Genomic DNA, 144,179 nt, shown 5'->3' with positions numbered 1-144,179 from the left:
GCCAACTAATGCATATTAAGTCACATGTGTTAGTCGGTAAACAAGTTTTAAAATGTCATTAATGATTCTTCATTCTTAAGTTAAACAAGGCCTAAATAAAATCAAATTTCTTAGCATTATAAATAGGAGTGTCATTCTAGAGAAATTAATCATCTCTAGTGAAAGATTGAAGAGCTAAACAATTGCTACCGTCATTGTTCCTGAAAATGTTTCCATCCATGAAGAGGCAGAAAATCTCCAAAAGGCTTGTAAAGGTTAAATTGTTTGTTTTTTGAATATTGATTTGATTATTTGTAAGTTTTTTCTATGCAAATAAAATGATCTAAAGGTAGCACTTTTCATTAATTTATATGATTTTTGTTGTCCTAATATGAGCACTTTTCATTGATTTGATTATTAGTAAGTTATTTAATTTCCTATTTGGTGATTGGGAGCACTAGTTGTTCAACTTTTTTTTTGGAAGACATAATTTTGTAAGTAATTTAATGGAATATACAAATGGAACAAGCACCAAACACAATATTACTGAGCCACAAGCCTCTTGAAAAATATATGCATATGTCGATGCCTTTAATTTTTCCTTTTTTTTGTTAGTGATAATATATAGATGTTAGTCTAAATTTTCTTTGCAAATAAAAACATCTAAAGGTAGCACTTTTCATTAATTTATATGATTTTTGTTGTTCTAATATGACTTTTTTTTTTTTTTGGTATGTTAACTTGTTAGGATGGGGGAGTGATGAGAAAGCAATAATCAATATACTTGGACATAGAAATGCAATTCAAAGGAAGCAAATTAGGCAAGCTTATGAGGAGCTTTTTCAAGAAGATCTCATCAAGCGCCTTGAGTCCGAGCTCTCCGGGGACTTTGAGGTATAATTATCATCATAATCATGATCATCTTTATATATTTTTTGGTCAATAAAGAAATTTTCTGGATAAACAAACAATGCTTAAGCATATAAATTCACATAATTGTAGCAATTAGAAACCATTGGTTTTGTCACAACTATTTTCTAGTGGTCCGAGTGTTTTCAAGCTATAAAATTGTCCTGTATTGAGAACAAGAGAATAGATATAGGGGACAAAACAAAATTGTTTGGGGTCACTTGTATTTCCCAACCCCAACCAAAGGTTAAATGACGAGCCATTGGAAATGGGCCCCTAAAAAATTATTAATTTCATTTGTCTTTTTTTTTTTTTTTGCTGAGAATTTCATTTGTCATTGTGATCTAAGCAACCTTGAACCATCAATAGTGAAAATTTGACCGATTAGTCATCTTTTACTTTAATTTCTTTTCTTTTATTTTTTTCAATGTTTAAAAGGCCAAGTTACAATTTTGGTCCTTTTATATTTGTTATAATTTATATTTAATCCATATACATTTAATTATATCAATTTTTGCATTCAACTTTCAAATGGTCAACTTTCGTTTCTCCACTTTCAATTTCAATTTAAATTTGCCCTTTAGGAATTGATTTGAAAGATATAATTGAGCTGATATTGAAAAACAAAGTACACAAATTAACCTAATTAATAATTCGATGAAATTGATACAATTCAATGTATAAGAATGAAATTGAAACTATCCCGTTATTGAAGGACCGAAATGTAGTTTGGCCAAATTTATGAAATATCATTGAATTTGACTATTTAAAATTGGAAAATTGTTATATTATATCGTAGATTAAAATAAATGTATACAATATTATACATTTTTATGTAAATGTGTATAATTTTACATACTTTTTACAAATATGTATAATGTTGTACCCATTTATTTAGTCTACAATATAAATTTTACATTGAAAATACAATGTGAACAATATGATAAATGATCAATGAGGTTTATGATTTATTTACACTTCACTCTTTAATGAGAATTCTATTAAATCCACTTTAAAATGAGGTTTGTTTTGATTCAAGTACTGCTCCTTGACCATCAATCAATGGGACATAATTCCTTCTTCTTTTTTTATTACTAAATTGTTTTTGTGACACTAAGGGTCTGTTTGGAATTCGTTTATTTTGCTAAAACTGAAAACTTTTTGCTAAAAGAACAGTGGGACTCATAAATAGTACCAAAAAGTGCAGTGAAGCCCATAAATAATAGAAAAAATAAGCTGAATAGTAAAATAAGCTGGCTTTTTAATATGATGCCAAACTCAAGTTTCCAACTTTTGTGATCACACATGCAGAAAGCAGTATACAGGTGGATATTGGACCCATTGGATAGAGATGCAGTTTTGGCTAATGTAGCCACTAAAAAAGTTGAGACAGAGTTTCCTGTTATCATTGAACTTTCATGCATCTACTCTCCTGAAGAGCTCTTGGCAGTGAGAAGAGCCTACCAAAGTCGCCACAAACGTTCCTTGGAAGAAGATGTGGCTGCACATACCACGGGGGATTTGCGCAAGGCATGTAGTTTGGCCCCTTTTATTTGTCCTTTCTCACTCTTTCTTTTCAAGTAACATGCGTACATTATATACATCATAGATTTCGACATCCAAAAAGAATATAGAGTTATAGACTGTAAAGCTTTGATATAGTTTAAGATACCAACTTTATGCCAACTTAGGTCAATTGTTACTTCTTAATGTTCATGACGGAGACAATTAGGTTTGAATCTCCCTCCTCCACTTATAATAATATGATTTTTTTAATTAAAAAAAAAAAAAGTAACTTGATTGAAAAATGTGGAAACAAAATACTCAAGAAAATGGAAAAATCTTTTATGCGCCAGACGTGAGACTAATATCTCACTGACATGTGGGTCTAGTAAGACATCGGTCTCATATGTCCGGCACAGGAAATACTTTCTCTAAGAAAAGATTGATCACTGATGCTAAACAAGTAGAATCCTTATAAAGTTGCTTGTCTTCATCACTTTTGCTAGCACGATACCTATATGCAACTTAGAAGCCAAACTTCCTATAGTATTTTTATTATATGTTAAACTAGGAAGAATTAAATTAAATTTTATTTCCTAAAATTTGGGGTAAACTCAATGTGATCCTTCAAATGATAAAATTTTGAATTTGGTCGACAAAATTTGGGGTTAATTTCGTGTTGTCCCTCAAATATGGGGTTGTTTCAGTTGGTTCTTTAAATGTTTTATTGGCTCAATTTAGTCTCTTGAAAATGGATGTGCTAACATCTTGGTAATCGTGGAAACAGAAAAAATAGATGTGCTAACATCTTGGTAATCGTGGAAACAGAAAAAATAGATGGAGAGACTAAATTGTCAATTTTGAAAAATTTCAAGACCAAATTCAAACTTCTTAACATGAAGGACAAAAGTTGAACTTATATCAAATTTCATAGATGAAAAATATAATTTGCCCATTAAAAAATCTACTATCAAAAGATTCAAAGCACCACACAAAAATGGATTGGGTTTTGTTTTTGGCAAAAAGAAAAAAAAATATTAGGGCTTCATAGAATGAAAGAGTTAGATTTTAATGAATCCTATATCAAGTTAAGATAATTGAACTTTAAATATAAGTATAATTGGTGCTTTCTAACTTTTTGGACTGTTACAGTTCTTGGTTGGCCTTGTGACTACTTACCGGTATGATGGCCCTGAGATAAATGAAAGATTAGCAAAATCTGAAGCTGATATTCTTCATGAAGCTATCAAAGACAAAATATTTAATCATGAAGAAGTTATCAGGATCCTGACAACAAGGAGCAAGGCACAACTCAAGGCTTCTTTTAACCGCTATAGAGATGAGCATGGTACTTCCATCACTAAGGTACAGTACCCTTCATTATATATTGAAATGTAAGAAAATGCATCAAACACCATGATTAGATTCGCAACAAGTGCTTAAAGAAGCAAGTTACCTCAGAGTTTTATGAACTGTAAAAAGAGTCTAAACTTAATGTTCACTCAGCTATATTTTAAGCTAATCATAATATTAATCAAGCATGAATTTTTTTCCCCCAGAAATTGTTGAAAGATGAATCTAATGTGCTTCAAAAGGCGCTGCATGCTGCCATTCGTTGCATTGATGACCCAAAGAAGTACTATGAAAAGGTGAAATTTCATATAAAGTTAGAAAATTTCTTACTTTTTCAGTAATATTGTAGTACTAGTTAGACTTAGCTTGAGTTGTTTTGCTATAGGTATTGCGCAATGCAATCAAAAGGTCTGGGACTGATGAGGATGCACTCACTCGTGTGATCGTTACGAGGGCAGAGAAGGACTTGAAAGACCTCAAGGAGCTTTACTTTGAGAGGAACAGTGAAGCCCTTGATCAGGCAGTGTCCAAGGAAACTGCAGGGGATTACAAGAAGTTCTTGCTCACTCTGTTAGGGAAGGAAGATTAAGATTCTTTCTTATGGGGAATTTCATAATTTATATCATGAATGGTGGTTTTTATGAGTTGGACTTTGTGCTGCGAGTCTTTATTTTCGATGTTGTCTTGAACTTCTATGTATTGTGACTATATCTGTTATCTTGGATTTTTAAGATCCCTATGGTTTAGTATGTTGCTTGGGTTTGAATAATTCCTCAGTTGATGCCTCAAATCATAGATTCAATTACCATTTGATGCATGCTTTTATAATTAAAGGTCCTTGACAACAAATTCCTTGCAAAAATATAGATCCTCCTTTTCCTTCTCCTTTCTCCCCAAAAGAAACACACTAGGACACTAATTTCCTCAACAGAAACCTCAATTTCCTTCCCTTCTTAGTTCTTACCATTTGATGCATCTTTTTTCCCCTAATCCAATATTTTTATCTTACACAACTAAACATCTCAAGGGATGAAAAACTTTCCTTTGATGGAACTTATCATTGAACTAGGGTCTCACGCAATTGAGCATATTTTACATGCATTTGTGCAATACCTTCAAAGGAGTATTCACAACCGAACTCCCTATAATAGTTTCAATTGCCTAAATTGCTTAAACAATAAGGTTTCATCTTTAATACTCTAGTAATTTTTGACCTTCACCATCTCCACATCCAAACCAAACTATCATAATAAAATTTCATAAGGAAAATAGTTGTCTAATGGCATTTCAAAAAAGAAATAGAGGAAGGCGGGAGAGGTTGTAAACCGTTGAAGTAGATAATGTTTACAAATCATCCTTGAATACTAAATGATTTTAGAGTTTTATTTATTTATTTTTCATTCACATTCCAAAGCAATAATAAAATTCATAAATGTTCATATCATCCAATTACAAGAGCAAAGAAGGTTGATGCAAATAGTACCATTTGTTTTTATGAAATTAGACATATAATCAAAGAAAAAAAATTCATAAATGTTCATATCATCCAATTATAAGGCTAAAGAAGGTTGATGCAAATAATACCATTTGGTTTTATGAAAATCAAACATATTAGAAACATCCAATTATAAGGCTGACTCATGTAGACCTCCTCTTGTAACACTCCATGAAGGAAGGCATTAGAAACATCCAATTGCCTTAGGGACCAACCAAACTGAACAGCTAAAGCAAGAATGATTCTCACAGTAGTAGGCTTGACCACTGGACTAAAGGTCTCAGCATAGTCTAGACCATATTGTTGCAAGTAACCTTTGGCAACAAGTCTTGCTTTAAACCTAGCAATACTGCCATCACTATTCCTCTTGACCTTGTACACCCATTTACAGCCTACAACATTTTTATTGGGTGGCAAAGGAACTAGAGACCAAGTATGTTGCTACTGCAAACTAGTAAATTCAGAATCCATTGCTTCAACCCATTGAGGATACTTAAAGGCAATAGAATAGGAAGGAGGCTTAGTACAACTATAATAAGTCTAAGCAGCAAACACTTTAGACTTGAAAATACCATTTTTGGACCTGGTAAGCATAGGATGTGTATTTGTGGTCAAAGGAATAGGATCTGGAGCTGAACTAGGAAGACATGACACAGCATTAGAATTAGACTCAATAGAATCAGCAGAAGAAGAAACAAGTAAGTCAGGTTGAATAAGAGAATGACTCATAAAACAAGGAGTAGGAGCAGATAAGACAGAATTAGAAGTAGTATTAGAACTAGGTGGAGAAATACCTAGGGAAGAAATTGGAAGTAAAGAAGAAAACTAGACATCACAGGAAGATGAAGAAGCAGGAATATTGGAAGATGACTCAGCACTAGAAACAGGAAAACAAGGAAAAACATATTCATAAAAAACACAATTGTAGGAAATACAAATTCTTCCAGTAAGAACATCTAAGAAAATATAACCTTTGGACTGAGGAGGATAACCAAGAAATATGCATTTTCTAAACTTGGGATCAAATTTATGAGAAGCATAAGGTCTCAACAAAGGATAACAAGCACAACCACCAAAGGTTCTCAAAGCATGAAGTGGTGGTTTGTGACCATATTACTTTTCCCAAGGTAAAACAAAGTTCAAAACAGAAGATGGAACTCTATTGAGAAGGTAAACAACAGCACAAAAGGCATAAGACCAATAAGAAGAGGAGAGATTGGAATGATAAAACATGGATAATCCACTTTTCACAATTTTCCTGTGCTTCCTCTTAGCAACACCATTCTGTTAAGGGGAAAAAGGGCAGGAAAGTTGATGCAAAATACCATGCTCCAAGCAAAAGGATTTAAAATTGGAATTAACAAACTCACCATTACCATCAGACCGTAATGTTTTGATTTTAGCATTAAATTGAGTCTCAACTAAAGAATTGAAATGCAAAAAGACCTGGAACACATCGGACTTCCTTTTTAACAAGAATAACAAAGTAAAATGAGTAAAGTCATCAACAAATATCACATAAAACCTGTGGTCAAGAACAGAAGTCACAGGAGCAGGGCTCCATACATCTGAATGGACTAATTGAAATGGATATTAAGTACTGGGTACATGTTTATGAAAAGGAAGCTTTTGCATTTTAGCACTTATACAAGATGTACACTCAGAACAAATATCACTAACAAATGACAACTTGACAGAAGGATAGGGAGACATTGCTGAATGTAAAACCTTTGCATAAGAGTGTCCAAGCCTATTTTGCCAAGGTAAAGTATGTGGAGACATAGCAGCAAAGCCACTAGAATTGGTATGAGAAGAAGATGAGGAAGGCAGAGAAGCAGAAGAAAGTATAGGGCAGACTCCATCCTTACTCAGCCCTCTGTAAAGAACCTTCTCTAAAAGTAAATCCTGAATTAAGAACTGATATGCATCAAAATAACAAAATGCATCATTTTGAAGGCATAATTTGTGAACAAATAGCAAATTTGAAGCAATTTGACGAACTCTAAGGATATTGTTCAAACAGAAATTGTGAGAAGAAGTAATTAGCTTACCATTACCAATATGTGTCACTGGTAAATCTTGCCCATTTCCAACTGTTACAGACTCACCAGTTGTAGGTTTCCGAGCAAGGGAAAGCTGAGACAAATATGGTGTGATGTGATCAGAAGCATCAGTGTCAGTCAACCAATTTTGGTTCCGATGAGCACCTGAAGTTGCAGCCATTGATCTTACCGCCATGGATGCAAGCTTAGCTGGAGCATGTCTACCTTGGTAAGCAAAGTTCATGTGATGGTAACAATCCAAAGCAGAATGACCATTCTTGCCACAGATTTGACATGCAACCTTTTGTCCTTGAGAAGAAAAGGACTTGGTTTGTGGAAAAGGAAGGAATTGATGATCTAGCACTTGAGTATTGCTATTATTAAATTGACCACCACCAGAAAACTGATTGCCACCTCTGCCATTGCCATGACCTCTGTTATTCCCATTCTTGCCTCTTTCTTTTGTGAAACCTTGATTGAATTGATTAGCTGCCATAACAAAAGATGTAGAATCCCTGAGATCTGAAGTTTTTGACCTCTTCTTGATTGACCTTTCTTCAGCATTCAAGAGTGTATTCAACTCTTCAAGTGTAAGGATGTCATTCCTAGTTCTGATTGCAGAACAGAATGCATCATACTCTAGAGGCAGGGCTTCAAGAGCTAGATGGATTAACTCTTCTTCATCAACACAGACTGCTACAGCCCCAAGTTTATCTCTAACTTCTTTAATTCTTTGGAAGAAAGAATCCATTGATTCTGAGCCCTTCTTGATGCTCATTAGCTCATCCCTCAAACTGAGTACATGAGATCATGGCACTGAAGCAAACCTTTTCTCAAGCACTTTCCAAACTTCTCGTCTAGATTTCTGGCCTACAGTACGAGCCAAGATTGATGGAGAGAGAGTTGAATTAAGGAAATTAAACAAGGCCTGTTCATGACTCTTCCATTGAAAATACTCTAGATTGGCCTTAGTTATAAAATTCCCTGAGCTATCCTTAAGAAATGGATTTGGAGAATGATCATCAACACTGATGAAATCGATCATTGAATATGCTACCAAGGTCACTTCTATCTGATGTCTCCACACCAGATAATTGTTGTAGCCAAGCTTCACAGTAGCCATACTTGCCATATTTGACAAGAGTAGCAGAGAAGGATTAACACCATGAGTGATTGAAGAACTCGTGGTTGATCCTGTTGTTGCAGAGGATGAAGAACTTGCAGAAGACGCCATTAATGAGGCTCTGATACCATGAAAGAAAACTATGCTTCTTGGAGAGAATGTTCTAGAGGAAGAAGAAATGAGAAATTGAATCTTTTGTATATTCAATAGATTACATGAAATACATCTTATATACTAACCAATCATAACTTATTAGGCGCCAAAACTTCTATCCTAACAGAATTATCTAGTGTCCAATAGAATAGAGACACGTGTACATCAATGTAACTAACTACACTCCAGTTCTTATCCTAAACTACACATAGTTATATAATATGATGACTAAACTACAAGTCGTTAAGCTGTAATACAACATTGAGCTCTATGAACTGATGCTTTGTTGACTGCACTTGAAACCGCCGGCATATGCAATAGAAAATGCCTTATATATATAGTAAACTTCTATTTCTTGTTACACTCATTTTGTGTAAAAGAGGACATGCACTACCAAAAAGAAGAAGAAAAAAAAAAATTGTTCTAGGCGATTCAAAAACACCGCTATAGCTCTTGAAAGCGCTGGCATATGCAATAGAAAATGCCTTCTTGTTTGATGCTACTCAGTTCTTTAATCAATGGAGGCCCGGTGATATTTGCTTAACATATGAGATCAGGACTAGTTTCTTGTTCTAGCTAGAAAGCAGGGCGGTAGCACTTGAAGGCCAGGGTGGTCACAGGACCACCCTAACTTGAATATTATATATATATAAAATAATAATAATAATATAATAATATTTTAAAATTTTATATTTGTATTCCTTTCAAAAAAAAAAAAAATTTGGGAACACCCTCAGTTTTTCCTTATGCTAATAAAATTAAACTTTGCTCCATAATTTTTTCTACTTAATAATATATTGGGGCTTTCAAGCAAAAAGAAAAAGCCCAAAAAAAAATTTGAACTAAAATATGAAAAAAAATATTATAACATAGCAAGCCCAAAAAACTATAACATTGCTTGGTTGTGTACATTGAAAGAGATGTAGTTTGTAGTATTGATAATGAGACTATCATGCTACGATTTCAAAATATAAAAACTCGTGGAAGGAAATTGTAAACTTTATGTTTTTTTTTTTTTATTGTTGTCGTTGTCAATATATGAATTTATCTTTTTATTAGATTGTGTAATTTATGTTTCTTAAGGAACATTCTGAGAAAAATTCTTGGAGCCGCCACTGGTAAAAAGAAGACATCTGTGATCGGTGCTTGGCACTTCTCTTGTGTCTTTTCTAAACCCTCGTATAGTTTATTATCACCCTCTAGCTTAAAAAGATGATGATTCCTAAGAGAAAAATATAAAATACTATAAAAATTTTGTGTATCTGCTACCTTATAAATGTTATTACATTATTTGTTTTTGCTATTTATTATATATTTTTTATAGGCTACACCGGAAATACCTAGGACCATGGCCGTCTTATATAATATCATAGATTACCATATTTATTTGGTAATATTCACCATCAAAGTATTAATGTTTTTGAGTTACTATTAGGCCCATTATATTACTAAATAATAATATATCCTTCAATTAATGTATATAATTAAGATTGTTAAATATTAAAGATGTAGTTGCTCAAGATTTTCTTCTTAATATTTTCTTATATTTTTACATGATAATAGATCGAGCTAGAGTTCTAAAATTTAGAACTATTTTTCTTTTCTTTTATCCATACTCGTTGTCCTTTCTCATGGTATCTAACTTTGTGTTTTATTCGGACAAAATTTTTCTTCCAAAATCAAGTTGTTTTCAAACTTCCACCTTAAGCTTTCAAGGGCATAAAAATAGACTACAAACTAAATACAATTTTGTACATTGTCATGAACTACCATAGTTTTGTAATACTAGCTATTATAACACAAGTATAATATAAATAAATCATTTAGATCATGAAATGGAATTATTTAAAAATTTCCACACCTCTTTTTTTTTTTTTTTCTTTTTCTTTTCCAATATTGTTTTCTCACATCCAAAAGGTGGGAGTACTACTGATGAGCCAACTTTTTGCATCACTAAATTTAAATCACGCTCGACATGACATATTTAGAGAATCACACTTACTCATACCTCTCTTTATATGATTAAAGAAAAATTATATATAAAGATTAGTGGAGATCACCTGTCTTTGTTCTGGATAACACCTACATTTGTTTTATCTTCCTGGTATGTATGTGTTTTTCACTGTATCTCGCGCTGATATGAAGTATTGAACTCTCTCTCCTGCCATTTTCTTATTAGAAAAATGAATTTTTCTATGGTTTGATAATGATTTTGTAGTTAGATATATTTTCTGACCATCCAATCAACGCCTGTCTATTAGTCATAATTAGGAGTGTTTGCGGTGCGGTGCGGTGCAGTGTGGTTTTGAGCCATTTTTAGCACTGCACTTTGCGGTGCGGTTTAGCTAAAATCATAAGTGCACTGCACTTTATTTTTATGATCACATGTGCAGTGCAGTGTAGTGTGATGTGGTTTAGAGTTAAACCATAACTGCACCGCACCCCATTTTTGCGGTCACATGTACGGTGCTATGTATAAGATGCAGTTTGAAGTCGGTATATTTTTCAAATTTTGGGTATTTTCTACCCAACCCAAAACTAATTTTTTCCCTTTTTTTTGGGTCAAGTTTTAATTTATTTAGCTAATTTTTATTTATTTTGGGTTGGTTTTTCTAGTCAACACTTATTAGGGTTATCAAAACTTAAAAAAAAAAAACTAGAGTTATTAAACTATTAATAATATATTTAATATTAAAAATAAATAAATAAATAAATAAATATATAGAGAGGATACGGTGCAGTGTGGTTTGTACAGTTTTCTTATTATAAAACCGTAAACTGCATTGCACCATGCGGTGCGATATGGTACGGTGCATTGTTACTTGCAGTGCGGTGTGGTGCGGTTATGCTATTTTGCGGGTGGCTTTGGTGTTTTTTTGTGGTTTGTATGGTTTATGTGATTTGGTGAATACCCCTAGTCATAATTATGACAACAAATAATCAATGGTCCGCTGTGTTATTATATATAGGGTCATGTTAACACGTTCTTCTAGGAAAGTTATTAATAAACCATATTAGGGAATTTTGACATTACATTCATGGGAAATGTATAAAGTTGTTAACAAAATTTATTATTTTATTATTTTCCCATAAAATGTTTCTAAAAATAGTTTCTAAACCAATGTCTTTAGGGCATTTATTAACATATTCCTTATAAGTACATATAGCATGGATTCAACTTTATAAATTGTAACACTTTTGAATTGAGCCATGTTAGTCTCAATTTTTTTTTTCACAAAATATTCTACGACTTATTAAGATGATAATTGTAGTTAGAGTGATATCGTTGTCATATGAGCTTACTATTAACACGATTTTTATACACCATATATATGTGTGTGTGTGTGCGGGTGTGTTTGAAAGAATTTAGATCCTCCATATAAAGACAAAAAATTATATATGAAGAAAGATGAAGAAGAATCTCGAACTTTAATTAGCTGAACAACCTAGAGCCATCTGTATATTTTAAAACCATGCTTAAAAGTAGACTGTCGTTGAACAACCTAGAAACAAAAATATATTTTGAATAGCATGTTAAGTAGGCTAAGTAGTAAAGTTGCAAAAGAAGTTGGGTGTTTGGGTGAGTTTGGAAGTTCACATATATATAGATCTCATCTTCTTTTTTTTCTCCGTCTCTTCTCAAATTATTTGTTTTAAAAACAGTATATATTGGGTGAGTTTGAGAGTTTGCCAATGAATCTCACCCTCTTTTTTACCATCTCAAATTATTGAGTAAAAAACATGCAAAAGAAGCCGGGTGTCATTGTGCCAAGTTCATGTTCAAGTTAATTTATTGTATGTCCTTGCATGGAAGAAGTTGGCTAATTTTGGAATGGCAATAAAAGAATTAGGAAGTTTGAGAAATAAATAAGTTGATTATTTGAATGTTTTAGAACTTCATACCAATTTACTTAATGCTTCAAAATTGTTGTTATCCAGCTAATTAATTATACACAAATTAAGAGGGGGGAAATTGCATAGAATGCTTGGAAATATTAGGGAACAAATAAAAAAATTTCTAGCAAAATTCATTTAGTTTTTGTGCATGGGAAGACGCCAATTACGTTACACTTTGAACCATATTTTTCATTTAGTAATATTAAGTTACAAGATTATTACCAGTGGTATTCAATGATTGAACTAAGGTAGCACGAACTATTAAAAGCACCTAATCCATAAATTGCTAAGACCTAACACATTAATTATACTTGAATCAAATCTAAGACCTTACACATTAATTTTAGATTAATCAAATTAAACTAAGACCGAACACATGCATAGATTTTACAATGAATCAAAGCAGACCTAGCTATGTACTACTATCTTTTTTGGTTGATTGAACTTTTTTTTTTTTTTGAGAAAGGTTGATTGAACTTGATTCAAGACATGTTAAGTTTTTATTTTTATTTTTATTTTGAGAAGATGTTAAGTTATGGCCAAAAAACAAAGTGTAAGGTTAAGTAGTATATCATGCTTTTAATATTACTTTGATTTGAGCTTATCTTTCGTTTCTGAATGGAAATTTTTTTGCCGTCTCTAAATATATGTTACTCCAAAATAGAAAAATCAGCCTTCATGTGCCATTTATTTAGTTTAAATGATTAACTTACGTTTTATAGAATATTATGAAATTTTAGGAAATGGACTTGGAATAATGGAAAAAACAAAAATATGGGACCACCAAAAATTATTTAAAAAGTCCTTCTTAGTTGTTATTATTATTATTATTATTTTTTCTTGAAGAGCTTCTTAATTCTTACAAAGGGCATTGTCAAACAAATTAATTATCTCACTGCATCTTAATTTAATTGATAGTAGTAAAGGCAAAATTGTGGACCAACTAAGTCTTAATCATCATTAATTACGTATGCAGTGACTTGGAATGGTCTGTGCATTCTTTCTCAAAAAAAGAAAAAAAGAAAGGCGTAAATGCACTTTTAGTCCCTACATTTTGACTCTTTTTTATTTTAGTCTCTACATTTTTATTTTACTACTTTTAGTCCCTAAACCAATTAACGCATGTTATTTTAGTCCTTTCCGTCAGTCCACAGTCGAAAATAACAAAGGTGACTAACAGAGGGATTAAAATATTATTAAAATTTTACTATAGCGCTCATCAGATAAAAAAAAAAAAATTTATGTTCATCTTTTCAACAAGAACACCAAAGTACAAAGAACACAGACCCAGATTTTAAACATAAAAACACATGCTCATATTTACTTGCCCTTTCTTGTCAACCAAACACAAACACAAACACAAATCGATCTCCAGCAAGAACACAAACACAAATCGATCTCCAGCAAGAACACAAACACAAACCTAGCAGCAGATCTTCTCAGATTTTTTGAAATCATAAAGCCCAGATATACAAAATCACAACAAAACCCAGATTTTCTCATCTTTCAATCAACAATGAAACCTACAACAAATAAAATTCATAAACCCAGAAACCAAATTCATAAACCCAGAAAAATCAGCATAAAAACACCATAAATAAAAAAATAAATAAAAATTCATAAATTCCAAACCCCCATCCTCAAACCCAAGCAACACGATCTCTGATCGTGCCTAACCTTCGCCGGTCTGACCGTGCTGCAAGTTCAGGCCTCAGCCTCACCAGACCGTCATCGTCTTTGCCATAGATCTACACCGCCGAGAAGCTAACACGATCTCTGATCTACAAACCCAACCAAAGCCAAGAAGCTAACACCGATCCTTACCGCTGAGAAGCTAACATCGATCCTCACCGCCGAGAAGCTAACACTAATCCTCACCGCCGAGAATCAAACACCGATCTTTGATCTACAAACCCAACCAAAGCCAAGAAGCTAAAACCGATCCTCACCACCGAGAAGTAACACCGATCTCTGATCTACAAACCCAACCAAAGCCGAGAAGCAACATCGATCTCGCCACTGTCAGACCCACCTGCCCATCTCGCCTTCTTCAGACCCACCCACCAATCTTTGGTCCTTTACCTCTCTCTTTCTCTCAATCTATCTCTCCCTTTCCATCCCTCACGATCAATGCTTTTTTTTTGTTATGTTTTTTTGTTGGTTTTGGTTTATATATTTAGATTTTCTATTATAATATTAAAGTAGAGAGTTTGTGTTCTTAGGTGTTCTGGTTGAAAAGATGAACATAGATTTTTTTTTTTTTTTATCTGATGAGTGCTACAGTAAAATTTTAATAATATTTTAATCCTTCTGTTAGTCACCTCCGTTATTTCTGACTGTGGACTGACAGAAATGACTAAAATAGCATGCGTTAATTGGTTTATGGACTAAAATTGGTAAAATAAAAATGTAAATACTAAAATGAAAAAATATCAAAATATAAAAATTAAAAGTGCATTTACGCCAAAAAGAAATTGTTTATTCATTTGATTTGCCATTGTGAGTTGTCCATTTTTGCTTCATTGGGTAGGGAAGTAAATGGCTCAAACTTCGAAGTGTCTCATTTATGACTAAACCCATTTCCTTTTATGGAAGGAATATTTGTGTATTTGTCATCCATGCAAAAACAGAAGTGGAATAAATGTGTACTAGAAGTACCTATCGGAGAATGCCAACACATTACACAGTAATTGTATGAGAATCTAAGCCAACTAATGCTATTAAGTCACATGTATTAGTGGGTAAACAAGTTTTAAAATGTCATTAATGATTCTTAATTCTTAAGTTAAACAAGGCCTTAATTTCTTAGCATTATAAATAGGAGTGTCATTCTAGAGAATTTAAAATTATCTCTAGTCCTATCAAAACAAAAAAAAAAAAAAAAAAAAAAAAAAAAAAAAAAAAAAAAAAAAATTATCTCTAGTGAAAGATTAAAGAGCTAAACAATGGCTACCATCATTGTTCCTGAAAATGTTTCCGTCCATGAAGACGCAGAAAATCTCCAAAAGGCTTGTAAAGGTTATATTGTTTGTTCTTTGAATATTGATTTGCTTATTAGTAAGTTTTTTCTATGCAAATAAAATGATATAAAGGTAGCACTTTTCATTAATTTATATGATTTTTGTTGTTCTCATATGAGTACTTTTCATTGATTTGATTATTAGTAAGTTATTTAATTTCCTATTTGGTGATTAGGAGTACTAATTGTTCTACTTTTTAATTTTACATAATTTTGTAAGTAATTTAATGGAATATACAAATGGAACGAGAAGCGAACACAATATTATTGAGCCACAAGCTTCTTGAAGAATATATGCATATGTTGATGCCTTTAATTTTTCCTCTTTTTTTTTTTTTTTTTTTTCGTAAGTGTTAATATATGAATGTTAGTCTCAATTTTCTTTGCAAATAAAAACATCTAAAGGTTTCACTTTTCATTAGTTTATATGATTTTTGTTGTTCTAATATGATTGTTTTTTGGTATGTTTACTTGTTAGGATGGGGGACTGATGAGAAAGCAATAATCAATATACTTGGACATAGAAATGCAATTCAAAGGAAGCAAATTAGGCAAGCTTATGAGGAGCTTTATCAAGAAGATCTCATTAAGCGCCTTGAGTCCGAGCTCTCCGGGGACTTTGAGGTTAGATTATCATCATAATCATGATCATCTTTATATATTTTTTGGTCAATAAAGAAATTTTCTGGGTAAACAAACAATTCTTAAGCATATAAATTCACATAATTGTAGCAATTAGAAACCATTGGTTTTGTCACAATTATTTTCTAGTGGTCCGGGTGTTTTCAAGCTATAAAATTGTCCTGTATTGAGAACAAGAGATTAGGTACAGGGGACAAAACAAAATTGTTGGGGGTCACTTGTATTTCCCAACCCCAACCAAAGTTTAAATGACGAGCCATTGGAAATGGGCCCCTAGAAAATTATTAATTTCATTTGTCATTTTTTTTTTTTCCTGAGAATTTCATTTGTCATTGTGATCTAAGCAACCTTGAACCATTAACAATGAAAATTTGACCGAGCAGTCATCTATTACTTTAATTTATTTTCTTCTTTTTTTCAATGTTTAAAAGGCCAAGTTACAATTTTGGTCCTTTTATATTTGTTATAATTTATATTTAATCCATATACATTTAATTATATCAATTTTTTCATTCAACTTTCAAATGGTCAAATTTCGTTTCTCCACTTTCAATTTCAATTTAAATTTGCCCTTTAGGAATTGATTTGATTAAAGATATAATTGAGTTGATATTGAAAAACAAAGGACACAAATTAACATAATTAATAATTCGACAATATTGATACAATTAAATGTATAAGAATGAAATTGAAACTATCCCATTATTGAAGGACCAAAAATGTAGTTTGGCCAAATTTATAAAATATCATTGAATTCGACTATTTAAAATTAGAAAATTGGTGTATTATATCGTAGATTAAAATAAATGTATACAATATTATGCATTTTTATGTAAATGTGTATAATTTTATATACTTTTTTGCAAATATGTATAATATTGCACCCATTTGTTTAGTCTAAAATATAAATTTTACATTTGAAAATGCAATGTGAACAATATGATCAATGATCAATGAGGTTAATAATTTATTGAGTACACTTCACTCTTATAATGAGATATTCTATTAAATCCACTTTAAAATGAGGTTTGTTTTGATTCAAGTACTGCTCCTTGACCATCAATCAATGGAACATACTTCCTTCTTATTTTTATTACTAATTGTTTTTGTGATACTAAATGAAGTTTCCAACTTTTGTGAACATATGCAGAAAGCAGTATACAGGTGGATATTGGACCCATTTGATAGAGATGCAGTTTTGGCTAATGTAGCCACTAAAAAAGCTGAGACAGAGTTTCCTGTTATCATTGAGTTTTCATGCATCTACTCTCCTGAAGAGCTCTTAGCAGTGAGAAGAGCCTACCAAAGTCGCTACAAACGTTCCTTGGAAGAAGATGTGGCTGCACATACCACCGGGGATTTGCGCAAGGCATGTTGTTTGGCCCTTTTATTTGTCCTTTCTCACTCTTTCTTTTCAAATAACATGAGATTTTTATATAAATCATAGTTTTCTTCATCCAAAAAGAATATAGACTGTAAAGCTTTTATATAGTTTAAGATACCAACTTGATGCCGATGTTCTTAGGTCAATTGGTACTTAATTTTCATAACGGAGATAATTAGGTTTGAATCTCCCTCCTCCACTTATAACAATATGATTTTTTTAATTAAAAAAAATAACTTAATTGAAAAATGTGGAAACAAAATACTCAAGAAAAGGGGAAAAATCTTTTATGCGCTGGACGTGTGAGACCAATATCTCACTAACATGTGGATCCAATGAGACATCAGTCTCATATGTCTGGCACAAGAGATACTCTCTCCAAAAAAAGACTGACATTAATGCTAAACAAGTATACTCCTTATAAAGTTCTTGTCTTCATCACTTTTGGTGGCATGATACCTATATGCAACTTAGGAGCTAAACTTTATATAGTATATTATTATATGTTAAACTAGAAAAAGGTAAATTAAATTTTAGTTCCTAAAATTTGGGGTAAACTCGACACGAAGGACCAAAATTAACGAAAATCATAATTTACCCATTAAAATTTTATTATCAAAACAGCACAAAAAATGTATTGTGTTTTGTTTTTGGCAAAAAGAAAAAAAAAAAAAAAAAAAAAAAAATATATATATATATATATATATATATATATATATATATATATATATATATATATATATATTAGGATTCATAGAATGAAAGAGTTAGATTTTAATGTGCCCTATATTAAGTTAAGATAATTTGGATCTTTCTGACTTTAACTGTTACAGTTCTTGGTTGGCCTAGTGACTACTTACCGGTATGATGGCCCTGAGATAAATGAAAGATTAGCAAAATTTGAAGCTGATATTCTTCATGAAGCTATCAAAGACAAAATATTTAATCATGATGAAGTTATCAGGATCCTGACAACAAGGAGCAAGGCACAACTCAAGTCTTCTTTTAACCGCTATAGAGATGAGCATGGTACGTCCATCACTAAGGTACAGACATTGAAACCCTTCATTATATATTGAAAGGTAGGAAAATGCGTCAAACACCATGACTAGATATGCAACAAGTTGTTTCTCAACACTATTAGTGTTTAAAGAAGCAAGTTACCTCAAAATTCTATGAACTGTAAAAAGAGTCCAAACTTTAATGTTCGCTTATATATTTTAAGCTAATCATAATATTAATCAAGCATGAATTTTTGCTCCCAGAAATTGTTGAAAGATGAATCTAACGTGCTCCAAAAGGTGCTGCATGCTGTCATTCGATGCATTGATGACCCAAAGAAGTACTATGAAAAGGTGAAATTTCATTTAAAGTTAGAAAATTTCTCACTTCTATTCAGTAATGTAGTACTAGTTGAACTCAACTTGAGTTGTTTTGCTATAGGTATTGCGCAATGCAATCAAAAGGTCTGGGACTGATGAGGATGCACTCACTCGTGTGATTGTTACGAGGGCAGAGAAGGACTTGAAAGACCTCAAGAAGCTTTACTATGAGAAAAACAGTGTAACCCTTGATCATGCAGTGTCCAAGGAAATTGCAGGGGATTACAAGAAGTTCTTGCTCACTCTGTTGGGGAAGGAAGATTAAGGTTCTTTCCTATGGGGAATTTTAGAATTTATGTCATGAATGGTGGTGTTTATGAGTTGGACTTTGTTGCTGCGAGTCTTTATTTTCCTTGGTGTTCTCTTGAACTTCTATGTATTGTGACTATATATTTTATCTTGGCTTTTTAAGATCCCTATGGTTTAGTATGTTGCTTGGGTTTGAATAATTCCTCAATTGATGCCTTAAATCATAGATTCAGTTACCATTTGATGCATCCTTTATAATTAAATGTCCTTGCCAACAAATTCCTTGCAAAAATATAGATCCTCCTTTTCCTTCTCTTTTCTCCCCAAAAGAAACAAACTAGGACACTAATTTCCTCAACAGGAACCTCAATTTCCTTCCCTTCTTAGTTCTTACCATTTGATGCATCTTTTTCCCCCTTATCCAATATTTTTCTCTTACACAACTAAACACCTCAAGGCTTAAGGTATGAAAAACTTTCCTTTGGTGGAATTTGTCATTGAGCTAGGGTCTCACCCAATTGAGCATATTTTACACACATTTGTGCTACACCTTCGAACTCCCTATAATAGTTTCTACTGCCTAAATTTGCCATGATATATTTAAATTAACATGGATCAACACAATGTCCTTTCATTCCAATTTTTTAGTGTGGGAGAGAATCCATCCATGATGGAGACCTTTCAATCCAAGGTTGAGTGTGCAGAGATTGACTCCATTCCAACATGGACAAACCAACCAATAACCTTACGTACCTTTAATCACCTTAATTCCCCTCGGTTATAATGTCACCTTCTTGACCACAGCACTAAACAAGAGTAAATGCTTTTGATGAAACAGATGTTTGAAATTGCTTAAACAATAAGGTTTCAACTTTAATACTTTAGTAATTTTTTACCTTTCCTTCACCATCTCCACATCCAAACCAAGCCATCATAATAAAATTTCTTAAGGAAAATAATTGTCTTATGGCATTTCGAAAAAGAAGAGGAAGGGGAGAAAGTCCTAAACCGTTGAAGAAGATAATGTTTACATATCGTCCTTGAATACTAAATGATTTTATAGTTTTATTTATTTATTTTTCATTCACACTCCAAAGCAAATAATAAAATTCATAAATGTTCATATCATCCAATTACAACAGCAAAGAAGGTTGATGCAGATAATACCATTTGTTTTTATGAAAATCAATCATATAAGCAAAGAAAAAATTCATAAATGTTCATATCATCCAATTATAAAGCTGAAGAAAGGTTGACGCAAATAATACCATTTGGTTTTATGAAAATCAGACATATTGATAACCCAATAATTTTTTTAACCATACCACTAAAGACCGACTAATTCCCATCTTTTTGATCAGCCACCTCTTGCAATTTTCTTGGATAGAGGAACCCCAAATTGGCTATTGTATTCCTGTTTTAATCTCCTTCATATCTATGTCTGCTCAGATTCTGATCAATCGAGTCGGTCATTTTTGCTATTCTTATCTGCATCCTTTCTCAAGGCTGTGTCCGACACCTTTTAAGGAAAAAAAATTTGATATAAAAATTAAAACTAAAAATAAGAAAATTTTCAAATTTGATATCCTTGTTATCTGGTTGTGGCTTCATACCCTGCAGAAATAATTTTTGAGGACTGCATAGACATTGCACTGTCTCTCTTTACCACAATTCAACATCAAAATGCTAAACAAAAATATTGGTAGTAAATTTAAAACGAGTGATAAAACACTGACATTACTTTCAATAATTGATTATAAAAAAAATGGCATGTGTGAGCATATGTGCACCTCAGCACCTGCCTCTATGGACAAGGGACTACTATAAAGGATATTTGATAAGCTCAAGATTTTCAACTAAAATTGTTGAGCTACAGAATCTAGAAAATATTGTCAAGTCTCAATCAGTATCCATTTTAGTTGAATACTTTAGGCTCTCTTGAAACTTTTCATGTGTGCACATGGTCATGAAACAAGCCCTTAGTTAGATCATAATTATTGCATGTTATCTTCAATGGTACATTTGTATCTCATGCGCCAAGGAAAATTTCTGATCGACATTCCCCTCGCAAGTTGGCATTGAACAGTTGACATGGAACCAGACCCTGACATATATATAAAACAAAAAACTTACTTCTTGCGTAGATAAATATAGCAATAACAATTACGAAACTGAAACTGTGAGCCCACGCAAAATCACTTGCATCAGATAATTAAACATTGGAAGGGACAAAGACTGTAATCTAATATTTGGCAACAATGACAAAAATTCATACTTCTACAAATGCATGATTGTCAACTCTTCGTTTCTGAGAGCAAGTCAATGTGATTGATATCTCTAGTCCACCTTACTTTTATTCAAAGTCCCCCTGTAGGACAAACTAAATGTGTAAAATATTCAATATTTCAATTTTCAAATATTCATCTCTAAAACAATCATAAGGCTTATCCAAGAGACATGAGTAACCTCACCTTCATCATAAGCAATTACATGATGCTTATGTCCAAGGATTCCAATTAAGCTTTCTTAACCCCTGCAAACACTCCTTGATCAATATTCAATACATAAACTAAAGAGAAATATAGCCAAAAGGCTACACAATAATGCAAGAATGAAGAATGTAAACAGAACACATCCCACCTTCAGTATCTATCTGGCATGCAGCCAAATGAACTCAGTATGATATGATACAGTTAGAATTTATCATCAGGCACAAATCCTCTTTGTAGCATTTCATCGTGGAACCGAAATGCCTCCTTCAGGTTGTCCTGGCTCACATGTCCATTTATCAATGAGGTGTATGTGAATCTATCAGGGTTTACGCCTTTCTCAATCATCTTCTGCAATATCAGTTCTGCCTCTTTCATTCTACCTTGTCGACAAAACCCATTCAAAATTACATTATATGTAATAACATCAGGAAACAGCCCTTGTTTCTCCATCTTGTTAAGCAAAACAAAAGCTTTGTCCATATTCTCTTCTCTTACATAGCCATTAATTAGAGTGTTATATGTAATGCTATCAGGAACAACTCCTTTTGACAACATTTTTCTCAAGAACTCATCTGCCTTTAAAGCATTACCTGACCGGCAATAGCCCTTTATTACAGTGTTGCAAGTCACCAGAGAGGGTTTGATACCTTTTTCAACCATCTCATCCCAGAAGCCGAATGCCTCAGATACATGGCCCATGCTACAAAATCCATTAATGACAATCCCATACGAAATGTGATTGGGAGTAATCCCTCTAGAGCTCATATCAACCCATAACTCCTTAGCTTTCTCCATTTCACCCACTTTGCAAAATCCATCAATTAATGTATTGTATGTCACTATGTCAGGTTTGAGATTCCTTTGAGTCATAGTCTCAAATAAGTTAAGTGCTCTATTCATATTCCCATCCTTACAATACCCATGAATGAGAGTGGTGAAAGTGTAGAAATCAGGAAATACACCTCTTTCCACCATCTCATTGAAGAACTGATCTGCATCAGCAAGCATCTTCTCCCTGCACAACCCATTCAAAATGGTGTTGTATGTAACCACATCCATAACACAACCCCGCTCTAGCATTTCATCCCGCATCTTCAAAGCCTCTGACATAATGCCATTTCTACAATACCCATCTATAAGAATAGTATAAATCACATTATCCGGAACCAAGCCAGCTTTCTTCATATTTCTAAAATGCACTAATGCTTGATCAAGATGCCCATTCCTCATGAAAACCCCAATAAGTGAACTAAAGCTAACTAAATCAGGAATAACACCACGATGCAACATTTCATTAAAAATCGCTTCGGCTTCCAAAATATTATCCTTCCTACAACTCTCAACGAGTAGTGTGTTGTAAGTGGTAGTATCAGGACTCAAACCATTGCACAACAACTCATCCAATACTTCCTTTGCTCTGGCATACTTTCCCTTCTTACATAAACCATTTATGATAGCATTGTAAGTGACAAGGCCTGGTTTCAAGCCCTTTCCTGGCATTGAGTTCATTACTTCAAAAGCTTCATCTAATAGCCCTTCACGACAATATGCATTGATTAGTGTATTGTAAGTTACAATATCTGGAAAAACCCCCTTTTCTTCCATTTTCAATAAGAATATCTTCACATTATCAATTTTTTGGTCTTTACACAATGCATTAACCATAATATTAAGTGTATAAACATTCAAATCAATTCCACTTGTAACAACTTCCCCATACACGTCCCATGCCAAATCAACCCACCCCACCTTCACAAGCCCACCAAGAAGACTATTACAAGCATTGATAGAAACACAAAATCCTTTACTTCTCAACACACGAAATGCCTCAGACCCTTCTCTTAACTTCCTAGCTTGCACGTATGTCCTAATTAACAAATCAAAAACTAATGAACTCCACTCCAAATTATCACACATTGAAACCAAAGACTCCACAATCTCACCCCTTGATACTCCGCTCTTCCTAACCATTCTAAGAATCAACGATTGTGCATCTGATAGCCTCCGACTACGCACCAAAACATGAACCATTGCACTCAAAGATTGTGATGAATGTTTAAAGTTTGGACAATTTAACACAATTAAGTCAACAAATTTCTGACCTAGTTGCAAATTTTCACGGCAGCGACAAAGAACTTCAACTACAACTAAAGGGTTTAACCAAAAGAGATAGTTATGCAAAGAACTGGGATTACCTTGCTTTAAGCTGAAAAGAATCTTTTCCACCAAGAAAGAATCTGATACAGAAGGAGTTGATGAAGTTGGTTCTTCCTGGGTTTGGAGGGTTCTAAGGTCATGGTTGGAGTCAAGCTTTGGAGGAGAAGAGGGGGAGTGAGGACTGTGAGAATAAGCTTGGGCATGGAATGAAGGTCTTGTGTAGGCTGTGAAGGTTCTGACTCTGAGAAAGGGTTTTTGGAAAAGCAGCCGTTGAGTCGCCATTTGGAAGAGAAAGATTTGCTAGGTTGGTTTTTTCATTTGAAAGCTGCAAAGTGCAAACAATGATGGAAGAACCAAGACTGGACTCTGGAGCCATTTCATGTTCCTTACTTTCTTTTGGTAGTTGCCACTTTTCCCCACCTTTCCTTCTCTTTTGGTTATGGAAACCCCTTAATTTTTTTGATTTTCACAATTGACTCAAAAGTTAATTGAGACCTGTCAAGGAAGATCACTGTTATAAAGCTTGTGTAAGTCATTATCTAATCACCAATCAATATGTTCAATATCAAGCATAATTGGTTAATGACACACAAAATTTTGATCCATAATCACATCACTTCACTCACAGCAATCATTCATAAAGAAAAAGTGACTAACATTTACACTGGCCGTCAACCCTTCTCCTTTTCTTCAAACTTGTAACCGTTTTTAAACAAAAGATATGCAAAAATCTTTTAAAATTTAGTATAACAACTTTACTAGAGTAGAGACGGAAAATCTACATCAACATAATAAATCACTGATAGTACCAAAAGCTTAATCTATTAGAATTTGAATTTAAAATCATCTGACCATTGTTCTAACACAACCACACCACAATGATATCTTTTAAAACGATGTCGAATCGTATATCAAAACTGTTCATTGTCCAAAGAAAAACAAAAAACTTCTCTTTCGTTGTTGATCACAAGTTACACAACTTCAAAACACTGTAGAAAAAAATTCAAAATAAAATTCTTTGTAGAGTAAAAACTAGCAGTGCAGTCCTACACTAAGTCGAGTGAGCTAAAAAAAATGACTATGTCTAATTAGAATATAAAAAAGGAAAAATCAAACCCAATTGGAAATTCTCAAAAGATTTACATCCAATGGCATATGGGCATATGAGCACAGAACATATCATCAACAAGGCAACTGGGGAAAGTAAAATACACCATAAATGTTCAGACCCACATAATTTTTTTGCTTTAGTTTTCATTGAACAGGTTTGAAGTTTCATTATTTAACAAGCAAGTGAAATCAACATATCATAGATTCATGTTAAGGAAGAGAGAGAGAGAGAGAGTGAATATATGAGATTCATATCCAATGCTTACCTGAGATTCAGAGGCTGAGACAACCGGCGGCGACGGCGGAGAGGAGACAGAGTCAGAGACAGACAACAGAGGAGAGAAAACAGAAGGAAAGGAAAGAAAGAAGAGATAAAATTGAATTATGGGATGGATCGGTCGGACTCGGGGGTGGGTTCGGCTTTTAAATTTTTTGGGGTGGTTTATTATTTTGAAGTTTAGTGAATTAGTTTTTTTTTTTTTTAATAAATTGATATGCCAATTTTTATATATAAAATAAAAAAGTATTTTTTATTTGGTTTATTATATTATTAATGTGATCCTAATTATTCTAGTTTTTGTATGAGTTCATAATTTTTTTTTTTTTTTTTTGGTAATAAATGATAGTACAACGTTGAAATTTTCGAGTAGTTGATGAAAATATGTATGTGTTTCAAGCTTTTTTAGGAAAATTAATAAGTTTTTCTATCACGATGTCAAACACTTTCCACATTTTTAGTACTAAATTTTGAGTACCAATTCTTAATTAGTGATGGTAGGGTTACAAAATTTTTTATAACTTGTTAAAGAGAAAAGTTACGATTGAAGTAATATTATTTTTATATTGACCCATCAATTATATTATATCATTTTTATTATACATCAATTAAAGTTGTGAAAAAAAAAATAAACGTAATTTTTTCTTTCGGTGAAGTATGAGATTTCATTAAGGAACACTAAGGATACATCCTTTTGCCAAGAACCTAAAATTTTTAACTTACATAACTTGATCTACCCAACCAACTTGGTCTAACTCAAAGGGTCACAGTCGATTTTGATTGAGTGATTCAATCGATTAGGGACAAATACCTAAGACATTTTTAATTATCGAGAAGGTGTGAGTGAGAGAAAAACTCATTCACAAAAGCTAACCCAAGTACCCCACCATTCATAAATTTACATCTTGGACTCTCTTTTTTTTTGTACATAGTGTAATTATTTAGAAATCCGAGAACATGATAAATGTGTATTTTTCTTCCCATATGAATAGCAGATCCTACAATGAATTTAATTAATAATGCACACTATTATGTGAGAAAAGGAACACGAATTTAGTGTGCCCTCGTACATATGGCAACCTATAATTGGATTATAAATAATCGTACAAGGATTCTCAAAAGTTCTAATTTTGGTTGCTAGTGAAAATGTTTTCTAAGAATTTCCGACAGGCTTATGCATTTGTCAAAATGGACAATTAACTAGACTAAATACAATTAGAAATTATTATATGGCAGGTAACCAAATGGAACACAAGAGTACTTGCCGCAAAACGAAAAGATCAACAATCAACTAGGAAAACGGATATAAAAACCAAATGTTTTTTTTTTTTAATTTTTTAATTTTATTTTTTATCATTCCACTAAAGACCAAATTTAATTCCCATTTTTTTTTGTTACACTTCTTTCTCTTCGGTCAATTCTGTCCAATTTGGCCTATTCAGTCCACTTTTGTTCCATTCGGTCCAAATTGGTCTTATTCAGTCCACTTCAATTCTATTCAGTCCACTTCAGTTTTATTCGGTCCACTTTGGTCTTATTCAGCTCACATTGGTTCTATTTGACCCATTCCGTCTTATTCAGTCCAATTTCGTCCTATTAGGTTCACTTTGGATCTATTCGATTTATTCGGTCTTATTCAGTCCAATTTTCTCTTATTCGGTCGAATTTAGTCCAATAAGGTCCAGTTCGGTCCATTCAGTCCACTTTAGTCTATTCACATTGGTCCTATTTGATCCACTTTGGTTCCATTTCTTCCATTTGGTCTTATATAGTCCTATTAGGTTTATTCGGTCCTAGTCAGTTTACTTCGGTCCATTCTGCCCACTTTGGTCTATTCAGTTCACTTTGGTCATATTTGATCTATTCGGTCCATATCGATTCTATTCAATCCATTTCAATCCATCCTATCCACTTTGGTCCTATTCAGTCTTATTCTGTCCTATCTTTGTCCAATTTGGTCGTTCATTTCTATTCGGTCTATTTTGATCCACTTTGGTCCATTCAGTCCATTTTTGGGAACTTACGTAATGGGTTAGACATTTTTGAGTTAAAAGTAATTATTCTAAATTCAAATATATTAAAAAATATGTAGATATCAAACTCATAATATCTAAAATCTTAAGTATTATATTTATTATTACTACACTCTTGTTGGGAAAATTATTGTGTACTCCCGGAGTACTATAAATGCATACTCCCCCCTCTCACATGAATGATAGGTCCCACTAATTAAATTCATGGTAAGACCCGCCATTTATGTGAGAGAGGGAGTATGTATTTATGGTACTCCGAGAGTACCTAATAATTTTCCCTCTTGTTGAGCCATATTAACGTAGCATTTTGGTTAACTTTAGTCTGACTAAATTTAAGTAAAAATCTTTCTAAATATAAAAGTTATGAATATTGAAATGTAATCTTTAGAGTAATTACTTATTTTTTTCAACGTCATTACTTTTAATGAACTTTACGGGGTTGATTATACATTCAAGTTATATATATATATATATATATATATATATATATATATATGTATGTATGTATGTATGTATGTATGTATGTATGTATGTATGTATGAGCGAAGCTTGGATTTTTTGTTTGGGAGGACCAAATTTTGGTATTAATATATTAGTTTTAAGTCAAGATAAATCATCGTACACATGCATAAACGTACATACACAAATATAAACATTAATATTTTGATACTAGAGTAGGTCATAATTTATAAATATATTGTATATAAAATTAACAACTTTCAAATATGTATATTGGCAAGATAATTTTTTAGGGGAACTTATCATCTTTTAAACTCCAATGACTATACAAAAGTTATCTAGTTTGATATTAAACATGTACAAAAAACGAATTAAAGAAAACAAAAACTACCTTGTCTCTATAATTACTAGATCAGTTAACAAATTCTTTTGGTTTTTAAGAGCATTATTGGACTAACCCAAACATTTGGGGGGGGCCAACTTCTATTTTTGTAACTAAATATTTAAAGTTTTAATACTTTTACATAACATAAAATAATTTTTTAAAATTTTGGGGGGGGCCAGCTCCGCCCTAGATGTATGTATGTATGTATGATTTTTATTTAAAGTGCAATGCATGGGATAGTGACTTGTAAATTTAATTAATAAGATTCACTATTATGTGAGAGGAGAAGTAGAGCATTGAATAATTACTCTTTGTACATATGACAACCTAAACTTGGATTATGATAGTCTTTCAAGGATTCTTCAAAGAGTTAATTTTGGTTGGCTAGTGAAAAATTTCCCAATGTAGAAGTAGAGATGACAATTCGTGTTCGCGGGTTGAGTTCGTGTCATGTTAAGCCATGAGTATTCGACTATATGGATTGACCTGAACCCGACCTGTTTAGTAAACATGTTAGAAATTTTCAACCTGAACACGACTTATTTATCAAACAGGTCAACCTGACCTGACAAATTTAACTTATTTAATTAACAAGATATGTAAAAGTCAATACAAATGAGCTATTTAATAATTTATTTGATTAAGAAGCCATACCTAACCTATATAATTTTTATCAATTCACATATATCTAAAATTAATATACAATTACAACCATAAATATAATAATAAACATATAAAAACAACCATAAAATAAGCCATAACATCAAAATAATTAATAATTTTAAAAGCTAAATAGGTCAAACGAGTCAGACGGGTTCGCATGTTGAACACGAACACGACCCGTTTATTAAACGGGTTGGCCGTGTCAATTCGAGTATGACCTGAACCCGTTTAATTTCAACCCATGACCTGTTTATAAACGTGTTAGTCGTGTCGGATTTGCAAGTCATGTCAGATTTTGCCACCCCAGGTAGAAGTACTATAAACTTCCATATTTTATTTTGGCACAATATTTAAGAATTTTTAGCAGACTTATGTATTGTCAAAATGGATAATAAACTAAATACAACTGAAAGTTATTATATGGCAGGTAAAAAAAGAAGAAGGTAACAATGTTTGATTTATTAGGATGTTTCTTTATGATAACACAATTCTCACTCGGGCACAAGAGTACTTGCCGCAAAAAGAAAAGATCAACAATCAACTAGAAAAAAAGGACATATAAATAACCCAATGTTCTTAACCAAATTTAATTCCCATTTTTTGTTTTAGCCACCTCTTGCAATTAAAGTGAGCAAGAAATCCTTATAGTTCCCATTGGTTGTATCTTCAATTTTCTTGGACAGAGGAACCCCAAATTGGTTATTGTACTCTTGTTTGATCTCCTTCATATCTGTGTCAGCTCGGGTTACAATTACTCGAGTAAGTGCTTTTTTGATATTCTTGTCAGTATCCTTTGTCAATGCTGTGTCCAAGACCTTTTAAGAAAACAATATGATGCATAAAGATTAGTAGTAGTAAGAATGAGAAAATTTTCATATTGAATACCCATGTAATCTGGTTGTGGTTTCATGTTAATTACCTTGCTGAAATATTTTTGAGGACTGCATAGACATTGCACTGTCTCATTTAGCCTCAAATCAATATCAAGTTCCTACACAAAAATTATGGTTGAAAATGAGAAGTTGAGGACATAATTTATCAAAATTTGTTAAGATGATAATTTGTAAATGGAACATGACTTTCATATTGACTCACCATTGGCACACTTTTCTCTATTAAATAATGTATCAATAACAACAAATCACATTAGCAGTTACGAAAAATTTTGGTTAACTAGATTTATTGTTAGAATAGAGAATGTATAGTACTTAAAATGTTGTGCAACATGATAAAGACAAAATTAACAAGTCTCAACTAGCATCCTTTTTAGTTGAATACTTTAGCTTCATATGTGCATATGGTTATGAATCAAGCCCTTAATTAGATCATTACTGTTGAATGTTACCTTCAATGGTGCTTTTTTATCTCATACCTCATCAATGTTCTTGCCAGAAATCTCATTGTAGTGTTTATATATTGCTTGGAGATGGGGCTTGCTTCTTGTTGATAGTATCCTTATCACCTCATCGTCCTCGATGGGCTTCCTCTTATCAGCTTCTTTTATGGCAATAGAAAGTGTCATAGCCTCAGACTTTGCTACATCTTCCTTAACCTTTGATCCTTCATACCTATAGGCGCTCACAAGTGCAACAAAGAGCTGCTCAAAGTATAAAAGAAAAGATATATTTAGATGCCTTAATTATATGCACATAATATATAATTGGAAAATATTAATAACCACCAAGCAATACTTATAAAGCAAATGAGATAAAGTTGTAAAAAAGATAAAAAAATTTCAAAAAGGTTGTTGTTAACGGGCATCTTGCGGTTTCCGTTGACACAACCCTATATAATTATATATCATCATGCTTTGCTTCCAGTTCAAACTTTTTTTTAATTAAGCTTTTAGTTCAAACTTCAAACTAATTCAGTTGATGATGTTGTGATGAACCTTGATTTGTTGGCAACTGTTTAGCAAAAAAAAAAAAATTTGATTTGTTGGCAACTTTGAGGCTTATTGGGCTTCTCATCTATAGTATGTTCAGGCTTGGGTTTTTTATTTTATTTTTCAGCCTAGCCTCCAGTCTTGGGTTTAATGTTGGCATCAAACTTTAAAAGCCTAAAAGTTTGATCTTAACATTCCCATATTTGAAATTCAAATAAGTCCAATGCACCACAAAAATGGATGAACCGGGTTTGTGTATGTGTGAAAATGGGATTATAAGTAATTCATGATTATAAGCCAACTATAGAATTTGGTGTCGTAATTAGTAGAATTGTAATTGAATTAAGCAATTCATAAATAAATTGATTACAAGTTTGATTTAAAGGTGAAATGTCGAGTCTTAAGTTTTGGGCTTGTCATTAAACATGCCAAGATGGGATTCAATTATCATTTACTAAATCTTCTTTCTCTCTCCCTCTCAACTAAGACTATTTACTCCACTAGAGTATTTAGGTGGTCAGTTCATTGCTTTGAGACGTGTCTTAGGTTCAAACCTTTATATGCATTATCAATAATGAGATTTTCAAGATATTTCATGGATAAAGAGCGGAATAATATGTTTAGATTGATAAATAAGATTTCTATGCCGGCATTATATTGAGCCCAATAAAACTTTGGGCTCTTGAGTGGGCTGTGGGCATACAAAATGGTTTATAGAGCTAATATGGTTCTAGACTTCTAGTACTCACCTTGCGTTCACTGCCATTGACGTGGTAAGCAACATCTTCTTCAATGGAGTGGTCAAAGAGGGAATGATAGGCTCTCCTTGTTCCCAATAGTTCATCAGCTGATCTGGTGCATGAAATTTCTATGAGGATACCATAAGATTGTGGCCCTTTCTTCAAGGCCTCCTTTACTAATCGAGCATCCCTTTCCCATGGATGCATGGTCCAAAGTACAACAGCATTCTGATCATCATACAAGGGCATCATCCCACATGTCACTTTTTTCTTATTATAAAAAAAAAAGGATAATTTATGCATTTTAGTCCAATTTTTTTCTCTTAATTAATCATTACGTTATGCAATATATCTAGAGTTGGTATATATAGTAAAGCAAACTAAATATGAAAAGTAATAATTAATTAATGATAATTCGTAAAGTCGGATGAAATCAAGGATTCAAATCCTCCTCTAGCCAACTATTGAACTAGAAGAAAAAAAAAATGATGAAACCATTATGTATATATAATGCTTTTTTTTTTTTGGATAAATTTGATAGTAATAATGGGAGAAGGGGCTTTGAACCCTGGAAGTTCTGGATATTTTTCGTTAAAAACACTAAAATGTGTTAGTTGATTTTTAAGAGAAATGTTACATTCACAATATTTTTACAACACTTTCATAATAAATCTTAAGTGATAAGTTGTTATTAGGGAGTAAAAAAATAATTTCAGTGGTGGATTCAAATTAACACTTGTAATAACTTACCATTTACCACTTAATATTTATAGTAAAAATGTTGTGGACCGAACACTTCTCTTATTTTAATAAACATTAACTTTGTTTTATATTCAATTTATGAACTATGAATTGATTCAATGATTTCCTTGTTTGTTATATATAATCCCCGTTTAGATATTCCCTAAAGGTTTTTTTATTATTAAATATTGGTTAATAATATTGTCATTTTTTTCTTGAAATGAATGAATTCATGAATTCATATTTATGTTACAAAAGAACAACAAATTCACCTTAAAACGCATGAATTCATGCTTGAGAAGTCTAACATGATGATCATCCCAGCGCTCAAAGTTACGTTCATCCTCTATGAACAAGTTGGGATTTCCTTTCCGGAAGGATTTTTTTTCCTCCGGCTGCCATTTTCCCAATATTGAGATTAATGCCTGCTCGTGGATTCCATGTCCTGGTTAATTAATTATAGCAACATTATCAAATAATTCAAATTGTTAGGAAAATGTTTTTCACTGATCACTTTTCTAAGGAGAAAATGGATTTCATTTCTGGAAAGAAAGAAAGTAATAAATGGAATTAAGCTAGTATATAGAACTTTATGAGCATGTAAAACAAGATATAAAGTATAAACACATAACGTGTGGGAGGGAAAAAAGAAAAAGAAAAATGATGTAGGATATAATTTTAATAAGGAAAACATAAGTAAAAAAGAATGAATAGTTTAATAATAATAAAAAAAACTTTGAAATACTTGATACAAACCATATAAAGTATAAAAATAATTGTACAATGTTGAGTAAATTCAGGGAAAATAAGCAGAGGATCTATTTATAGATAAACACACGTAGGTACGTCTGTATATGTGCAGAAGCATCCTAGTTAAGAAAAAAGAAAAGAAAAATTGAGAGAAAAGGTTTTTGAGAGTAAACATTGTGAACTGGAAATGTTAATCAAAATATTGTTAATAATTCAAAAGAATAACTTCATTAGATTAATCCCAGTTTGTATGCCATAAAATTACACCTCAAATGAAAAGAAAATACACTTGATGACATACATTAATATTATAGAAGAAAGTTGATGAAGTACTAATATTTTGAGAAAAAGAGAGGATGTTTATGAACCTGAGAAGGCCTTGGTTAGAGTTTCTAACTCATCAGGGTGAGCCATTTTTGGTTTTGGTGTTGATGTTGGTCCTGAAGTTAGGTAATGAGTTGGATGGAGACCATCTTTGCCAAGCTACATTTATATAAACCCAAAAGGTCATTTTGGTCACTTAAACTTTAAGAGTTGTCTTGGGGCATCTCAGCCATTACCAATATAGTAATGAGATTAGTTAAAACTGAAATAAAACAGATTTAAGAGTTAATTGACTTCCTCAAAAGAGAAAAGAAAAAAAGGAAGAAAAAGAAAGAGAGACTAATTGACATGTAGCTATAACTTACAGTTTAAGGTGCTTAGCAAACCCAAAAAAAAAAAAAAATTACAATTTAAGGCTTCATTAGTGGCTATCATGTGCATCTTTTGAGAGATGTAAATTAAAAATAAATAAACACCTGAATAAAGTTTATTTATTTATTTATGAAAACCCCTAAATAAAGTTGATTATTTTTTAACATTGCACTTAAGTAAATAATAATGTGTTATGTTATAAAATAATTAAAGAGACATTAAAAATGGTGATGTTATTTGTAGATATTAATAAATGAAACATTAGATAAAGATTAAAGGGTAACGCTAGCTGGAACTTAAAAAGCATTGATCTAAAAAAGCAAGTATTCGTTTATTAGTTTATTAATCATATTATATGTTGCTGTGATGCCCCTATATTCTGTTGTATAAGTTAGATGTCCCATGATTTTGTCACAATTTAAAGTTTTCACAAACCAATATTTGATATTAAATATGTGCCCAAATAAGAGTTAGCTACATAGAATTTGAGTATGAATACAATTAAAGAAACATAGATTGTGTAGCATATAATAATATATATGGGTCATGCAAGCATGGATCGATCTAATAGACATTTTTAATTGAAATGACTTTATCTTCTTAGATGGGTTTTCTTAGGAAGTTTCCCATTTCTTCATAGAAGTTTTGTCATATTGCAAATGGCCCTGGTTTAGGGTTTTGGTTTTTTGCTTGTGTTTGGTTCTGTTTTTGCTTGTTTGCCCAAGTAGCATGGGTACCGCTGTACTAAGTTAAACCTATTAGCTTGTTTTCTTGCTTATTATCCAACTACTCAAAATTGTCCCCATCGTGTGGATATAGGAGGGCCCTCTGTTCTTGAGGCCCCTTGTCCAATATGTGATATATACAATGTATGAATTGGGTAAACTTTCACTCTCACATATTGAAACAGTTAAAAGCAATAATGATAAGAACCTAGCTTGGTAAAATGCCTCAGATTATGTCAAGGTTTCTAATGTCAATAAATAGATCTAAGATAAGAAAAAATGGCCTCATAGATTAAAAAATAAAATAAAATACAAATGCTAAATTGAAAATGATAGCTCTAGTACCATATACATAATTAACTAAATTTGATTGGAATTTGTGAAGCTCTAGGACTGAATAAAATTTTCCATGAATATAAGATTTTGGGTGACATGCCAAAACGCATTGGAATTAGTTGATTTTTCATGAGTAACATAACAATTGGAACATAACAAATTTGTGTAACAAAACTAACATAAAATGTTTTTTATTTAATAAATATATGATCTGCATAAATTTTAGCACACATAATTCCTTCTCCTTTTTTTTTTTTTTTTTGTGGCTCACTTTCAACAACTATACACAATACTTATTAGACACTTTTTTTCTTTCTCTCTCTTTGTTTAAGCATCACGTCATGCTTATTCGTACATGCATTATTGTTTCCAACTAAGTAATACATTACCCTTATCCACAAGTTCCTGATTTTACACTTAGGTGGGGTTTGGACTTATTATTTTGCACATATCTCATTGTCTCATAATTAAGCTTGATTCTGAGAACAAAATGATATTATAGATCTTATATATGAGTAGTGTTGTGATCTATTCATTGGCCTCTACGTGATACACGACCATTATTGATCCCTCTCTCTCTCTCTCTCTCCCCCCCCCCCCCCCCCCCCCCGGTAATTAAGGCAAAGTCACATTGAAATGAACCTCATAGAATCAAGTAGAACAGCTAAGTGTGGCCAAAGTGATCATTTGCTCTTATTTATTACAATAATGTATATTAAAAAAAAAATTATGTTCCAGCTTGAGCTGGCCATGGACCAATGTGATGAGCTATCATCTTTACTTCTTGGTGGATATCTGTATTTTTCTAATTAATGGGTATGCATGGATGATCCACCATGTTGAACATGTGGTTTAATATTCTAGACCCATTACTTTGATCTGTCTTTTTCTTTTTAGGTCAGATGTCTCACTGTTTCAAAATAATTATTGTTCGTGGATAGTACTTTGATTTAAAAATAAAATAAAATAAAAAGCTTATACTTTCCCATCTTTTTGTTTTTTTATTTAGCCAAAAATCTTTCTAGTACCTGCAAGGAACCCACTACAACTTCCATGACTCAAGAACAAAGTGCATAAATTATTGAAGCATGTGATGGAACCATGGAAGAAGAAAGTTCCAAGTGTGTACATCAAGATAAGCAAGTCACTGATATATAATTAAATTGACTTAATTATTTGTTTAGGCTACTCATGTGATAGAGATTGAATAGAAAACACAAAATAGTAATCAGAATATTAAATTATTAATACGACTTTGAGGTGTGACAGAATACTATCTCTTTTAAGTTGATAATTAATGTGTACACACTCAAAATGGTTTGTGGTGAGGTTAATACTTATTACAAGTAACTTACCTTAAGCATTCAACAAAGTTATCAAACTGCAAACAACAATTCTGAAATTTCCTTATTTTAAGTTCTCTTACGAAATTATGTACAATGTCTCAATGTTCTTCTTTCACATGTAATAATGGTTATTGTTAATGAGCTATAACTCAATTAACAAACAAAATAGAATAGAGGAATAGGTCATGATGAATTCACTCATCAATTGCATGTGTTACATATCAATATAAAAGAAGAGTTTCTATTTTGCCTTAGTAATTATGGAGTCAAAATTATCAAAAAAAAACTATTATATAGAGTTAATATCTAATAAGGTTTTAAACCCAATGATGCTAAACAACTACACATGTAAATACTAAACAAACCAAAAAAAAAAAAACTGTTTCTTTGCTGCTAGACAACTACACATGCATGTAATAAGGATAACCCAGCAATGTTTATTTGACACTTAATATCAAGTGACCACAATGTTGAACCACTGCATACCAGAGAAATAATTCCTGTCGAATTCTACATCATATATAGATGTAGGCTACATGCATGGATGCATCTTATCTTATGAGAGAGAGAGATTCGTCCAAGAAAATATTTAGCTATCATATAGCCATCATATATAGCTGGTTTCACATCCCAAATTATGCATATAAAAAAAATCAGCAAGAGCAGTGCCATCCATATTGCCATACATACAGAAAATTTATACAAAAATTAGAATGAGCTGGGTTATGTTACACCTATATATATATATATATATATATATATATATATATATATATATATATATATATATATATAGAGTTCCATTTTTTTTTTGAGGGAAAAATTAGAGAGTTCCCAACATTATTTGATTTATGGAAATCTTATATGATTCCAGAAACATTTTCAAATTGGATTTAATTTTTTTTTATTTTAATTTTAAATCTAATAAATTATTTGATTTCAAACATCTTGATGAATGCAATGTTGCATTAAATATGTGAAACCAAAAGACCTTTCACATAGTAATAGAGTTGTTCCATCAATAGAATTAATGTGCACACGACATGTGATGTGGCAGGTAGATTGTTCATTGAAACTGATATATTTCTGTAAGGAGTTACATTTAAGTTATGACTAGTTAAGATTTATTAATATTAAAGGCCCATATATATCCTTAGTAAGTGAAAAAATTTGGCCTAACAAAAAATAAATAAATTAAAGATACTATTCATGAATAATTATGATAATGAAGTAAATTATTAACTAAAATGCAAATTGCACCCTCTAAGTTTGACTAAAATTAATTCCAATCCTTTAACTTTACTTTCCTACAATTTAATCCTTTAATTTTCAAATTTATTCAATTTAAGATTTTCTTCTAATTTTGTTAGAAAATTTCTGTTAAGTATGTAATTAACTAATGAAAAAAAAATCTTACATAAAAAATATATAAAATATTTTTATTAATTTTAAATATATTTTTTCATGTGAATTTTTTTTAATAGCAATTTTTTTAATGAAATTGGACGGAATGTCTTAATTGAAAAAATCTGAAATTTTAAAAAACTTAATTGAATGAAAGTAAAATTAGAAAACTTAAATAAATTTAAGTCAAACTTAGAGGGGTTAATTTACATTTTAGCCTAAATTATTTATAGAAATATACCTAAATAGTAGTCCAAAGAAAAATATCATGAACATAAAGACCCAAATCACAAATTGGATAGATATAAAGGACTTTTTTTATAAACTGACTCCCATAATTTCATATAAAAATATCAGTAACCCCCTAAACCTGTATAAATTCACAGGGAATTTCAATAAAAAGTTGAGGGTATTTTCGTCTAATCAGAAAAAATGATTTTATTACAATTTACAAGTTTCCTTCATTCGAGCCTACGAGGAGGGAAACTTAACTAACTGAAACAGAAAGAAAGTGCTAAGAAAACATAATAAACAGCTAAACAAAACAAAACAAAATCTCAGTCACATTGATAGAACTTGAATCTTTGTAGTGCATTTTTTAGTTCACTAAATTTGATTTCTTAGAGAGAAAAAAAAAAAAAAAAATTCATGGGTACACTGAGAGTTCCAGATGTTGTTCCTTCTCCAGACCAAGACTGTGAGAGACTCAAGAAAGCCTTTGATGGTATGTCTCTATGTCACTTTGTGTGTGTGTATATCTCTGTGCATGTGTGTGTTTGTTTGTGGTATTGGGTGCCATGGTTTTCTTCTTGTGTTATTTTTATGTTATGGGGTTCTTTTGGTTTTTCTGTTTAGCATGTTTTTAGATACATGCAAACACAATTTTTTATCAAAAAATTGCAGTGATCAGGGATGCCTGAGAATGAAATATGATGATCTTCATCCATATTTTTCTGTTTTTATAATTGTTGGTTTGTGGGGTCATTGGTCAAATTTTCTATCTTTTGATTTTTTTTTTTTTTTTTTATTATAAATAGTTTCCTTGTAATGATGATATGGGATTTCTGAAATTAAATTTATGATAATTTTCATGTCAAAGTCTATAGATTTTTTAGATTTTTGAAGTTTACGTAATCAGTGAATTGGATACTGTATTTAGCTCTATTTTTATGTATATTAAATCCCTTTCCTAGCAATGTACATGGAAATTATTGAATTTTAATTTTTTAGCATTTTCCAATAATTTTGAGTATTTTTTTCATGAATAATTATATTATTTCCAAATAAAGTGTGACTGAAATTTAATTATTAAAATGTTGATCCATTGTTTTAATTTTTTTTCCCCTTTTTCTTTTATATTATTAATCTGTGCATCAGTTTCTTTTCTGATTTCTTTTTGGGTTCCTATTAATCCTTTCAAGGATATGAGATGTTCGTAAAACTGTAAATAAAGAATTGATTGTATCCATCTTTTTTTTTTGTTTCTTCTTTGGAATGTTTTTGTTTATGGATCATGAGTAGTTTAATTGTTTTCGTCCTATTAAGCATGGTTCTTGTGTTTCTGTGTAAACGTATCTAGGATGGGGAACGGATGAGGCGGCGATAATATGGATTTTAGGCCACAGAAATGCAAGCCAAAGGCGGATAATTAAGGACAGATATCAACAGCTTTACAATGAATCACTCATTGACAGTCTCTATTCTGAACTCTCTGGTGATTATAGAGTATGGCTCTTGGCCTTTGGATCCCTCATTATACTAGAAACAGGTTCCCAAAATTTCATACAGGATCCCTCATTAGTCTTTATGGATTATAAGTAATTAAATTATAGACCAGATATCCTTATTTTAGTGATAATCTTCTTCTTGTTGTGGTGGTGGTGGTGGTGGTACTATGTATGTGAGATGGGGTATGTGTGTTTTGTTTGATATAAATCAGAGATTAGTATGTTCAAACATGCTTATACTGTATGTTAGTTTTCTCATAAGAGAAGTAGTTTGAAAAATAAAATTAACATTTATATAATCTTTACTAATTCATTTATGGCCCGTTTGGATTGAAGGAAAATGAAAGGGGAGTGGAGGGAGTAGAGTAGAGTAAAGTTGGCTAAAAATAAGCTAATTTTGAGCCAACTCTACTCTACCCCCTCCCTCCCCCTTGATCCAAACAGACTATTAAGGTTGCTGTCTTACATGGAATGATCTTGTGTCCTAAATTTAATTTCCATCTCCGGTTCCAAATGTAAAAAATTCAAATAAATAAATGAAATAATTCTGTTTTTAAGAACATATGGTTTGTATTATGTTTCAATAGAATGCACTGATAGAGTCCATCTGGTTGTGCTAATCAGTTTTCATTACACGTCTGTCTGCATAATGAACTTGTTTAAATGCAAAACTAGAGGATGGATTTTTTGAATCAGCAAATTTTTTTTTTTACATATAGATGTAATCTAAAATGGCAGGACTTGTACAATCTATTATGGATCAACAGTGTTCACATATTATTACAAAGCTGTTCTTCTTATTGTTCTATATGGTTTAGCAACTGGAAAATGATTTAGAAATGGTTCTTAAGGTTATTGAATGACATTTTTTGTTAAACAGAAAAATGCCAGTCTTATTAGCTAATGCTTTCATATATGTAATTCATGTGTTAACATTTTTAATAATTCATACATTTTATGTGTAACAGAAAGCAGTGATTTTGTGGACACAAGATCCTCCGGAAAGGGACGCCAAACTGGCAAAGGATGAATTAAAGACAAAGAAGGAAGGAATCAAACACCTACAGGTGATAGTTGAGATAGCATGTGCATCATCTCCTCACCATCTGATGGCAGTCAGGCAGGCTTACTGTTCTCTCTTTGATTGCTCACTTGAAGAGGATATTGTGTCTACTGTTTCTCCACCACTCAGAAAGGTAAAGCAAACTCATTCATAAACTTGAGATGCAAACACTTGATGAAATAATGATCTGATACTTAGGATCAACTAAGTTTAATGGTAAAGCATTAACTTAATGAAGTACTAGTTTCATGAGATCCACCCATAGTATCATTGCTTAGGTCAAAGGTGCAATGGTGTCAGCATTATTTAGTACTCAAGTCACACTTAATTAGTTTAGTTTCATGTAATCTGCCCATAGTAAATTTAGCTTATTCTATAAGTGAATGAACAATGGGGGCTCTGCAACCTCTAGTAAGTCCCCTTCAACTCGAACTTTTTGTAAATAATGAATGACAATGGGGAAGATTCAATCATTGGAAATGAGAGAGAGAGAGAGAGAGAGAGAGAATTACCATAAATAGTTGCAAAAGGTCATTAGCTGCAGTACATCATTGATTTGCTAAAAGGTCATAAAAGCTGATTGCTTATGACTGCTTAGTATCTCTTGACATTCTTCACTTCAAGAACCTAAAAAAATTTGGGAAACTTTGATGATAGGCTAGAATCTATATTTGATTAAATAAATGAATTGAGAGGTTAATCAGTTCTAGTTCTCAATTTTGTGAGGCAAACGCCATGTTATTCTCAACAATGGGCTTCCATTGCCTGAGTGTTGTGACTTTTGTACTAAGGTATAGGTTCTGAAGTCATGCCTTGAAAAATGTCTTTTAGCCTTCAACTAGGAGTAAGTTTCACTTTATATCTTGATGCCTATTAATAAATGCAAGGTAAAAATAAATTAACTTCCAATTCTTATGTCTTTGAGGCAAGCATCATTTGTACTGTCACCCATTGCTTGAGGTGCGTGCCTTTTGCACTATAGTGATCAGTCTTCATGTTAAACCTTGAAGATCTCCCTTAGCCTCAAATCTTGGTGTAACTCTTGCACCTTTTAGTACACTTGGTGACTCTGAAATGTTCTATCCTTGCATTAAAAACACATGTAGTTGTTGCTATGCCTTAGTCTATACTATGACTCCTTTCTCAGTCCATGTAGATCTTAGGTTCACATATTACTGAGAAATGAAATTAAGAAACAGAAAGGCATGCAGTTTTGGGTTTCAAATGAATCACACCACTAAATTTATGGTCTAAGGGGTTGCATAACATCCAATTGACTCATAAAATGGGCTTTGAACAGCTTCTACTGGGTCTCGTGAGCTCGTACAGGTATGACAAAGAATTGGTGGATAATATGATCGCCAAATCAGAGGCAGCTACACTACATGAAGCCATCAAAACAAAGCAATTAGATCATGATCAGGTTGTGTTAATACTCAGCACAAGGAATGTCTTTCAGCTCAGAGCTACTTTTGACTACTACAAGCTACACTATGGAAAACCCATTGACGAGGTTTATTATCTATACTTAGCTACTCAACAAGAACTTTTAATTCTTTTTCATCTTTTATTAATATGTTTGTGCAATTTTCTTGACAGGATATTATGAGTTGTGGGAAGGGAGACTTGGAGTCTCTTTTGAAAATGGTAATTTGGTGCATTCACTTTCCTGAGAAACATTTTGCAGAGGTGACTTCCTTACTCCATACCAAGGAAGAATTATATTGTTTCACATCCTTGACTTACCATATATTAAAGACACTTCCTAGACAAATTACCTTTTATCAAATTCTATACTATATTTATGTTGTTTAAATTAAGTTTCTTTCAGCCTTGGCCTCCCATGAGGAGGAGGGGGCTTAAGATATTGTGTGATACTTTTCATAATCAAATGTAGAGCTACTTGAATGACTTTCAAGTGTTTCTACTGTTGCCCTTTTTATCGCTTTAAACCTGATTTGAAAAAAATTCTGCAGAACCAATTCTTTACCATTTTTGTGGGTCAAACAAACATTAGTCACTGATTTGAAGCTTGATTCTTGGAAGGCAAATGGGTAAGAACCATTCCAATTGGTTTCATGACTTCATGTTCACCTTGCCAAACTCCACAGCTTCCATAATGTGAAGAAGTGAATGCAAATTTCCTTTGCATCAACTTCAACATAAATTTTCCTCCAAAGTAGCCCTTTTGCGACTCTGAAAACCCAGTTGTACTTGCTCTGCTTCAGAATCATTTGGCTCGTAATATTAATAATTCTTGAAGTGGAACATGATCTTAGCACCTTTATAGAAGTATGGTTAAAAATCCTGTCTAGAAAGTTATTCTTCTTTGATGCTCTATCCGATGTTTGCCTTAACTTCTTGATATGAAGAAAGTTTAGCTGTTTGGAATTAGCAGTTATCTTTAATACATTTCTCTATTGCTTGAACTATGGCCAGGTAATTAGAGATTCCATTATGGGGTTAGGGACAGATGAAGATTCTCTAACAAGAGCAATTGTAACTCGAGCTGAAATCGATACAATGAAAATCAGAGGGGAGTATAACATGATGTACAATGACAGCCTTGACAATGCAGTTACTGGTGATACATCAGGAGACTACAGAAACTTCTTAATGACTTTGCTTGGAGCAAAAATATGAATCACTCTCTATCTACACCCATTTCTGTTTTCATTCATCCATGACCTTCTATTGTTTTTTTTTGGCCTCATTGGAATAAAATTTGTTGTAGGAGTGCTGCTTGCAGAATCAAAGCTTGAGACCTTACAGTTTGCCTGTCAATCTGAATTGATTGATGTACATAGAGATTATTTTCTTCTTTTCATGGAAAATTTGCTTTCCTCTCCTCATACTTGGTTTAGGTTTATATGACTATCATGGTTGTGGATGAGATTCCTATTCTGAAAACTGCTGCACTCACTTGGGAATTTGGTTATTGATAAGTTGCCACTTTCAATCAAAATGTAACTTGGGCAATAAGGCTACCTACTTTCTGACTTGCTAGTGTGAATTTTGGGCTATTGATAAGTTGCCATTTTCGATTACTTTGTTGGGACAATGTCTTTGATAAGCATGTTAGTGTGAAAGTTTGGGTTTCAGTTTGGTTTGGAAAGTTTGTAAGCATGACATAGAGATTAGCCCCTATTTACCTGAAAAATGAAAACTACAAAAAAGGGGACAATATTTACTCCAAATGAGTTATGAAAAAAAATCTTCAATCCACTACCTAGGAACAATTTTCCAAGATCATGTGTGCATGCTTTTGTAATCACATGACCTTTTTAATAATCATGTAACACTTGGATAACTTAATCGCTTAGATGATCAGGCTACACATAATGGTTTAGGAAAAAAAAAACTTTTTTTTTAGAAATAGTTACAACCTATGGCATCCGCTTCTAATGATAACTATTTATCATCAGACCAAGACACCAACTAGTTCTTGGTGTAAGTAGAGATTGAACCCCAAATCTCTTATTCAACTATCAAAAACTTTACCAGTTGAGCTACCTGGAAACTTGATCTAAAAATGAAGAAAACTCATACGAGAACATTTTAAAAAAGATATCCTCCATAGTACTAGGAACCAAGTCAAGTGTAAATGTAAATAAAAATGTACCTATAAAAACTGTAATAATAATTATAAATTAGATTCATTTAATAAAATTTCTTTCCTCCATATAATTGGTTTGGCCAATGGGGTATCCAGGAAGAGAAATCAAAGCATGTAGCTTCTCTTTTTTCTTCTTTTTTCCCTAGATCGTTCATGGTTTTCAGACTAAGGGTCCGTTTGGATAGAACTTATTGCTGAAAACTGAAAACACTGTAGCAAAATAATTTTTAAATGTGTAAATAGTACTGTGGGATCTATTTTTAATAAAAAAAAATGCTGAAAAGTGAAGTTTATAGGTCTCGTGAATAGTGCACGGAATCCACTTACACAGAAAAGAGTTAAAAAGTCTACTTTTGCGGTTACTGTTCATGCATAGTACATAAACAGTAGCCACTGTCTCCCTTAAAAGCTGCACACAAAAAAAAAAAAACCCTGAAACGTAGACGCAGACGCTGGATCCAAACCCACTCTATTTAACTAAATTCCATCTTGACAAACCAAACAAAGAAACAGCTGCATGTCACCAGTCAATGATACGTCATTTACCGATAAATAACCATTTACATCAGGATATATACAACAACAATGAAGCCTTAGTCTATATATTTGGGTATATGCTTGTGCAAAATATCTAGACAATGATTCACGTAAAGAGAAGAATTCCCTTCTTTAAATGCCTTCCAAAACTCTATCTATAGCTTCAAAAATTTTAGAGGCTAAATTCTCATCACCAGCACTAATGATAGTACTCGTTCCTATTTCAATCAAAGCTTTTTTAGGTTCATGGACATGTACTATACAAGCTTTTTCTGATTCACCATTGCCCATGCATTGTTCTACAGATCCATAAATGCCAATATTTGATAATATATTTAGAAGTTTTTCCAAATCAGGTGAACCCCAGTGTAGCAGTGGCCTTATCTTGGAGGATTTTGCCTGCTCACTTCCAGAGAGTAGCCGTTGCTTGCCACGATATACTGAGAGCTCTCCTTTTAATCTTGTGACATTCATGTTTTCATGCTTTAAATTTCTCCATTGGAACTGGAGAGCCAAGTCAGTTGCAATTTCTAGTTCTGAACTGTCCTTCAAGCTTGGTATACGTGTTGATGCATTTTCAGAATAGTGAATGACAGAGAATGAATTAGCATTTGTAAATCTGGTTTGTTGCTTAAAATCCTCAGGTAACTACATAAAGCAGGAAAAAAAAGAGGAGAGTGGACTGATTAGACTGATAAATAAAATCTTATGCAGCTTTAAGAAAATATATGAATACCAAGAGAAGTAGGATAAAATTACCAGAACAATTTTTGGCTGCAATATCTTCAGCAAAGGCTGAACTTTTGGCAACCTAAAAAAAGGATAAAAGTCAAAACAAAGTAGAAAAGTTGAAACCAACAGTTAAGTTCAGTGGAGTTGCAAAAAAATTAGGCCCAAAATTCGAGATTGCTTGCTGCAAAAGAGTGGTATGGCAGTTCAACTTCTTGTACAGAATCACACTTTTTTGAATTATTTCAAAACAACATTGATCGCCTTCTGAACAGCAGAGTATTCAATCATGACAGGGCACTTATATAACATGCAAATAGCTGTTTAATGCCTCAGCTTCAAATGTAACTCATGCTTGGTGGGGCAGGGCCAAATAATAGATTTCTTATACTCAATATTGTTCATTAGAAAGACCGCAATATCCAAATAATTATAGACTCCATTTTGGAGACCTGCTCATGTCCCTGAATTCTAGAATAAGTGGCAAAACATAGTAAAGCCAAGTGGTGCAAGAGTTATTGAAAATTCTAGATATTTTCACATAGTTGCACTTAGGTGGCACTGACAGTTTCAATCCTCTTAAGTGCAATGCACCAAATGTAAGTGCATAGTGCTACTGTCTTCAGGTTTTAATATGTTAACCACCCCCCAACCCCCCTTCATTTCCAAAAAAAAAAACAGAAAGAAAGAAAAGAAAAGAATGTATGTGTATACAAGAGGATGATGAAGAGAAGGCATGAGAAAGGAGACAATAAGAAATAGGCAATGGAGTGTATTCCCACAAAGTAAAGTAATACAGCACGTCAGCACCCCATACAGAGGAAAGAAACCCTTACTTTATTCCAGAGAGAAATGAGCACTGAAGAACCTTCATTGCCATTGGCTTGAAAGGCAAGAGTGCCAACTCAGCATCCAGTCTACTCTGCAGAGTTGTGCATTCGTGTTATGCTTTTTAATAAAACTATCCCAATTATATCAAATAGTGATAGGTTTCAGTCCAACATGCAATTTCAATAAAATATAATTAAATAAGAAACACAAAAGTCAGTGAAGTTATTCACAACATTGCACCTCTAGGACAAGCAAAGAGTTTGGATCCCCACACCAACGTCGAAGAAAATGAACAACTGGACCAAGCCGTAGACTCCAGTGAGGAGCAAATACAATGCAAGGTTCCTGCCAATTAGTTCTATGAACAAAATGTCAGTTTGGTGCTGTGAACACAGATTACATACTGATACAGTACACGTTGGTGATAATGGTAAAGTAACCATTCAGTGGTGTTTAACTACAAATTACATTTTTTAGATTCATTATCACAAATACATGTTGTCTTCTGATGTGTTGCTACCTGAATAGTGTGTAATAAATGATCCACACAGAGAATAATATTTAGACCAAAAGATTAATGAAAAAATTTCAACAATGCCAGCCAGTAAGTTCACAATAAGTATTCAAACAAAGAAAAAAGGGAGGGAAACTCTTACAACAATTTAGGCGAATGAACAGCAGGAAATACATGAAGCTTCTTGTCTTTTATGAGCTCAATGTGTGAAAACAATGGCTCACCAGAAAACAACTGCGACACCAATCAAGATAGTATGATGTCTAACTTTAGAATGTTGTGCATTAAGAAAAGCTCCATGCAGCTGCAAGCAATAAGTCTATAGATCTGTTTTACCTTTTCTTGCCGCTCTTTGCATAGCCATTCTGGAATGACATTGGTGTATGCCAATAGTTCTTCAGCTATAGAAGAAATAACATATATAGGAACCTACAACATGGTTAATGATTTGATTAGAAGTTAGGAATCATCAATTTCATATGAATAAGAAGCATGTCCTACTCATAAGCCAAGGCATTGACATCAGTAATGCACATTTTAACATTTCTTAAATGGAAAAGTGTTTAAAATGAAGTTTCAACCCTCTGTTCATTGCAGCAATAATTTCACTGGCCAATTATACCTCTTTAGTTACAGCAATATAACTAATTTATTCCTATGACATTGCTGAACCACCAAAGGAATTTCACGTCAGACTTAAAAACAAAAGAGGGGGAATTTCACTCAGAAGTTGCAAAGGGTTCAGATTACAGCCTTTATCATACAGCTGGCACTCCATTGAGAACTTTGATGAATGATTTGACAAAAGAAAGTATTATCCAACCATATGCAAAAGGATTATGTAGATATGTAGAATAAGCAACATTAGGTTAATGCAAAGGAGACAACCAATCAACTAGACCATTTATAGAGAACAAAGTGATAGGAAAAAAGAGGGCCTCCTAGATTTGCTGTTGTGGTAACATAAAAATACAAGAATTCAAATTGAGTATGTGATAGATGTGCAGAAAGGACACACACTTTGAAAGATTAAACCAAGGTTTTTCCACCTAAACACACCTAAGCTATATGTCACCTAGTGAGGTTTGATTGCCAAGGCATCTCCTTTATAGTTTATACCTGGACTACATTGCTTCAGTTCAGGATTGGCTCTTATCAAAAGTCAAGAGCCATCAGGAAAAAGTTACCTAATCTTGTAGCCTAATTTACAGCAACTGTCTATACAAGTCTGACCAACCTCCCCCCCACCTTCCAAAAGAAGAAAAGAAAAAAGGTAAGAGCTACCTTCAGTGTTGAAGATTCTAGTGAAGCTGATATCTGCTCCAGAAGCTGCAGAAGAGTTCCAAGTCGATTGATGGGAATGAGGACAGAACCACCAACTTTAAGAGAAGCTATAGCACAGTAGCAGAGATAAGACAGTTTCTCCTGTTCTTCCAAACTCTCATCTGTATTAAGTAAGGATTCAACTGACTCTTCCCAATTATTGTTGTTGTTGTCCATGCTATGCAAGTTACTTGCAAAGGTAAAAAATGTTCAATATCTCCATTTATTGATAAATAAGAACTCCATAAATTTGTAAAAAATAAAATCAATATAATAGCTACAATAAAGCATCTAGTAAAAAACATAGAACCTAACAAGACAGCTAACAAAACCACAGAAAGTGATAATACCTGAGAGTCGACATACTGTCGGTAGTGGGAATAGAGAAACCATCATCACCCTCAACATTTTCCATGGCATCCAAGGATGAGAAATCTGAATATAATACGATATCATTCGATTGAAGAGAACGATAATCAAATTTCATCGCATGAGCAGGAAGAAAGATAGAGTTTGAAATAAAAGCAACATCTCTTTTTGGACCATTTATTGTCCAATTACAAGTGCCTATTTCTAAACCAGAGCTGAAAGCTTTTATGATCAATGTGCCATTGTAGCAGGTCTCTTCAGCATATCTAAGTGTCTGAACCTTCTGTGTGCAATCTGTCACATCAGCTGCACTGAGAAGTTCCACTTATTTATTCATTTATTTTGATAAGAAGTGATAAATTATATTAAAAACATACACTGAACACAATAAATTGACAGAGCTTTTACTTGATAATAACTTAGTACTTGAAAAATTGACATATAAAAGTACTAGATTAAGACAAAGATGCAGTGCAAGTATGCATTGAAAAAATTTCACCAAGAAAGGACTCTATAGACTATCAAATGAAACATCAGTTACCTGTACAAGGGCACCCAAGCACCTAGCTCTGTCCCATCTTTGCCTAAAACTACTTCTCTCAGAGAAGATGGAAGCAATTCAAGCTCTTCCCAACTCATCCATTGAGGGAAACTAGACCCCTCAGGCCCATAAAATTGCCTGAATTCCATATGCATTGAAACAAGCTCCTCCATCATAAGCTGCCCAAGTCTAGCTGTTACTTCAGTTACATATATCTGACAAATTCACCCACCAAAATTATGAAAATCTTATCAACATTATTGGGAAAGAATAAATTAATATCGCCACCCAATTGTGTCATACCTTAGCGGAAAAACCCTTCATCCGAGTAAGAAACGGTAATCCTAGCATACCCATTGGGCTTGAGATTAATACAATATCAATAAAAGACACATTCCACAGGTGCAAGTTATTAACAGTTTTGTACCAAGGCACTGCATAAATCAAATCATTTACATCAAGGGGCTTGTCGATTTTCTGCCTTTTTCTAGCAACAGAATCTGAACTTGAAGAACTAGAATCTTGAAAGTCGGAAACTTTAACATCCACCTCAGCATCAAAACCAGTGGGAACAGGAGAGAAGATTGAAAGAGCTGAAAGGTCCATGGGGCAATCGAATAATATCCTAAACCCACATACATTGACTATGTGACATGGTGGGAAATGAAAACCCCCACCTCTGCTCAAACATGTCTGCAAAACAATGAAATTTAATCAACCCCCATAAACCAGAATTTAAATAACACACACAACATATCTATGTTTAAATAAGATCCTAAACCCAGACACATTGACAATATGACATGGTGAAAGATATAAAAACCCCAAATTTACTCAAACATGTCTGCAAAATTATGAAATAAAACCACACCCCCAAAAACAGAATTTCAATAATATATACATGCACACAGAAAAACCAGTACATATCTAGCTCATATTCTTTGATTATGCAGAAAGAAAGTAAGAAACTCACAAACTTCATGTGGATGAAATTTTGCCACTGCAAATACTAGTCAGTCTCTCGCTACAACAAGTATGTTCACCTACAAAGAACATTCATATTCATCAAAATAAATAAAACTCATTATTAAGCACATAAACATTATGTATGAACATACATACATAATAGTTAGTGACCCAGAATTTTGTTGTGATTTGTTTCAAGTTTTGAACTTTGTCACACACTTACAACATCAATTCATGAATCAGACAGTAATGAGTAGACAAAATTATATTAAGGTGTTTTTTTTCCCCCAATTTATAGTCTGAGACTCTGAGTTACATAACTTTAAAAAGTGGCTGATTCATTTAAAACCCAATATTCTCTCTGAATTAGGAAAAAGAGAAAAACAAAAAGAAAAATTACTTAGTCCTGTTTACCATGAACATGGCGTTTAGAAACAGCTTATTTAGCTGAAACTGAAAACTTTGTGCTAAAAGCACTATAGAAAAAGGTAAAAATTAGTTGAAATAGTTCAGTGTGACCAAAAAGTGCAGTGAAAGCCATGAATAGTAACAAAAATAAGCTAAATAGTCTTATAATAATAACAATAATAATAATAATAATAAAAAAAATGTTAACTTTAAACTTTAATCTCAAACGCAACCGCAATCCAACAATGTGCTGACCTTGAGAGCTCTTTTATGTAGGTCTGGGCTAGTTTATGCTTATATGTGTTGAATCGTTTATCAAAACTGTTCATTGTCCAAAGACAAACGAAAAACTGCTGTGTCATTGTTGATCACAAGTAACACAACTTCAAAACACTGGAAAGCATTCATAGTAATAAAATTCTTTGTGCAGTATAAACTGTCAGTGCAATCATGCAAAAATCTTGGTGAACTAAAAAAATGACTATGTCTAATTAGAATATAAAATCCAAACTCACGACTATGATATCAAAAAAAGAAAAAATGGCATATGGGCATATGAGCATATGAGCACAGAACATAATCATATATCAACAAGGCAACTGGGGAAAGTAAAAATACACCATATCTGTTCAGACCCACATAAAATTTTTGCTTAGTTTTCATTGAACAATTTGAAGTTTCGATTTTAAAAGCAAGTAAAATAAGCATATGCTAGATTCATGTTTAAGAAGAGAGAGAGAGAGAGAGAGTTACGGAATGGAAGAAGAGATTTCACAGTGAATATCAGAGAGTCATATCCAATGTTTACCTGAGATTATGAGGCTGGGAAAACCGGCGGCGACGGCGGCAAAGATGAGACAGAGACGGAAGACAGATGAGCTAACAGAAGGGAAGAAAGAAGACAGAAAAACGGAACGAGTCATGGGATGGGTCGGGGCGAGTTCGGTTTTTTTGGGAGGTTTATTTTGAGGTTTAGTGAGAGTTTCTTTTTAGTTTTTAGTTTTTTTTTTTTTTTAAGTTTATTTTTAATTAGGGTAAATTTATCTTATAGAATCATTTTTGAAACATTCACAAGGGTTTTCTTATATTAATTACTAATTAGAGTACATACATCTAGTTCGCTCCCCTAATCAATCCAATTTTTTTTATATAAATTTGAATTTAGTTTTTTGTAAATCTTTATTTTTTCTTTTTTTACTCGCCGACGCAGGTACAATCAATCTACATGGACAAATTCGTTAGATCGAATCGTTGCATCGAAATAGAAGTATTTGATTGATCTAAGTTCAGGTAATTTATTATTTATTAAAATTCTCTTTTGGTCAACCGTTTAATTGGATGAAATCAACTTGAATGGGAATTTTTCTATATAACAATAGCATCTTTTTTAAAATAGCACACTATAATACTATAAGTATTACAATTCTAATTATTATTCAGATTATGATGAATAATGTCTAATAATATTGAATATTGAAATTAAATGAACAAAACAATATAAAAATAGTATTCATTGTCCTAACGCGAAATAAGCACAAGGAAAGAGCAATAGACCAGACCAAGCTACAAAAACGAAACGGTCCATCCGTAACAAGTCATCCATAATATCAAATAAATCATTTTCTTCTTTGGTAAATTTCCCATGGGCTATAGTATGTGGTTTGGCCAAAATTTAAGTTGTGTACCTATGGTTTAAAATTTGACACTTTACCCACTTGAGGTTGACTAAAATTTAAGTTGTCTGCTTATAGTTTGAAATCTTATAATGTAAGTGTTCTGCTTGATTGATTTTGATCTTGTAATTTTATGTATTTTTTTTGTTTTTGGAAGAAAGAGACATAAAAGTGGAGCAAAATTGCTTATTTAAACCTATTTTTAACATAAATGGGTTATGAAACTCTAATTGGGCTAATTTTAGGTGGGTAAAATGTCAAATTTCAAATCACAGGTAGGTAACTCAAATTTCATCAAATCACATGTTGATAAGTTGTAATTTTCCCATTTAATAATAGATATATCAATTTTTAAATATAAAACTAAAAGATATTTTTTTATATTTATTTACTAGTATATGTTATGTTATTAATGTGGTACTAATTATACTAGTTTTTGTATGAGTTTATAAAATTTCTTATTAAAAAAAATGATAGTACAAAATTGAAGTTTCTTTTTGACTCCCCTTGGTCTGCATGGTTAAAAGAAAACTCTTGCAAAGAGACTCTCATGCCTAATACACCTTTCCTGGGGAATTCCTTCTTTCGTTTTCAGTATTTGGAATTTATGGCTCTAAAGAAACAGATGCAGCTTTCAAAATCTTCATATAAACCCTTCTTTGATTAGGGATGTTGAATTCCTTGCATCCGAATTCTTTTGCTTGGTTTCTAACCAAGGGACAAGCAGCTGAAAAATTGACATTCTAGTGAGATGGGAATTCCCTAGACAAAACTGGCTCAAGCTAAATTCAGATAGATTTGCTCTTGGATGCCCTGGGCTTGCTGGAGGTGGTGGTCTAATAAGAGACCATCAAGGGAGATGGGTTAAGAGTTACACTAGATTTATAGGCTCAGCTAACAGCATTGAAGATGAATTGTGGGTAGTAAGGGATGACCTAATCCTCTATTTGCAATTACAAGTCCAAGCTGTTGAAATTGAGCTTGATGCTAAATCTATGATCCACCTTCTGTCAAACAATGGTGTATCTTTTGCTAACTATGCACTTATTATTGATGACTGCAGGAACTTGCTGAACTGGTTGCCTCTCTGGAAAATCCAACATTGCTATAGAGAGGCAAATACCTTTGCTGATGCTCTGGCCAGGAAAGTTGTATCCCTTCAACAAGATTTTTGTATATTAGACTCTTCGCCTGTGGAGTTGTCTTATCTTTTAATGCAAGACCTCTTTGGTCTTTTTTGTAACATATTATGTAATACCTCCACCCCTGTGACTAACTCCTGGTTTCTTAAAATATACCTTTTAACCAAAAAATAAAAAATAAAAACGTTGAATTTTTGAGTAGATGAAAAATGTTTTACTATCAAATTCTTTCTAGCATTTTTTAGGAAAACTAATAAATACTATTAAATTTGAGCATTGGTTCTTAATTAGTGATGGTAGGGCTACAAATTTTTTTACAACTTGTTAAAACGACAAGTTATGATTGAAGTAATATTACTTTCACAATTGCTACACTACACCACTTTCATTGTGAAAAGATTGTGAATTTTTTTGAGTAAAATATGAGATTTTATTAAGAAATGACAAAGACACATCCTTTTGCCAAGCAACCCAAATTTTTTATTCTGCTACATGTATACACAATTATACACTGAGTTTTACTTATTACTAAATAGGTCACTATTCTCTAGTACTAAGAGTGTCTAATAACTTGCAAAACTTGAATCACCCATTTGTCCTGGTTTGACCTGTCATAAGTAATTTTGACTGAGCGATTCGATCGTTTAACAAGAACATATAATAAACCTACTAAACTTGTTGTTGTTTATGCTTCTAGACTTGTATTTGACTAGAAGAATGTCCTCCCACGTTGTGGATTCGCTTATTATAGCGGATACTGATGCTCTATACTCTTTTATATTCTCAAATAAAATTACATACTTTTCTTTAAACTAAAAAACAAAAACACATTATTATAGACATGACTTGTTCCATAATATTTTTTCAAAACATGACGAGATAACAAGTTGTAAATGGTGGACAATTTCTTTTCACAACTTACATCACTTTTATTTTTTCACAACTCACAACAAGTCATGGAACAAGTTGTATCCTTGAATTTATTATAATTAGATATTTAATTCTTCTTATATGTATCTCAATTTGAGAGGAGTTGTTTTTAGAGTAATGTTTATGCATGCTAACTAAATTTTTAAATATTTTTGTATTGAAATGAAGGGTTTGAATAGTTGAAATTGAGTGCAATATATTTTGTTAAGAAAACTCAGTGTTTTAGGACATCTCAATGGTTCAAGCACCTTTTGTGATGTTTAAGAATTGGGATTCGAACTTCACCTGCTCAGCAACCCCCTTCTCTTACTTACCTAGTCAAAATTTTTTTTTTTTTAAACAAAGTTAAGAAAACTTCAAATCATTTAGTATAAATAGTTTGTATTATTCATTTTTAAGCTGTGTATCTCCCATAATCTCTAATTGCAAAATTTGGCGAATGCTCTATGGCTGGTGGTGTGGTGTGGAAATATGGAATGGATTCTCTTTCTTTTTTGGGGGGGCAGAAAAATCATAGAAAAGGGTTTATTTATGGCCCATTCGGCCTGCAACATCTTGAGCCTAAAAGTTTTGTTTGGGCCGAGCTTGTACTGATGGTAAGCATTTAGCAATCCGGTGCCTCCGAATTTTTGGCCGTAGAATAAATTCCGAAGAATATATTCTGGGCCTCACCCATATAATAGAATTGGGTTTTTCTGGTTGAATAACCTATCATTGAATTGGGCCACCTCTACAATCCACCATGGTTAACTAAGTTGGGCCTCTCATACTGTTTATTTGAAGATAAATTTAGTGAACTAATTTTGTTAATAAATATATTTACCCAAAATTAAATCAGAGAAGCAATATCCTAAAAAAGTAAAAATCAATTGTCATAAATTTCATTTCAGGGGTCCAAAACAATTATGAGAAGAAAAATCATAATTGGATAGTTGATGCTAGAAGTAATACAGCCCATAATCTTCTGGTTATTTTTTTTAGTGAACAAAGTCCTGTAATGTCTTGTGTGGAATAAATTGTTTACCCAAAATTTTTCTAAGTTTTCTTCCTCTAGATTTTTTTTTTTTGGAGGTAATTTCATAAGCTGTGCCAGACAGCAGAATTTGTGGCACATAGAGCAACATTTATAGATCCAACTCCTAAATCCAACTGGCTCCATATATAGTCTATGGACTCTACACCCTTATTTTCAAGGGTAGTTGAGAGAAAATGCACCTCCTTCATGACACATTTAAGGTTAGATTCAATAGTGTATATTGCAACTGTTTGTTGCAACTGGTTCCTACTTGTCTGATTAATTATATGTATGCATATGGAAGCTCAAAGCTGGAGGGTCCGTCACTTGTTTAATAGTAAATAATATAAGTAGGTAAGATTTGAAGTCTAAATATATTTGTTGAAAATATATCAAGAGATGTTAATCAATTGAGCTACAAAGCTCTTGATAAATAGAATGAAAAAATAGATTATTGTCTGATATTCTTGTGGCTAGAAATATGAGTCAATAATAAATATTTTTAGTTTGTTTTTTTTTTTCAAGTAAATAAATGAATTAAGGAATATACTAATCAATATCTCATTCATTCACTTGTTATTTTACTTGAAATCACAACAACCAAAAATTATAAATAAAATAAAATTATAAATTTAGTAAATACTCAATTAGTTGGTATTTTTATATATCATCTTATGAAATTATACTAAGATTACATAACTATGCTATTAAATTGGAATATTATAATAAAATAAATAACTTAACTTAGTTTTTTTATTCTTCATTCAAATCTTTAGTATACACATAATTAAATACATCTATTTATGTTTTTTTTTTCCATATCCATTATGCCAGTTTTTTAAAACGTTGTTTATAATGGTATATACATATTGTAACAATATTTTTATCCTGTTTATATTCTTCGCTAAATACTTTTTTTTTAAAAATTATTTTCTCATAACCTTTCTTCAAATTATTATGTGACAATTTTAATGATATATATATAATATGTATGTAATTTTTTTAATTAATTTTTTTGATAGTTACAATGAAGAAAAGTAGATTTAAATTTTGAATACTTTTGTTGAAAATATCATAAGGTACCAGTTTGACAATTTCTACTATTTTTCACAAAGATGTTCATGGTTCAAATCTCTTCTCTATTATTGTTGTAAGTATCAAATTAGGAGAGAGAGAGAGAGAGAGAAACATGGTTGATAGTTTGAAGCACAAACCTCAATTTTTACAAAGAATAAAATTAGTTAATGAGAATGATTTTAATCCCAATGTTGTGGTCTCATTCAAACCTTCCCATTATTGGTTGATAGTTTGAAGCACAAACCTCAATTTTTACAAAGAATAAAATTAGTGAATAAGAATGATTTTAATCCCAATGTTGTGGCCTCATTCAAACCTTCCCATTATAAACCATTCAATGCTAAAGCCCGAGTTGATCAAATATCATATTTTCAAGCACGTCAACTATATTTGCATGGGCTCAAATAGTAGAATTAGAACGTGAAACTCATATTACCTTGCTCTAAACTTGGTGCAAAACAAAATTTACTGATAATAAAAAGCAAGATATGACAGTGCATACTCATTAGAACGTGGTGGGGCAGAGCTCATTCAATGAAGAAAATGGCATTTGAGCCACAAATTAAATTCGGCAACCACTGCTAGCTACTTTCTTTCTCCCTTAAAGACAACATACCAAAATTAATGGCCCCAAAACATAGTAGAATGAAATACTTAATTAGTGCAGCATAGGTGTTACAGTTGAGGCGCCGCTTATTCAGCTTCATGAAGCTCACAATATATTAAGGGCTATGGGATTCGAAGTGAGTCAGTGAGTCAAAGTTTTAGTTTTCATTATACTATCATAAGGTAGTATAAGGAGAGTTCACAATGAGAACTGAATCCTTTTGTCAAGGGGCTCTTTTGGGCTCCTTGGTTTGCTTCTTGCTTGTTGTGAGTTGCTATGCTGAGCAAGACCAAACCACTTCAGGTATATTGTTATGTTAAAAAAAGGATGCTTTGCTAAGCTATATAGGTTGCTTCCTTATATGTTTAAACATTTTGAGTCATTGTTACTTGTTGCTAATTTTTAACAATGATAGTAAGATCTTTGGCATTTGACAAACTAAGGCACATGCATATGTTTTAGCATTGGAATTTTCTCTTTTAACACCAATGCATTTTGATCCCTAAACCCTATCATTTTAAATGATATGAAGCAAACATATGCAAGCAAGCATATGATATCAATCTCATTGTTCCATCTTATAATTTGAAATGAGTTGTGTTGATTTTGTGCATTTATATGTGCAGGACTTGGTGTACCATCTCATAACGAAGAGTTCAATACAGCTGCAGACCTTGATGAAGGGAAATTCAAGAAACCTATTCCCTTTTTTAAGAAGCCATTCCCACCAAAAATTCCAATTTTCAAGAAGCCAATTCCTCATCCATTTCCAGTTGTTAAGAAACCGCTTCCAATTGTTAAGAAGCCATTACCACCGCTTCCACCCTTCAAGAAACCGTCTCTTCCACCACTTCCACCTTTCAAGAAGTCACTTCCACATTTCAAGAAGCCACTACTAATTAAGAAGCCTCTCCCACCTATTCCAGATTTGAAGAAACCATTTCTTGAGGAGAAACCTTTTCCATTTTTTAAGAAGCCTCCAATTCCAGTATTCAAAAAGCCATTTCCCCATCCACTTCCAATAATAAAGAAGCCACTTCCACCTTTCAAGAAGCCATTTCCACCATTTAAGAAGCCTTTCCCACCTATTCCAGATTTAAAGAAACCATTTCTTGATGAGAAACCTATTCCATTTTTTAAGAAGCCTCCAATTCCAATATTCAAAAAGCCATTTCCCCATCCAATTCCAATAATAAAGAAGCCATTCCCACCTCTTAAGAAGCCAATATTTCCCCCTTTCCCAATTCACAAACCAATTGTCAAGAAACCTATTCCTTAGGGAAAAAAAAGGATTGCTGTGGTATTACTATAGTTATTTAATAAAGTGGAAAGAATGAGTAATTCTTACCTATTTATGTAGATCACATTATGTTATTATTATTGTTGTATGGATCTCATTCCCATCGAATATTAAAAAGTGGATTGTAGTCCACGAAATTACAGTTCTATAAAATTTATTTCCCAAAGATAATCAACAGCTATTCCTTCTGTTTGTTTTGTTTGTTTTTTTTTTTTGGTAGAAGTCAACAACTATTCCTTGATACTAACTAATCACCCCATAAAAAAATTCACTTAATTCATATTTCAAACGATGAGCTATGGAAAACACAAAGGCAACATTGATAAAATTCATGCATGGTTGTCCATATATATTGGCACAGAAGGCTTGTAAAAACTAACTCATTTTTATCACATCGATCATTACGCCCAACGTATAAGCCATGCAAGTCCCATGCGTCGCTTTAGGACGTAGACCCATTTTCCCATCTCAAATCAATATCAAGCATTAATTTGTTTCTCCCAACCAAAATAGTTGCACTATTTCAACTATTTCAACTATCCTGTATGGGAGAAAGTCAACAAAACTATAATCAATTTCCATAAAACAGAATTAAACTTCAGCAAGTTGATTTAGTTTATGTTTGGGTAATGCCGAAAAGCATTAAGGTTTCACATTTTCACGTTTTTAGATGTAGGTTCTGTGCATTGTTCACGGAATCTGCAAGTACTTTTTTTCACAAAAAACAATTTCAAATTTGGATTCTACGGTACTATTCACACATTTAAAAATTATTTTGTTACAGTATTTTCAGTTTTAAGCAATAAGCGATATTTAAACATACCCTTAGTTTCTATTTTTAGAACTTTTAAAGCAATATGTGGAGTAGTTAAAATTCGTTACTAATTTTCTTTTCCACCATATATTTTTTTTTGGGGTTCAAATGTCGTGTCGAGAAGATATTAGAGATATTAATGATTTTCTTTTTTCTTTGGATATTTTTTTAGCAAAAAACGGAATTTCTTTAATTTTTCTCTTTTTAGGCTTCACTACCCACCTACATTAACAATTGAAAAAGTGCATATTCAATTCCAGATGAAAATGACAGTTTTTTTTTTTAGAGAGAGTTTCAAACCTATGATATTCGCTCTTGACGATAGCTCTTTATCATCAGATCAAGACACCAATCAATTTTTGATATAGGTGGGGATTCCCAGATTTCTTATACAATTATCAGAGACTTTACCAGTTGAGCTAATTAGAATAAAAAGAGTAAGCCAAAAGAATTGTGCTAAAAAAAAGAAAAAAAAAAAAAAAGATATGGAGAGAGTAAGCAGAACTAAAATAATTAATGTGTTTCGGTCTAATGGCACAATAAAAAAGCCTAAATGGTAACATCTTTGCTATTTTGAACTGTATGCTTTAATGAACTTAACTACGTTTACATAATAACTAATAAATTAGGCTTAGTAGGGATTTAAGGCTTAGTAGGGGTTTACATACAGTAGCCCATGCATGGTATTATATTACCAAGCAAAACCAAGTTGGTATGAGAAAAACTAAATCTCACTTGAGCAAAATATATTAAAGAAGACAAAATGTTTGCCTATTTTTCACCTGGTCTGCTTGAGCAAAACGGTCAAGTACTCAAGTAAGCTAAAAATCTTTCAAATAGGGCTATTGCATGTATAACAATTTGGGTGACCAATGTGATATGTTTTGGTCATACCTGCTAGTACAATACAAAATTGACTCATTTGGTGTGTGTATACATGGACATATCATAAGATATGTACACACGTACGCACAAGGACTCATGCGTTTGATTTGAAACCTTGGAGAGCAGAGAGAAATTTGGGCAGAAAGAGAAAGTTAACAAATTTTAAGATTTGTTTTTTGTTTTACAAGTGGAGGAAATCGATTCAAGACTAGTTTTTACCACAATACCCCAAAACTATGATAAAGTATTTGGTATCAAATAATACCACATTCACCGTATTAAAACTTAATAAATGACGAAAATGTGCACAAAAATAACCACTTTAGTAACACTCTGAGAAGTAATGGTAAAATGTTGATATACTAAAAGTCTATTTGGATACCGCTTATTTTGCTGAAACTGAAAACTTATTGCTGAAAATACTGTAGATAAAGGTAAAAGTTAGTTTAAATAGTACAGTGGGGCTCATGAATAGTACCAAAAAGTGCAGTGAGATCCATGAATAGTAACAAAAATAAGCTGAATAATAAAATAATTTTAATTTCTCATTCTTATCCAAACGCATGCTTATTTTACACACGTCTCTCAATTATTAGATTTTAATACGACTGACGTGTCATTTGATAGTAATTATTTTTTTTTAAAGAGTTTCAATTTATGACATCTGCTCTTGATAATAATACAATGAGACTCATGGATAGTGCCAAAAAGTGCAGTGGAGCCCATGATTAGTAGTAAAAATAAACTAAATAGTAAAATAATTTTCATTTTTCATCCTGACCCAAACGCACATTAAGGGTCTGTTTGAATACTGTTTATTTTGCTGAAACTGAAAACTTATTGCTGAAAATACTGTAGATTTAGGAAAAAGTTAGTTGAAATAGTCTAGTAGGGCCTATAAATAGTACAAAAAAAATACAGTGGAGTCCATGAATAGTAACAAAAATAAGCTGAATAGTAAAATAATTTTAATTTTTCATTCTTATCCAAACACATGCTTATTTTACACACGTCTCTCAATTATTAGATTTTAATACGACTAACGTGTCATTTGATAGTAAATACTTTTTTTTTTTTTAGAGAGAGTTTCAACCAATAACATCCACTCTTGATAATAGTTTTTTATCATCAGATTAAGAGACCAATTAGTTTTTTGTGTAGGCCAAAATTGAACTCTAAATCTCTTATACAATTATCAAATACTTTACCAATTGAGTTAATTGAAATCTACGATAATTTTTTCTTAAGCTGCTTTACTTCTCTGAACAACAAAAATTAAGTTGGACATCCTTCTCAAAAAATAAAATTAAGTTGGACATGGCGTGTTTTGGGCTACGCGGCGTGTAGGGATCTTATATTTAACGATCAAAGATATGGGCCAGATTAAATCATTTACATTGTTACAAAAGGCCCATTAGGCTGACAGATGGGCCACCCTATCTCCATTTCTCTTGACTCAAAAGAAGCTGAACAATGTGGCCCACTTGGAAAGTTGTATAGATTGTTTTGAAATGCTCTGCCTTTACAATGTGACTGTTCTTTTATTGATTTTTTAACCTAATTTTAGTTTTAGAATTGGTTATAAAAAAAATAATAAAAAAAATCCTCTTGTTTATATATATATTGGTGGCAGAAGTTAATAGATTAATTAGGCTTGTGTTTATTTTTGATATTCCACCAACAACTACAAAACAGAGTAATTTCAATCATGAATATTTTCCAATTTTAAAATAAGATATGAATTGAATTTTTGACTGATTGCTTAATTGAATATATAAAAGGGGAAATTTAAGTAGATGTAGAGTATCAGTTGCAGAAAAATTTCCCAAAATTAACTTACAAGCCATTGCCAACCACCCTTTATTTCTTTATTACAATTTACACATCCATACAAGTACTTCATTAAAGAGTTCTGACCAAATCATAGTTACACAAATTTGCTTATTCCTATGAAGGTCTTGTAGACCTTGTTCAAAGTAATATAGACGCAGTACTAAATAAAATATACCATACTGATGGTTGTAAAATGGTTTTTTTTTTTTTTTTTTGAGAATTTACCATACTGATAGTGATAGGTCCATTCAAACCTTAAAATAAGGTTAGCATCAAAAGGTTTTAAGTAAAGGGAAGGGATGGACTATTTTGATAGTTATGCAATGGTGACAAGGATCACTTCTATTTGAGCGTTGTTAGCTTTAGCTATTGGGAAAACACGATATCCCAGTCCAACATTCATATTCATACAATCTCTTAAAATTAAACACTTTTAATGATAAAATAAAGTCATATAATTGGATTTAGGACACTAATCCCAACACTTACATTCATGTATAAGTTTGATTGTACATCAAATGGATGTAAATACATCTTTCTTAAATGATGCTTTTGATGAAAATGTTTACATGGAACAATTTGAGGGTTTTTTTATTATTTTTATTTTTTAATTTCTTGAAAATGAAAAGAAATTTTTCAATCTTATCAAGTTTTTGTATGGCTTGAAATAAGCACCAAAATAATGGCATAAGAAATTTGATTATGCTATCTTGTCTAATCATGATTTTACACATAATGAGCCAACAAATGTAAACATTTTGAGCATATATGGTATCATAATTTGTCATTATGTTGATGATGATATACTCATATTTTGGACAAATTTAAAAGGTGTGTGTGAAGGAGATGCTATTTGGAAAATAGAGTAAAGAAACATAGTGAGGGTTGTGCACTATCTCAATCACATTATGTTGATAAAGTACTTAAGATTTTTGAAAAATCAAAGTGAATAATTAGCTAATTCAAGGTTAATCTATGAACGAAAATGTTTTCTTCACTTTTATGAAGGTACGATTGATTTGATTAAATTTTTCTATATATGATCATGTTAGAAATATTCTTTATACATAAATATATATTCATTCCTCATATAATTGACTTGGCCCTTGATAAAATATATTTGGCTTCACCATTGGCCTTTTTTTTTGCATCTCTTCTGTAAATCTACACAACCATTGCAACTAGTGGGAAATTACACATATGGCCTAATGCCTACGACTACTATAAATCTTACTGCTTAAATTTTACAAATGGATATATCAATTTTTAAATAAAAATAAAAAGTAATCAAGACATTTATTTATCATGTTGTTAAAGTGAACCAATTATATTTATTATCACATTAGTTTGTAAATCTTTTGTAATAAAATTAGTGATAATTTTAGTATTTTTTCTAGCAACTTTGTAGTTTTAGCATTCTTATTATTATTAATATTATTATTCCAACTTTTTTTTTTTGAGAAACAATTTTACTGTAAAATGCTGTAAACTAAGCAGCAAAGTCAGGGTCCATACCTTATGGCATTTGAGCAGCAAAGTCGGTGAGCAGTGAGCACTGTAAATGTTTTCAAGACAATTGAATCAAAATGGCCCCAAATCATTGTGCCATAAAGCCCTTAATCAGCGTAGGTGAACCGCAGAAACAGCTCTACTAAGCTCACTATATAACAAGGACTAAGGGACTTCAAATTGACTCAGCCTTCAAACAAATTGTACTAAGTGCATAGCCTAATATCTTAAGCTACCATCTGTCTCTGGTTTCAATACAAATGCGAACTAAATCCTTTTGTCAAGGGGCTCTTCTGGGCTTCTTGGCTTGCTTCTTGTTTGCTGTCAGCTGCTATGGCGAGCCTGGTCAAGACTCTTCAGGTATATTTGTACTCTTAACATAACAAAAGTATTTTGCTAAGCTATTTAGGCCTTGTTAATAGTATCATGAATTACAAAACTCTTGACATTAATTATCTAATAGTTTAGACTATCTTGTAAAAGCTTTCATGTTGGCTTGTGTAAGAATTCCTATTTTATGCAGCCATTTTTCAAAATCACCTGCATAAGATTATTTATTCTACACTCTATTGTATTGACTGATGCAAATGCTTTAAGATCCTCGTAATTGAGTGACATTGTCTGCTCAATTTTTTGAGAAGATCTGAGGATTGAGTTCTTCCTCTGCCATTGTATAATTATCAAAAAAGAAAAAACTTCTAGCTACTTGTTAATTTGTTGCATTTGAAACAACGTGGCAAGTACTTGTTATTTAGTCACATGTTGTTTTAACATTAACATTTTATCTGTACACCAATGCTTTTTATCCCTAAACCCTATCAATATCAAAGAACAAAAAAGAAATTCTTGCATTTGAATTCTAATCTCATTGTTCCATCGTATCATTTTGAAGGACTCATCCTGATCTTGTGCATTTGTTTCTACAGGGCTTATTGTAACTACTGATATAAAGTCTCATAATGGAGAGTTCAGAGAGGATGCAGTTCATGATGAAGGGAAATTCAATATTCCAATTTTTAATAAACCTCTCGTTCCCATTTTTAAGAAGCCACTTCCACCACTGGTTCCAATTTTCAAGAAGCCCCTTCCTCCATTAACTCCAATTTTTGAGAAGCCATTACCACCACCAATTCCAATTTTTGAGAAACCATTACCACCACCAATTCCAGTTTTAAAGAAGCCACCACCTCCATCAGTTCCAATTTCCAAGAAGCCATTACCACGACATGTTCCAATTTTGAAGAGACCACCCCCTCCACCAGTTCCAATATTCAAGAAGCGATCACCACCACCACCTATTCCCTTTTTGAAGAAGCCACCCCCTCCACTAGTTCCAATTTTCAAGAAGCGATCCCCACCACCTATTCCCTTTTTGAAGAAACCACCCCCTCCACCAGTTCCAATTTTTGAGAAGCCAATACCTCCACCTGTACCAGTTTTTGAGAAGCCATTACCACCACCTATTCCAATTTTTGAGAAGCCGATTCCTCCATCGATTCCAATTTACAAGAAGCCATTACCACCACTAGTTCCAATTTTTGAAAAGCCAATTCCTCCACCAAATCCAATTTATGAGAAGCCATTGCCACCACCTGTTCCAATTTTTGAGAAGCCATTACCACCACCAGTTCCAATTTTTGAGAAGCCAATTCCTCCACCAGTTCCAATTTACAAGAAGCCATTACCACCGCCAGTTCCCGTTTTCGATAAGTCATTACCACCCCCGACTCCAATTTTCGAGAAGCCATTACCTCCACCAGTTCCAGTTTTTGAGAAGCCAATTCCTCCACCAGTTCCAATTTATGAGAAGCCATTGCCACCAACTGTTCCAATTTATGATAAGCCATTACCACCTCCAGTCCCTGTTTTCAATAAGCCATTACCACCCACGACTCCAATTTTTGAGAAGCCATTGCCACCACCTGTTCCAATTTATGATAAGCCATTACCACCTCCAGTTCCTGTTTTCAATAAGCCATTACCACCCCTTACTCCAATTTTTGAGAAGCCATTACCACCACCTGTTCCAGCTTTTGAGAAGCCAATTCCTCCATCAATTCCAATTTTTGAGAAGCCATTACCACCTCCTACTCCAGTTTTTGAGAAGCCACTTCCTCCACCAATTCCAGATTACATGAAACCAGGACCACCACCTGCTCCGATTTTTGAGAAGCCATTACCACCACCAGTTCCAGTTTTCGAGAAGCCACTTCCCCCACCAGGTCCAATTTTCAAGAAGCCAATTCCTCCTCCAGTTCCAGTTTTCAAGAAACCATTACCACCACCAAGACCAATTATCAAGAAGCCATTACCGCCACCAATTCCAGTTTTCAAGAAGCCACATTCTCCACCAGTTCCATTTTTCAAGAAGCCCTTACCACCACCAAGTCCAATTTTCTAGAAACAATTATTATTATGAATTTCTAATTTCAATAAGCATTTCTCCACCTACTTTAGATTTTAAGAATCCACTTCTTCCAATAATTTTAGTTTTCAAGAAGCCCCTTCAAACCCTTTTTCCCATTATGAAGAAACCACTTCCTTCTAAGTAACTTAATTATTCCACTTTTGGAGAAGCCTTAGCCTCCAAATTCCAGTTTTTTAAATGCCACTTTCACCAACAGGGCATATTCTCTAGAAGTCAGTTCTTCCCTCTTTTCCAATTCTCAAGCCAATAGTTGATTAGAACCCTGTTCTTTAGGAGGGAGGGGGAAGGGTTTGGGGGATTATGATGAAGCGATAAGAACAAAGGAATGGACAAAGTGAGCGATTGTTATATATATATATGTAATGTACTTATGAAAATCATATATTGTTGTTGTCGTCGTCAAATGCCTACTATAAAATATCAATAAGTGGATGGTGCTTATCGAAATTATAGTACTTCTAAATTTATTTCCAACTTACATCAACAACCATACTAATCGGCCCATAAAAAATTCCCTTCATTCATATTTCAAATGATGAATTGTGGAAAACACGAAGTAGAATTGATAATGCTAGTCCATGTACTGACACAAATGGCATAAACTTAACTAATATTTAACCTTGCACATGGCTAGCTTCATATCATAACCACTAAAGTGTCATGAGTTAATTGAATTGTGATCTTACCTTCCATCCATTCTCATGAAAGGAGAACGTGCCATCAAACTAGAGTTCATTGGTGTCTGTGTTTTTTATTTTATTTTATTTTTATAAGTTCATTGGTGTTTTAGAACTTTTTTTTTTCATTAGTTTCCAGTTAGTTCAATTAGTAAAATTTCTGATGGTTGAATAAGAGATTTGAAGTTCAATCCCCATATACACCAAAAACCAATTGGTATCTTGGTCTAATAATAAAGAGTTATCAGAAACGGACGCCATAGATTTAAACTCTTTATAAAAAAAAAAACATTTTTTTCAATGCTGAAATTTTTGTTTTATATTAGGAATATCTTTATAAATCCCTCGAATATTTGAACCCAAGCAAACTGGCCGTATAACTATTGGGCTAGGAGTAACCCCTAACTGTATCTTTGTGTCATCTACATTACAAGTATTTGGGCTGAGAAGTGAACTACAATTGGTTGGCATCCCTTCTAACATGGATTATTAATTAAATCATGGCCAAATCGGCCCAATACCATCCTTTTCAAAACAATTTAGGCAAAAAACATTGTTTCGGAAATAATTGGGGAAATACCACTTTTTCTAGTACTCGAGCTTGGTGAGCTCGAGTACCGAATTTTCTAGGTCCACCGTGGCATGCCAGCGTGGCATTTTGGATTAAAAAAAAAGTCCCCTGGTACTCGAGTTTGATGAACTCGAGTACTGTATGATCTGGTACCCGAGTCCACTAAACTCGGGTACCAATTTGGATTGGCCTCCATATAATGCCTGAATAATGCCGTTTGATACTCGAGCTTCGTGTACTCGGGTACTTTTAACACAGTACCCGAGTCCCTGAAACTCAAGTATTGATCTGGGTTGGCCGCCATTTTTTAAGTGTATCATGCCATTTGATACTCGAGCTGTGTGACGTGGGCCTTAATTTCTGGAGTACATTGCTGAATGCTACCTTTATAGAGCATTATCGATTACCAAGAAAATGTTATTAGGGACAATTTTTTTATATTGGAACATGTCCATCACATTTATAACAAAATGAAGCCTTTAAATTTTATATATCACAATGTTGAAAAGCCAAAATTACATATCAAACACAACTCCCATGTCGATAAGAACCCAAAGTAGTAAGCGATTAAAGCCAAACACAAGTTGATTGAACAGATTTTACAAAGGAAATTTTTTTTCTATCTTTGCCATATATTTACGCCATAATCTTAAAAATAGTTACACGATCACTGGGGTAAGTGTTCAGCACCATGTTTGATGTTTATCACCAGTCTTCTTCAAGACTGGCTCGGTGGAAACACATGACAGTGCAAGCAAAAATGAAGAAGGATGTGAACTCGATAAGCATAGCTCATGTCTCAATCATATGAGCATGTCTAAGGATAATAGGAATCACAATGCTCCCCACAGCCGATGCTCCAGTCATAAATTTAGCAGCATCTATCCAACTGCATTATATAATTGACAAACAGAAAAGAAAATTATAAAATATATAAATAATAATAATAATAAAAAGTCTCAATTGGAAGCAGTATGAGATGAGTATTAAAAAGGCCACTACCTACTAAACATACACATGTATATCAAAGTTTCATTCACAAAGTTTATACACGGATACAGGTTACATCGTGAAAAAAAAAATATTAATGTTAAAAGGGCTTAGTTTAAGCAATACTAACCCCCCACCATCCCAGCTAGTTAGAAACTGAGTGGAACCACCTCCAAAGAATAAGCAAGGCATAGGCACCAGCACATACATGAGAGCTGCAGGTAAAATAAATCAAAATCATCAACCTTTAAAATGTACCAAAAATCATAAATGAGGTAATCAACTTGCAATATCCTCACTAACCTGATAACATGGGCCACCAATTGCCGTATATTGCACAAGCCTATCAACAGCGAAGAAAAGTCAAGCAAAAAATAAAAATAATAAATGAGAGACCCTGAATTATTTGCCATAAATAGCTCTAGTCTTTTCTTTCATTTTAGGAATCCCTCTCTGTTTTGGTGATGCATCACTAAAATCATTGGTGATAACATCATTGCTAATATAATAAGTGCCAAGTAGCCAAAAGCTAGAAATTCCCTTCAAATATGAGATGAATGATTTGCTGCGCTTAAGTGCCTTGATATTCTTCACTATATAACTGATGACCTCCTTTAATGTAGCTTTCCTATCTTCTTTAAAGTTCCAAAGCTCAGGAATGATGTATCGGCCGCTTGGATTATACTCATTCATCTCTTTCAATGCTGTAACAACAGCCGCATATATCTGAACACCCCACTCCTGTTTAAGATTTCGTAATTTCTCATCGTCTTCATCCAATATTTCCTGTATAAAATGAATGATTAATCTGGCAACCAATCCTTAACAGTCAAGTAAGCTGGAAAAAGAAAATTTTTTATTCTGGAACTAATGAAAGAGGAGAAACTTCCACCAAAAAAAAGAAAGATGACAACCCAATATGGAGGGCTTTTATTTGTAATTTTGATGCTTAAATGAACACACTCAATATGAGAGAAAGATTGTGTAAGAAATTGGAGACAGTTGGACCCATCAAGAGGATAGCCATACCTCTCAAGGAATAGTTTTCTGAAGGAGCCCATGTCATATCCCTCTGGATACTCCTTTAATATCTCAGTCACAAGCTTCTGACAATCAGCTAATATATCACTTCTAGACCGGACAGAAGGTTTCTTGTTAATGACGGGTGGAGAAACTCCGGTATGAAGAATATTTTGATACTTCAAGTCTTCATCATGTTTTGGTGATGTGCCTAAAAATATTGAGCTCAACCCATTTGATCCACGAGATTGAATCATAGCACTCTTTCCAATGGAAGAAGTGAGTTTGAAAGGTGATGTCTGAGAGGGGCATTTCACCACCCATTTCCTCTCAGATATTAACAAATCCACCAAGTGAAGGAGGTCACTTTCAGTTAGAGATCTATGAGCCAGAGGCCCTTCCTTTTGCAGATTTTGTGCCATCTCTTCCCTGACACAAATCACATATAGCAGAATAATATTAGCAAATGGTAAATTAAGTGCAAGAAAATTATCAAGTTTAAACACCAGAAGGAGTTGTCATAGCATAGCATTTAAGGAAATAATAAGGCTGGAGCACTTTTAGGTTCAACAATGCCATTGACCACAAAAGTATAAATATCAATTTCAGAATTAACATCAATCAGTTGAGATCTGTATTTAGATCATCAAGTGATACAAACTACGCCAAAAGTTGCAGTTTTGTTGAGAAAACCAAATAGGCCAGAACATGACACATGAAAACCCTCACATCATAGTTATTTTTGAGGCTCTAAGAGGGTCCAATGTAATGAGCTTTCCTTGGAAGAGTATCTAGTGATTCAAGGCTTCAGAAGTTGCTTTCTTTGCATAGATGAGAAAAAAACTTGACCTGTGAAATGATAAGAAAACCCACACAAATGTAGTGGTGGAACTGTGGATCACTTAATAATGCATTGTGCAGTTGCTCATGAGTTGTAGTCTTTCATTTATTCTGTGTTTTGGGTTCACTGGGTGATGCCTTAAAGAGTGGTGGATTCACTTGTGGGATGGAGGAATTGGTTCATCAAACAAGGAAGTTGATTTACTTGGAATGTGGCCCCTCTTTGTTGAATGTGGATTTTATGGAAGGAAGGGAAACAATCACACATTTAATGGGGGTGGGGGTCTTGGTTATTGAACCAAAATCCTTGTATTTGAGATCATTGTTTTTATTCTCTGAATTAGTATGCATCTCATTGACACTGACCAAGAAAATAAAAGTATGCACCTCATTGTAGATTTTATAGACTATTCTCTTTTCAATTGTAATTCTTTTATATCCTAATTATTTAAGAGAACTTTCTATACTCAAAGGCAGGAGCTGTAAACCTTTTGTTAAATATCATTCCATCTAATGCACCTCAACTCAAATCTATGAAGAAAAAAAAAATCTTGTAAACAAATCCCAACAGAAGGACCAGGCATCTGATATATATTTAGTCACTATATGTAGTTTAATTTGAACTCTCTCTCTCTCTCTCTCTTGACTAGTTCATACTATGCCAATGCTAAGAAAACGAGGAACAAAACCAAATATTTAAACTACACAGCAGCAGAAGCTGGATAAAATGTAGTCATCAACAGCATGAGGAAGAAAACTGCATAAAAACAAAGAAAAATAAGTGAATGCATAAAACCTGGTCCATGAGTGGGAGACAATAACTGAAGCATTAGGTGTTCCCATAAAAGATTCCATGTCACTCCAAAAAGAATCCTCAGAAAATAACTCATGCCTTTTGGAATAATCATTTATCTGGTCCAGTTTTTGGTTGGATTGATCACTCAATATATCAGAATTTGGGTCAGTTCTCCAAAATTTACACCAATATACAATCTTGTTGAAGAAACCTGGATTTGTTCTTGATGTGTCACCATATGCTTGAGAACCTATAGCAGTTTTGCTATCCATATCTGAATCATTATTGGTAGAAGAATGTGGCACCTGGCATATTGGATTAGCTTCCTGACTTGTTGATTTTGCATGTTTCTCCTTGAGTTTTGCCTTTTCGAGCCATTTAAAGAAGCGAGAATCTGTTCGAAGTGCTTTGACTTTTTTCCTCAGAGCTAACACTAGAAGTAGAGCATTTTTCTATAGTGCTTTGCCTTTTATTCTGGGAACCACCATCACTGCTGCCAAAATATTTTCTCCAGACTCTTCTGAACAAACCCGCTTCAAATACAGAATCCTGCTCTACCACAGGAGGCCAATGACCCTCACTCTCAACAACCTTCTCATCAAGTGGAGAATGCTGCTGCAGCTCCCCCACGTTTAGGTCAGAGGATGGAGGCAATGGTGACTTCCCCTCAGCTCCTGTAATAGATCTGTCAAGTGAAAAAGGCTCTTGCTTTTTTTTAGGATCCTCCTTCACATTTGATTCAGAGGAATAAGTAAATGCTGGCTTCCCATTTACTCCTCCAGCAATAGATTTGTCGTCACCATTTGACTTTGAAGTTGCAATGGGGGCCTGGATTCCATTATTAATAACAGGTCCTGTCAACACAGCTGGATTGCACTTAAATGGTTCATGAATTTTAGGGGTGAGACCATGCACAACAAACTGACCATCACCCCCAGACTGAAGCTTTAAAATGTTAAAAAATTGGAGACAATTGGAGCCATCATGAATAACTTGTAAGCAGAAAAATAGTAAATTGAAAGCTAATTCTGATTCATGCCTCTTACAATAACATATGCAAATAAAATCAAAGACTATGCAAATTTGCACTAGCTCATAAAATAAATACATACATGAATACAACAAATAAATAAGGTTTAGAATATACCTGAGGATTCCCATTGACTTCAACAACTTTAAAAGGATGCCATTTTGGATTTTTTAGGCGCTCCTGCCACAAAGAGCACAGCTTTGTAGCTTGCAAATTTGCTTCCTCAATATGAAATCGCTTCTTGCATGTATCTTGAAATGCCTTGTGATCGATTTCTCCCATTCTCTTTATTCCAATATTCGTTCGAGTAGTAATCATGTTTGTCAAGCCCTAAAGTAAGGGGAAAAAAAGAAAGAAGCCTAAGGTCATTTGTTCTCCTAAATATATAAGGACTTGCTTATTAATATGGAGTTGCAATAAGTGAACTCATGACTATTTCTCAATTAAAGAGCACGCTAGGATATGCAATTTAAAAAAGAGATGCAGCATGTGTATTTAGAAGATCTCAAATATGATTCATTAATTTCTATCCAATTTGAGTTCTTTGTAAAATTTAAAAAGAAATCTACGATCCAATTTGAGTTCTTTGTAAGATTTTAGAAGAAATTTAATGCTACTTTGAATGTAAAGTTTTTAAGGAAAAAGGAACATTCCCTACCTGTACATCATCCAACAATCCATTCCCAGATTCACCACCAACCACTATCATACTTAGCGTACCTAGTCCGCGAGACCACCACTCGTCGGAGCCTCGTTCCGCTTAGGGCATGTTCTTCGGTTATGCCCCTCTTGGTCACACAACCCGCATTGCACCTTCCTCCCCCCCTCCTTCCATGGTGTGGTTCTAGGTCGTTTCCCGCCCTCGTCCATCTCATTCCTGATTCGTGTTGAAACACGGCGACCTTTCTCTCAGATCAATTGGGGGTTAGGGAGGACCCTTCGAGTTTCTTTAGGATCCGACCATGATAATCTATCTTTCAACACAGGGAAAACGGGAGCATAGCTCCGAAATAGTGCGTCCACGCTATAGCATAGGTCAATGTACTGTTCTGCATCATGTCGATACCTAATACAAACTGCTATGACATGTGAACATGGTATCTTATACAATTTCCATTTCTGACATGTGCACGTTCTTTGCAGCAGATTAACTCCATGTGTGTGATCCCCATGTCCAGTAGTCCCTGGATTATGCGGTGTATCTACTTGATATGATTGTTGTTGCGCGCTTAATCTCATCACCCTGTGATGCTCTGCCTTCTCCTTATTTCTCATGAAGATATCCAAGGCATATTTACACCATTTTTTTCCTGAATTCAACTGCTCTATGCTGTTATTGCGACGATCATCGAAATAAGCATTCAGTTTGAACCATGTGTATTTCACCATTGCTATAATGGGCAGGCTACGAGCACCCTTTAGAACACCATTGAAGCACTCGGAGACATTTGTAGTCATCGCCCCATAACGGTAACCCTCGTCAAAAGTTAGAGCCCATTTCTCTTTCGGCACATCCTTCAGATATTGGTGCGCATCCTGGTTCACATTCTCAATTAAATCGAACGTGGCATTGAACTTTCGCTCCTGGGTAGCACTTGCTGCCCTCCATACTAGGTTCTTTAAAGTTTCATTGTTCCATCTAGTGTTCATGTTACTGCATAGATGACGAAGGCAGTAACGATGTTCTGTCATGGGAGGCTGCAAATAGTCTCAATTAGTGTCTCTGAAGATAGCTTGTATCCCAAGGTGTCTGTCAGATATGACACACAGGTGTCTCCAGTCAGTAACATACCTTCTTATACAAGCCAAGAACCAACCTTAAGTCTCTGTGCTCTCGCTCTCGACAACGGCGAAGGCTAGTGGATAAATCTTATTATTAGCATCTGTCGCCATTGCAATCATCAATTTCCCTTTATATTTTCCATAGAGGTGGGTTGCATCAATACTAATCACAAGCCTACAGTTCTTGAATCCAATAATACATGGACGAAACGCCCAAAATACGGACTTGAATGTACAGGTTCTTGGTTCATCATTATCGTCCACGTTTAACTTATACTTTGTACCCGAACTTGCATCCTTAAGTCCTGCCAAAAAACGTGGCAACTCTGCATAAGACTCCTTAAAATCCCCGTATATAGCTGCAACGGCCTTTTGTTTGGCATCCCAAACCTTGTATGTGAACCATAATGATTATGTTAGAAATTAAGTACAAGTCAAATAATTATAGTTGAAGAAAACAAATCAAGACTTGTAAGGCTATAAGATGAAGATAATATTTCTTTCTCTTTATTCGTTTTTTTTTTTCAATTCAATTTCATTTTTCATAACATCAGGTATTCATGGGTTTTGGGAATTACAATCATGCTTATACTTCCATGTATTGAAAAAAGAATGCAAGTTAAAGAATACCTTGTAGTAAGATACTTCGTGTTTTAAGTCTGCCAAAGCAACGTGATGTAAGTTCTTTATCTTATACGCGGGGTCTTCTCGTATATAGCGCTCAAGTACGTATGCTAGGAACACCGAATCAATCATCCGTCCATCATGAGCATTCTGAATTTTGTCGCACGTGTGGGGACCCTTGCATTTTGCAATCTTCCAGACATTGTCTCCCTTGCAACAGATCGCACGGACTGACCATGGGCAGGAATCATCCTCACAACTCACCATAAGCCTCTCTGAGTCTGAATGCTCAGTTTTAAACCTAAAATTCTCTCGTAGTGCGTACCAAGTCAATGCATGTCGCACCGCGAATTCAGTCGCGAATACCATTCCTTTCATTGGCTGCTGCCCAGGCGTCCAACTTGATACTTCTGCTTGCATAACCGGTGATGGATCAAACATATTATCCCAAGTGTTTTTGGTGAACCATTCCGATGTAGGATCGGGACCAGGGCATGTGTCTCTATTCTCTTCTACAACCACATCCTCGATATGATCAACATCATCATGTTCACCCATGGTTTCTAGAAGCTCCTCAAACTCATCCCTAGTAACATCAATATGGGTTGCATCGTCACCAAGTCCGTGATCATATTCAGGTTTAGATGTGCCCCCATGCAGCTCATCATGAGAGAAATGCTCTCCTGCATGCACTTCCTGGGGCCCTTGCTCCTCCTCAATGTGTGAAGCATGGGGAAATGTTTGCCACAGTTCAGTACCATACTGATCTCCTGTGTTTTCTGCACACCCATGATAAGATTGTAATGGTATTGAGTCAATGTGCTCATCTACAGTTCCATCCAAAACAGTGTGTTGTCCCCAGCCTCTACTATGGTGGGCTCAACAGTGACATAGAGATCCGAAGCAAAAAATCCTTTCACCACCATTTGCTTAACAATTTCCCGCATCATCTTCACTTGGGCGCCGCTCGATAACTGTAGTGAATTGTAGAAAACATGGGTGTCTAGAACTCGTTGAGGTGCTCGATACACGATGAAAATGTTATGCCTAGAGTGGTCTAACCCCATCACCTTCAATATTCTTCGTTGCAATTTCATAAGGCCTATCCCACGCTTCACCCTAACACAATTTTGCTTTTGGTTCGAGCCTTGGTATGACAACCCATGCAAGTCATGATAATACATCTCTCCATCGTAGTATACATAGAAAAAGTGAAAATCCATCATTGACCTGTTATTAACAATATAAAAGTTGTCATAATGTATAACCACTTGCAATAGATCTTGCGTATGATAAAAACAATTTATATTCAAACTCAATCATAGACATATATATAATTGAATATTTAACAAATATAGGGGTGCATTATTTCTGCCTGTGAACCAAGTGGTGTGTTCATTTTGTCTTTATAGGCAGGCGGTGACTTGTTCTGTTGACGAATATATGTGACATATGAGTTTCATTAGACACCAAAAAGTATTAGCGTCTTAATCAGAATTATCTAAACCCCTTTGTTTCTTTACTTTATTAAACTCTTTTGGTGAACATAAGGACATTGACACAAAGCTAGGATAGTTTGATGATACTTTTTTTTATTCGAATAATGGAGGTTTGAACTTTGAAATATTACTTGGGGGAATTTATCGCTGAAGACAACAAGCAGATTGTTGGTCATCTTAAAGGTTAGTCTTCAACCAGTTTTCACATTTTTCTCTCCAACTGGATTTCCATTTAAGTTTCTATTGTTTTAAGTGATGGGTTCTACATGTTTCTCCTATTTTGTTTTTTTGATCATTCTGATTTACATGTTTGAGCACGAATTGAAAACTTCAGGGGATTGGAACTCTGATAATGTATTGATTGTAGTGGGAAAATCATGGTTCAAATTTTTTAAAGTTGGTGGTATTGGTGAATGGATGTACTTAATAATCACTAAGCTCTCAAAGTGTGTGTGAAATTTCTTAAATGTCTTCTGGTTTCTTAGGGGCCCATTTAATGTCTTTGGTAAATAACTTAAACCTTTCAGCTTGGTGTTGCTCATCTTTTACAATCATTACTAATCACTAAGCACTTGATTGATTTTCTTTAAAGGGCTCTAATCTAAGCCTTTCAATTCATGTGTTCTTTCTATTTTTAAAACTAATAAGTTCTTTCTAATAAGTGAGTTCTTTCAATTCACGTTTTTTAAATTCACAATATCCATGATTCAACATAGCACAGTCACAAACTAATATAATTCTATAGGGAATATTTCCACAACTACGAAATCAAAAAGAGGAAAAGAATGTCAAATCCATTCATGACCCAACAAATACAAACTCGCATCCTCCTATATATATATATATATATATACACATATCATCACTTCCTATTAGCAACATTGATCCAAAACAAATTGCATTTTGGATAATTCTAGACTATCAAGCAATGACAATTTGAATTTCCCAATAAACGTAACACAACACAGCTCATTGCAATAAAAAAAATTCCTACATATCAACAACAGAATGAATCAAATAGTTTCAGAATAAAACTAAAATAAAAAGAACCATGTAACATAAACAACACAGTAATTCCCCTCTAAAACTTCATAACAAGGAACAAAGAGACACACCCAAATCAAAAAAGATCAAATAATTAAGATCTACAGAGCTACCCTTTATTTATTTATGTTAAGACACACTTATCATAGTTTAATAGAATTAGCTTCACTTCAATTTCTTGACTCCTTTTAATTACAACAATGCAACATGCACCCTCCTCTACTCTCATTTTCGTTTCACAATGTTTTCAAAAAACATATAAACAAAACAAAAAACTAGCCAACAATATTTCATTTCTTGTTAAACTTTCACACCAATTTTCATTGTTTCCTCTGCATTTTACACAACAATGAACAAAAATTTTGATCCAACACAATTGATAATCAAAATTACCACAATTACTTAAAAACTCATGGAAAGAACAAAAAAAATTACCAACATTGCTAACCTTTGAGTGCGAGGTCGCCGGCGATGAAACGGGTTTGGGGTTTGTACGGCGGCGCCGGTGATGAAACGGGTTTGGGAGTCCAAGTTTGCCAGCGATGAAATGGGTTTGGGGTTTGGAGAGTGAGAGTGAGAGTGTACAAGTGAGTGAGAAATGAGAGATGAGAGATTAGAAATGGCCGGTATTAGTGAGCAATACTCGAGTTTGATATACTCGAGTACTTTGAAAGGTACCCGAGTACACGAAACTCGAGTATAATGGGCATATACACAAAATTGCAATCCAGATTAGTACTCGAGTTTCAAGAACTCGGGTACCATTCAAAGTACTCGAGTAGATGAAACTCGAGTATAAATCTGGATTCCCATCACATGTTGGCGGACAATCCAGATTGGTACAAAATTGCAATTCAGATTAGTACTCGAGTTTTAAGAACTCGAGTACCATTCAAGGTACTCGAGTAGAGGACACTCGAGTATAATTTTGGATTCCCATCACATGTTGGCAGATAATCCAGATTGGTACAAAATTGCATATCCAGATTAGTACTCGAGTTTCAACAACTCGGGTACTATTCACAGTACTCGAGTACACAAAACTCGAGTATCAATCGACATTATCCCATCAGCAGCTCCAGCGTCAATCCAGATTGGTACCCGAGTTCCTTAAACTCGGGTACCAGATCATACAATACTCGAGTTCACCAAACTCGAGTACTGGGTGAATTTTTTTTAAAAAAATAGAAATTCCATGCTGGCATGCCACGGTGGAAGTGTCAAATCCGGTACTCGAGTTCACCAAACTCGAGTACTGGAAATAGTGGTATATCCCCAATTACTCCGAAACAGTGTTTTCTGCCTACATTTTTTAAAAAATGATGGTATTGGGCCAATTTGGCCTTAAATCATGCTAAAAGTTCATCATGATGCGTTGAGCCCCTTGAACTAGCTGGATCATGAATATTTGAGTCATCTTAAACGTGTATTTTCTCCTCTCATATGCATATATATAGTAGATCTTACTAATAAAATTCATAGTAGGACTAATTTTTTATGTGAGAAAATGATACACAATTATCATACTTTTAGAGTATTCTATTATTTTCCTCAACTGCCGGTGCAACCATCGCCTTGCTTGTGTAGCCCTCTAAAATAATATTCTCTAACATGATGTTTTTTAAAAATTAAGTATAGCTACTTCCATTGCTACAACAACAATTTCATCTTTGTCCAAAAAGATCTCAGTTCTTTTTTAAGATGGTAAAAGCTAAATGTTTTAGCACCATTAAATGTTTTAGCACCATTACTGTGAATGTTCTAACTTAAAAAAAAAAAAAAAAATCCTAACTAACCTAGTATTTAAAAAAACTTTTTTTTTTTTTTTTTTTTTTTTTTTTTTTTTTTTTTTTTTTTTTTTATAGATGATTGCATCTTAATGTATTAGAAAACAACGATTTTGTGTATATATAATTTGTTGATACTATATGAATGTTTGTTTGGAGTTTTTATTTATTTATTATTTATTTTTATACTCTGGCCCCCTCTAACTTGAAATCCTAGACCTGCCTGCTTCATAGTCCCTAACTTTCAGTTCTTATACATGAGAGATGTTGTGGTCGTGTATATGGATGATGTATAGAATAATGAATATATGATAATCATTGACCCTAGTTCCTTATTTGTACCCTATACCCTCATATGCATGGCTACGTCAATGAAGTTCCTTGGTCGGGGACTTGCCATGAGGGAACTTAGTGATCCAACATTTCACATACTAGTCTACCTATTTGTGAGGTAGACTAAAATAATTTTATAAAAAATTTAAGAAACTACACCATTACATGATTTCTTCTTGTATGATTTCAATTTGTGTTACAATTTGATGAAGAAGCCATTATTTGAACGTGCAATGACTTACAAAAAATTTGTTAGACAGTTTTAGATACTGCAAAAAAATAACTCAAAAATTCAGATATTAAAACTTCTAAAAGACCAAAAAATATTAAAGAATAAGATGATTCACTGCTTAGAAATTATTGAAATAAAACGAAATATATATGACTAAACAATATAGAAATATAAGAGAAAATGAGTTACATTTAAAAGAATAATTTCAATTATTGCAAGTTTTTTTATCTTGTAAAAAAACTGCTAAAGAAAGTTTGGTGGTTCATGTACGAAAATTATTTTTTAAAAAATACATGAAAAGCCATAAAATAATTTTTTTTTAACAAAGTAGAGGAGATGAAAATAGCATAAAAAAAGTTCATACCTCTACTTAGCTTTAAAAAAAAAAAATTAGGATTTGCTTTGCTTTTATAGTATTTATGATTAATTTGCAAATTTGGAGATAAATTATCAATGTTTGAGTTTGAGTTTGAGTTTAAGTTGAACTTGTTTGAAAGATAGAATTTCATTTCTTGTAAAGTTTGGATTAAATAAAAATAATTTTGTTTTAAAAAAATAGTAATGAGGAGTTTGAGTTTAAGTTGGACTTGTTAGAAAGATAGAGTTTCACTCCTTATTAAGTTTGGACTAAACAAAAATAATTTTAATTATTTAAATATTATGCTGATATTTTATTTAAATATTGTACTAATGTGAAAATTTGTGAGAGTTTCAGAAGCGTGAGGTTTCTCCCTTTTATATATATAGATTAGCCTTTCACTCCCACACAGCGTGACATATGGTTTCTTCTTTATAATTTTCACACAACTCTCATTTTCCATCGACGTCAACACTCTTGTGTCTTATATTTGACAGAGTTAGGAGGAAGTGCTTACAAGCTCTCCGCACAAAGAACCTAATTTTATTGCGATATTCTTATTGCTCCCAGCAGAGGTTTCTCCTTCATACAATCCTTTTGGAAATCCTCTTTCCATCGATTGAGCAGCAATTGAAGGCCAGTCGAGCTCTTGAATGAATATCTTCTTTGAGTTGCATTTTGGACCTTTTAATTTTGAACAATTGACACATTATATACTCCAATCATGCTACAATGTCTTGGAATTTTTCTCCCTATATGCTAACATGGTGGAACTGGCGTTTTGGTCAAACTAGAGGAAAGAGGTCTTCCCCTTGGGATTTGTGCCTTACGTATGGTTTCATTTCTAGGAAAAATGGGTGAGAGTGAAAATTACAAATGACATTTGTGTATCAGTGTATGGCGTGGGTTATAGGTTAGAGGAGACGACTAAATTCTTAGTTCGAAATAAATCAAACAAGTAAAATAGTTACACAAATACGAATTTGTATTGATGAATATGTGGTACAATTCTCTGTGATTACAAAAGAGTGATCCTCTAATTCGATCGCCTTGAAAGATTTGTTGATTGGAATTGTGGTAATGTGATTTTGATTTGAACACAAGATATCCTTCAATTTGGCTGAGGAATGGATCGAAGATCTTTGAAACGAAATTACAACGAATCTCTGGCTATGAGCTTGTTAGAAATTCTTTGTTCTTTGTGTTCTTCGTGTGTTCTTCGTGTTTGAAGGTTTGTGGTGGAAGTTCTTCGGTGCTTTAGAGGCTTGATTCCATAGAGCTTCGTTGATTTATGGTGTGTTGAGGTTCTTGGAGGCTTTTGAGCTTGATTCCAGTGAACTTTGAGATTTAGGAATATGATTTGGATGATTCCTCTTCGATTGTTCTTCGTATTTGAAGGTTTGTGGTGGAAGTTCTTCGAGGCTTTGGAGGCTTGAATCCGTAGAGCTTCACCAATTTGTGGTTTGTTGAGGTTTCTGGAGGCTTTTGAGCTTGATTCTAGTGACCTTTGAGATCTAGACAAGTAGTTTGGATGACTTTACTTCGAATATTGTCTGTATTCGAGGTTGAAGTTCTTGAAATTCCTAGAGGCTTCGGGGTTTGATTCCAGTAGAGCTTCTGGATTTCTGAACTCAAGATATTTTTCTCCGTCTGTCTGCTTAAATGTCTTGGGAAGGCTTCTATTTATAGGAGTTTAGGGGTGGGTGAGCGACATGTGGCGGAGTCTGATTGGTGACACATGTCACAACCTGATTGGTCCGCTTATGTCATCGCTTACACGTGCTGGATTGCTTGTGTCATCGCTTACACGTGCAGGGCTGCTTGTGTCATCGCTTACGCATGCTGATGCAGTTTCATGCCTTTATTTCAATGACACTTGGCAAATTTCTATTGGTTTCTGAATAGTGATGGCAAAACCTAGCAGCAGTACGTGGCTCATTCATGCATACAATTTTGGAGTGTGGTGAGTGAATGAGTCTTGAAAAAAAATGGATTTTTATGCTTGACTCTTCTAGTGAAATAGTTGAAGGTGGTGGAGCTTTTAACAGGATGAAGTAATTTCAGAAGAGTAGACCCACCCATATGAAAGGCTTTGATGAGACCGAGAAGGGGTCTGCAAGTATTTGAATGTACTCGCGTGACCGAGTTTTCTTAGCAGAGGTTAAGTCGAAGTAATTTCAGAAGAGTATTTGGATCATTGGTGGCGATCACAGGGTGTTGAAGATGGAGAAGAGGTGAGAATGTTGGCTGGGTACAACATGCAAAGCTCTGGAGTTAGCCTCCTATTTTTAAGAACTTCTGGTGAAGTTATATCTGAAGGGTATACTTCGGATTACAGAGAGAACATATGGGAGTGTGGTTGAATGTGCATGTGTTATTGCATCACTCAGGTTAAGTTGAGGTAATTTCAAAAGGGATTCTGGGTTTGCTGGTGGTGGTGGTGAAGAAGATGGTGATGAAGCAAAGTGAATGGATGAAACATATGACACCATGGTACTGACCCTGTATGTTAGTGACTCTCTGGCGTAGATGTCTCTGGGAAGTACACCTTCAGATGTGGGACTGGCTGCATGTTGAATGAGGTCCGACGGCAAGTCGTTGAATGCGCATGTGTAACTGGACCATACTGACGGACATTAAGTTGAAGTAATTTCAGAAGTATATTTTCTGAAATTCTTCAAGCTGATCTTAAGTTGGAGTAATTCCAGAAAGTGTGTTTTGTGGTACCAGCAACGATGACCTTTGGACCCCACGTTGGTGGAAACATGGAATGAGGCTTTAGCGACCATTTGCCGACACCAAAGGCTAATTTCTGATGAGTTGGTACCTTAAAGGTCATCGTAAGTGTTGGATGGGAGACAATTTGTAGGATACCCCAACACTTTTTACCACCTTCATCTAATGCAACTTTGTTGGGAAAGCACAACAAATGAAAGGTGGAGCTAACTTGTGATCTTGGTTTTAGAAACCAGCCAAGCTGCTGTTTGTTCCAAACTGCTACTTCTGATGGGAGACCAAACAGTTGGAGAGAGACTACGGAAGCCCTGATCTTAGGAACAGGTGTCTTTGCTGGACTTGGATTTCCTGGTCAACCAAATCCAAGAAAGCATGGAACAACGATGCCGACCTTGTTACGAGGAACTTTATGAACAAATGTGGTCATTAAGTAGGGAAACAAAATTTGTTTGAATCCTAAAACAGCGATGATGTTGTGAGAAGGGTTTCTACTGAACCATGAGAGGGTTGATTTCAAACTGATTATGAAGCGATTTTGGTTGCTAGGTGTTGAGAATGATGAGGCCATAGTGAGAAATGGCTGTGAGAAGGAGGATTTGAGAATTTGAACGAAACAAATCTTCATTTCATGATTCAGTGTTTTTTTTTTCCTCGATGGGCTTTAGTGAATCCGACCCTTCTATTTATAGTGGAAAGATGAAGAACGGTAGTTGAGTAATTGAGAATGGCGGACGGGACTTTTTGGTGAGAATGGTGGACGAGAACGGTAGGCACCGAATGGCAATGGTGGGTTGGAGACTGGTAGGCACCGACGGAAATGGTAGGCTGAAGTAGTGACCCAATGTAATTTCAATTTTGAGACATACTTGTGAGAGTTCATCTGTTCTTTGAAAGGGGAGCCTTGATCAAGTCTGGAGAATAATTTTAAGGGAATCCAAACCAAATGGATGGATCTCAAATAATGATCTTGAGAGCTTAAATTTTGGACACCGCTAGTACTTTGGAAAAGTGGGTCAGATTGGTGGTTTCTAAGTCCAAAACAAATACGTAGATTTCAAAATCAAAATCTTTGTGAAAACCTGATAGGACAACCTTTGCTCGAACATCTTGATTTTCGGTCAAAGTTTACATCAAAGCCAATAGTTGTAGAATCACACTATTTGAGCAATTTTGGATTCTTAAATAAATAAATTGACCCAAAATTGGAACGTGCGTGAAAAATTGAGCAAGACAGGTCCATCTCAAAAATTTTGACTTTTGGTCAAAATTTGTGGAAAAGTCAACTTTTTAGAAATTGGACTGTTGTGCAATTTCCAAGTTTCAGTTGAAGAAACAGACCCCAAAATTGGAAAGTACGCGAAAAATTGAGTGGGACAGGTTAATCTCAAAAATTTTGACTTTTGGTCAAAATTTGTGCAAAAGTCAACTTTTTAGAAATTGGACTGTTGTGCAATTTTCGAGTCTCAGTTGAAGAAAAAAATCCCAAAATTGGAAAGTACGTGAAAAAATGAGTGGGACAGGCCCGTTTTGAAAATTTTGACTTTTTGGTTGAAGTCAAAGTTCCAACTTGTCAAAGCATTTTCTTTTTTTTTTTTTTCTTTTTTCAGGCAGTCCGGATCCGGGTCGGTTTTTCGGGTCGAACCGGTTCATGGAGGATGACGTCATCCGTGACGTCATAGCGCTGGAGTGCGCGTCAACATGTGGTGCGTGCACGTGTGTGAGAGTTTGCCGGCGCGTGTGAGCGCGTGGCGCGTGTGAGCGCGTGAACTTGATGCTTGGATCTCCGAAGCATCAGGTGGCGCATGGAGGCGCGTGACAACTTTTTTGGTCGCGAAATTTTTATGTCTTGTCGATCTAAGGCCGCTGGATCGAGTGGTAACGCCACTTTCTTGAAATGAAGTCTGGATTTGTATGAATATGAAGGAGTAGGCCGCGATCTTTGAAGCTTATGTAGGTGTGTGGAGGCCCATGGCAGAGTGTTTGCTCTTGAAATTTTTGGGTTTTGTCGATTTTTGTTGGTTTGAGATCTTGGTGGATTCAACTTTGTGAAATGAGGTCTGGATTCCCACGAGTTTGAAAAAGAAGTCCGCTGGCATTGTTGGTCTGTTTTGGCGGTGGTCGTTCTGACAGCATATAGAAACTCAAGCAGGACGTAGGTTCATGGTAACCACTGAATGCCTCTAGTGTTCTCAAGGGTTGATTTTTGGGTCATCTTGTCAGAGGATTTAGAAATTTGGAAGAGAAGCCAGCAAGCATTGTTGGACTTTGTTACTATCTTCTTGTTTGTTCAAAGTCCTCAGAAGATTTTTGTGGGTTGATTTTTGTGACATCTTGTTAGAGGATTTAGAAATTCAGAAGAGCAGACGGCGCACATTGTTGGATTGGTTGTCATCTTAGTCTTCTCTGTGGTTCTGACATAGTTGAAATCTCAGACTTTCAAGTCGATAGTACAGTCAGTTTGAACCATGAATAATGCTAGAGATACAAATAATTTTACAAAATGCTAATGTGGTGAGTAGTTTGTTGGTATGAAAAAGTGATATTAATAGTAGGTTTAGATACAAATCAACAAGAGGTTGACCACATCAAAAAATGTTGTAAAATAATTTGTGGCGGTAGCATTACTCTTGAACAATATGCGGACTAGAACTTCATCGCAAGTCTAATGCAATAAATTCTTTCTGACAACGTGATCTTCTTATGGGTACGAAGTGTGTATATATATATATATATATATATATATATATTTTTTTTTTTTTTTTTTTTTTTTTTTGACTTTGAGTTGCAAAATTTGACTTCAAATAATATCTGTTTGGTGACAGCATTTAATGGCTTGCCAACTTTCTTCATTTTTCTTGTCTGTTATCTCAGATGTTTTCTATATAAAGGCATGCTATTGCCTTCATCACTGAGGCACATGTTCAACCTTCAGCTTTCTTCTCTTCCTTTCAATTTTTTTATTTTTTTACTTTACGTGCTATGAGATCTTTTTCCCTGACAAATTTTTTTGTTGCTTGTTTTTGTTTTGCAGCACAATTTTCTTGAGCTTTGGGTTTTGACATCAAACTTTACGTTGACGTTCTCATGGAAGTGTTGGCCTTCATTTGGTGGCTTTGAATTTCATTGATAGCAACATTCTTGCAGTGACGTATGCCTTCATGTTGTTACATTCTTTTCTTGCATCCACAATCTTTTAATGATATTTTTCTTTGCAACGACGTTTCTATGAGGATATTCAGCTAGGCAATGATGCTATCGCCAGTACTCGTCTTTGAAGTCGTACTAGCTCCGGTATTGGTAATTAAGCTGTACCAACACTTGTATTTGCAACGCAGCTATATCAAGAATCTTTGCAACATAGCTACATCAAGAGTCTTTACCCTGAAGCCGCGCTAGCATTTTCTATGAGGCATCACCATTAATTTGTCTACTGAAGCAATATTTGCACTTGCGTCTTCTATGAAGTCGCAGCACCATTTGCCTTTGTAATGAAGATGCACTAGCACTCTTCTTTTGCCATAAAGTTGCCTCGACACTTTATTTGCATTGAAGCCATGCCGATATTTATCTTTGTCATGAAGCCATGACAATGCTTCCTTTGTACTGAAGCCGTGCCAACATCCATTTTTGCCATGAAGCTGCGCCAACACTTCATTAGCACTGAAGTCGTGCTGACACTTGCATTAGCACTTGCACTCGCATTGAAGTTGCACCAATATTGACTTTTATAATAAAGTTACAACAACACCAATTTCTAGAGGCAACATAGCTCAGACATCAAGGGTACATAGTACTGTCACCAGACATCAAGATTTTAGAGATGCCAACGAGATGTTGAAGATGCATGAAGTCCTTATCAAGACTTTGAAGATGCAAGGAAATGCCAAAAAAAAACCTTGAAGTTTCGAGAAGCTCCCATCAAGACTTTAAGGATGCAAAGAGATACTGGCAAAATCTTAAAGATGTGAAGAGAATGCCGCCAAGACTTTGACATTGCACGAACATGCCCTTAAAAGAGAGATGATGCAACATCAACTTCAGATGTTGGAGGAAGGTGACGTTGTCCAGATTTTAGAGACATGATGTGAAACAGCACCACTCAGAAGGGAGATGATGTGGTTCAAATTTCGAAGTTGTGAAGTGGCACAACCTAGAAGAGAGACAATATAGCCTAGACTTGAAAGGTACAAAAAAGATGCCCCCAGGAGATAAGTGATGCAAAGTATACTTCAGAGACGTGGGAAGATGTCCACAGAAGATGAGCAATGCCATGCAGCCTCCATTCCTTGCAACAGAGGTTGAAGATTTTATTTTACTCCACAACCGAGAATCAACTTATCATTATTTCAAGGAAAGCTAAGTAACACCAATTCTTTGCAGCTATCACTTTCTACCACAATGATCTTTGAACATCATATAGTAAGCAATTGATTGATCTTAAGCGACGCCTTGCCAATCAAAGGGTTCTTGAAAGCACGTTGACGACCTTTGGACAAACTCTTCAAGCTAGACTGGCAGTCCTTCTTCTTTTTATGTGACTGAACTTAGTGAAAGGTACTAAGCTGCCTACGTACCCTGGAGAGAGATCAAGTCATTACGTAGTTCAACAAATTTTTTTTTTGATGATTTGTTTTATGGTTTTGATGATTTTTTTGTTTTTCTGGTTTTGATGATTTTTTTTTCATGGTTTGATGATTTTTTTTCTTTGTTTTTCTTTTGTTTTTTTTTCATGATTTTTTTTTTGTTTCTTTTTACAAAAAGGGAGGGCTCACATGTGTAATCCTCGCCTTACACCCCACGGCATTTCATGGGTACCAATTGCACAATAGTGGGTATCACCTCTAATCGAACCCGAGACTTTGGCCTCAAGGGCGACATGGGCATCCAGCCACTACGCCACACTCGCAAATGGTGACATAGAGTAGGATTAATTTCTCCTTATTTGTACACTTTCAAAGGTAATGGAAAGACATCATGTACACTTGTAGTGCTACAGTAGGCAGTTTAAACTCTTACCGAGGAGCAATTCTCGATTTTCAAGCATAGAAGCGTTTGAGGAACTTCCCATTGATGGGGCCGATCCTTACACCATCATTGTCAATCAATTTGTAAGCCTTATTGGTGTTTGCCCCCTGCCTGAGAGTTGGAAGTACATCACAAGCAATGGTCACATGGTTTGACCCGACAACTTCATCAAGGTCTAGATCAATCTTGTTTTCTTTGGCAAGCTTCATGATTTGTTCTTTGAAGACGAAGCATTTTTGAATTGGGTGGCCAATGATGCGATGATATTTGCAGTAGTTAGGGTCATCAACTTTCCCTATGTCTTCTGGTCGCTTGCATTCTGGCAATTCAACCAGCTTTAATTGCAATAGTTGTTCTAAGATGTTTGGCACATCTTCATCGGGGAACGGATATGATTTTTGCTCATGTTCCTTAAAGGTCAGATGACGCACTTTGTTCTTTTGCCATCCTTCAAGTTGTTTTTCATTTGCCTTTACTTCTCTCCTTGGAACCTTAATTATGGCAGTGTTAACAGTTATTGGGTCTTTGAGATTGCCTTTTGCATTCTTGTCATTCATCTTTACTTCCTTTCTGCTTTCCTCAGGTATGAGAGGTTTTGTATTTCCGTGGCTAGAGATACTTAATTCCATGTTGTGCGCACGAGTTGCCAATTCTTCGAATGTTCGGGGCTTTATCCCTTGCAGGATGTACACAAGTCCCCAATGCATGCCTTGGATGCACATTTCTATAGCAGATATTTCAGAAAGTCTATCCTTACAGTCTAGACTCAAAGAACGCCATCGATTGATATAGTCAACAACAGGCTCGTCTTTCCACTGCTTAGTATTGGTAAGCTCCATCATGCTTACCGTACGGCATGTGCTGTAGAACCGGTTGAGGAACTACCTTTCAAGTTGTTCCCAACTATCGATTGACTCGGGTTCTAAGTCTGTATACCAATCAAAGGCATTCCCTTTTAGTGAACGAACGAACTGCTTTACAAAGAGGCCTCCTTAAGTCCCTACGTTCTCGCAAGTTTCTACAAAGTGAGCAACGTGTTGCTTAGGGTTTCCCTTTCCATCAAATTGCAAGAACTTAGGGGGTTGATACCCATTTGGCATTCTCATATTGTCAATGCGCTTCATATAGGGTTTTGAATATATGAGAGAATTTGTAGAAGAACCTCCATATTGTGCTTGTATGGTATTCGTTATCATGTCCTGTAGTTGTTGGACAGATATTGAGGCCATTGAGGTAAATTGTTCTTGTCGAGGAGTGTTTTCAATTTCTTTCCCTTCATCATCCTTCGCAGATGTGAATTTATGACCATGGCTTGATTCACCAAGATCTTGTACTTCGAGTTTGTTCATTAAAGTTGCAATTTGGAGGTCCTTATCTTCAAGTGCTTTTGTGAGAAGGACGACCCTTTGTTCCATTTCAACCATCTTTTCTTCCACAGTAGAGGTGTTAGTCATCATGACTGACACAACTTCCATAAATGATGGAGAAGGAAGTGAATTAAAGTAAGCACGTGAAATCTCATCTTTTGGGTTCCTTTTGATGAGAGAGAAATCGTGCGACCAACTTCTCGTGAAGGAAGAAGGGGATTTGCCCCCATACTTGAGGTGTTCCAAGGTGGAGATGTCCTTGTTGATAACCTTGTTTCTTTTAAGAGGGTCTAAGGAGATGATTGTCTGGACTTTGGCTTCCTTGGTTGATTGAGATTGAAGTTGATTGTGAGCTTTAGGTTGGCTACAATTGATTGCTCCAATGCAACTGTTGGTGGTAGCCGTACCAAGTTTCATTGAAGTAGCTATTGTTGAAGCTTGAATGTTCTTGCTAGAGGCCATTGAAGTTGGTAGCAAGATGATGAAGATTTTTTTTTCTTTGAAGGAGAATGAGATGAGAGGCAGAGATGTCCCACCGGGCGTGCCAGAATTTGTAGACGACTAAATTCTTAGTTCGAAATAAATCAAACAAGTAAAATAGTTACACAAATGCGAATTTGTATTGATGAATATGTGGTACAATTCTCTGTGATTACAAAAGAGTGATCCTCTGATTCGATTTCCTTGAAAGATTTGTTGATTGGAATTGTGGTAATGTGATTTTGATTTGAACACAAGATATCCTTCAATTTAGTTGAGGAATGGATCGAAGATCTTTGAAACGGAATTACAACGAATCTCTGGCTATAAGCTTGTTAGAAATTCTTTGTTCTTCGTGTTCTTCGTGTGTTCTTCATGTTTGAAGGTTTGTGGTGGAAGTTCTTCGGTGCTTTAGAGGCTTGATTCCGTAGAGCTTCGTTGATTTATGGTGTGTTGAGATTCCTGGAGGCTTTTGAACTTGATTCCAGTGAACTTTGAGATTTAGGAATATGATTTGGATGATTCCTCTTCGATTGTTCTTCATATTTGAAGGTTTGTGGTGGAAGTTCTTCGAGGCTTTGGAGGCTTGAATCCGTAGAGCTTCACCAATTTGTGGGTTTGTTGAGGTTTCTGGAGGCTTTTGAGCTTGATTCCAGTGACCTTTGAGATCTAGACAAGTAGTTTGGATGACTTTGCTTCGAATGTTGTTTGTATTCGAGGTTGTAGTTCTTGAAATTCCTGGAGGCTTCGGGGTTTGATTCCAGCAGAGCTTCTGGATTTCTGAACTCAAGATATCTTTCTCCATCTATCCTCCGTCTATCTGCTTAAATGTCTTGGGAAGGCTTCTATTTATAGGAGTTTAGGGGTGGGTGAGCGACACGTGGCGGAGTCTGATTGGTGACACATGTCACAGCCTGATTGGTCTACTTATGTCATCGCTTACACGTGCTGGATTGTTTGTGTCATCGCTTACACGTGCAGGGCTGCTTGTGTCATCGCTTACGCATGCTGATGCAGTTTCATGCCTTTATTTCAATGACACTTGGCAAATTTCTATTGGTTTCTGAATAGTGATGGCAAAACCTAGCAGCAGTACGTGGCGCTTTGTAATTGGTTGTATTTTGTAGACTTGGTAATATGATGTGTCAGCTTGTGATAGGTCGGGAATTTTCCCTCTCTACAGTTAGCTTTAACGATTGTTAATTAAAGTGCTAGCATTAAGTGTGTTAAATGCATGGTTTTAAAAACCGAACCGAGAATCAAACCGTTTTTTTCAAAATTTCCAGTTTTTGACCGGTTGTTGACCGGTTTTGAGGTATTTAACCAGACCGGACTGCACCGGTTTTTCCGGTTGAACCGGTCGGACCGGCCGGTCCGGTTTTTAAAACAGTGGTTAAATGTTAAAATTTTAATATTTAACACACTAAACGTTAAAAAAGAAGTGAGATGTTCCAAATGTCATATATGTTCAATATTGATAAAGCAAAAAACATATGTACTGAGCCAATGTGTACTTTTTCTAAGGGTAAATTTGTGAGTGGAAAAAACATATCTACTGAGCCAATATTTTTTTCTCGTCTATCTTGAGTATAATGGGAAATTTTGTGAATGGGCATAAGGTATTTGTAAAACTCGCTAGCCCATGTATAGCTCATCACTCTATTGTCCATAAAAGCTAAATACAAGTGAAGAAACCCTTTGCATCTACTAGATCATATATTTCGTAGCTGTCAAATTGCGAAGCCTCCATTGTTGCTGGACATATCCCATTTAATGTTGATCATTATAATCCTACAAGTCTTGACTCTTGAGGGCTGGGATTGAGTCAACCAAATCGCCATAAACGGAATAAAACAGAACTTAGCTTTTTATAAAAGCCCGCTACTCTAGGTTGATGGTTTGCCAAATACTCATTGGCCAAAAGCATTTTTCCCTTCAACTGGAGGATCCTGGCGGTACCTCCAATAATGGCGGCTTCAGGAAATTTTTATAAGAGTCATTAAAAAACTTAAATTAATAAAAAAATTAATAAAAAGTGAACTTAAATACATCAATTTATCAAAAAAAAAAAACAAAAAAAAACAAAATATATGAAGTTTTACAATTTTCTTTTACGAGTTTTTATATTTTGAAATCATTACAAGATAGTTCAATAGTTCATTATTAGTTGTCAATTTTTATTGTTAATGTGAGTAGATGTGACCATTTTATTTTGTTAAATTTGTATTATTATTTATTATTTATTTTATTAAGTTGTTATTATCTATGTGTTATTATTTCTATAAGAATATTTTAAACTAAATGACAAAACTCAACCAACTGACATTGTATTAAATTGGCATACACAACCACACTCATCCATACATAAATAATACACTAAATGTCTATTTAACCAATCAAATTCTTGAACAATCACTAACTATACTATATTTTTTCTTGAATCACTAACTATATTACAAAAAGTTATTATAATATGATAACAATACACACATTTATGTATCACAGTGTTTGTGTTTCCTAATTATTAAATTATATAATATTCATATTATACACATACAAATTCACACACATCACAATTCACACAAATAACATTGTAACAAAAATAAATAAATAACATACACAATCAGTATCAGAGACACCCTTACAAACATGTAATATAAATTTATAATAAAGAGAAATACCCACAATTCACAAACATTTACTTTTTACTCTTAAGAGTACTCAAAGATGCTGATCAGATATTTAGATAAAAAAAAAAAGAGAGAGATAAGATGATCAGATTCATGAGAATGAGATAGTTAGACAAAAAGAAGAGAGATAAGGTGAGATTCATGGGAATGAGGTCAAAGAACTTAAAGAGAGAGAGAGAAGTCCGTGATTTATGTTGTTCTTTAGTCAATTTTGGAATGGGCTAATTTCTGTTGGTGTTTGGCTTTGTACTGAGCTGAGCTGATATGTGATTAGGATGTGCAAGATTTAAGTTAGGATGTGCAAAAGTATTTTTTAAGGATAAATTAAATTAATAAAAATATTATGTGTATATTTATTTATTAAAAAATTTCAAGTGAGGAGGTTCAATTCCCCCAAAGATAAGCTAGCTTCGCCCCAGCTGCTAAAATGCCATAAAATTCATAGAAGGCCCCAACAATAGAAGAGCAGAAATCCGACATTAGTTTTACCAACGCCTTCACGAAAGTTTTTTCCAATGCATTCAACAATCAACATATGCCAAAACTAGTTTTTTCTATGTTTGGAGAGTGCTTTCTTTTTCCCTAATCACATTGTTCCAAATTTGGTACTTTTGTGATTTGAAAGCATACATTCGCGATAGTAGGTTGGAAAGATGTAAGTAGCGGACTCGACTTTCCTGAGTGGAACTCGGGTCCAAGGCAGTCCAATCAAAGTTTGACAAAAAAGAAAAAAAAAGAAAAAAAGAAAAAAAAAGAAAGATAAACCAATAATTGTGACATGGATTTTACTAATGTGTGTCCTAAGGCCACACAATAGTATACTATTTTTGAAAAAATTTCTATCAAGAATTGAAAAAATTTTGACAATTTTTTTAATTTTCAATAAATTTTTTCTAAAAATAGATTTGTTAATGTATGCCGCGTATACATTAACTAGAACTTTGTAATATATATCCTGTTATGTCAGACATGACCGGAGAGGAATAACATGACAAGACCAAACCTGGAAATGGAATACACGATGCATGTATATTAGTGGGGTTTTGTCAACTTGCCATCTTCGAAGCTAGGACATAAAAGCAATAACTGTAAAGTACAGTATGTACAACTACATTTTCGGCATTTTTAGTAGCAAAGTCAGCCAGCACTGAAACTGTCATTTACCTTAAAGAGAAATAAATCAGAAAGGCCCCAAGACTTCATGCAATGATGCCCTTAGTTAGTGCTGCGTAGGTGAACCGATTAAACAGCTTTACTAAGCTCACAATATATAATGAGACCTACAAGACTCAAAAGTCTCAAAGTGACTCAAAGCTTGAAACAACTAGTAGAAGTGCAAAGCCTAATCTCTTAAGCACTATGAAGACTAGATCCTTTTGTCAAGGGGCTCTTCTGGGCTTCTTGGTGTGCTTCTCGTTTGCTGTGAGCTGCTACGGTGAACCTGGTCAAGACTCTTCAGGTATATTTGTTCTCTAACATAATAAGGGTATTTTGCTCAGCTATTTTAGGCTAGCTCATTGCTGCTTCCTTCATTGTTTAAACATTAGGATTTGTAGACTTGTAGGCTTGTAGCTACTACTTGTTGCTAATTTGTTACAGTCGCTAATAATAATAGAATTTTACTAAAATTAAACAAAAAATAAATGAATATATATATATGAAAAATAAAACTGGCATCTATCTAGTATAGTATAGGTAATATAAAAGATACAGATTTTTTTTTCCCTAATACACTTCAGCTTAATCATATATTATCTATCAAAATAGAATTCAATTTTTTTTTAAATCCCAAAAAATTATCAGTAATAATATAAAAAGTCAAATTTTGTTAGATCTTTCATTTTGTTGAAAAATAAAATATTCATAAACAATATGCTCACTTTATAAACAAATGGTTATGCTATTGATTTATATTCCTTACTAATCATTGACACAATTCAAAAAAAAATTTACAATTTTTGAAGTCTAAATATCCTACATTATGATTATAATGGTGAATTTCTATTTTAGAACTAGTTTTTTTTTCATAATTTGTGAAATCTTATTGATAAAACTTATTTATAACAAACAAATATCATCAAATGTAATTAAAAATACTTATGTACCTCTTGAGAATCTAAAATTGAGCTAATAATAAGCAATTCCATTATAGTCTCACTAAAACGATGATTCAATTATTACAATTGTTGCCAAAAGCCTTGTAGCTGAATTGATACCTCTCATGCACAAAGTATTTGGGGGTCTAGAGGGGAAAGGGTTTAAGCTGCAGGGTTAGCAGTATGTTGTAATTATCACTCTAAAAAAAAAAATTATTACAATTGAGAATGTAGAACATATTAATCAATATCATTCAGCAGTAAAGTTATCTCACTAATTGAAAAAAAAAAAAAAAAACCTAGACACGCTAGTAATCTTTTAAGTGCATGGGGCTAGATAGCATGGCAGCACCCAACTCTTAAATTTCTAAACTTTTAATTTCGGTTCCTACAATAGAAGTGTTATACCGAACATATGTTCAAAATACATATAATGCTCTGTTTGTTTTGCTGGAAAACTTTTTGTAAAGATAGTTTTCCATATTTTCCAGTGTTTGGTAGTACAAAAAAAAACTGGTCAACGGAAAACTATCTTTAGTCAATAGAAAATCCTAATAAAAATAATGCTTGTTTTTTATAGCTTGTTTTCCAAAATTTTTTTTTTTTGGAAAACAATCTCTATCTCACAGTACGCTCTCTCACTATCACTCTTTCTCTTTTCCCTTTTCTTTTTCTTTCCTCACACCCTTACTATCACTCACTCTGATCTCTCCTCTTCCATAGATTTCTCTCCCTCATTCTCTCTCCATATTTCTCTTCTCCTTTATAACACAGTTCTTTGAGTAGATTTTTTTTTCCTCATTGCTCAGTAATTATTTCATTCATCTCTACCAACTTGCAAAAGAGAACATATTTGCAACGGTAATTATTCATTCCTCTTTACTAAAATCTCAATTCTTTACTTTGAATTTCAAACTTGATTTTATTTTTTTCTCTAAGAAACTTTTGGTTTGATGGATTCTATGTATAAGTTTTTTTTTTTTGTACATAAAAGTGCTAAAAAAAATATAAAAAATAAAAAAGAAGAAAGAATGAATGAATGAAGTAAAAGACGAAAATTTTAAACATAATGCCTATATGGCTCTAAATTACTTTTACATAGCATAATCTTTTTTGTTGATAAATGCATTATGCATATATTATGTAGTGATGATATATTATGTAGATACATTATATAAATACATAATTTTGAGTAATATTAAAGACTTCCGGTTGATCATAGTAGACAATTAGTGTACTAGCAAAAAGAGTATACAATGAAAAGTTATTGTTATTTTGTACTTATTAAAGATGTATTCTCCTATCAATTTTATGTATATAGACAAATGGTTAATATATATAAATGTGTGTGTGTGTGTGTGTGTGTGGACGTTCCTATCCATATATATAAGTAAAATGAGTGATAGAGATCATGAAAATTTGACAACTAATTTTTATTGTATCTAGTGTCAAAATTTTTGTATGAAAACCAAATTCATCCTTGGTTTTTTTTTTTTTAATATTGATTACATTAGTTAGTTTACCTAATACGCATGTTTTAAATTACACAAGAAATATAAAAATAAAAATAAAAATAAAAATTTACATACCAAACACTAGAAAACATTCTTAAGCTCATTTTCAAGGTCGTTACCAAACACTAGAAAATGATATAGTTTTCTAGAAAATGTTCTTTGGAAAATGAACTATTTTCCAGAAAATGTTGATGCTGAAATAAACAGAGCGTAAGTCATTACTATTATTGTAAGTGGAGTTATATATATATGTGTATGTGTTTGATTTATGTGTTAATTAAAATAGTTTTTTTTTAAGGGGCCCACCAATCACAAATATAGGCTAAGTTCTTATTCTAATTTTTGAGCTTTTTGGGCCAACTTTCAATTTTGGGATTGGTTTTCAATTTTGGAGGGGGGCGATGTATGAATTTTTTGAAAATAATTAAAAATTTTATTTTAAAAAAAAATACAATTTAAAACTTTTGAAGTCCCTCTGGTCTAGTGGTGGTTCCATCACTCTATATATTTACCATGAAAACATTTAAACAAAAAGAAAAATTAATTGTCTATGGCATTCATTTTACAAACCAAAGAAACAATCACCATATATACAAAGCTTATCTGAAAAGTGAAATTACTCTATTTGTTTTGATGAAATTTTTTTTTATTTTTTTATTTTATTTTTTGGTGTTAAGTATGGTAGAAGTCTATGAAAATGTTTTTATAGTCAATGAAAAACAAGCTCAATAGAACACAAAAAAATTCCCGTTTATAAAAGCAGAACACGTTTTGTGGAATACTAAAAAAAGAAATATAACAATTAAGCTCTGCACCAACAAAACTCTCCGAATGGTATCTTTCGTTTGTTTGCCCCTTTCTCACCACAGATCAACTATCGACCCTTTTTTTTTAAACTATATATAAGAAATAAAAAATATAATAGGCTATAAATTTATCATAAGTGGGTTTTTGTAAAATGTAATATTACCACTCTATTTTTTTTTTAGAGGAATACCAGCCTGTTTTGATTCTTTTCTTATTACCTCATTTAAATTTTTTTTTTGTTTAATTCACTTCTCTATAATATGGGAAGGATTTAATCACAACCTTATTTCAAAATTTTGCCAAAAACTTGTAAAAGAAAATGTTTCAAGTAATATATATGTGTGTGTGTGTGCGCGCGCGCGCGCGTGTGCGGGCCCATGAATCATTGAGCACATGACATATGATTTGATGAGAAGAAAAATGATTACACATATAAAAGATTACATGTCTATACAATAAGGTTAATCAAGTTTCATTGCTAAGAGATTTGTAACTTAACTGATTAATACGTTTTGGTGTCCATGACATCTAGAGTACAAATCTCCTCTCTCTCATTGTAAACTATCAGTTTATTTATTTTAAAAAAAAAGTGTTAATAAGCCTCCCTTAAAAAAATTTCTAACACCACCAGCAATAGATATTGCTCTTAACATCTAAGATTTCTTAATTCCAAAGCCATATTCTATATCAAAGGACAAAGAATAAGACATCCTTGCATATAATATCATTCTTTTTGTTCCATCATATAATTTTAAATGACTGATCATCATGATAGTATTTGTTTTTATTTTTTATTTTTAGAAGTGATAGTATTTGTTTGTGCTGGGCTTTGTGTATAATTCTAAATGATTCATTTTAATGTATTTGTTTGTGCAGGGTTTAGTGTAACCACCAATGGAAAGTCTAACAATGAAGGGTTCAAAGCAACCACAGATCTTGATAAAGGAAGATTCAAGAAACCTTTTCCACCGCACATTCCAATCTTTAAGAAACCATCAATTCCCATTCTTACAAATCCACACCCAACAAAAGTTCCAATTTTTAAAAAGACACTTCTACCACCCATTCCTGCGTTCAAGAAGCCATTTCTTCCACCAATTCCAAATTTTAAGAAGCCACTTCTTCCACCAATTCCAATTTTCAAGAAGCCATTACCGTCACATGGTCCAGTTGTGAAGAAGCCACCACATGTTCCAATTTTGAAGAAGCCGCTTCCACCATCAACTCCAATTTTCAAGAAGCCATTACCACCATCGGTTCCAACTTTCAAGAAGCCACTTCCTCCAACTATTCCAAGTTTCAAGAAACCAATACTACCACCAATTCCAGTTCTTAAGAAGCCATTTCCATCGTTTAAAAAACCATTTCCATTTAATAAGCCGATTCTTCCACCTATTCCTGATTTCAAGAAACCACTTCCATCAATTCCAGGTTTTAAAAAACCAATTCTTCCACCTATTCCTAATTTTAAGAAACCATTTCCACAAATTCCAGGTTTTAAAAAACCACTTCTACCACCAATTCCAGGTTTTAAGAAGCCGATTCTTCCACCTATTCCTGATTTTAAGAAACCACTTCCATCAATTCCACTTCCATCAATTCCAGGTTTTAAGAAGCCAATTCTTCCACCTATTCCTGATTTTAAGAAACCACTTCCACCAATTCCAGGTTTTAAGAAACCACTTCTACCTCCAAATCCAGGTTTTAAGAAGCCAATTCCTCCACCTATTCCTAATTTTAAGAAACCACTTCCACCAATTCCAAGTTTTAAGAAACCACTTCTACCACCAATTTCAGGTTTTAAGAAGCCGGTTCTTCCACCTATTCCTGATTTTAAGAAACCACTTCCAACAATTCCAAGTTTTAAGAAGCCAATTCTTCCACCTATTCCCAATTTTAAGAAACCATTTCCACCAATTCCAAGTTTTAAGAAACCACTTCTACCACCAATTCCAAGTTTTAAGAAGCCGATTCTTCCACCTTTTCCTGATTTTAAGAAACCACTTCCACCTATTCTAGGTTTTAAGAAACCAAATCTACCACCAATTCCCAGTTTTAAGAAGCCAATTATCCCACCTATTCCTGATTTTAAGAAACCACTTCTACCAATTCCAGGTTTTAAGAATCCATTTCTTCCACCTATTCCTGATTTTAGGAAACCATTTCTACCACCAATTCCAGGTTTTAAGAAACCAATTCTTCCACCTCTTCCTGATTTTAAGAAACCATTTCTACCACCAATTCCAAGTTTCAAGGAGCCACTTTTGCCACCTATTCCAATTTTTAAGAAACCACTCCCTCTTATAAAGCCTTTGCCTCAGTTTCCAGGTTTTGGAAAGTCACTTCCACCATCCATTCCAATTCTCATGAAACCACACCTTCCCTCTCCACCAATTCCCAAAGCAATAGTCAAGAAGAAACCTATTCCTTAGAAAGAAAAAAAAAAGATATATATTGTAATAAAGGAAATGGTAGTGATTGTTTTGTACGCATAAAAGTTATCAAAAATGCTAGAGTCAATGAAAATGTTCACAAAAAATTGAACTCCCTCTCACATTTGAAGTGCAGTGGAATCTAGTTGATGTGAAGGCTCGTGTAATAAGGAGAGTGAAAAAGTCTGTATATTTTTTTGGTGCATCTAGCACTGCTCATAAATTATATAAATTTGTTATTCTTGTTATGTGGCTACCATCAAATATCAAAAAGTGGACAGTGCTCGCAAAAATGAAAATGCTTCCAAATTTATTTTTCACATACAATTAACAACCGTTTCTCCACACTAATTGATCTCCCCCCACCCCTAACGAGAGTGTTTATTGTTCACTAAAATAATTAATAATTTTTTTCTTGACACCATGCTTGATCTTGTTTTCTTGACATTAATCACTCGTCCCATTTAGTTTTCCTTCACTCATATTTCAAGTCAACTGAAAAAAAGGAAAAAAAAAAAGTCATTGATAACTCATAAACAACTAATAGATAACATCCACACCAAAAAAAAAAAGAACCATATAAGAGTTAACTCCAAGATAAGAAGGAATTTCACCATTAAAACTGAAGTTTCCAACCAAATCAGACTCATGATCCTAGTCTCTACCTTGAAGATACTTTTAATAACACCCCATAATTTGTTCCAAATAGCTTGGACTCTTCTTATTTAAAATACTCCACGCGAATCGCATTTGAGTTCAAGAATTGCTTTAAAGATTCTTATCCGCTCTAGAACTGAGAAGGTACTATGACTTTAGCTTAGATCACCAAACAAAAAATTCATCTTGAGATTTTAAATTTGAATTGACGGATTAGCGAAACTAGGTTTAAGAATTTCTCTTTTGTACTCACAATACAAGCTCTCTAAATCTCTATTTTGTACATTCAACATGCACATTTTTTCAAAGAACGTAAAAATGTGTGAATTGAATTTACAAAATTGTTTATTCTTCAATAAATTGTGTACATTCAATAGTTTCATTGAAAAATTGTGCACGTTGAATATACAAAATTGTAACTTATAACTTATAATATTTTTATTAATGGTTGTATAAAAAGGGGAAGGTTGAAGAAGCTTATCAATTTCTAGAGCAGGCAATGAAAAGGGGTTTAATGCTGAACAAGTTTTGTTATACTCCTCCTATACATGTTTATTGTAGACAAGGGGAATACTCCCGAGCCTTAGATTTGCTTATTAAGATGACAGAAGGAATACATAAGCCTGATTTAGTTTCGTATGACACTCTCATCCATGGACTTATTGTCGCAAGGGAGGTTGATGTTGTATTGGCAATGCGAGAAAAAATGTTGCAAAAGGGAGTATTTCCTGATGATGGTATTTATAATGTTTTAATAAGTGGGCTTTGCAAGAAAGGGAGGCTTCCTACTGCCAAGTGGCTCTTTGCTGATGTGCTTGACCAAAAAGTACAACTTGGTGCTTTTGTTTATGCCACTTTGGTGGATGGGTGCATCAGAAATAGTGACATTCAGGAGGCTAAAAAACTCTCTGAACTCGTCATTGAATAGGGTATAGACCCTGGTGTTGTGGGGTATAATGCCTTGATTAAAGGTAAAAGCAGCATGACTTGGATAGTGCACTAAAGATGTTTGGGCTAATGATGAAACAGAGATGCAATCCGAATGTGGTCATCTACAATGCCCTCATAAATGGGTTTAGATACTAATAGAGTTGAAAAATACTTTCAGAGAGATGCAATCTTGTGGATTGGAGCCTAATGTTGTTGTCACACACTATACTTATTGGGAGGTTTTGTAAAGACTGTAAACTTGCAAAAGTTGCCTCATTTTTTGAATTGATGTTGATGAGCAAGTGCATTCCTAATGTTGTTACCTTTCATTATCTTGTAAATGGGTTTGCAACTATTACACTGACTGCAATTCCCAATGAAAGCAATGAGCATCAAGAGGTTGAGAAATCTATGTTTTTGGATTTTTTTGGAAGGATGGTATCAGATGGATGGGTTCAAGTAACTTCGGGATATAATTATATTATCATTTGCCTTTGCCAATATGGAATTGTTAAAATTGCTTTGCATTTGTGTAATAAGATGAAAGCTAAGGTTTCCTTCTAGATTTTGTTTCTTTTGTTGGCTTGCTACATGGCATTTGAGTGGAAGGAAGAGCAAAGGAATGGAAAAAACATTTGTCCTTTTAGTTTTTTCACTTTCTTTTTTGAAAAATTGGTACTATTAGTTTACCTTCTATATGTAAGATTAACATAAACAGATGCATGAACAGTGTATTATACAATGTTCATATAAATGTTCACAATAAATGTAAATTAATAATTATCCATTCTTTTTTTGGTTAAAAAATCACCTATTTTTAAAAAAATTTAAAAAATAAACTATATCAAGCGAATTTGGATAATTCAAATATTACTTGTTTATAGTAGATTCTTTAATGGTCTCTCTGTAATTGTACTTATTTCTTTTAAATTAATATCATGTTCCACTACAAGAAACATGACTTGTTTCAACCCACTTTTTCCAAGGGTTCACTAAAAATAGTTGAAACAAACGCTAACAAACTGACACGCTAATTATACTCTGACTTATTTTGTTGCAATGGTCATCAAAACCCTTGAAATAGACTAAAAAACTAAAATCCCGGGTAATTGCTGCCTCCAAATTTTACATTCTTCAACAAAATTTTAACACAACCCTTAATAAAAGATATCCAAATATTTCAAAACCCTCGAAATAAAGTCTCTCTCTCAAAAACTCAGAATTCAGAAAAACCAATTTTTGAATAAAATCTTTGCTCACTCTCTTAGAAAACCCATTTTCATTTTGTTCAACCATCCTCCCTAAAAAACTCTCTCTCTCTCTCTAACTTTCAAAAGCTTTCATGGAGTCCAACAACAACAAAAACACAAAGACCATCAAATTCCTCTGCAGTTATGGCGGGAAAATCCTCCCTCGCTACGCCGTCGATCACTCTATTTCTTTCACAGGTTTGCGTGCTCTTCCATTTTCAGATTCGATTTTTGTGAATTCGTTTGGTTTTTTGTGAATAATTAATCAATTTTTTTTCTTGTTGTTGTTATAGAGTTGATGGTGAAGCTCGGAGTGTTCTGTGGCTCATCAGTGAATCTTTGGTGTCAATTGCTAATCGGTGACTTGGAAACCCTAATTTCGATCACGTCCGACGATAGGTTGAGGTGCGATCGTAGGTGATCCTATCTCCGGCGACGACCTGCCGTTGATAGTCAGAGCTTTCTCCTCCGCCCTTTTGTCTGATTACAGGTCTCTCTCTCTCTCTCTCTCTCTCTCTCTCTCTCTCTCTCTCTCTCTGTGTTTGTTTCCCGAGAAAAAAAATTGAATTTGGAAATTACCTAGTAGAACTTTAATTACGGACAATCGCACTTTATAATCAATTTTTCTGTCTTTCAACTTCAATTACGGACAATTGCATTTGAATTTCTTTAGCAGAAATTTACATCTGACCATATTTTCCTTGTTTATGTGATCAAATTTAATTTTCTTTTAGAAAATCCATAGAATTATTTTTAGTTACTTCATACTCTGTTTCATCATTTGCACTGTATGTGACTATGTGTGTGTCGTTTTTGTGTTCAATGTGTGGTGTGTGTGATTGTTGCAGTCGGTTGACTGAGGTTGAGGTTGGGTTTAGTTATGGGAAATTTTCTAAGCGCAGGCTTTTTGGGTTCTCACTTGGTTGGACATAGAAGACATGCTCATAGGCTATGAATGAATTAATAGAAATTGCATCAATTCATCTAGTGGATGCTGGCTCATGTTAAGTGAATTTATGTAATTAGATTATAAAGTCAAGAAGTATAGCGGTGAGTTAGAAGAATTTCTAGGGTTCTATATAATATATATTCAAGTTATATGATTTATTGAATATCTGTCTATAATATATTTTCAGTTATATGGTTTGATTGAAAATTATAAGTTTTATTTTAGGGGAATTGAAAATTATAAGTTGAAGACGTATTCGTGATAGGAATTCTTAGGATCAATGGTCTGAACTCATATGAATGAAAGGTTGGAAAAGAGTTAATTCCCACTCCACACACTTCAAGGGTTGTTATTGAAATAGCGAAATCTGACATCTGATAATTGGACATGTTGGATTGTTTATATTTGATAATAAGACTTTACAGAGACAAAAGGGACTCAATTCCGTGTAAGTATCCCATTCTGGGACAACTGTTTCACTACATGCAAACTGTAAAAATGTTATGGCTCATAGCGTTAGGGACTAACTTGAGTGTGAGTGAATTGATGGATTATTCTAATTATTTGTTCACTATTTACAGTGGGGACATGGAGTCGAAAACAATTGATAGGTGATTTGTCCACGGCTCTTTTTCAAGTGGTCTCAATTGCCTTGGCGTCTTAGGTGATACTCATTAGAGAGTGGCATATCTTTAGCACTAATGGGGGGGGGGGGGGAATGAGTCATTTGGATCATTCCACATGTATTGTGAAGATTTTTTGTAAAAATGTAAAAATGTTGCATTATTAACCTATTATGGTGATATTGCTGCAGAATGAGAACCGCACCTTGTGGAAGTTAGGTACATTGCCCCCAGGTCTAATCACATTTTACTCAACAACAAAGCCATTGGACAAGTCATGGCATGTTCTGGGACTTGGTTACAATCCAAGCATTAGCGCAGATGAGATCCGCAGCGCTGCGGTGGTGCACTTTAATGGGAATATGAAGCCATGGCTTGACATTGCCATAACTCAGTTTCGGCCACTTTGGACAAAGTACGTTGATTATGAAATGGAGTTTATCCAGGCTTGTAATTTTGGGCTCTAAATTAATAGTCATAGTTAAAGCCTCTATTGAAGGAATTGGGGTATGCTGGTTCTGCAGTAGCTTTCATCTGATTAGTTATATTGCCATTACTCATACATAAACCAAGTCTTTCTGTTTAGCACGAAAGAAAGTTTGCTTTCTGTCCAAGTGTAACATACTTCTTTGCTATATCAGTCTTAGAATTCTTCTTTTTGTATTTATAGGAGTAATTAATGTGGCAAATGTTCATTAAGAAGATTGTTGGAATACTGTTACAGTATTTAAGTTGCCTTTAGCTCTATATTTCACCCTTAAAATTGTAGTGACTTTTATTATTATTATCAGTAGTTTAAAGGTAACTATTAACTGACATCTTCAGTTTCCTTGTCATATGGTAAATGTTAGGGGGATATTTAGTTGCAGAATAGTAGCATCTGGAACCCCCAAATTTCTTACTTGAATATTCTGTTCCGTTTTTTAAGAGAGCATTTTACTACTTGAATTGCAGGGAAAGAGGGCAAAAGAAAAAACAGATATATTGTCCATTTTATTTTTTTGAGTGATCTGATGCTGTTGTACTTTTGGTTAGATTGTTTGTGACATCATTCTTCCTTCTTCTGTGTCAACGTATTTTATGGTCTTTAAAGTTTTTTCTTGTTATAATTTAGTTCATTGTCGCCATAATAAGTGTGGAGAAGCAGAAGACAGGTTTAAACAATAAGATAGAGTTTTATAAGCCTTTTGGATTACATAATAAGTGTACTAGTGACCTCAATCATCATACATTTAGAACAGTTGTGAACATGATTTTTAAGACACAATTGACATGATGTGAGTAATTAAGTCTTTTCCCTTTCTTTTTGTTCTTTTATCCCTTAATATTTTTATTGGTGTATATCTTTACTGTAATAAAGAAGTCCGCTACAATATGGAGTATGTTTAATTTTAGAAGGTGCTTATGTTTTTATGGTCTTATTAAGCCTATGATTGAATTTGTTATAGGTTGCTTATGATTGTTTCTGTTCCCTTTCAATTCTTTCTCCCAAAAGTTCTTTGCTTTGAGCATGACACCGAAAAATTGTTCTGGTGTTTTATTTCACTTACTGGTTGTAGTTCTCTTCTTCATAGTGGTTTGAGCATCATATATATTAACCACTTGAGGATGTCTTCTTTTATTTTGAGAAAGACTAATGATTACTACTTGCTAGCCAAAAAATTGTTTTGTTTTGTTACCGTTTTTAGGAACTAGTTGACGAGTACTTACTTCAACTGTTCAGCAACAGTTGCCATCTGTGCTAAAGTTAAATGAACTTAAGATGATATATTGAGCTTGATCATGGAAACTAGAAATATGTTGTATTAGATTATAGAATCACAAACTTTTTGAACGACTCTGTGATTTGAAGCTGAGGCATTCATGGTTTCAATGTGGGCTTCCCATCCTGTATACAAGTTTTCAGTCCTATGATAGATATTCTTACCAATTACCAGAGGTCATGTATGTTTGCATAAGCATCTCCTTTTCCGCTGTTTCTTGCCACTGGCATTTTGTACCCTTTAATCTGTATTTTTGCAATCTGGATCCGGTAGTCTAGTTATTCTAGTATGCGCAAGCATATGTTTGTGCGCGCGTGCAGCCATGCCTGAGTGAACCTATTGTGACATTCAATGCTAGACCAGCTCGTGTCTAAAGCCAGCCTCTATTTCTCATTCTTGTTAAGATCCAGTTTGTGATAGATTCTACTTCTTCCAGCACCTATATTGTCACCTTCTGTAGGATGGGAAAGAGGGAGTAACCGAGTAAAGACTTTGACAAATTGATTGTTGCTTAATGGAATGGAAGCTAGCTTTCCATTCTATTAATAGTTGCATTTATTTTCTCAAATGATTTGTTTTTGGTCTTAAAAGGTTAATTACAAAAGGGTTGAACTTGTGTCCAGTGGTCAGTTATGCTAGACAGGTTGAGATGTAGACATGTGTCTGTATTTTAGCGTGTCCAGGGGAACTAGCCACTGGACACAAGCCTTTCTCATTACATAAATGTTATCAAGTAAAATATTCATTTATTATATTGTTAAAATTCACCAATTATAAAAGGGTTGTCGCCTCAGTTTATAAACATTTTATAATAGAATTTGCAGTAGTTTATAAACATTTTAATACCTTTTTTTAGGGGTTTTGACCCTTGAAAAAAGTCTGATTTGTTGTAGTGTTCATATGATGGATATTCTATTACTATCGATTTTTATGAGAGATTCCTCTAACATGAGTTGTGGAAAAATTTTATCCTTTAATTTAGGCTCAGCTAGTTTGATGGTCTAAGAGTGCATGGCATTTCAAATTGCATAAATGAACTAATTGAAGATTCTTCTTTGAAAAATTAATAGATAATATAGAAATTTATTCAATAGTTAACTAGTTATTCACATGGATGAGGTTAATACTCTCATGAAGTGCTTAAACACCTATTGTGCTTAATCATGTATGTTCATCAACTTGAAAAGGTTTGGAGGTTTTCCCTTGAAAGTAGTACGCTAACAATTTCTAAAGTAAATTAAAAACTAGTAGACACTAATTAAGCTATATTATGGGATCAAATATATAGGGGTTCCTTTAGTTAAAACTAGTGGTTGGAAAGGTAAAAATCTATCATGAATGTGGCGGGCTACACCTGCTCAATTAGTGATCTAGGCCACCTTAATATATGCTATATTAGACTTTTAATTCCCCGACAGCATGTGTGAATATATGGATGTAATATTTAGGAGATTATAGTGTAATTCAAAGAAAGAGCCTTCCAAACATCTCATCCCTTTGGCATGGTCATCCCTATGTAGGCCTTTGGTTGAAGGAGGTGGGGCTTTAGGTTTTTTTTTTTACCATCAATATAGCAATGCTCTTGTCATTTCTTGGTAGGTGCTATCGGGTAAGGAAAACTCATATGTTAAAATTCTATTAGCAAAATATAGGTTAGGAAGTAACTAGTTGAGGTCAAGTTCAATAAAGAAAGCCTCATGGATATGGAGAAGTTTGCAAAGGGTTAAATCACTATTGTCAAAAGGAACTTATCGCCTAGTTAGGAATGGGGATAGCATCCTAGTTTAGGAGGATACTTGGATCCTAGACAACCTAAATTTTTATTCATAATTTGTACTCTTTTGATTAGAGAAATCGTTGTTTGGTAGCATCTCAACTAATATATAACAACAAGTCTGGTTAAGTGTAGTTAGCTTGAACTTATGGTTTAATGAAGCCATGACTTCGGCCATCAAGAAAATCCCATTATGGCACATAGGTTGAGTGAATAGATGGATATGGACAAATACCAATAATGGTAATCTAACTATTAAGTTAGCATACAAAGTGGTTGCAAACATTATTGCTTCAAGCTATCCAGATTCCATTTAGGGTAGAATCTAGAAGACAAAGCTTCAAGATAGACTTGAGATGCATATTTGGCGTAGTGTTATATTGATTTCCCACCAAAGAAAAATTAGTAAGGTATGTTCCCCTTCTGTGTACATGATCAAGCAAGAACCCTCCATACACATGCTTTAGCAATGTTAAGTAGTCATATATAGGAATGTGGTTTGGTAGAGTTGGGAAATTAGAGGGGACAAAATTAAGGTAGAGAATTCTATTTCATTAATAGTAATCTTATTGTCACCCCCAACAAAGTGAGAACTAGATGATGAGCAAAAAGATAACTTGTGTTGGCAGGAAACCTTAACCCTAAACCAAGTGTGAAAAAATAGAATTTTGGTCCAACATGAGGGGTCTTCCTTGGATAAATAGAATTTGGTTAAAGGGTTGAGAAGAGAAAATTATTTAAGGAGTATTGGAATACAAGAAGTACCAACTTCAATGATCATTCCCCAAGATTCAACTTTGTACGTAATTGTCAAGAGCCAAGATTCATTAGAGTTAATGGTGATGTAGCGCACTATTGGGAAGGAACGTCCCATCATTCCCATGGTTGCTAGGGATTGGAAAGGGACATTGGAATTTGCCTTCAGTAGAAAAGCAAACACTAATGTCTATTTCCAAGCTAAAGCACAAGTAATTTTGTGGGCTATTCAATTGGCAGTATCCTATATAAGTTGTGACCCTGAGAAAGTTAAACGGGAAGGCGATTTCAAAGTCTGTATATACACTTTAGAGCCTATTTGGTATTAGCTTCATTTTTTAACTCTTAACTTTTAGTTTTTATGTATATCTTTTTAAAACTTCATTTTTTCTTGTATTTTCTCAATTTTACAATTTTTTTTAAGGTACAATTATACTTTAGCACACTTTCAATAAAACTAAATAAATTGTTCTCAAATAGACACTTAGTTGAACAAGCTAACGGAGAATTACTAGTTGCTTATTGAAGTTAGGCAAAACTTTTATTTTGTTCCTTCAAATGGGTTGATAGAAATGCAAATTGTGCTCCCATGAATTAGTAGGTTGGTCTTTGAAGAACCTTTACACTAGATTTTTTTATGGTTGTAATGGGCCTTAAACCTTTGTTAAGACCATTTACAGGAATGTCGTGTATAATGGATGTTCTTTTCTAATCCTTTTGTCTTTATATATTGGGGTATTCCATTTGTAAAGGGTCTCAATCTCTAGGTTACGTTTGGATACTTAAATTTGGATATTCTAAATCAATATATTTGAAGACCTTGATTCTAAATTCATTATTAAATTCTTTATTTGGATGTCTTTTATATATAGAATGATTTGAAATTTATATTTTTAAAATTTATTGTTGGGATACTTAAATTTGGATTTGAATTTGGATTTTAATTGATAGATTTATTTTGAATCACAAACCGTATATTTTTTAATATAAAGTTATTTAAATTATTTTAATCAAATAACTTTTATTTATGTGCTATTATTCTAATTTTTCACTTTTATTTATGTGTTTTTTAAAAATAATTTAATTGTTGATGCAATAGTTGTACTTATGATGAAATAGTTGATGTGAAAACTATGGTTTAAAATGTGTTGTGAAAACATATGTTTTCGAAATACTCATAATAAAAAAAATGTGTTTAATACTATATTTCTAATAACATATTTTTACATGTGAAGAAATGTAATTATGTTTAATATGTACATGTATTCCTTAGAAAAAGTGGGTAAAAAGTTTGTAAGTTTTTCTAACAACACAATGCTTTTAATTTGATGAGAACGAGAGAGATACTCCCATGGTTCCACCCATTCCCATAGCCACATAGACATAGTCAAAGCCCATGGGTCAATTTTGTTTTTATTTTTAGATCTGAACTTCTGATCTTAAACAAGTGTTTTTTTTTTTCTTTCTTTTAATATGATGATCTTGGAGAATTGCCTCCTCTATTTCTATCAAACTTCAATAGATCTTTTGTATTGTTGGTGATAAAAGAAGAAGAAGAAGAAGAAGAAGAAGAAGGTGTAGTTTTTTGGGTTTGTCATTATTTTGTTGTTGTTGGTAATAATAGTATTGGTTCATCTGATCTGAGAGAAAGAGCAAAAACAATAGAGGTGAAGAGAGAGAGAGAGATGAGGTGAAGTAATTAGAGAGAAGAGAAAAGGTTGTAAACGAGAGAGAGAAAATGCCCCATTAGGTGCTATCAATCACATGCCAGGTTTGTGGGTCTTACGTTTTCAATATATTTACAACAATACCACTTAACATTGTGACTAAAAAATTAAAAATTGATTTGGACGTGCACTCAAAATATAATGTTTAAACACTCTAAAGTCTGAATTGTAAACTGTAATTTTTTTTTTTTTTTTTACTATACAATTGTAAACTGTAATTGAAATACTCTATACCAAACAACCTTACCAAACATAGTTTTTTTTTTGGAACCATATTGTTGTTTGAAATCTTCTGCCGAACAAGCCTTAAACTATCATATCACTTCTTTGAGTCTTCAATCATCACAATAGTTTGGATAACTATCACAATTCCAACTATTGATGTCCTAGTCTGTCTTTGACATTTTTAACGTGGTTATTGTGTTGATATTGTGTGATATTTTAGCTTTTGTAATCTATTTTTGTTATACTGTAGAATAACATTCTTAAAAGTAAATTAATAAAATGGTATATTAGTAAAAATAAAATAACAATAAGGCTAAATAAAAATTATACTTTCTAAGCTTGATTAAAATTTATTTTAGTCTTCCAACTTTACTTTTGTTTAATTGAGTTCTTTAAATTTCAAATTTATTCAATTTAGATATTCCGTCCAATTCCATTAAAAAAATGTCATTAAGATTAACTTAAGAAATAAAATTATTTGAAAAAAAAAAATCTATAAAATGTTTTTATTAATATTATAGATTTTTTTTATATGAGAAAAATATTTTTTAATGAAATTAGACAGAATGCCTGAATTGAATAAATTTAAAACTTAGAAGACTCAATTGAACGAAAATAAAGTTAGAGAACCAAAATGAATTTCAATCAAACTTACAATTTGCATTTTGGCCTAAAAAAAAATTTAGTGTATTACAATTCACAACTCTCTAGGTTCCAAACTTTATTTATCCCACAACATAAAATAAAATGATGAAATGCAATTTACACTCTAAATTTAATTGAATTCATTTCATTACTAACTTTATTTTCATTCAATTGAATCCTCTAAATTTCAAGATTTATTCAATTCAGGTATTTCGTCTAATTGCATAAAAAATTGCCATTAAATATGCAATTAAATAATAAAAAAATATTTTCGGAAAAAAAAAAAAAGAAATCTCACATAAAAAAAAACATATAAAATATTTTTATTAATTTTATAGAAAAATTTTTTATATGAAAAAAAAATTAATGACAATTTTTAAACCAAAAATCGACCCCCAAATGAATTTCAGTCAAACTTACCGTTTGCATTTTGGCCTAAAAAAAATTTAGTGTATTACAATTCACAACTCTCTAGGTTCCAAACTTTATTTATCCCACAACATAAAATAAAATGATGAAATGCAAATTACACTCTAAATTTAATTGAAATTCATTTCATTACTAACTTTATTTTTATTCAATTGAATCCTCTAAATTTCAAGATTTATTCAATTTAGGTATTTCGTCTAATTTCATAAAAAAAATTGCCATTAAATATGCAATTAAATAATAAAAAAATATTTTCGGAAAAAAAAGAAATCTCACATAAAAAAACATATAAAATATTTTTATTAATTTTATAGAAAAAATTTTTATATGAAAAAAAAAATTAATGACAATTTTTAAACCAAAAATCGACCCCAAAATGTCCAATGACTCCAATCTAACCCAATTTACTACTCTCTAGGTTCCAAACTTTATTCAACCCATAAATTGGTGTATGGATTCTCAACAAAAAAAAAAAAAAAGTGTATTAGTTTGGTTGGACTTCGGCCTTTGGGTTTGATTCAAAATGGCCTAATAGATTGGGTTTTGTTCCTCTAGTTGAAACCCAAAGCCCATTACATTACCAATGTGATATTCTCAAATCCTCTCTCTCTGCAAGCTAATAGCCATGGAAGTGGCTACCGCTGTTTCGAGCTTTGCACTCCACCGGCCAATGTGAGCACCAAATTCCTCACTTCCTTCGCCAGCAGAAGCGTCTCAGCTAACTTCTCAGGCCACGAGCTCCGTCCCTCTCTTAATTCGGTGTCGTTTCCTCGCCCCAAAGGGTAAGCGAGGCGTTGTGACCACTAGTTTATTTTCTTTCGTGTATTTGGAATTGGGTTATTGTTACTTTTGTTTATGGCTTAGTATTTCATTTGGGTTTTGCAAATTTAACATACTCATTACTTGTTTAGTACTTGATATCCTAGGAGAAGTATAGATATGAACACAACATGATGTGTGAATTCTTAAGAAATAAAGGCCATGTTTCTAGTAACGTTATTTAAGTGTTGTGAAAATATGCGTGGGTTAAAAATAATAGTGGAAATACATGTTGTGGTGAACACTGAAACTTGTTGTTTAAAGAACATTACCAAACACCCCATAATTGGGTTCTAGTTAGATCATCTTATTGAATATGTGACTTAAGCCTATCAACACTAAGACAATCATCATGATGTGAATAATGTAACTTCAAAAATAATTAGTAATATATCTTTTAAGATATATTTTATATGATTGACTTATTAACCGACCAAGAGCTTTGTAACTCAATTGGCATTTCTTGGTGTTTCCAATTGACACGGTTCAAATCTCCTCTACCACTTAGCAAAATATATAAATTAAATTTCTTTATTCAATTTTTTGATGATGGTGAGTGTGGCTGTAGAGATGGATCCGGCTAAAAACCAAAATAGAGTGAAGTAAATGGAAAAGCAAGCCTAGGGGTGAGAGGGAACTTAGCTTATTAGCTGAGCTAGAGATGCTAGAGCAGGTTAGCTTAATTATTCATAAATTAAAACTTACTATAGCCTTAGGTAATGCATTTTATATATTTTTTTCATTTTCATTTTGAGCTGATATGATATGATATATCTATGGATTGGTTGTTGCAGGTCAGTTAATTTATGAAGTCTATGTGTATATCAAACACTTAGGAACCCACATATGAGTAAAACACCAAAACCCCAAAAGCCCATAATTTATTCACGCTCTCAACTCTTTTCCCATGTCTAAAACCCTTCTCTCTTGCATCAAACCCCTTCACAATCCCAAGCCTGTGTCTTCTTCTTCACCCTTGCCATTTAGGAATTTCATGAAACATGTCCAAGGCACCATTCAAATCCTCAAAACTCAAGACCAATGGGAGCAGTCCCTCGAAAGCTTCTTTTCTGAATCCGATGTTGTTGTTTCAAACTTTGCCCATTTCGTTTTAGATCAAATACATGATGTAGAATTGGGTCTAAAGTTCTTTGATTGGGCCTCAAAGTGACCGTATAGTTGTTCACTGAATGGGTCTGCTTATTCTTCGCTTTTGATACTTTTGGCGAGGTTTAAAGTGTTTTCGAAGATTGAATTGGTGTTGGAGCGAATGAAACTTGAGGAACTAAAGCCGACTTGTGAAGCATTAAGTGTTGTGATTCAAGCTTATGCAGAACCTGGATTGGTAGATAAGGCTGTTGAATTCTATTATGTGGTGGGTGAAATACATAATTGTGTGCCGAGTGTTTTTGCATGCAATTCATTACTTAATGTTCTCGTGAAGCATTAGAGAATTGAAACTGCACGCCAAGTGTATGATAAAATGCTTGAGAATTCTTGTGTGGATAATTATAGTACTTGTATTATGGTTAGGGGTTTATGTAAGGATGGGTAGGTCAAGGAAGGTAGGGAGTTGATTGAAGATAGGTGGGGGGAGGGTTGCATACCAAATGTTGTGTTTTATAATACACATATTGATGGTTATTGCAATAAAGGTGAATTTGAAAGTGCCAATGGACTATTTATGAAGTTGAAATTGAAAGAGTTCTTACCTACACTGGAAACTTCTAGGGTTATGATAAATGGGTTTTGCAAGAAAGGGGACTTTGAAGCGATTGATTGACTTTTATTGGAAATGAAAGAGAGGGGTTTGAAAGTTAATGCTCGAGTATATAACAATATAATTGATGCTCGATGTAAGCATGGTTGTACAGTTAAAGTGGTGGAGATAATGGGGAGAATGATTGAGAGTGGTTGTGAGCCAGATATTATAACTTATAATACTCTTATTAATGTCTCTTGTGAAGAGGGGAAGGTTGAGGAAGCTTATAAATTTCTAGAGCAGGCAATGAAAAGGGGATTAATGCTGAACAAGTTTAGTTATACTCCTCTTATAAATGTTTATTGTAGACAAGGGGAATACTATAGGGCCTTAGATTTGCTTATTAAGATGATAGAAGGAGGACATAAGCCTGATTTGGTTTCATATGGTGCTCTCATCCATGGACATATTGTCACAGGGGAGGTTGATGTTGCATTGACAATGCGAGAAAAAATGTTGTAAAAGGGAGTATTGCCTGATGTTTGTATTTATAATGTTTTAATAATTGGACTTTGCAAGAAAGGGAGGTTTCCTACTGCCAAGTTGCTCTTTGCTGATATGCTTGACCAAAATGTACAACCTGATGCTTTTGTTTATGCCACTTTGGTGGATGGGTTCGTCAGAGATGGTGACATTCAGGAGGCCAAAATACTCTCTGAACTCGTCACTGAAAAGGGCATAGACCCTGGTGTTGTGGGGTATAATGCCTTGATTAAAGGTTTTTGCAAATTTGGAATGATGAAAGATGCATTTTCTTGCATCATTAGAATGAGGAAAGGGCATCATGCTCCAGATGTATTTACCTATACCATCCTTATTGATGGGTATGTAAAGCAGCATGACTTAGATGGTGCACTAAAGATGTTTGGGCTAATGGTGAAACAGAGATGCAAGCCAAATGTGGTCACATACACTGCCCTCATAAATGGGTTTTGCGGCAAGGCAGATACCAATAGAGCTAAAAAAAATTTCAGAGAGATGCACTCTTGTGGATTGGAGCCTAATGTTGTCACATACACTATACTTATTGGGAGGTTTTGTAAAGATTGTAAACTTGCAAAAGCTGCCTCCTTTTTTGAATTGATGCTGATGACCAAGTGCACTCCTAATGATGTTATCTTTCATTATCTTGTAAATGGGTATGCAAATATTGCACTAACTACAGTTCTCAAGGAAAGCAATGAGCTTCAGGAGGTTGAGAAGTCTATGTTTTTGGATTTTTTTGGAAGGATGGTATCAGATTGATGGGGTCAAGTAACTGCAGCATATAATTCTATTATTATCTGCCTTTGCCAATATGGAATGGTTAAAATTGCTTTGCAGTTGTGTGATAAGATGATTGGTAAGGGTTTCCTTCTAGATTCTGTTTCTTTTTCTGCCTTACTACATGGCATTAGCTTGGAAGGAAGATCAAAGGAATGGAAAAACATTATCTCCTGTACTTGGAATGAACATGAGCTCCAAACTGCTGTCAAATACTCACTGAAATTAAACCAATATCTTCCTCGAGGAAGGTCTTCTGATGCTTTACTTATTTTAGAAGCCTTGATTGAAGACTACAAGTCTAATGATCAACAAGCCAAAATCTTAGTGGGGTAGGGAAGAAGAAAAAAAAAATTGAAATCCCTCATCTTGCTCTGTTATAAATATACGAAATTTGGACCAAAAAATTTCTGTGGTATCCCTAAATATTACCATCACTTAATACAAAAGTCTCAAACTCCTTACATTTTCTTTGTTAAGGTGCTTTTCAAACACACATGTTGGTCGTATGATTGGTGAACCTATAAAGAGGCTCTTGAAGATCCATCTGGATTGACATTATTGTATGGTAGGTAATTTCTTAATGGGCTGTGCATTTAATTTTTAAAAGTTTCAGGATAACTGTTTTTGATATTGGATTTATCTATTTTGTGGTGCTTGTGCAGGCATTTGGGTGCACTTCAAGGACAAGTAAATACTACATTAACTGATTCTTATTATATCAAAGCAAATATTGATGTTAACAAGATATTGAAGCAAACTTGACTTCACTTTTGGAGGTATGTAGCACTATTTTGTTTATTATATAATTGTAATTGTAATATTGTGTATAACATGGTAATTTTTTTTTCAGTAAATAAAAAGCTTTATTGAAAAAAATAAATAAAAGTAGTACAGCAAAAAAATTATTACCCTGGTGCACAGGGAGTGTACAAAGGAATAATATGGTCATTCTTGTTGTATGTCAAATAAGTATATTGTACACTGTATGCAACATATTTGATTTGCATTAGTAAACTATTGAATAGAATAATGCTGTTCATGTGTCTAATTCTACAAGAAATGATAAATCATAATGATATAATTCAATGGTAGAAAATGATCCATGGCTTTGTAATTGTTGGATGCTTCATGAACATGGGATATCTATTATGTAACTGAACATATCCATGTTGCCTATTGACATTGAACATAGTGGACTAGGGAAAAGTAGGCTTACAATCATGTTATCTCCATGAGAACTTCATTACGTTATTGTATTTTTGGGATAGCTTACTGTCATTAGTTTATTTTGCTTATAAAATAAGCAAGCTTATGAGCTAGACTAAACAGGCTATAAGAAGAAAGAAATGGTAAAATAATATTTCTAAAATAAATGTGATTAACCCAGCTAGTGTTTGTGAAAAATGTTTTCACTTGACCACTTTAATGGAGATCTTTTGGACTTCCAGTTTTACATAAGGGTTGCATTTGAGTAAGAGGGGACGGAGAATTAACTTTACCACAACCTTGGTTTGGCAGCTGAGCAAATGCATGAAATTATAGTAGTGCAATTTTTTTTTCCTATTTTATACTTTTTCGTTTCTTTAAATTGAAAAAAATAAAATAAAATCAACTTGATACTTGCATCCAATGAGATGACTAGAAAATTTTGGATAGTTTGACCAAGTGAGGATAAGAGGTTATTAGCACTATACATTCTTATTTGAACGTATCCAACTGACAAATTCCTTCCAAAAATATCCAGAAACTGACTTCTTCTCTTGAAGGTCATTGCTTTCTTTGGGAATTGCAGTGGATGGAGTGTTTGCAATCCCATTCAAAAGTTAAAGAAAGATAACATCATTAGAACAGAACTTGCTCATCAGCATCAGTTCAGAAAGTGGCATGCTTTTGCAAGTTTACACTCATTACAAAAACTCCCAATATGTACGCTGCATGTCACAACTTTAGGATCTAAAGATTCTAAACCACAAGATAGCATCTCTCTGAAATTTATTTAAGCTCCATTGGAATCTACCTTGCTGCAAAACCCATTAATGAGGGAGGTGTGTGACCACATTTTTATAGTTATTATTATTATTTATTTGGGATACAAGACAATAATTACTCCACAACTAGTGTCTAAGTGAGTTAATTGGACATTGTTTTTGTTTCACAAAAATTTTTTTTTTTTTTGGATAGGTATCTTTTTCCTGAAAACTTAATATTGTAGACTATTTTTTCCTTGCATTTCTCTTTGTTTCATGAGAAGTTATGGGGTAAGAAAAGAAACTGGAGTACTGGGATTTTAGACACTTCCCTATTAGCTGAGAGCAGGTTGTAAATTTTGGAAACCAATAAGCAGGATAGTACATATTTCAATATCTTTTTCTCAGTTTTGTTAGTATGGGATTGGAGGTTGAATTTTTCCTTTTGTGGTTATTTTGTTTTGTTTTCCTGAGACATGAATTTGTGCATGCAGAGAGAAATCAGACAAAAGGGAGTCTTTATAGGATTGTGGAGTGGAGGCCTTGTACAAGAGACCTAGAGTGGTAGTGGAGCTTTAAGTTAAGATTTCTTTTTGCTTGACAAAATTTTGTGGATTATTTGTGATACATATAATATTTGGCAGGTAGTCTCCAAATGATTATTTGGGACATAATATTTGTTTGCCAAAATGGAGCAGGCATTTAAAATTGAAAAGCAAGCAAAGCAATTTACATGGAGAAGTTAATGAGGGCACTTTGTCCTTTTGTGGTTCTTTGTGCTGAATATCTTTTGAGTTTGAAAAGTTACTGAGGATTGCTTTGGATTTTTTTTTTTTTTTTTTTGATAAATAAGAATGATATATATTCGAACGGCTACTTTGTGCATGAAAAACATAGAGCAGATGCTGGAAATACAAGAAGAAAAATAGAAAGAAAACAAAAAAAGAAACCAAGACAACATATTAATTACATAGGAGAAAGAGAGCTAAGAAAAGAAGGGAGGGAATCACTAGACGTGAGTCCCCAAGCCCGAGACCAATCAAAGAGAGTCCCACTAAAAGAAGCAAGCATCTAATCACGAGAGCTATCCAGATTCTCAAAAGTCCTCTGATTCTGTTCCTTCCAAATGCACCAAAGGATGCATAACGGAACTAAGTTCCAAATCTGAGACGAATGCTTGCCCAACCAGTTCCACCATCCAAAAAGCAAATCTGGGATCGATCTAGGAATAACTCAAGACAAGCCAAAAGTAATAAAGGCAAGGCTCCACAACCGATAAGTCATCTCACAATGAAGAAGTAAGTGGTCAACCATCTCTCCACAATGCTTTGGAATATATCTTGGGGATCTGGGAATTTTACAGCTTAAATCAAGACTATAAACCTACTATTATTTTTGGGATGGAGATAGAACTATGGTTGGTATAGAGTTTCCAGTTGGTTTCTTAATATCCTGATTCAATCATAATTGGCATTCATTGCGGACTACTGCATTGATCTTTTGTTGAAATGCTGAAGCTTTGCCAGTATAGATTAATGGATGTGAGTGCTTAAGTGAATTTCATAATTGCAGCTTTGAGATTTATGTGAAAATCGCTCAATTTTAATTACTGCTTTGGTAAAAATGGAATATTATTATTGATGAGTGCGGTTGAGTGATGGTATTGGTATTTGGCTTGTCTGTTACATGTTGATTTTGGTTCAAAATTGTTTGCAATGAAACTGGTGGTTCTCCTAAAGCATTCCTACCCAGCATTGGCATGGAGGTCCCAGAAATCAATATTACTGATCCGTATAATGATGATTATTTTTGGAATGGTCTGGGACTTGTTCGAGTCAACATGCCAATTATTTCTTCCAACTGAAAGAAGGGTTTGGCTTACCTCTAGTAATATTGGTAGACTGAATATCTCAGGCAGTCCTTTTTTCTTCTCACCTGATTGGGATAGATTCATTTCGGTTAGTTGTGACAACTTGGCCCTAATGACCGACATCAATCCTATGGTGGTGGTTGGATGCAAATCGAATTGCGTTGATAAAAGCATGATAGAGGACAGCGAACTTAAGTACTGCTCAGGTTTCAACTGTTGCATGAGCATAGTCCCTTTTGGGATTCAAGTACTTAATGCAAGTTTCAAAGGAATAAAAGAATAAAATAGAACCAGTGAAGAATGCAAATTTGCCTTCCTTGCAGATGATAAATGGTTGAATTCAACGACAAAAGATCTCTCTTACTATGTGTAGTTTTTGGAATACAAAAATAAATGCGTAAATTGAATTACAAAACTGTTTACATTCTTCAATAAATTGTGTATATTCAATAATTTCATTGAAATATTGTGCACGTTAATATACAGAATTGTGTATGCCAAATGTATAGAATTTTGTACATTTATTGAATTTTGTATGCAATATGGATAAAATTGAGTAGTCTTTGAAAAAGGTGTATATTGAATACACAGTTTTTTTCATTCTCATTCTTTGAAAATTGTACATTCTTTGAAAAATGTGTATTTTGAATGTACATATCGAAAATTTGTATAAGTTGAATATATACCATTTTGTACTTTCATTCAAAAATTTGTACATTAAATGTACATAGTTTTGTTCATTTTTTGAAAAATTGTATATGTTGAATGTACAATATTTTATAAATTTATTGAAAAATGATGTGCATTGAATATACAAACTTGTATTATAATCTTTGAAAATTTATGTACATTAGATAAACAAAATTGAGTACATTCTTTGAAAACTGTGAACATTGAATGGACAATTATTGACATTCTTTGCAAAAAAATTTACATTGTATATACACAATTTTGTACAATTATTGAAAAATTGTCTATGTTTTTTTATTTATTTTTATGCAAGATAGAATTTTTACTCTAGTTTATTTTAAGTGTATATGTGTGTGAAGCTCCTTCCTAGAAACTTGAACCCTGGCATTTGCCCTCTATACCACACAAGTACTTATACAATCATTAATTAATGGTGTATAGTTAATACACATTATTGTATACATTCTTTGAAAATTTGTGTAAGTTGAAAAATTATTTTTGTACATTTATTGAAAATTTATATGCGTTTAATATACACAATTTTGTCCATTCATTGAAAATTTGTGTACGTTGAATGTAAAAATTTTTGTACATTCATTTAAAAAATGTGTACATTGAATGCACATACTTCTATACAGCATTTTGAAAAAGCACGTGCATTAAATCTACAAAATTCAATACGTTGTTTGAAAAATGTGGTGTATATTCATTTTTAAATTCAATGAAAATTTGTGTACGTTAAATGTATACAATTGAAAATTTGTGTATGATAAATGTACAAAATTTGGTTATTCATTGAAAATTTGTGGACATTAAATGTACACAATTCATTGAAAAATTGTGTATAATGAATGTACAAAATTTTGTTATTCATTGAAAAATTGTGTACATTAAATGTACAAAATTATATTATTCTTTAAAAACAATGAATGTTGGATGTACAACAGTTTATAAATAAGCATAGTGCAATGCATTTGTTTGCAAATGGTCATATGGATAAAATAAGCTCAAACCTGGTACCAAAAACTTGTTTTGTTGATAATACTTATTCTCAAAATCATTATTTTCCATAAAAATCGATTTGTCACATAAGAACTAAGAAGATCATAAACAAACTTGATAATCAAGTAATCCAACATCACATGAAGAATCTAGAAAGAATTTTCTTGAGTACTACTACCGAATGTAGGGAAACGAAAAAGCTAGAATTAAAGTGACGATGAGCAAACCAATGGTTGTGTTGAACTCGATTCTGATGGGATGAAGTTTACAGGCCGCAAACAAGGTGAACAATATGCATTAATCACATCCACATAGTTAACTTCCATTTGACTGCTCTTTGCATCTAATTCATCAAGTTCAACAGCATTCTAACAATGAAGAGTAAATTCTTATCAGGTTACAAGTGAAATATAGCAAATTCAATTTACACTTATTCCATGATAAAGTTCTGGCAATAGGCCACACTTTTTAAGGAGGTACTGCGATAACTGCACACTAAGATGTGCTAAATGAACCATATGACCTCATATGCCAGAAAATTGTCATAAATTAGACATGTGAGAAAGAGCATGATAACATTAATCTTGGAAATGGTGATGCATGTATGTGAGTAACGTTTGATCAACTGTCATCTTCTTCTTCTTCTTCTTCTTCCTTTTTTTTTTTTTTTTTTTTTTTTCTTTTTTTGTAGAAGAGATCAACTGCCATCTTAGAAGATACAAAATATGAAGCAAAACAAAATCATAGGAACACAAAACTAAGAAACATAAATGAAGGCCATCTAGAAAAAGAGCAAACCAACAAGAAAGAAGTATGATTTAACATATTAGCAATTTTTATACTCAGGTTTCTTCATAATCATTATATTAAAAAAAATGTCAAAATAAATAATCAATTAACATATCAATTTAAAAGGCTATTGTATTAATTAAAAGTAAATTAAGAAAATCAATCAAAGTAAAGAATTAGTATGATAGTATACTTGAAAGTTGAAAGTTTCGAAAATATTTTACACGGGGCTTGATTTCTTTAAATAATTATAAAAACTTATATTTTCTTCTTTCTACCCTGGCTTTAAGTCCTAATTATTCAAAATCTTAGTTCGTCATTGGAAACCCAAAATTCCTAAAAGGGATTTCTTGTGTTAAGGGGAAAATTTCTACTTCTACTCGACTCTCTTCCTTGGTTTTTTCTTTCCTGTTTTTGTTGAAAGGTTGGGGTAGCAATTTCCCCCCCACAATTCATTTTGGCCCCACAGTTGAACCCAAAAGGTTAAGCTTTGATGTGGAGAGGTTCAACTAGTACATAAATCATGTTTAGTCCAAAACCTTACTGTAAGTTACTGATATGACATTCCCTATGGGTTTCTAATTTTCAGGTGGTAATATCTAGTGTATAACATTTTCAGTTTCTTAACGCACAAAATGCAATATTGAGAAGTGCCTTTCGGCTAGAAATCATTTTTTTCAACCAAGCAGTATATAGATATGGAGTGATGTCAAAAGCACAGTATACAAAAATACTAATTGATTCTTGACCTAATATTTGTGGTATAAGCACTGCGAGACATCAATTGAAGTAAGGTCAGGAGTTCAATAAATAAATCAGCATAAAGTGATGGATTTCTTTGCTTTTTGAGGAATCATTTTATATGAATCATACAGAAATATTTTGAAGGACCAAATATACCTGGATAGAGTAATGGTGGAATGTGGGAAGAAAACGTTTCTTGCAGTACTCATTAAACATCAAAGTGAGCAAGAGCAGTGGAATTGTTGATATGGAAGCAGCTGGCATTGACTTGAGTCCAAAAAGACCAATCATGGTAATTTGCATGAGAACAATCGCAACAAGAATATAGTGATGAATGTATGGCCAATATTGTCCACATGTCTCGTACACAATTGCATATACATTTTGAATCTGCAAAATATATTTTTATTTATAAGCCTTGGTATTGGTAAGTTGGAAAAATAATGTTGTTAACAAAAGAAAATCATTGACTTTCAAGGTGTATATCAATCCTTGCAATGACTGAAACAAATGTTAATAGTTCCATTCGTGGAAGTGTGGAAACAAGTTTGATGTTAACTCAAGACAAAATGTTCAATACATAATGGAAAGTTAAATATGTCAAGATAATTTTTCCATTATCAGAAAAAAATTAATAATATTTTAAGGAATTTTTAGCAAAAGTGTTGATGATAAAATGATTGTTCCTTAAAGGTCATTAGTTATTTTTTGGTTGGTTATGGACCTTATGCAGAAGTAGGAGTAATGTATAATACAGCAGCATTGCAATGATAACTTCTTCTATAGGCATCTTTTTCTTCTACTTTTCAAAGGAAAAGAATAAAGAAAAGAAAAATGGCCAGAGCTCTACCTGAATTTTAAAAAACCAGATTTGCTGCTAAGTCTTATAGTATACAATCAAATATTGAATGAAGAACGGGCATGAAAGGAAGTTTTGACATGCCTAAACATGTTTTTGGATGGAGTGTGATGAGTAAAAATATAGAAGTTAACAAAATCTTTCTTCTTCCTTTCTCCCATCTTATAACTGTTTTCTACGTTTTAATGACATCATTAGTGTAACAACATAGCTTGAGGGAGTTGAAAAACTAGTGGCATAGAAGTGGTCATTTACATGTAAAACAATACACCTGGTTGATATAAGAAGGTCAGAAGGGTAAGAAATTCAACCTGGTTGATAAAAACAAGATAGCCAAGACAGAAGTAGCCAATAAGAAATGGAAGCAACAATGGTGCGACAACCGCGTATACTGTACCAATCAGTACTGACAAGGACACCATAGGGATAATTCTAAAGTAGGGTAGTGAATAAAGATAAGGATCTTTCTCCGTCCCACGGCCAACTGTGTGTGACTTTATAACATCCCAAAAGAGTAAGCCAGGCAGAAGAATCTCCAAAGAAAACCCTGAAAGCCCATCTGTTAAGATGTATGTCATGAAGAAATCTGCCTGAAACACAATATATTAACAGTCAAATCTATAGAAAAAGATATGTTCAAAGAAAAAAGTGCAGAATAATTAGAATAATTTGCCAGAAATCCCAATTTTATGTAAAATGTAAAATTACACCAATACAGATGTAAAATAAATTGGTTCAGTTTCTGTTTGTTCATTTTTTTGATATCCTTTTTTCATCACAGCCACAGAAAATAGTTTAAAACAAAAAAAGACGTAATGAAAGAAAAACCGAAAATGAATGAAGGTTAACCAAGCTTACTTGAGCAGAGACAGCACTAGCCAGATGACTAGGAAAATTTTTTGGGTGAGAAAAAGATTCTCCAATGTCATCAAGTAATGATCCTGATAACACACTCAAAAAGAAAACATTTCCCACTAGAAAATAGAAGACCATGTTGCAAGCTTTAATCTCCTCCTTGCTCTTTGAGATACAACCAGGTAATTTAGCCATCCCAAACATTGCAAAGGGGACAATGTATATAAATCCTTTAAGAATGACACTAGGAAGATACCCTGTCACGACAGAGCTTAATCCTGGTCTGCAGCAAAATAGATGTGTCAAGTTGAAGGAGATTTGGTGAACATTAGATGAAACAATCAAGGAATTATAAACTTATGCCAGTTATAAACACTCCTCGGAGATAGTGATAAGCCTGATAATATATAGACTAAATGCATGCAAATGAAACGAGTATCACACAATAGAGACAAAAGCTAATGTTACAAAATATATCTCCTAACAAAATTCTCACACACACACGCACACACAAACTAATACAGTTATTTTACGTTCTTAATTTTTGTGTTCACGTCACACTGAAGTTTGAAGAATTTTTAGCAACTGTTACTCAGTTGCAGACAAAAGTGATAACTAGAAAAGATTCCACAGATATTATTTATCCCAGAAGAAGCACAGCAGGAACAGAGTTATTACATTAATTCTACAGCCATGACTGGAGGAAACCATTTCTTCAGTTTCTCATATTTGGCAATTCCTTGAACAGCAGTGACTGGGATAGCAAAGAAAATTGTAAGAAGTGATGCTGCAAGAACAACTCCAATTTTGTAAAGTGGAAGTATTCTATATGGAATTGCCAAAGTCCTCCATGATACATCCCTTGGTTCTGGAGCCATTTCGGTGATCCATAGAAGTGGATGTGAGTGCTGCTGAGATTGAGCGGCTAGTGCAGCACCACAACGAGACTTGAATATAACGAAGGCAACAGGTAGCTCCTACAAAAATACAATAACTCAGGAAATGTAAATTTGAAATATCTTCAGAAAGGCAAAGAACAATCACAATACAGTTATACTCCTAAAAATATATAGTTTGAGCAAAGCTGCCTTGACTTCATATTATACAGGACACAAAATTCCTTAGGTAATTTTTTTTCTATTTTTTTTTTATTTTTTATCTTAATGGTTTTTTTTTTTTTGAAGGGGATCTAAGATGATTTTATGAAACATTTTTTTGCTCATACTAGATGATTGGGGCGTAAAACAGTATTTGAAAAGAATCATATGCATGCTGTTATGAAGTTTCTCAATGGAACCTCATCATGACGAGTATCCCTGCGCCATTACGACTTCCATAGAACACCCATCACAATACCAGTTGGGCTATATTGTTTAGAGAACCATACGTGCCTATTTTTCACCACTGCCTTTCAACCGCCAACACCAGCACTACTGCAATACAACCACCTAAGCAAATTCCTACTCTTCAAATCCTATCATATCCCTCTAAGCCTCAAGCAATGCCCTACAAGTTTTACCTAAGTGGCCTGAGTCTTGACAAATGCATGAGTAATACTATTCAAAGAGTTAAAGTACCGTATGTATATATGAATGGTATTCCCAATTTCCCACTTGGCCACTTAAGCATGTATTCAAAGATAGGTATATCAATATTTCTTAACCTAAAATACTCATTGTTTCGTGCTTATGAAGGAATCCAAAAGTATCTAAGCTAGCCAAACCAGAAGATCATGAACAGTGAATTTCACTATAGAGGTGTAGCAGATTATTAAGAAGTAGAGTGACTTTAGCTATACCTAAAACATTCACTTTATTCTGCTTATCAAGTACTCCACAAGTATCTAAGCTTGAAAAACCAGAGGATCATGACAATTATATTTAACTATGAGGAGTTCAACAGATGCTTAATTTTTATCACATTTTAAATGACTCTAGAAAACACAAGTTCACTAAGGCAGCAACTTAAGATTCAAGAAAAGATACAGCCACCCATTGTAGAAAAGGACTACATCTGGGAAGAGTGAAAACTATTCCTTCACAAACTTCCTAAAGTTACAAATTATTAGAGCAGCACTTTACTTTGCACACTTCTAAATCAAAGTATAGTGATATATAAAGAGCAAGGAAACCTGTCCAATTAGCTTAATGGAGAAAATGCTGCAAATACAAACTGCAATGTTGTTGAAAGCATAGGAGATGAAATGCCAAAACCATACAGGAATTTGAATAGAAAAGTACATGACATACAACAACAACATAACCTTAGTCCTATAACGTTAGCTATAATTCCTCAATAGACTAACCACAGTTCTGTATAGGATCCATTCATAATAAAGTGACTAAACCTATTGCAACCGTTCTCTTCTTTTTTTGGGGGGGGGGGGGGGGGGGGGGGTCCTTGGGACCAAATATGAATCACCAACATTAGCTGTGAGCAAAATAGATTATGTCCATGTCTCCAACATTGGAATTAATCATAATTACTGCCACCAACATAATTACCTTTTGCTTGATCACAATTTCATGCTGTAATTGGCGTATCTTTTCACAAAATACTTGAAGGCTGTCCTCGTGCAAGGATATCTTCACAGCATCTTCTCGAGATCCATCCAAGAGAAAAGTTTCTCTCTTATGTTTGTTAGCTGTGGGCCTCTCTCTCAAGTACTGTATCTTTCTTGCAATAGATTCTGCCTGGCTCTACATTTAATAACTTCTGTAAGAGGTGCCCATCACAAACTGGAAAAAACTGAAAGGGAAGGATATCTCATGTGTTGCTGTGATAAAATAAGGATGTTCACAAAATATCATATTTTTACTTGAAAATTCCACACGTACTCAGTGAAAACAAAATCACCATCTTCAAAAAGTCAAGCCAGAGGACTAATGACAAAAGTTGATTTTTGTTGTAAGATACTGCAATCATTTTATGTATTACCACTGATTTGCACTTGTCATGTTGCATCTTTCATTAGAAATCTAAAAAATGAAAAGAAAATGACACTCTTTAAGGCCAATTCTGTGGGACCAAAACTAAAATCTAATTATAAAGGCTATTCTTAAACGTAGAAAACACTCATGCAAACAAGGCTAGAGCCCTACATGCAGCAGTATAATTATGTAAATGGACTGAAAATTCAGCTTAAGAGACCCTCCCATCACAACTCAAATACACACACACACATATATATGTAATTTTTTCAAATTATAATAACCTGAACAGGTTGTTGCAGGTATGATATCAGTGCCACCCAACATAAAACTATCAACTGAAGAAAATAAACTCTTCACTCAAATATTTCTTGGCCGTATTTCTTGAGGTTTTCCAACATATCCACACTTCTAGTGTGAAGGTCTCAGAGCCTCTTGGAAAAACACCCCAAAAAAATTTATATACTTTTTTAAGAGACTAACAGTTGTGATGGCATCCTCAACAACAATCCATCAACTGTTGAAGAAAAATAACTAAGAAATAGAATCGTAGATGGAAAATATAGATCTGCAAGAAGGAAGCTATGGGCTCATGGACAACTGAAGGCAAATACTGACATAGCCAATAACATGGATGTTCAAGAATTAGCACCTTCAAACCATTCAAAACTTACCAACAACACCTCAAGATCTTTTTCTTTGTATACCATTTGATAAGAATGATAACTGTATGGATAATGTTTAGAGAAGAAGTGATCAACAGAACACCCACGAGCCTTGTGTTCTGAGCAAATGGGAATTTGCCGAACAATAATAGTAAACTGGTCAGGTCGATGCCTAATCTTCTGAAGTTGTTGAATCCTTTTAACCAAAATTTCATCATATTCCTGAGGTGGAAAAAAAATTAGGAAGTCACCTGTAATGTTTACTTAATACAAAGAGTGTTGCTTATGCAGTGACTGTCAGTAGCATTCCTCCGATCCAAAATACCATGCATTAAGTGGCTTTGTGGAGTAAACTACTAATTGTATAGCTATATATCTAACTGAAAAACTCACCTGATATAGTAGGTATAAGCCGTAGAATGATAAAATCCACAAGCATGAAAAATGCACCCAAAGCCTGCAGATTGGAATAGGAAGAAACTCGGTAAGCAAATTTTCTTTTAATGTTGTCAGTTCAGCTTGTATAAATAAGATAATATGTGATGCTACCAAAAAAAAAAAAAAGAGTTGAACAAGTATGATGCAAGCATTATGTTTTCTAGTTGTATTTGAATACATATATGCACTTAAACACCATGCATATAGGCGTTATGAATTAAAACATGGAGGTAGCTTCTTGGTACTAGAAGCACAATTAAACTTTTTATTTTTATCTTTTGCTAAGCTAAAACCATATTTTTTTAGTAAATTCATAAATAATCTGAAACCCGAGAGTTTGGTTCTAGATGCTCACTAAGTAAATTTTTTTTTTTTTACTTGTGGAATCAGTCCTAGAAATGTATATATTAGTGAACAGGGTAGTGAAACAATTAAGGAGGTGCTAGATTGCTTTTGTGGGGAATCTGGGCAAAAGTTAGTGCTGAAAAGTCCCGTATCTATTTTTCGCAAAATGTGGGAACAGACCTGAAGGCTGCCATCTGCAGCAACCTGAATATTCAAGCTACTAACAACATAGGGAAGTACCTAGGCTTCCCCTTGAGACATAAAGGCTCAACTAGAAGTCAATTCAATTTCGTGGTTGAGAGAGTCATCAATAAGCTCTCAGGTTGGAAAGCCAAATACCTCTCCTTTGCTGGAAGAACAGTGTTGGTGAAATCTGTGATGTCTACCATACCCACCTATGTCATGCAAGGGGCAGCCCTCCCTTCACACCTATGTGAAAAGCTAGAAAAGATCAATAGAGACTTCCTTTGGGGCACCACACCAGAGAAGAAGAAGTTGCATTTAGTGGGGTGGAGTAAAATAGTTAGGCCAAAAGATGAAGGAGGTCTAGGCATTCAAGCAGCAAAGGCAAGGAACCTAGCTATATTAGCTAAGTTAAATTGGAGGCTATACCATGAGAAGCAGTCCTTGTGGGCAAAGGTTATTTTAAACAAATATTGGTCCCAGTCTAGAAGGAATATGTTGGAATATTGGCAACAGATCAAAGCTGAACTTTTGGTCAGACAAATGGGTTAGAGGCAACGCACTAAGAGAATTAATTGAAGATCCTCTGCTGCTCTCAGAAGCTAATCTCACAGTGGATGATATGGTCCAAGAAGGAGTTTGAAGTGGAGTACTCTCTCCTTTGATATGCCTAGATGTATACAGGACAAAATAAATGCTATTCCTATTCAACTATTTGGAGTGAAGGGGGACTCGGTCAGCTGGAGGCTCTCACGGGATGGGGATTTTAATTCAGCATCAGCATACAATCTGGCTAGACAAGAAGAAGGGAAGAATATTAAGTTCACTGGAAAGTGGATTTGGAAGCTGGTTGCTTTGCCAAAGATATGTAGCTTCCTTTGGCTATGTCATCACAACAGTGTACCAGTTAGAGAAGTGATTGTAGCGAGAGGTATTGATTGTAATTTCAAGTGCCCCTTGTGTAGAAATGCCAATGAATCCATTATCCATGTGTTGAGAGACTGCCCCTTTGACTCGGAATTTTGGAGGAAACTGAAAGTTCCTAATACTCTCTTAACTTCCTTTGACCTCGATCTGCCTGGATGGCTGGAAAGGAACTGTTTATGTGATCCTCAAATTATGGTTCATGGACAACCGTGGAGAACTCTGTTTAACTTTGCAGTCTGGTCCTTGTGGAAACACAGGAATGGAGTGGTATTCGAAAACACCACTCTAAATCCAAACCTTCACTTCAATTGCATTAAGCAATATATGGAGTATTTTTACTGTGTTGGAAAGTCCTTCAGTGTTAAGCACCAGGTGGTAGTGCAAGTGAGATGGAAAAAACCTCGTGAAGGATGGTACAAGCTTAATGCTGACATGACAGCCTTAGGAAATCCAGGAAGAGCGGGAGGAGGCGGTTTAATCCAAGATCACCAGGGGAATTGGTTAAGAGGCTTTGCTCGCAACATAGGCCTCTGTACCAGCGTTATAGCTGAATTCTGGACCTTGAGGGATGGGCTTTTGTTGGCCTTGCAGATGGGAATTAATCTTCTAGAAGTAGAGCTTGATGCTAGAATTGTTGTTGACCTTGTACTTGCTGCCTCAAATGCTATAGGAGCTTACTCCCCCCTCTTGAATGATTGCAGGTGCCTCCTAAACAGGTTTCGTCAAGTCAAGGTGGATCACGTTTTTAGGAAAGCAAATAGGTGCGCTGATGGGCTTATGAAGAGGGGATAAATGCAGCCAGTGGATTTTGTTATCTTCAATGAACCCCCTTCCCCTGAATTTGTTTGTTTTGTTAACTCGGATATTAATGGTCTGTACTTAAGGCGTGCTACCAATACTCTGCCTCTTTTCGCTAGTTAGTTGCTTAATGAAAGTTGCTTTTAACCAAAAAAGAAAAGAAAAAGAGAAGTCTTATTAATACCATGCCTTCCTCTAATTAAGCTGATACAATAATGGTCTTGCCATCACAAATTTTAATGATAACAGATTCCAAAGGATGACACAGAATTACTCTTAAAACTTGCATTCACAAAATTTCATTTAAAGGAAAATGGCAATCATTAATTCACCACTTACAATGGTATCATAAAAGAATTTCTCTGCTGAGCATTACACGGTCAACAATATCCAACTGTCCATATCAGGTACAAAATGCTACAAAATGTTTCATCTAACATTAGAAGTGAGATAAGATCACTCAGTAAATTATCGAATCCATTTATTTAAGTCAATTTAACAAAATCATCTTGCATATTTGGCATTATTCCACAAATTTGTGTCCTTAATTTTTTCTCTTAAACAGATAATATCAAAACATCATCCTGGAGCATAAGATTTTTTTTTTTTTTTTGAAAACTCCCAACATTTTAGGATCAATAGCCAGAGTTGACAATGATAGCCACACATTCTTATGTTTTAGACTTGGAACTGAAATCTGAAAATAACTTGGAAAAAAAAATTATAGCAAGATGTGCAAAATTTACTTCATGCCAGTCTTTGTAAATGTTTTCTGTGCAAGGTTAAGAGAGTCTCACCTGTTAGAACCAGGAGTAATGTTAGATATTGTAAAAGAATCCAAGGAGTGATAGCTCAGGTATGGTACATCCTGGCCATTATAATTTACAGGGAGAAGTACCACCAATCCCACAAGAGAGCATACAACAAAAAATTTGATACTGCAAAACAAGTACAATTCGAATTATGAAAATCTAAGAGCATCATTATCAACAAAATTTGTAACTAGAGTATACATAGCATTGTTGATATGCTAAATCATTTTTCATAAGTCATTACAAAAATATCCCATCATTAATTTCTTAGAACTAACTGCATTAATTTCTGGAATGTTCTGCCCAAAAGGATTTGCTCAAGTAAAAACACACCCCATAAAACTGAACACATGGAATAACTCTAGTTATGAACTTATAATACTCAAGATTTGACACATTTTCTTTAAAATGCAGCCAATCAGATTTCTGTTCTGTAGTACAGGAAAGGAAGTTCACACTTTAGACATGAGCATGGTGAAACATTTGTAATTCAGAAAATATTCAGCATTCAGTGATTCAAATCGCAAGTATGGAGCGTGAGATGAAAATAACAAAAGATTTATTTTAGGAGAGTCATTGAGATATTGGTAAATATTCTTACACACTCCTTATTGTACACTCTTTGCACACAATATCCATAATTTCACACAAACTTCCACATTTTTAGGCATGTTCACATGTAACACATGAAATGGGTGGTGTGTACAGATGATGTACACTAACAAGTACACAATAATCAGTAATCAGTGCCCTTAAAATATAAGCTTTTCTTTTTCTTTTTCTTTTGGGCTTAAAACAAAATCAACAACATAAGTACAGATTTTCATTCCAACTCCAATGAATTGAGATTACCCCTGAAAGATCCATAAATCTTTATTGTTTAAGATATGCTTAACAATCAGTAGAGATCTCATTGGTTCAATAAATCAAACAGTTTAGTGTCAAAGGTTTATACCCTTTAATTTTACACAATGACCACTTCAAATTTTAAAACAAACAACATTGACCCAACAATTGTGTGCATATCATTTTTATATATATAGAACCCAAATATATTCCAACCACCCAAAAATAAACTAGTGCCTCCCTTCCTCTCATATATACATACATTGTGACATCAACCTTGAACAAAAAACTAAAGATTAGCTTTTTTCCCATAATATCTTCACAGTCTGAAATCCAAAGAAACCCCACAAAACTGAATTGTATAAACAAAAGCAGTACTAAGTAAATGAGAGTTTATAAAAAAGCAAACATATTCAGAAACATTTAAAAACTGACCCGAACTTGAAGAGTCTGATGATGACAAGAGCGTCAAGGCCACTGGAATCAAGAATTTCATCTTCAGTGACGCGAAAAGCGCGAGGAATCCAAGAGACAGAAGGGAGGAAGTGACGGCAAGAGAAGGTTTGATCATGGAAGTGAATCTGTTGGCCATTGGAGAGGCGACGAGCGTAGTATATGGGAGCGAATGAGGGCTGTTTCTTGAAGATGGAGAAGAGGGTGAGAGTCACTAAGGCCAAGCCTATGTTAATGGCTGCCGAAGCAAACAGACTATGCGGGTTCATTTTTTTTATTTATTATTTTTTTTTCACTTTCACAATCACACACACAGTGAGAGAGATCTCTCGCTTTGTAAGTTAAAGAGTGTAACAGTGTAACATACACACAGACAAACACAGAGGTTGCCACTTGCCACCTTTGGTGGTATACGTGGCAGGTTTGCATGTTGAGAACAACGTAAGACATTCACATGCGTAACTGCTTTGCCTGCATGCGTGCTAAATTCAAGTCTCTGATTATTCATAGAATTTGCTCAGTTTAATTTTATAATAACTGTTTCCAAAAAAAAAAAAAAATTACTTTTTTGATAAAATTAACTTTATTTTTTTGATAATTAACTGTTGGAAAAATGGTTTTGATAATTGTTTGGGTGGCTAACTTTGGACCAAAATAAAAGTGGGACTAGTATGTCCTTTGGGGTGCGCCTGATCAGTTAGGACATGTTCTTTTTCATAACATAAGAAGATTATATTTGCTCTAAATTATTAAGAAATGAAGGAGAAATTAAAGTGCCCATTTGATCATAGATGAAATTAGTAAGATTATTTAAATCCCACATCATCAGGATGGAAAATGGACTAATATACAAGGGAGTTGGCCATAGGTTCCTAAGGACACCTCACTCTTTGGGAAAGGAAAATGACATACCTATAGATATCCTATTTTATATCTTAGTATAACTTAAGTCATCAGTCCTTAATAAGGAAGTTTGGGTAATAGTTCGAAAGTAACTGCAACTAAAAAATTATCAAAATCGCTTCAATTACATTGTTGAACATGACATTTTTTCACTTTTTAAAACATATTATCTCTTGAAACTCAACTAATTTTTGTAAGAATTGTTCCATTAATAAGATATCTAGAGCTTCAAAATATACAAAACTTTGACATAATTTGGATTTTAAATGGCTAAGATATGTCAATTTGAAGTTAGGACAACAATACTGTCAAGATCTATATGTTTGTTTGTGCACATTTGATTGGATTGAATAATTTGGATGTGTATTGTGTGAGCGTATACTAAGCTTCACATCAAGTGTTTACCACATAGATCTTGGGTTTATAAGTGATGTCAGGATTTTTTTTGTTGTAATTAAGCATTCTCATGAAGTTACTGAGTCAAAGCATAAATAACTTCCATAAAATCTACAAATATTCTTTTTAGATCTTAAGTTCTATGTTTTTGTTATATTATGTTTTTAATTGTGAAAGTGATAATAGAGCCAATCTTGGATGGGTGAAGTGTTACTTTTCAATCTATTAACTTATTTGCAATTCAATGGTAGAATCAACAGGTCAAGAGAGGGAGAGTTGAGTTGCCCCCACCCCATGGACAATGGACATACACACACATATATACACACATTCATGGCATATTGATTATAGGATTTCAACCTTTTGATTAACGTTGGAGTACAAGAACCAACTATGAATTACAATAGTTTCTCCACACAAAAAAAAAAACTATGAATGACAATTTGTCCTTCGGCTTACTACGTACCAATTTTACCAATTCCTAAATCTCTAAGTTCAAGTAGTTAAATTCGACTATGCGTGAAGAAGGAGGTAGACAGCCCATGAGGTCCATTACTAAACATTACATAATTTTGACTCTCTCTTGAAATGATATTCAATTCAAATTGAATTAAATTAGCATTTGGTTGAGAGCATACGTATCATGATGTGCATCTATATGCATCAAGTGTGACACGTGGGATGAATTAATTAGCTGGTTTGATTTAAAGGGGTTGAGTGAAAACAGGAAAATTAAGAATGCTTCATACTTAATCTCACAGAGTGTGAGTTTATGGGATCATTGACAAAAGGATCTTATCTAACCCAAGCATAAAGTTCTTTTTTTTTTAGAGAGTTTCAACCTATGATGTCCGCTCCTAATGATAGCTCTTTATTTAGAGCAAAACACTAATCAATTTTTGGTGTAGGTGGGGATTGAACCCCAAATATCTTATACAACCATTAGAGACTTTACCAGTTGAGCTAACTGGAACCCACAACCTAAGCATAAAGTTGGGTGCTTAATTTGAAGGTATAGATGAAGATTCATAGAGAAACCTATTAAAAGTTGTTTAGAAGGAGAGGAAGATAGAGAGAGAATAAGGAATGGGCAAAAGAAGAAGAAAGGTCTAGGTCCAAAATGCAGTGTATAATTCTACAATTCTAACCTATCCAACATGGAATATTGCTCGTATTGGATAGTCAGTATTAACTCATGCGGATAAATAGAAAAAATTTAGAGCAATGTTTATTTCTCACACATCATTGCAAGTCACGAATTTAGTGCAAAAAAATGAGTGTGTGTACTTTGTGAAAAATAGTAAGTGTGCACTAGCCATTACCCAGAAGCTTTGATAAAAAATAGCACAATTTTACTAGAATCGACAAAACTTCACATATAATTTCACAAGTATTTGTAAAATGGATTCTTATGGGGAAGAATATATACTATGATAGGAGTATATATCTTAGATGACAATGACATTAGACTTTCGTATTTCAGTTGGATCTAAATCTTCCGAAGGCTCCATAGCCTTCTTGCCAAGCTTAAGCAAACTCCCAGTGGCCAAAAGTGCCTTAGGATTGATATCATGCATAGACCTTGCATACAAACTATTACATGCTGCCCATGCCGCATCAAACAGTTCTTTGTTTTTCGTGTTCCCCATAAGGCAGTGACCAAGAATTCTCAATACAGGTTGTAGCAACTCCCATGGCAATGGAATCCTTCCCTCTTTACGACCATTTGACTCGCTCTCCTTGTTCAAGTCCCTGTCAGCATTATTGTCTTGACCAGCCCAAACCACACAAAAGTCACAGAAATCAATCTTGGACCCAACTGGCATATGATAAATCTTGCTGTGGTATAGTTCTAAGGCCACCCCAACTATTCTGGCCCTTCTTGTAGACCTTACAGTCCCATGTGGTTCCAAACTAGGAGATATGACTGCTAGGTTAAGCTCTGTGGAGTTGCTGTTAATGGGTGCTTTGGCTTCATGGTAAACACTAGGAAGTGACACGTTCGGTACGTTCATGGTTATGGGTTGGCCAGCACGCGAGGTGGTCTCATGGGCGTATAAGGCTAGAAGGACAGCCTCAAAGCCGGCAAGGGGCTTGCGGAGCGCAACACGGGAGAGGTAGATCCCTACAATAATGGGGAGGAAGCGGAGGACAATGAGTTGGAGGTTAGGGTCACCGGATTGGAAAGTGTCATAAAGCCAACGACAGAGGTTGTTGTCACCAGCTCCAGAGTTAGGTTCACGAAGGAGGGAGGATACTTGGGAGGCAACTTGGGGGTCATGGAGAAGAGAGAAAGCAGGGTTAGGATTGTAGGAGGAGATAGAAAAGGAGAGATTGGATGGAAAGGAGGAGAGAATGGAGGAGAGGGATTCAATGGCCGATTTGGTTTTAGATAGGGAGTCCAATGATATGGAGGGTGCATGTTCTGAGGTCGGTGTCGAGATGGAGGATGGGGTGATGGGTTCTGAGCGATCAGACATTTGAGAGAGAGAGAGAGAGAGAATATGTTGGATTGTTTTTCAATTGAATTATTATGGGTGATTAACTATAGCTAGTTAGGGAGCATTTCAATTATGAGTAATGTTACAGTTACAAACTATTTTATAATATTTTTATAAAATGTTAATATAGGCAACTTCTTATTGGTTTTCATTTAAATCCACAATTAATATCACTTTTTCATTTACCAATAATCACTTACTACATCAGCAATTTATAAAAAAATTTGTAAAATAATTTGTATCTCTAGCATTATTTTTCAATTATATTATTACATTCATGAATGATAAATTAAATGAGGATGAACATTTCAATTGTAGAAAGAGTAAATTGCTCAAAGAGGGAAATTGTCAAAGAAAATTAAGCAAGTTCGGGTTATTGGAGGAGAGACAATTAAGGCAGAAAGATTGGATCATCTTTTACCTTCCTGTCCTTTTCCTTTTCCTTGTGAGCTGTGGCATTGCCTTCTCAATTTAATCATGTGATTAAGAATTGAGTAATGTTATAGTTATAGTTATTAACTACTCTAAAATATTTTTACAAATTAATAATGTAGCAAATTCTTAGTAGATCTCATCTAAGCTCACCATTAACATCATTTTTTTATATACTAATAATCACTCATCATATCAGCTGTTCATAAAATAATTTGTAAAATAGTTTGTGCCTTCAGCATTTTTCTTAAGAATTTTAATCATTAGAATATGGACTAGGCAATGTAGGCCCATAATATAGGTACAGGTTCTGATTTTTAAAAAATCTTTTGAACAAACTAGAAAGTACAAGAATTATTAGTTACAAACTAGAAGGTATAATAATTATTAGTTATAAAACTTGGAACAAAGTTGGATCCTTAAAAAATGGCACATGAAACAAACTTGGATCCTTAAAAAATGGCTCATGAAACAGAAATAGTTGGAGATTTACAAAGGGAGAGCCACTCATGAAATTTCTTCAAGGGCATAAAATAAAAAGCAATCACATAAGGATATAGATTGTTATTCTAACTTATAAAAGAAAGTGTGTTGTATGTAATATAATTTATCCTACACTTTCTTAAAAGCTACTATGGCTTTTGAATGAAATTTGTGGTGTGTATTTATGTTAGAACTCTTTTCTCTCTCTCTTGTATGTATACGTGTTTGTTTCTCAAAAAAAGAAAAAGAAAACTGTCATATATATATATATATGGAGCCTTCCAATCATTTGCAAAGCTCTCTTGTTTGAATTGCATTGTTACAAGCAAGATATTTGAAAGGGAGATTATAATAGAAAATATAATAAGCTTATCTATTATATATACAATTTATCCATATCTATGATTCTATATAGCTTGGCAAATATTTGAAATACGAATGACAATTTTCCCTACCCCGCTAAACCTGTCCCTCCCTGCTTCGCCCCGCACAGGTTTTCCCCGCCCCGCACAGGTGGTGGGGCAGCGATGGGGCAAGATTTTAGCCCCGCACCATGGGGCGGGGCGGAGATGGGTTTAAACTTTTTAGACCCACCCCACCCCGCCCCGCCCCGCCCCGCCCCGCTTTACTAAGGGTTATAATTGTAAATTTTTCATACTCTAAAATCCTAATATTTAAACAAACATATTAATATTAGCATATTTTATTTTATCAAATATGGTTCTCTGTCTTTATTTTGTTTTGTGTTATATTATGAGATTTGTTTTTATATGATTGGAAATTACCACGAAATTTCCAAACCTATGAGAAAAAAAATAGAGAAAACACAAGCCAAAAAAATAAATAATCACACGCACAAGATAATATTTACGTGGTTCGGTAATTTGCCTATGTCCACGGAGTTACAGGGATTTCACTATTATCAGGGAAAAATACAAAGTGCGGCAATACAATTTTCCTCTCTCTCAAAAACTACCTCCAAAAACCCTAATCACCAAAACAACGGTTTCTATATCTTGCGCATAGGATTCACAATGGGCTACAAAACAGGCCAAAATTTTTTTCCTGAAAGCTACAGCTTGGGCCTATCGGCCCAAGCCTCCGATCCATGAACTAAGCCTCAAAAAATCTCCCATTAAAAATCACGCAACATCATTTCGGGTCAGGTCGTCATCCGGATCAAACATAATTAGTCTCCACAAAGCCCAACACAGATTTTATACATGAAACACTTATCAATTGAACAATACCAACAACCACTGAGCACCCTCTGGTTTAAAAACATGTACTGGCAACTGCTGGAGGTGACATAACAGCCTCAACAATGACAATCTTTCATGGAACGAGCACCTGAGCTATTTTGGGACAGTTTTCCCCTCTTTGCCTTCTGGCACCACTATCTTGGCATAGGACAATTTAGAATCCTTGATAGCAAGAATGCAGTTGGACAGCCCCTACTGGTGAGGACTGCAAGGACAACAAGGTCAGTTATTTGCTGAGCCTTTTGAGCACCCTGGAGTGTGGAAGAGAAGAAAGAACCAAAATTCTGGAGAGGACTTATTTCTTGCTCTCCACCATCAATTCCCAAAGCTCTTAGAGAGGTCGCTTATTAATCTGATGATGTAAACTCGATTTAAACAGGTGCTTATGGATACAAAAAATGTCCTTGCCAATGTGGTAGAATAGCAAATATGTTTTCATAACTGCATGCATGATGTTTGTTTGGTCATATCAACCAAGGTCATGAACATGAATGAAAATAACATAAACAAAACAAAATACTGCAAAAAAAGGCACATAACTTGGCAGTATCAAGCACCAAAAGATTCCAGAAGTAGTTAGTAGAAGTGAAGAAGATATTTTTTAGTAACAAAGGATGTGTTCAAGAATGCCTCTGTAATCTGAAAATAATGACAAATCGGTCGTAATGAGATGAGCTTACCTCCTTTAATAGCATGACCCATCCAGTATGGATTTGTTGGGCTCCAAGACTTGCAAGCCCACGTAGTTTCCATTAGAGAACGAACGAGATAAGAATTCCAAGCACGGACCGCCAGCAGAAAAGACTCCATTAGTTGATTTCTTCATGATTACATATACCAACAGGGGATGTCTTCCACCATCATGTAATGTGTCTGTTACGTCTGGAATGTGCCATTTAGATAATTAAACAGAGAAAGGCTTGGTTTAAATGAACGAACATTCAACACCGATTACTTCTAATGATTTCAATACCATTTTTACTGTCCATGAGAACATTTTACTATTTTTATTCCATTTACAATTTGTAGAATAAGTAATGTCTGGTTTCCTCTTTTCAGAAAAGCAAAGGTAAAAGATAAGAATAGAAGCAGTGTAAAGCTTACCTGCATTGTACAATCAAAAGAACATCTCTCACTAAGACTGAGAAGTGATTTTCAATCTCAAAAATGTGATAATGGTAGTTACAAGTCTGCACTAGGTTCCATCTGCCACTTGTTAAGTACGGATTAAACGGGCAGCCATATTTCTCAATTGCACTTTATAGTCTAGATTGTTAAAAGAATCAATCTGTTAGAAATAAATACTTAAGCTTAAGAGGGAAAAAATGAAACTACCTGAGACTTGCCATTTCCTCAATCTTCCTTTGTCTTGTTGTACCACCGGGAGTTTGGACTCGAAATGAAGGTGCTGAATAATGCTGCAGGTCCCTCCAGTTGGAATGTGGGCAGAGGATTCAAATAACCAAAAAATCCTCAAGAAGTTTTTTTTAGTGACCTGGAAATGTATCAGAAATTTAGGAGTGTGACTGATGCAAGAGGAACAATAAGCACTGATATTGCACCAAATAAATGCCAGGTTTGTGTTTTAAACTGCTGACAAATTAAAGTGAATCCTAATCTGTATTCAGGTTCCTCTCTTGTAAATCATTTTACTTTCCTCTCCAAAAATTTAAATAAATAACATGGGGCACTATGGAATACTGACCAGCATCATTCATCCCAAAGATTCCCTTCCATAAAAGAATTAGCTGCTATTTGAAGATATTGAAGCAGAAATAGCTTCAAATTGCCCCAGTGTATACCGTAGATTAAATAGCCTGTCATATTGTGCTCACGTCAATTGCCAATATCACATAAAGCTACTCTAGACTTTGTTAGTCATCAAAAGAAGAATGCTGGAAAAACTTACCACTGAGATTAGTAATTTACTCAAAAGTCTTTGTCTATGCACTTCAAAAGTCCAAACTTGAAATTGGTGTATGGATCTTGGATAATGAAGAAAGAGCACTCCAGCAAAAGTGAGAGCAAGTAACTCTTCGATAAAGAAAGAAGAAGATATTTTACAGGTGCTTGAAACATAAATAGAAATTTCATAGTTTATACAATGCAAGAGGATCAGCGGCACTTGGTAGCACAAAATCGATGCTGGGTGCATGTGCGAGGCACTTGTCTGAAAGTGACACTGCAAAAGAATAGGAAAGGAAATGATTATATACATTGAAATCCCTCATAGAAAATAAACTAGTTTATAAAAGTTTATGTTACCACACCATCATTTGAAGCTTCTCTTTTTTTTTTTTCTTTTTTTTTTTTTGCAATAAGAAAAAGTATAGTTAGTACTAGAAAGTGAATTTCTTTACCAAGAGTAAATTTTGTAGTGGATGTTCAGGAGATATTTTTTGAGAAAGTGAATTTTGCCCAGATGCAGTCCAAACACTTTTTTTATTTATATTTTTATTGGTTTTATAATCAAATTTTCAAGCTTCTTGCAAACAATACAAGTTAATTTAGGAAATTTGGCACATTCGTTTATATTCACGCTATCCAAATCAAACGTGCCATGAAAACCAATTTCTTTGAAAAGTAGTTTTTGATGATTTCAGGCAATGATTTTAACTCAAAATTGAGCAATAAGCAGATGGTATTAGTGCAAAACAAGTACTCACCTTTGCACGGAAGTGCTTGTCAACTCATAGCTCGTAGCTCATGTTATAACTTCATCTTCAATCTGTATGAAAGGGATGTGTGAAATTTTAGGCCAATCTTTCCCTTTATCTCTTTGACACCGTTGTTTTAGAAGAGGGCATTGTCCGAGAATTAGAGAAGAAAGAGAAGCAGGCAAGCGCTCTTCTGTTAAGTACCGGAGGTCATGGCAAAAACAAATCTCCAAGCGTTGAAGAGAGGTGAGGTGTTGAAATCCCTTAGAGTTGAGTGACTTCAGATTTGAAAACCAATGAATGGTAAATTCAGTAAGGGTGGGAGGCAGCAATGCCTCGTCCGGAAAGGACTCCACTTTTTCGTTTCCAATCCAAATTTTGAATTGTTTGAGGGAGTGAAGACCTTGCAAACCCCACTCCATGCGACGGGAAAAGAGTTTGTCACATAAGGTAATGTTAAGGGTAACTAAATTCGAGGGCAAACCGCCCTTAGGAAATGATTCTAGTTCTGGACATTTAAACAATTTCAAAGACTCAAGAGATGGGAGAAGGGTGCAGATCCCTTCAGGTAGTGACTTCAACTTTTCACATTCGAAGATATTAATCTGTGTCAAATTTGGGGCGCACAATCCTCCATTAGGAAAGGACACAAAATTTGGACATTCAAAGATACTCAAAGAAGTGAGAGAGATAAGATCCCGGTGAGATCCCTCTGATACCGAAAAAGATTCAAGACTTTCACTTCCAAACACAGAAAGATATTTGAGCTTTGGGTAGAACTCCAATGGAAAACACCAGAGTGAATCAAAACCACCTTTGATTACCAATTCTTCAAGTGATGGATAGTAATGCCTCCTTGGCAACAGAAACTTTCCTTGAATTGAAAGTGTTTTTAATGTAGTGGGTAGACCACCTCCTGGGATAGACATCATAAGCTCTACAAAGGATTGCAGGATACAACCTTCTCCAACTTCAAGCTGACATAGCCTAGGTGGTAATTCCTTCAAAAGTAACTCATCACAATTACTTAACTGCAATTTACTAAGATTCGGAGATCTAGGAACCGAAGCAACAAGCTGCGGACAATCTTCAATTTGAAGTGCCATTAAAGCAGGAAGGTGGTTGGGCAGACCTTTGCTTAGTTTAGGACATTTAATTATGTAAAGCTCTTGGAGATTATAGAAAACACCACCTTCATCTTCATCTTTGCCTTCAAATAAAAACCATTCCTGCCACTCTGGCATGTCCTTGAAACTTAATATTTCAAGGGATCTTAAATGGCTTAACTGCAGAAGAACCACCCCCGTAGAACTCACGATCCACATGTGATACCACATGAAAACCTTCAACAAAGAGTTTCTTGAGGTTAGGCAGATCCCCAAGTGGAGGCCAGGAGTAGCAATACTTACAATTGGCAAGCCGTATGTACACCATGTTAGAGAATGAACAATCTTGTAACCATTTTGGAAATCTTGTACCCCCATAATTTTCAATGGTGAGAGATTCGAGTTTTGAATGAGGACACAAATGTTCAAGCACATTTATTTCATTTTCTGAACTGTCCTTGTCATGACCCCATTCAAGCACCAACTCATATAGGTGTTGCTTATCCTTCAAATTAACCTCCATTGCATCTCTAGCATGTTGAACATTTTGTAAATTTAATATAGACAATGCTCCAGAAAGATGTAGAAGCTCCCCCAACTCTTTAATATTAGACCTATTATGTTTGCTCACAACAAAAGAAGTTAAAACTCCAGAGATTTCTTAATTTACCCATATGCAGTGGCATCTCTTCTAATTTTATTTTAACTATATCTAGGTGCCGCAAGTTGACTAATCTCCACATCTTGGTAGGCAGCTTGGTAAGGGACACATTCCGACAATAACAAGGTTTGTAAATTATACAAAGTACATAGAGAATTTGGTAACCCTTCAATTGAAGTGTAACTAAGATTTAAATAACGTAGATGTTTCAAATTACCAACTGATTTAGGTAATGCCTTCATGTTTCTATTGGTAGAAAATGATAGCACTCTTAAGCACTTAAATGTCAACAACAAATCATCTATCATCATTGCTGATATGTTATTCCACATCCACTCAGGCGGTGACAAATCAAATCCAAGGAAGGTTCGCAAACCCTTGGCTTTGTAGGACACGTTAAATTTCTTAAAGGCATCAAATTCAGTTCTAACATATGAAAAATGACAAGTCTTTCTTGTGATTACACGAGACTTATCAATCTCCAGCTTGAAACAAAATTCTCCAGATATAAATTTTGCCAAGTCATTGACCGAGTCATGCATTGTGAAACATGATTCATTGTTACTTGATTGTTGAAAAAGTAATCTAGATACCAAATCATCAAAGTATTCTTCACCTATTTCTTCTATACTTCTATTTCCTTTTGATTGCTGCAATAAATCTTCTGCCATCCACAATTTGATCAATTCCTCCTTTTTAAATTCATAATCCTTTGGAAGGATTGAACAATAAGAAAAGCAACACTTCAAATGTGGTGGGAGATAGTGGTAGCTCAATCTGAGAGCTGGAATGATACTAATATTTCCTTTTGGTAAATCCCATATATCACTCTTCAAAATCTTTGTCCACTCTCTTCGATCTTCTTCAAAATGCAGCAATCCCCCAAGTGTTTTTGCAGCTAAAGGCAAGCCTCCACACTTTTGGACAATTTGCTTACCGATTTCCCTTAGTAATGGAAATTCACCAGAGCTTCCGTTTCTAAATGCATGCTTTTCAAATAACAACCAGCATTCTTCATTTGACAATTGATTTTGAAGATAAGCTGGAACTGTGCATACATTTGATGCAACTTTTTCACTTCGTGTCGTAACAATGATCTTAATTTCTTGTGTCCCACATTTAAAAACTTTAAGTAACTCAATCCAATCATCATAATTTTCATTCCAAACATCATCTAAAACCAGGAAAACTTTCTTGTCTTTGAATGTCTCTCTAATTTTAATTTGCAGCAAATTCATGTTTTGAAGATCGCACATAGACAAAGTGGCATCCTCCAAAATAGTTTTTAATATCCTAAAACAATCAAAGTTTTCTGAAATGCAAACCCAAGCTTTGTGATCGAAGCTATCCGTTACTCTTTTGTCATTGTATATAAGTCGAGCAAGAGTTGTTTTACCAACTCCACCCAGACCTACTATGGGAACAACACATATACCATTATCACTTGCATCACTTGATTGAAACTTAAGAAATATAGCCTCCTTATCTTTGTCTCTGCCAAAGACACCATATTCTTCAGGACAAGAAGTTGTCAATGGTCGTGAAGGTATTCCAACCGCAGCAACTTTTTCTAAACGAAGGACATCCTTTTGTTTTGAAATAGATTCTAATCTGTCTATAATATTTTTCAGCTCTGATTGTATGCTTTTGTCAAATGAACTACCAAAAGTTGAGATCAAGCCCCTTACCTTACTAGTGGATTCAGCTTCTAACTTGCATCTCAAAGCTTCATAGGCAATCTCATCCAAGAGGTCATCCGCAACATAAACAGCATCTTTAAGCTCGTCAAGCCACTCTTTCACAGCAGGGTTTGTAATTTGCTTCTCCTCTGCGTCAATGAGCACTGCATCAGCAGACATAAGCTCTATCTTCAGCTTTTGCACCATTCTATCAATGTGTTTCCTTCCCTTGAGAAAGTCTAGGATCTCCGGTTCCGATGATACTGGCCTTTTTCTCATCGGAAAATCCCTAAAATTCCCACTGGTACAGTCACCAAATTTCAAAATTTTTCTCTCTTCCACCAAACCTTGCTGTACGTGGGACACCAGCGTCGATTCTCGATGACCATGGCTACAACTGGAGCCTCCAAGGCTCACACGACCACCACCGGCGGTGCTTGCTGGCCTGACCTTCTCCTCTCTTTAGGTCTCTGTTTTTTCGCTCTCTCAAGTCCAGCCGTGGCCAAGCTTCTGCTTGCACTGCGACACCACCATTTCTGGTGATGCTTCTCACCATATATACCACCATTGGTTTAAATATAACAATCATTCATTTTCATCATTTGGGTTTGGCAGTAACTCAATGTTCTATTTTACTTTAATGTTGATTTTAGAAATACACAAAAGATGTTTGTGAAAATGTTCGATAGAAACTTTGAAGTAATGTTAAGCTCACTGATGATAAAAATAATTGGTCGAATCCTATGCTTCTAGGTTCCTAATGTTTTTAGCCTGTAGTGTGCAAGAACTTCTTTATATGAGCTAATTTAGACAAGCTGTTGGATTTCTGGTATTAACAATAATTGTTGTTATTGCATTTTTAAAGCTGGTTTTTGGGTGGGCACTGAAGGTGTTTGTTGAAATGCTTCATATAGTTTTAGTTTATCTCTTTGTATTCTGCCTTTTTTATGTTAATGTGATGCTAAAACTGTGATGTTATGTGTATGGAAATTGGATTTTCAAGTTAGAGTGTTATTGTTTAGAACTTATCTCAGGCAGACAGTAGACAAATTATTCTCATAAAAGCTATGATTTTGTATTCAAAATAGCACAAAAATGAAAAACCATTTATTTGTTAACTACATTAAGTGGTCTGCTGGTTGCCCTAAGCTTTTTTAGCAAATATCTAAGGTGAGTCTTTACTTTAGTCCTTCATGCTTTTAGATGGGAGCAGACATTGAAAACTATTAGTGCTCTTGGTTGGTAGTAAACTAATAGCATTGGAATAGCCAAAATTTACTAGAAATGATAACAAAAATGTGATTTTTTTCACGGTAATTTTCTCTTGGTAATCATTGTTCTCTCATATGGTATTCTCACATTCCTACAATAGGGACTGTGGATTTTTTTCTTTTTTCTTTTTTCTTTTTTCACACAATCAGTAGTAGACTGATTGATGACTTTTATGCGTGTACC

At 33.9% G+C, this 144,179-nt stretch overlaps 14 protein-coding genes and 3 pseudogenes across 17 annotated transcripts in view; 8 read left to right on the top strand and 9 right to left on the bottom strand.

Annotated features, from left to right (window-relative positions):
• The window catches only part of LOC142617419 (annexin-like protein RJ4), an 8,605-nt gene extending 4,077 nt beyond the window's left edge, over positions 1–4,528 (top strand). The window contains exons 2-6 of the mRNA XM_075790292.1: positions 728–873; positions 2,200–2,418; positions 3,544–3,756; positions 3,951–4,040; positions 4,130–4,528. Coding sequence (XP_075646407.1) covers positions 728–873; positions 2,200–2,418; positions 3,544–3,756; positions 3,951–4,040; positions 4,130–4,333 — 872 coding nt within the window. The 3' untranslated portion in view covers positions 4,334–4,528. The remainder of the gene's footprint in view (positions 1–727; positions 874–2,199; positions 2,419–3,543; positions 3,757–3,950; positions 4,041–4,129) is intronic.
• A 10,832-nt stretch (positions 4,529–15,360) lies between these two features.
• Positions 15,361–19,194, top strand: LOC142617420 (annexin-like protein RJ4). The gene is made up of 6 exons (XM_075790293.1): positions 15,361–15,472; positions 15,952–16,097; positions 17,266–17,484; positions 18,333–18,545; positions 18,765–18,854; positions 18,943–19,194. Exons 1-6 carry the CDS (start codon positions 15,400–15,402, stop codon positions 19,144–19,146), a joined length of 945 nt encoding a protein of 314 aa, XP_075646408.1. The 5' UTR covers positions 15,361–15,399; the 3' UTR covers positions 19,147–19,194.
• A 1,105-nt stretch (positions 19,195–20,299) lies between these two features.
• Positions 20,300–25,323, bottom strand: LOC142614671 (uncharacterized). 3 transcript variants are annotated; one of them, XM_075787228.1, is made up of 5 exons: positions 25,156–25,323; positions 21,771–24,290; positions 21,602–21,663; positions 21,406–21,498; positions 20,300–21,234 (listed from the first exon to the last, which is right to left on the bottom strand). In XM_075787228.1, the coding sequence occupies exon 2, from the start codon at positions 24,059–24,061 to the stop codon at positions 21,824–21,826; it is 2,238 nt and encodes a 745-aa protein (XP_075643343.1). In that variant the 5' UTR covers positions 24,062–24,290; positions 25,156–25,323; the 3' UTR covers positions 20,300–21,234; positions 21,406–21,498; positions 21,602–21,663; positions 21,771–21,823. The 3 variants fall into 3 exon arrangements, with proteins under 3 accessions (XP_075643343.1, XP_075643344.1, XP_075643342.1); XM_075787229.1 differs by having other exon boundaries at positions 21,406–21,510; positions 21,771–24,274; XM_075787227.1 differs by having other exon boundaries at positions 21,771–24,274.
• Positions 25,324–29,148: 3,825 nt separating this feature from the next.
• On the bottom strand, positions 29,149–33,284 carry LOC142615345 (annexin D4). The gene is made up of 6 exons (XM_075788095.1): positions 33,191–33,284; positions 32,345–32,517; positions 31,341–31,559; positions 30,079–30,303; positions 29,626–29,697; positions 29,149–29,521 (listed from the first exon to the last, which is right to left on the bottom strand). The coding sequence occupies exons 1-6, from the start codon at positions 33,234–33,236 to the stop codon at positions 29,312–29,314; spliced, it is 945 nt and encodes a 314-aa protein (XP_075644210.1). The 5' UTR covers positions 33,237–33,284; the 3' UTR covers positions 29,149–29,311.
• A 4,512-nt stretch (positions 33,285–37,796) lies between these two features.
• On the top strand, positions 37,797–43,135 carry LOC142615233 (annexin D3). Its single transcript, XM_075787949.1, has 6 exons — positions 37,797–38,053; positions 38,909–39,054; positions 40,025–40,252; positions 41,420–41,632; positions 41,719–41,808; positions 42,559–43,135. The coding sequence occupies exons 1-6, from the start codon at positions 37,978–37,980 to the stop codon at positions 42,760–42,762; spliced, it is 957 nt and encodes a 318-aa protein (XP_075644064.1). The 5' UTR covers positions 37,797–37,977; the 3' UTR covers positions 42,763–43,135.
• Positions 43,136–44,255: 1,120 nt separating this feature from the next.
• LOC142614934 (uncharacterized) lies at positions 44,256–50,886 on the bottom strand. 2 transcript variants are annotated; one of them, XM_075787581.1, is made up of 12 exons: positions 50,762–50,886; positions 49,553–49,622; positions 48,883–49,272; positions 48,580–48,794; positions 48,020–48,349; positions 47,631–47,859; positions 46,683–46,775; positions 46,489–46,580; positions 46,073–46,190; positions 45,838–45,923; positions 45,032–45,083; positions 44,256–44,920 (listed from the first exon to the last, which is right to left on the bottom strand). In XM_075787581.1, the coding sequence occupies exons 2-12, from the start codon at positions 49,559–49,561 to the stop codon at positions 44,405–44,407; spliced, it is 2,130 nt and encodes a 709-aa protein (XP_075643696.1). In that variant the 5' UTR covers positions 49,562–49,622; positions 50,762–50,886; the 3' UTR covers positions 44,256–44,404. The 2 variants fall into 2 exon arrangements, with proteins under 2 accessions (XP_075643696.1, XP_075643697.1); XM_075787582.1 differs by having other exon boundaries at positions 47,631–47,847; positions 50,762–50,885.
• Positions 50,887–56,427: 5,541 nt separating this feature from the next.
• Positions 56,428–57,850, top strand: LOC142617208 (uncharacterized). Its single transcript, XM_075789973.1, has 2 exons — positions 56,428–56,700; positions 57,024–57,850. The coding sequence occupies exons 1-2, from the start codon at positions 56,601–56,603 to the stop codon at positions 57,674–57,676; spliced, it is 753 nt and encodes a 250-aa protein (XP_075646088.1). The 5' UTR covers positions 56,428–56,600; the 3' UTR covers positions 57,677–57,850.
• Positions 57,851–62,925: 5,075 nt separating this feature from the next.
• Positions 62,926–65,618, top strand: LOC142615250 (uncharacterized). The gene is made up of 2 exons (XM_075787977.1): positions 62,926–63,098; positions 63,665–65,618. The coding sequence occupies exons 1-2, from the start codon at positions 62,999–63,001 to the stop codon at positions 65,137–65,139; spliced, it is 1,575 nt and encodes a 524-aa protein (XP_075644092.1). The 5' UTR covers positions 62,926–62,998; the 3' UTR covers positions 65,140–65,618.
• Positions 65,619–67,037: 1,419 nt separating this feature from the next.
• On the bottom strand, positions 67,038–67,927 carry LOC142618015 (vacuolar protein sorting-associated protein 55 homolog; annotated as a pseudogene).
• On the bottom strand, positions 67,807–71,423 carry LOC142616873 (factor of DNA methylation 1-like). The gene is made up of 2 exons (XM_075789631.1): positions 71,208–71,423; positions 67,807–68,190 (listed from the first exon to the last, which is right to left on the bottom strand). Exons 1-2 carry the CDS (start codon positions 71,406–71,408, stop codon positions 67,807–67,809), a joined length of 585 nt encoding a protein of 194 aa, XP_075645746.1. The 5' UTR covers positions 71,409–71,423.
• A 576-nt stretch (positions 71,424–71,999) lies between these two features.
• Positions 72,000–72,782, bottom strand: LOC142616872 (uncharacterized). Its single transcript, XM_075789630.1, has one exon. The coding sequence runs from the start codon at positions 72,780–72,782 to the stop codon at positions 72,000–72,002; it is 783 nt and encodes a 260-aa protein (XP_075645745.1).
• A 19,571-nt stretch (positions 72,783–92,353) lies between these two features.
• LOC142617751 (uncharacterized) lies at positions 92,354–98,012 on the top strand. Its single transcript, XM_075790705.1, has 2 exons — positions 92,354–92,506; positions 96,341–98,012. The coding sequence occupies exons 1-2, from the start codon at positions 92,407–92,409 to the stop codon at positions 97,894–97,896; spliced, it is 1,656 nt and encodes a 551-aa protein (XP_075646820.1). The 5' UTR covers positions 92,354–92,406; the 3' UTR covers positions 97,897–98,012.
• A 1,142-nt stretch (positions 98,013–99,154) lies between these two features.
• On the top strand, positions 99,155–99,481 carry LOC142616871 (pentatricopeptide repeat-containing protein At2g33680-like). The gene has a single exon (XM_075789629.1). It carries the CDS (start codon positions 99,155–99,157, stop codon positions 99,479–99,481), a length of 327 nt encoding a protein of 108 aa, XP_075645744.1.
• Positions 99,482–110,121: 10,640 nt separating this feature from the next.
• On the top strand, positions 110,122–116,215 carry LOC142614824 (uncharacterized; annotated as a pseudogene).
• A 2,843-nt stretch (positions 116,216–119,058) lies between these two features.
• On the bottom strand, positions 119,059–130,913 carry LOC142617861 (hyperosmolality-gated Ca2+ permeable channel 2.5-like). Its single transcript, XM_075790845.1, has 10 exons — positions 130,627–130,913; positions 129,331–129,471; positions 126,236–126,299; positions 125,852–126,064; positions 124,752–124,946; positions 122,926–123,224; positions 122,251–122,530; positions 121,704–121,982; positions 120,690–120,923; positions 119,059–119,368 (listed from the first exon to the last, which is right to left on the bottom strand). The coding sequence occupies exons 1-10, from the start codon at positions 130,911–130,913 to the stop codon at positions 119,207–119,209; spliced, it is 2,154 nt and encodes a 717-aa protein (XP_075646960.1). The 3' UTR covers positions 119,059–119,206.
• A 2,478-nt stretch (positions 130,914–133,391) lies between these two features.
• LOC142616870 (uncharacterized) lies at positions 133,392–134,423 on the bottom strand. Its single transcript, XM_075789628.1, has one exon. The coding sequence runs from the start codon at positions 134,421–134,423 to the stop codon at positions 133,392–133,394; it is 1,032 nt and encodes a 343-aa protein (XP_075645743.1).
• A 3,725-nt stretch (positions 134,424–138,148) lies between these two features.
• LOC142616869 (putative disease resistance RPP13-like protein 1) lies at positions 138,149–143,003 on the bottom strand (annotated as a pseudogene).
• Between the last annotated feature and the right edge of the window lie 1,176 nt (positions 143,004–144,179).

This window comes from Castanea sativa, chromosome 11 (genome assembly GCF_040712315.1).
Source record: "Castanea sativa cultivar Marrone di Chiusa Pesio chromosome 11, ASM4071231v1".
NCBI classification, from domain to species: Eukaryota; Viridiplantae; Streptophyta; class Magnoliopsida; order Fagales; family Fagaceae; genus Castanea; species Castanea sativa.
Note: the sequence above shows the minus strand (reverse complement) of the source record. Positions and strands in the feature narration are given on the sequence as shown.

Excerpts from the sequence above, each read along its gene's own strand:
- LOC142617420 (XM_075790293.1), top strand. The coding sequence starts at position 15,400 with ATGGCTACCATCATTGTTCCTGAAAATGTTTCCGTCCATGAAGACGCA. Across the intron at positions 17,485-18,332 it reads CCACCGGGGATTTGCGCAAG|TTCTTGGTTGGCCTAGTGAC; the intron begins GCATGTTGTTTG and ends TAACTGTTACAG. Across the intron at positions 18,855-18,942 it reads CAAAGAAGTACTATGAAAAG|GTATTGCGCAATGCAATCAA; the intron begins GTGAAATTTCAT and ends GTTTTGCTATAG.
- LOC142614671 (XM_075787228.1), bottom strand. The coding sequence starts at position 24,061 with ATGGCGACTCAACGGCTGCTTTTCCAAAAACCCTTTCTCAGAGTCAGA.
- LOC142615345 (XM_075788095.1), bottom strand. The coding sequence starts at position 33,236 with ATGGCTCACCCTGATGAGTTAGAAACTCTAACCAAGGCCTTCTCAG. Across the intron at positions 32,518-33,190 it reads TCTAACCAAGGCCTTCTCAG|GACATGGAATCCACGAGCAG; the intron begins GTTCATAAACAT and ends TTAATTAACCAG. Across the intron at positions 31,560-32,344 it reads ATGAATTCATGCGTTTTAAG|AATGCTGTTGTACTTTGGAC; the intron begins GTGAATTTGTTG and ends TATGATGATCAG.
- LOC142615233 (XM_075787949.1), top strand. The coding sequence starts at position 37,978 with ATGGGTACACTGAGAGTTCCAGATGTTGTTCCTTCTCCAGACCAAGAC. Across the intron at positions 38,054-38,908 it reads ACTCAAGAAAGCCTTTGATG|GATGGGGAACGGATGAGGCG; the intron begins GTATGTCTCTAT and ends AAACGTATCTAG. Across the intron at positions 41,809-42,558 it reads CTGAGAAACATTTTGCAGAG|GTAATTAGAGATTCCATTAT; the intron begins GTGACTTCCTTA and ends AACTATGGCCAG.
- LOC142614934 (XM_075787581.1), bottom strand. Across the intron at positions 46,191-46,488 it reads GTTCATTCGCCTAAATTGTT|AACTAATTGGCAGGAACCTT; the intron begins GTAAGAGTTTCC and ends TTTTGTTCATAG. Across the intron at positions 45,924-46,072 it reads ACTCTTTGCTTGTCCTAGAG|AGTAGACTGGATGCTGAGTT; the intron begins GTGCAATGTTGT and ends ACAACTCTGCAG.
- LOC142617208 (XM_075789973.1), top strand. The coding sequence starts at position 56,601 with ATGAGAACTGAATCCTTTTGTCAAGGGGCTCTTTTGGGCTCCTTGGTT. Across the intron at positions 56,701-57,023 it reads GCAAGACCAAACCACTTCAG|GACTTGGTGTACCATCTCAT; the intron begins GTATATTGTTAT and ends TTATATGTGCAG.
- LOC142615250 (XM_075787977.1), top strand. The coding sequence starts at position 62,999 with ATGCGAACTAAATCCTTTTGTCAAGGGGCTCTTCTGGGCTTCTTGGCT. Across the intron at positions 63,099-63,664 it reads GCCTGGTCAAGACTCTTCAG|GGCTTATTGTAACTACTGAT; the intron begins GTATATTTGTAC and ends TTGTTTCTACAG.
- LOC142616873 (XM_075789631.1), bottom strand. The coding sequence starts at position 71,408 with ATGATTACTACTCGAACGAATATTGGAATAAAGAGAATGGGAGAAATC. Across the intron at positions 68,191-71,207 it reads AAGTCAATGGGAATCCTCAG|GAAATATTGGATGAAGACGA; the intron begins GTATATTCTAAA and ends CATTTTATACAG.
- LOC142616872 (XM_075789630.1), bottom strand. The coding sequence starts at position 72,782 with ATGACAGAACATCGTTACTGCCTTCGTCATCTATGCAGTAACATGAAC.
- LOC142617751 (XM_075790705.1), top strand. The coding sequence starts at position 92,407 with ATGAAGACTAGATCCTTTTGTCAAGGGGCTCTTCTGGGCTTCTTGGTG. Across the intron at positions 92,507-96,340 it reads ACCTGGTCAAGACTCTTCAG|GGTTTAGTGTAACCACCAAT; the intron begins GTATATTTGTTC and ends TTGTTTGTGCAG.
- LOC142616871 (XM_075789629.1), top strand. The coding sequence starts at position 99,155 with ATGACAGAAGGAATACATAAGCCTGATTTAGTTTCGTATGACACTCTC.
- LOC142617861 (XM_075790845.1), bottom strand. The coding sequence starts at position 130,913 with ATGAACCCGCATAGTCTGTTTGCTTCGGCAGCCATTAACATAGGCTTG. Across the intron at positions 129,472-130,626 it reads ATCAGACTCTTCAAGTTCGG|TATCAAATTTTTTGTTGTAT; the intron begins GTCAGTTTTTAA and ends CTTGTTTTGCAG. Across the intron at positions 121,983-122,250 it reads CTAGTGCTGTCTCTGCTCAA|GCAGATTTCTTCATGACATA; the intron begins GTAAGCTTGGTT and ends ATTGTGTTTCAG.
- LOC142616870 (XM_075789628.1), bottom strand. The coding sequence starts at position 134,423 with ATGTCTGATCGCTCAGAACCCATCACCCCATCCTCCATCTCGACACCG.